General features: G+C 34.6%; 22 protein-coding genes and 1 long non-coding RNA gene across 31 annotated transcripts; 13 read left to right on the top strand and 10 right to left on the bottom strand.

Annotated features, from left to right (window-relative positions):
* Positions 1-5,868: 5,868 nt before the first annotated feature.
* On the top strand, positions 5,869-9,183 carry LOC126686916 (cell division protein FtsY homolog, chloroplastic). Of its 3 annotated transcripts, none has more exons than XM_050381210.2 (12): positions 5,869-6,223; positions 6,311-6,415; positions 6,511-6,584; positions 7,034-7,092; positions 7,214-7,251; positions 7,465-7,585; positions 7,706-7,774; positions 7,871-7,953; positions 8,330-8,398; positions 8,586-8,648; positions 8,719-8,845; positions 8,956-9,183. In XM_050381210.2, the coding sequence occupies exons 1-11, from the start codon at positions 5,921-5,923 to the stop codon at positions 8,830-8,832; spliced, it is 1,098 nt and encodes a 365-aa protein (XP_050237167.1). In that variant the 5' UTR covers positions 5,869-5,920; the 3' UTR covers positions 8,833-8,845; positions 8,956-9,183. The 3 variants fall into 3 exon arrangements, with proteins under 3 accessions (XP_050237167.1, XP_050237166.1, XP_050237165.1); XM_050381209.2 differs by having other exon boundaries at positions 8,719-8,863; XM_050381208.2 differs by having other exon boundaries at positions 8,719-9,183.
* A 155-nt stretch (positions 9,184-9,338) lies between these two features.
* On the bottom strand, positions 9,339-13,151 carry LOC126686917 (uncharacterized). Its single transcript, XM_050381211.2, has 5 exons — positions 13,057-13,151; positions 12,277-12,582; positions 12,036-12,182; positions 11,522-11,681; positions 9,339-9,657 (listed from the first exon to the last, which is right to left on the bottom strand). The coding sequence occupies exons 2-4, from the start codon at positions 12,532-12,534 to the stop codon at positions 11,538-11,540; spliced, it is 549 nt and encodes a 182-aa protein (XP_050237168.1). The 5' UTR covers positions 12,535-12,582; positions 13,057-13,151; the 3' UTR covers positions 9,339-9,657; positions 11,522-11,537.
* Positions 13,152-15,332: 2,181 nt separating this feature from the next.
* LOC126653853 (uncharacterized) lies at positions 15,333-16,237 on the bottom strand. Its single transcript, XM_050347833.2, has 3 exons — positions 15,902-16,237; positions 15,674-15,820; positions 15,333-15,585 (listed from the first exon to the last, which is right to left on the bottom strand). The coding sequence occupies exons 1-3, from the start codon at positions 16,163-16,165 to the stop codon at positions 15,442-15,444; spliced, it is 555 nt and encodes a 184-aa protein (XP_050203790.1). The 5' UTR covers positions 16,166-16,237; the 3' UTR covers positions 15,333-15,441.
* LOC126653854 (uncharacterized) lies at positions 16,108-18,168 on the top strand. The gene is made up of 2 exons (XR_007632337.2): positions 16,108-16,197; positions 17,650-18,168. It is a non-coding gene; the product is annotated as an uncharacterized LOC126653854 (long non-coding RNA).
* LOC126653852 (transcription factor MYB3R-3) lies at positions 17,450-20,145 on the bottom strand. Its single transcript, XM_050347832.2, has 8 exons — positions 19,636-20,145; positions 19,418-19,472; positions 18,988-19,045; positions 18,767-18,861; positions 18,552-18,658; positions 18,341-18,469; positions 17,791-18,206; positions 17,450-17,711 (listed from the first exon to the last, which is right to left on the bottom strand). Exons 1-8 carry the CDS (start codon positions 19,704-19,706, stop codon positions 17,542-17,544), a joined length of 1,101 nt encoding a protein of 366 aa, XP_050203789.1. The 5' UTR covers positions 19,707-20,145; the 3' UTR covers positions 17,450-17,541.
* Positions 20,146-20,877: 732 nt separating this feature from the next.
* Positions 20,878-22,160, top strand: LOC126686324 (elicitor-responsive protein 3-like). Its single transcript, XM_050380360.2, has 5 exons — positions 20,878-21,110; positions 21,197-21,262; positions 21,342-21,468; positions 21,563-21,684; positions 21,959-22,160. Exons 1-4 carry the CDS (start codon positions 21,044-21,046, stop codon positions 21,681-21,683), a joined length of 381 nt encoding a protein of 126 aa, XP_050236317.1. The 5' UTR covers positions 20,878-21,043; the 3' UTR covers position 21,684; positions 21,959-22,160.
* Positions 22,161-22,446: 286 nt separating this feature from the next.
* Positions 22,447-35,201, bottom strand: LOC126686997 (pentatricopeptide repeat-containing protein At3g42630). Of its 2 annotated transcripts, XR_007644018.2 has the most exons (3): positions 35,070-35,201; positions 33,609-34,993; positions 22,447-22,861 (listed from the first exon to the last, which is right to left on the bottom strand). XR_007644018.2 is itself a non-coding variant. In XM_050381338.1 (2 exons), exons 1-2 carry the CDS (start codon positions 35,199-35,201, stop codon positions 33,875-33,877), a joined length of 1,251 nt encoding a protein of 416 aa, XP_050237295.1. In that variant the 3' UTR covers positions 33,589-33,874. The 2 variants fall into 2 exon arrangements, 1 of the variants encoding a protein (XP_050237295.1); XM_050381338.1 differs by lacking the exon at positions 22,447-22,861 and having other exon boundaries at positions 33,589-34,993.
* Positions 27,481-32,868, bottom strand: LOC126687942 (uncharacterized). The gene is made up of 2 exons (XM_050382493.1): positions 28,234-32,868; positions 27,481-28,122 (listed from the first exon to the last, which is right to left on the bottom strand). Exons 1-2 carry the CDS (start codon positions 32,866-32,868, stop codon positions 27,481-27,483), a joined length of 5,277 nt encoding a protein of 1,758 aa, XP_050238450.1.
* A 133-nt stretch (positions 35,202-35,334) lies between the features above and the next one.
* On the top strand, positions 35,335-37,524 carry LOC126686998 (uncharacterized). 2 transcript variants are annotated; one of them, XM_050381340.2, is made up of 6 exons: positions 35,335-35,565; positions 35,650-35,815; positions 35,991-36,178; positions 36,292-36,415; positions 36,835-36,919; positions 37,242-37,524. In XM_050381340.2, exons 1-6 carry the CDS (start codon positions 35,335-35,337, stop codon positions 37,294-37,296), a joined length of 849 nt encoding a protein of 282 aa, XP_050237297.1. In that variant the 3' UTR covers positions 37,297-37,524. The 2 variants fall into 2 exon arrangements, with proteins under 2 accessions (XP_050237297.1, XP_050237296.1); XM_050381339.1 differs by having other exon boundaries at positions 36,789-36,919.
* Positions 37,525-41,386: 3,862 nt separating this feature from the next.
* On the top strand, positions 41,387-48,126 carry LOC126654144 (NAD-dependent malic enzyme 59 kDa isoform, mitochondrial). Its single transcript, XM_050348215.2, has 19 exons — positions 41,387-41,861; positions 42,013-42,109; positions 42,251-42,369; positions 42,462-42,629; positions 43,272-43,400; positions 43,795-43,855; positions 43,966-44,069; positions 44,161-44,244; positions 44,359-44,465; positions 44,568-44,670; positions 45,008-45,115; positions 45,300-45,365; positions 45,823-45,895; positions 45,984-46,070; positions 46,323-46,377; positions 46,485-46,556; positions 47,140-47,202; positions 47,568-47,682; positions 47,809-48,126. Exons 1-19 carry the CDS (start codon positions 41,736-41,738, stop codon positions 47,878-47,880), a joined length of 1,809 nt encoding a protein of 602 aa, XP_050204172.1. The 5' UTR covers positions 41,387-41,735; the 3' UTR covers positions 47,881-48,126.
* An 854-nt stretch (positions 48,127-48,980) lies between these two features.
* LOC126654147 ((+)-neomenthol dehydrogenase-like) lies at positions 48,981-53,077 on the top strand. Its single transcript, XM_056106130.1, has 6 exons — positions 48,981-49,631; positions 49,704-49,771; positions 49,889-49,953; positions 50,225-50,305; positions 52,201-52,380; positions 52,499-53,077. The coding sequence occupies exons 1-6, from the start codon at positions 49,597-49,599 to the stop codon at positions 52,874-52,876; spliced, it is 807 nt and encodes a 268-aa protein (XP_055962105.1). The 5' UTR covers positions 48,981-49,596; the 3' UTR covers positions 52,877-53,077.
* A 515-nt stretch (positions 53,078-53,592) lies between these two features.
* LOC126654146 ((+)-neomenthol dehydrogenase-like) lies at positions 53,593-59,063 on the top strand. 3 transcript variants are annotated; one of them, XM_050348219.2, is made up of 9 exons: positions 53,596-53,701; positions 53,782-54,031; positions 54,117-54,261; positions 54,604-54,725; positions 54,894-55,117; positions 57,511-57,760; positions 57,845-57,925; positions 58,247-58,426; positions 58,515-59,063. In XM_050348219.2, the coding sequence occupies exons 1-9, from the start codon at positions 53,667-53,669 to the stop codon at positions 58,890-58,892; spliced, it is 1,665 nt and encodes a 554-aa protein (XP_050204176.1). In that variant the 5' UTR covers positions 53,596-53,666; the 3' UTR covers positions 58,893-59,063. The 3 variants fall into 3 exon arrangements, with proteins under 3 accessions (XP_050204175.1, XP_050204176.1, XP_050204174.1); XM_050348218.2 differs by lacking the exons at positions 57,511-57,760; positions 57,845-57,925; positions 58,247-58,426; positions 58,515-59,063 and having other exon boundaries at positions 53,593-53,701; positions 54,117-54,197; positions 54,546-54,725; positions 54,810-55,310; XM_050348217.2 differs by lacking the exons at positions 53,596-53,701; positions 53,782-54,031; positions 54,117-54,261; positions 54,604-54,725; positions 54,894-55,117 and adding an exon at positions 57,204-57,441.
* A 322-nt stretch (positions 59,064-59,385) lies between these two features.
* Positions 59,386-61,672, top strand: LOC126654149 ((+)-neomenthol dehydrogenase-like). Its single transcript, XM_050348223.2, has 5 exons — positions 59,386-59,662; positions 59,726-59,972; positions 60,262-60,330; positions 60,769-60,945; positions 61,058-61,672. The coding sequence occupies exons 1-5, from the start codon at positions 59,643-59,645 to the stop codon at positions 61,433-61,435; spliced, it is 891 nt and encodes a 296-aa protein (XP_050204180.1). The 5' UTR covers positions 59,386-59,642; the 3' UTR covers positions 61,436-61,672.
* Positions 61,673-61,778: 106 nt separating this feature from the next.
* Positions 61,779-63,788, top strand: LOC126654148 ((+)-neomenthol dehydrogenase-like). The gene is made up of 5 exons (XM_050348222.2): positions 61,779-61,900; positions 61,981-62,227; positions 62,533-62,601; positions 62,996-63,172; positions 63,251-63,788. The coding sequence occupies exons 1-5, from the start codon at positions 61,884-61,886 to the stop codon at positions 63,626-63,628; spliced, it is 888 nt and encodes a 295-aa protein (XP_050204179.1). The 5' UTR covers positions 61,779-61,883; the 3' UTR covers positions 63,629-63,788.
* A 1,034-nt stretch (positions 63,789-64,822) lies between these two features.
* On the top strand, positions 64,823-68,619 carry LOC126654151 (phosphomannomutase). The gene is made up of 12 exons (XM_050348225.2): positions 64,823-64,931; positions 65,110-65,197; positions 65,709-65,753; positions 65,841-65,907; positions 65,987-66,063; positions 66,221-66,256; positions 66,491-66,546; positions 66,654-66,753; positions 66,880-66,975; positions 67,064-67,153; positions 67,915-67,966; positions 68,376-68,619. The coding sequence occupies exons 2-12, from the start codon at positions 65,126-65,128 to the stop codon at positions 68,432-68,434; spliced, it is 750 nt and encodes a 249-aa protein (XP_050204182.1). The 5' UTR covers positions 64,823-64,931; positions 65,110-65,125; the 3' UTR covers positions 68,435-68,619.
* Positions 68,620-68,765: 146 nt separating this feature from the next.
* On the bottom strand, positions 68,766-71,250 carry LOC126654150 (uncharacterized). Its single transcript, XM_050348224.2, has one exon. The coding sequence runs from the start codon at positions 71,077-71,079 to the stop codon at positions 70,267-70,269; it is 813 nt and encodes a 270-aa protein (XP_050204181.1). The 5' UTR covers positions 71,080-71,250; the 3' UTR covers positions 68,766-70,266.
* Positions 71,251-71,963: 713 nt separating this feature from the next.
* On the top strand, positions 71,964-76,237 carry LOC126654145 (putative threonine aspartase). The gene is made up of 11 exons (XM_050348216.2): positions 71,964-72,180; positions 72,312-72,362; positions 72,858-72,978; positions 73,120-73,204; positions 73,551-73,632; positions 73,796-73,925; positions 74,310-74,470; positions 74,577-74,740; positions 75,160-75,277; positions 75,358-75,462; positions 75,859-76,237. The coding sequence occupies exons 1-11, from the start codon at positions 72,037-72,039 to the stop codon at positions 75,949-75,951; spliced, it is 1,254 nt and encodes a 417-aa protein (XP_050204173.1). The 5' UTR covers positions 71,964-72,036; the 3' UTR covers positions 75,952-76,237.
* Positions 76,238-77,003: 766 nt separating this feature from the next.
* LOC126654143 (K(+) efflux antiporter 2, chloroplastic-like) lies at positions 77,004-86,529 on the bottom strand. Its single transcript, XM_050348214.1, has 21 exons — positions 86,286-86,529; positions 84,485-86,155; positions 83,806-83,977; positions 83,643-83,733; positions 83,191-83,327; positions 83,032-83,091; positions 82,802-82,921; positions 82,303-82,371; positions 82,134-82,199; positions 81,423-81,512; positions 80,738-80,842; positions 80,529-80,657; positions 79,989-80,198; positions 79,452-79,601; positions 79,304-79,357; positions 79,144-79,202; positions 78,816-78,882; positions 78,564-78,740; positions 78,015-78,071; positions 77,555-77,629; positions 77,004-77,446 (listed from the first exon to the last, which is right to left on the bottom strand). The coding sequence occupies exons 2-21, from the start codon at positions 86,092-86,094 to the stop codon at positions 77,333-77,335; spliced, it is 3,612 nt and encodes a 1,203-aa protein (XP_050204171.1). The 5' UTR covers positions 86,095-86,155; positions 86,286-86,529; the 3' UTR covers positions 77,004-77,332.
* Positions 86,530-87,523: 994 nt separating this feature from the next.
* LOC126654152 (LIM domain-containing protein PLIM2b) lies at positions 87,524-90,029 on the bottom strand. Its single transcript, XM_050348226.2, has 5 exons — positions 89,793-90,029; positions 89,610-89,709; positions 89,490-89,515; positions 89,247-89,339; positions 87,524-88,048 (listed from the first exon to the last, which is right to left on the bottom strand). Exons 1-5 carry the CDS (start codon positions 89,925-89,927, stop codon positions 87,785-87,787), a joined length of 618 nt encoding a protein of 205 aa, XP_050204183.1. The 5' UTR covers positions 89,928-90,029; the 3' UTR covers positions 87,524-87,784.
* Positions 90,030-90,844: 815 nt separating this feature from the next.
* On the bottom strand, positions 90,845-95,267 carry LOC126653786 (uncharacterized). Of its 3 annotated transcripts, none has more exons than XM_050347722.2 (13): positions 95,179-95,267; positions 94,892-95,093; positions 94,623-94,697; positions 94,431-94,532; positions 94,230-94,264; positions 93,889-94,002; positions 93,245-93,359; positions 92,949-93,139; positions 92,748-92,864; positions 92,198-92,278; positions 91,844-92,082; positions 91,661-91,700; positions 90,846-91,566 (listed from the first exon to the last, which is right to left on the bottom strand). In XM_050347722.2, exons 1-13 carry the CDS (start codon positions 95,215-95,217, stop codon positions 90,964-90,966), a joined length of 1,953 nt encoding a protein of 650 aa, XP_050203679.1. In that variant the 5' UTR covers positions 95,218-95,267; the 3' UTR covers positions 90,846-90,963. The 3 variants fall into 3 exon arrangements, with proteins under 3 accessions (XP_050203681.1, XP_050203679.1, XP_050203680.1); XM_050347723.2 differs by having other exon boundaries at positions 90,847-91,566; positions 91,844-92,077; positions 92,193-92,278; XM_050347724.2 differs by lacking the exon at positions 92,748-92,864 and having other exon boundaries at positions 90,845-91,566; positions 91,844-92,077; positions 92,193-92,278.
* Positions 95,268-99,643: 4,376 nt separating this feature from the next.
* On the top strand, positions 99,644-105,277 carry LOC126686835 (DEAD-box ATP-dependent RNA helicase 8-like). Its single transcript, XM_050381096.2, has 10 exons — positions 99,644-100,537; positions 100,633-100,693; positions 101,468-101,702; positions 102,224-102,462; positions 102,802-103,053; positions 103,137-103,317; positions 103,971-104,059; positions 104,135-104,208; positions 104,292-104,430; positions 104,897-105,277. Exons 1-9 carry the CDS (start codon positions 100,197-100,199, stop codon positions 104,368-104,370), a joined length of 1,551 nt encoding a protein of 516 aa, XP_050237053.1. The 5' UTR covers positions 99,644-100,196; the 3' UTR covers positions 104,371-104,430; positions 104,897-105,277.
* Positions 105,278-110,109: 4,832 nt separating this feature from the next.
* On the top strand, positions 110,110-113,038 carry LOC126685858 (transcription factor MYB17). Its single transcript, XM_050379835.2, has 3 exons — positions 110,110-110,549; positions 111,304-111,433; positions 112,105-113,038. Exons 1-3 carry the CDS (start codon positions 110,417-110,419, stop codon positions 112,757-112,759), a joined length of 918 nt encoding a protein of 305 aa, XP_050235792.1. The 5' UTR covers positions 110,110-110,416; the 3' UTR covers positions 112,760-113,038.
* Positions 113,039-113,265: 227 nt separating this feature from the next.
* Positions 113,266-116,224, bottom strand: LOC126685859 (remorin-like). Its single transcript, XM_050379836.2, has 5 exons — positions 116,011-116,224; positions 114,273-114,323; positions 113,994-114,081; positions 113,821-113,902; positions 113,266-113,712 (listed from the first exon to the last, which is right to left on the bottom strand). Exons 1-5 carry the CDS (start codon positions 116,177-116,179, stop codon positions 113,518-113,520), a joined length of 585 nt encoding a protein of 194 aa, XP_050235793.1. The 5' UTR covers positions 116,180-116,224; the 3' UTR covers positions 113,266-113,517.
* Between the last annotated feature and the right edge of the window lie 3,155 nt (positions 116,225-119,379).

Here is a 119,379-nt window from a genome sequence, read left to right as displayed (position 1 = left end):
TAAATTCCGCCATTGGGTTGATTGTCTTTCTGCTTCAGTTGTCCTGTTTGACTTATTGAATAAACTAAAAATTTTCGTCATCACTTTTGGGACTTATAAATTTAGCATTTGCTGTTGGATACGTAAAATAATAATAATAATAATAATAATAATAATAATAATAATAATAACAATAATAATTATTTTATAATAATAATAATAAAATAAATAAGGATAATAATAAAATTGGGGTAAGGTTGGAATTTAATTTTATAAAAGCCCTAGATTATTAATAGGTTATAAATACCTAAATCCTAGCTTTATTAAAGAAAGACAAAGATAGTGAAACCCTAAAATAAAAAGAAAAGCTCAGCCACCGCCGCTCAACTTTGAATCAGCTCATAAGGTATTTTATTTTCCATCACAATTATACTATGTGTTATGTACACCATTTTTTTTATTGGTCTCTATTTATTAATCTATAGGAATTCAAGGAAAGCCCGTATAAAAAACAATTGCTTTTCTAGATTATAGTGTAGCTATAATACTAAAGTAGGTAATGCTTAATGTTAAAGAAGGGATGATAATTTGTTTGGACAATATGAGAATTACATAGACTATTGCTTGAATTATTGTAGTGATTTTGTGTTTATATTTTGGTTTGGTTACTGTTGGAAGTCATCTTTGGCTTTTAAATTACCTAATATTATGATTTTTAGTTTATTTTGTTTGAACATTTAAAATATGAAATTATTAATTTGATTATTACCAATTTTGAAATCGAACTTTTGATTATCCATTCGGCCGTTAAAATGCTAATTATTTTAAATTTAAAAATAATATTAATTTTGATTATAATTTAAATTGTTTTGCTTAAACCTAATAAATCCCTCAAGTTACTTTATCTATTGTTTTGATAATAACTTGAACTCGTTTGATTTTAAATAGACAATTTGAATACATTAAATATTTTATAACTTAAATTAATATAATGACTCGGGTAATTATATCTAATTTTAATTGAAATGTCAATTTGGCTAAATTACAATTTAGCCCCTAAATGTATTTAAGACTTATTTGATTAAGTTGTTGGTTAGTTAATTTTTATTTTGTTTTGAATTAAAAACAAATATTCTATATTTAATTTCGATTATCTATTTGGCATGAAATTGGATAAATTACAATTTAGCCCTTGAATATTTTTATAACTTAATTAAGTGAGTTTTTGGTTGGTAACTTTATGGTTTGTTTTAATTATAAACAAAAGTAATTAATTTGATTTCGAATATCAAATTGGCTAAAGTACGATTTAGTCCCTTTTGGCAAAAGTACAGTTTAGCCCCTAATTGGTTAAAGTACGATTTAGTCCCTAAACTTTTATTAACTTAAAATGATTAAGTTTTTGATTTGTAACTTGGGTTACTTTGAATTGAAGTTATTGAGTTCCGCTCTTAAAATGGTTTATTATTTTATGGAATTATTTTATAAATATAAACTCGGGTTTATATTTGATAAACGTTTTGAATCGGGTTAGACTTGGGTCACCCGACAAGTGAGGTTAGCTTAGTAGTTATTGGTAACTCGGCTAACCCACTATTTGGAAATTATTTATTATTTAAAATTATTAAATAATATTTTTTTTTGAATTATAAGCGAGAACTCAATAGACTTATATTAATTGGGTTTTATTACCTAATGGGTATTATTTGTGTGTGCCTTGGATTATTTATACCTACGTGTTAATTGTGCTAGTCTTATGTGGTGTCTAGTACTCTCTAGAGTTAGGGTCTGATTTTAATAATTATTTTATTGTCTAGACTCGTCTACTGTTCGTGCTTCAGAGGCGAATCAGAGTTAGTTGCTTGCCGGTATTTCACGTGGAATAGCAAGCAGTGAGTTTATATTTACTATTTACCGCTTTATTAAGTAAATTGTTATTTTAATATTAAATATATATACTGTACGTATATTTCGAACTGTTTTTATATTACGGCTCTTAGTTGGAACGTGCTACCTAATGGGCATCATTAGGACTGCGTGCGCACCGGTATTGATCTGGGTAAGGTATATATGGAAATGTGGTAACTCGGTGTGAGCATAGCTCTCGGGACCAAGTAGAGTAACTCGGTGTAGCTCAGCTCTCGGGACTCTGGTATAAGTGTGGTCAGTGGTAACTCGGTGTAGCTCAGCTCTCGGGACCAGACCTATTGGATCATGATTATTATTTAGAATTGTGGATTAGGGTTCCAACTATTATCGGTAATATCGTTATTAAATGTTTTAAACGTTTTAAAGGTTTTCCACTTAATAAATGTAAATAGTGGTATGAACTCATCTCAGTATATCTGACCCCGTTGTTTTCCCAATTTTCCCCAGGGTTATGATCTGAGAGAGTCTGGTGATCTCCGCATTTACTTTTCCTCGGAGGTTCCTTTTATTTTGATAAACTGTCAAACTATTTTATTCTTAGACCGCAGTAGTTGACTAGACGTCTTTATTATTATTACAGTTGTTTGTCGGTTTGGTCTGACTAGTTATATTGCTCTGGCATGTTATGTATTTATTTTGGATTATTTATGTTATGCCTATTTTAGACCCAAAAATTGAATAAGCATGTTATATTCACTGTTGATTATTATAACTGCTAGTTTAGGCTGAAGTCTCGGTTGCCCCCGAGCATTGGTTTTCTGCAGGTTTATGTGTTTATGAATTAAGTGAAAGGCTAGCTACGGGTTTCGGTACTACATTACCCATACCCTAGCGCCGGTCGCGATTCATGAAAATGGGTCGTGACATTATCATTGTATCATCTTATCATATGATTATCACAGCTTCACCTTAACATGTAATTATCGGTGTATCATATTTCATTGACATTTTATTATCATGTCATTATCAATATCGTATGTAGCAGATTATTATATGATAATGTGATGATACTGCTGGATAATATAAGACAAAATCACATGATCACCTTATCATATAATTATCACTGTATCACTTTATCATATGATTATCACAGCTTCACCTTAGCATGTAATTATCAGTGTATCATATTGCATTAGCATCTTATTATCGTGTCATTATCAGTATCGTATGTAGCATATTATTATATGATAATGTGATGATACTGCTATATAATATTAGACAAAATATAATATCATATTATCATATGATTATCACAGTATTACATTATCATATGAATATCACAGTTTCACCTTATCATATAATTATCAATGTATCATATTGCATTGTCATCTTATTATCATGTCATTATCAGTATCATATATAGCAGATTATTATCATTTCATTATCATAATTTTTTTATAATTTTTTTTTCATGCAAATATATATCATATTATCATACTATTATAATTTTATTATCAATAAGAACCTTATCATACTATTATCTTCACATTATCATCTCGTTATTATAATTTTTATGTAATTCTTTTCCATATAGGTTTCATATTGTCATGCTATTATCATAACTTTATTATTTAATTATCATCTGGTTATTACTGATATCATGAATTGTTTTGTAATTATATTTTCACGTACGTTGTCATCCAATTATCATAATCTTATCATACTTCATTATCATCTGGTTATCACTGATTTCATGAATTTTTTTGTAATTATATTTTCACGTACGTTATCAACCAATTATCATAACCTCATCATATTTCATTATCATCTAGTTATCATAGTGTTATAATGCAGTGATACTCATATGATAATCAAAATTTTTTTATAAAAAAAAATAGTCTTCTCCTCAGTTTTATGATAATGACATGATAATGCAGTGATAATTATATGATAATCAGACGCTGTTTTTTTTTTGCAGAAAATCGTTTTTTGTGTAGAAAATCGTTTTTTTCATCATAACATCGTTTTTTTATGCAGATTTTTAAATCAAAAGTTGAAAAAATCAAGAGTAATTTATTTAGATCTGAAAGTTAAAATAAATTGTATTTATCAACACGAATTAAGAAAAAAATTGCTAAAATCAAATATGAAAGAACGACGGAGTGACAGCGGAACGGTGGCGGAGCGACGGCGGATCGATGAAAAAACGACGACGAAGAAAAGAATAAAAATAAAAAAGAAAAAAGAATAAAGAAGAAGAAGAAGAAGAAGAAGAAGAAGAAGAGGAAGAAGTAGAAGAAAAATGGCGAAATAAAAGAAAGCAGAGAAAAGAAAGAAGAAGAAAGATAGAAGAAAGAGAAGGAGAGAGAATAAAGTGACAGGTGTTATAATAAAACTTGGTTAGAGTAAAATAATAATAAGAAGTAGGTATAATTACAATATAAACATGTCTTAGAGTAAAAAAATAATCATATTAAAAGGGTGAGGTATTTTCTCCATCTTTTCTTTATTGAGGTAGGAAATCATATTATTTTTAAAAATAGAGTATTTTTCCTAATTTTCTCTTGCTAATATAATAAGGGTCTTAATGATTCAGGAAACTTTCGTTTCTTGAGAAAGGAGGGGTCCATAGACCCCACCCTATAACATGTACTACATCCGCCACTGGATATAATTGTATCATTACACAGACAATCATTAATCATTATCTTTTCATTAATATGTCACATGAACTTAAGTAAACATAAGAATTATTTTTGTCTTTTATTATATTAGCAATGGAAAAATGGCTAGAAGGACATTTGTTTGACATATTTTTAAAAAGCTAATACTAAAATCATTTTTTTATTATAACAAAGTTAGAAATTTCAAGAAAAGTGGATTTGGTAAACAAACAGTTGTGTAAATAATACACGTCGAATTGTTTTGAATAAACAATAAAGTCATGAGTCAAAATGGATATATAATGTTTTGAATAAACAATAAACAGTGTGCAGATAACGATTCAGGTGTTTTGAACTCGAAGTTTCATTTTCAATCCACAAATGTGGAACATAAAATATCTACAAGTTACATTCTAAAACAATAAATAATAATATTTAATGTAAGTTCGTTGGTTAGGTCATCTATTTTTTTATTAGGTAAACCTACTTTTAATCCGCAGTCAATAATAAATACAATCAAATAATATACGGTCCAACCTGTGTACAATGGAAACTATAATAAAAGTAAATGTTTTCAAGTAATCTTAGTAATTTCCATTTGTCTTCAAGGGCCAAGTCTTTTTATAAGAATGTTTCACAATTATACATAAAGTAGTCCATTTATATTGCTATTTAAAATTAGAGAAAAGGAATACACTCATTCAACCAATTTGTGTAGAATTTAAGTATCACATTAAATTTGCAAAATTAAATACATATAGACTACAAAAATTATTATTTTTCTTTTAAAAAAATATTCATTCCAAAAAATCTTGACAATTATAAATTTTATTGAAATATAATTATTTATCTAAAATTTAAATTAAAAAAATACATGAACCAAACCTCACATAAGTACGATGACTCATTCTTTAGGTTGTCACCACACAGTTGTTTATTTAATTTTTTTACTTACAATGAAAGTGGATGTTCATAATTTTTCTTTTATGTTTTTTATTGGATTTGGATTCCTTCAAATTCAAAATAAACCGAAAGGAATATGTTCACAATCTACACCATTTATTATAAAATGAACGGTATAGATTAATTTGATTTATAAAATGAACGGTAAATCAACAAAATACAATTTTAATCAAATTAATCTATACCGTTCATTTTACAATGAATACTGTGGAATCTCAATCCTTTTTTATTAGTATAAATTATTTTTCACGGAAATACTACTATTTAAAAAAAAACTGATCTAACAAATGCACATTTAACATCGGGCTTTTCTAACTTCCAAGGAAGCAAATAAGGCCCAGCCCATTACAAAACGATGCCGTGAAAGGAAAAGAAAATTATCCGAATGTTAGAGCAAGAACATACACTGGCTCTGGCTCTCCTTGTGGAGAGAGCTGGAGAAATAAATGGCAGCTACTCCAACCCAACTCTCACTACTCTCCAAACCATCACCATATGAACGCTTAAACCAAACCATTCCTCGAACCAGACTCACTCCAACCAAAACCACCGGTCGGTTCAAATGTCTGGCCAGCCAGAGCGGCTTCTTCACGAAGCTTGGGAGATTAATCAAAGAGAAAGCCAAGAGCGACGTCGACAAAATATTCTCAGGTTTCTCAAAAACCAGAGACAACCTCGCCGTAGTTGATGAGCTTCTTCTTTACTGGAACCTCTCCGATACCGACAAAATCCTCGACGAACTTGAAGAGGTGATCATTTTTTCTTTTCTCAGTTAAGAAATTAGTGCTTGTTGTTTATATAAATGTAATGAAATTTTGGAGTGAATTACGTTGTAGATACTGTTAGTGTCTGATTTTGGACCGAGGATTACAATTAAGATAGTGGAGAGCTTGCGGGAAAATATATTATCTGGAAAGCTTAAATCCGGCAGCGAAATTAAGGTTTTTATTAGTTAATGCTGTTAATTGTTTGCTAAGTATAGTTCTCAGTTCAGTTTAATTAGGTTTTCTTATTATCGTTTTGGAACTGTTTGCAGGATGCATTGAAGAAGAGTGTGCTTGAATTCTTAATCAATAAAGGCAAGAAAACTGAACTTCAACTTGGATTCAGGTGCTGGTTTCTTATTTGTTGCTGTTTTACTTATGGAGTACTTCTGTTTTCTCGTTTGTTGTTTGGATTAAATGAAAATTAAACCATGAATTTATCGTGTTTGCAATTACAATAAGAACTTCAAACATTGACAAACTATAAAGTTTTTGTGATTTGGAACACCGAACAATTTTTAGACAAAAAAATATTGATGAGACACCAGAAAATACATTATTCTGGTGTCCACATCAACGATTATTATTGGAAAGTAAGTCGGTGTTCTAATTGCCAAAATTGACAGTTCGTGTTTGACTGACATGATTTAAAGTTCTTGTTGTAATTGCAAGACACACTAAAGTTCATGATTTTATTTTACAATTCATCCTTGTTGTTTTAATATTTTATTTATATTTTTGCTATTGGCATGATTTATCTTTAAATTGGGATTGTCATACTAAAAATGCTATCAGGAAGCCTGCTGTTATTTTGATCGTTGGTGTCAATGGAGGTGGGAAGACTACATCTCTTGGTAAGTATAACACATTGATGGGTGACATATTTGTGTTGTGATACTTTAAGTTAAACTTACAATTGTTCTCTTGTGTCGATACAGGAAAAAAATCTGACAATTTCGCTATCTGCTTTTGTAGGAAAGCTGGCACACAGGTTGAAGAATGAAGGGGCAAAAGTAATATGTTACTTGAGTTCTCTTTTGCTCTTTAGCTTTTGAAATGTTACATATTCCTTCAAAAAAATGTACAAAAAGTTGGAATTTCATGTCATATTCATTGAATAGAAATATTACAGTTTTAGCTTATTGACAATCAAATTTAAGAAGCTCATTTAGATGATGCCAACATTTAATGACTTTTGTTTTCTTATGTTTTTATTATTTTAACAGATATTGATGGCTGCGGGTGATACATTTAGGGCAGCTGCCAGCGATCAGTTGGAGATTTGGGCTGAAAGGACCGGATGTGAGATTGTTGTAGCTGAAAAGGAAAATGCAAAGGCATCATCAGGTAGATGACTAAGATACATTCGCTTGTTGTAATTTTTGCTTTTTGCCTTTACCAATCAGTGAAAGTTTGACTGATTTTGTATAACTACTAACATATAATCTTAAAGTGCTTTCTGAATAGTTATTTCACAGGCTGTTAAAAGAGGGAAAGAACAAGGATTTGATGTTGTTTTATGCGACACATCTGGACGTAAGTACATGGAGCTTCAATGTGCAGGAATTACTGGTTTTTATGCGCGTTTTGGCCAGTTATATTACAGCGTATACGTTTATGTGATTTTTTCAGGGCTTCATACAAACTACAGCCTTATGGAAGAGTTGATTGCATGTAAGAAAGCTGTCAGCAAAGTTGTTCCTGGAGCACCTAATGTAAGTTAAACTAATTCAAACAACATTCTAACATCTTTGTAATCATTGAAGCATTGAAACATCTCCTATCTATTTCTATTGATTATAGCAGAATGTAGTGTTCTATTTTCCAATATCAGTAGCATCTTTGACAGGTAAATTACAAGTGGATAACATAGTTTTAGTGTTTGGTGTTATAATCTTCTTATGATTTTACTCCTGTCTGGTTATTATAGTTTCATCATTGTTACTAAGACAGGAGATGCTATTATTATATGTGATTAGGAATATACATATTATCAAGCTGAATATATGGAAATTAAATGATAGGAATTCAGCTATCCGATTTTATGGGTTTTCTTTTCTATATCTCTGCAACATCTCTCATGATTTGCAGGAGATCCTTCTAGTGCTGGATGGCAACACTGGTTTGAATATGCTTCCTCAAGCGAGAGAGTTCAATGAAGTAATATCTCTATTCTATGCGTTTCTACAAATCATGTTGTTTACTTTTCTACAAGAAAGGCATGCCAGATGTCTTGTACTAGTGTGGCATTAGTTACTTACTTCTCCTTGCTTCCCTCCGTTCTAGTGCCCTTATTTTTCTGCTTATCTAACCATACTGTATTTATCAAATCGCAACTTCCTGATAGGTGGTTGGAATAACCGGGTTGATTTTGACTAAACTCGACGGTTCTGCTAGAGGTGGCTGTGTGGTATGCTCCTGTTTCAATGCTGTTTGTTGTTTCACGAGTTGCAATTTTCTGAGATGATTTCCAATTGCAGGTCAGTGTAGTAGATGAGCTTGGCATCCCTGTAAAATTCGTGGGTGTTGGAGAAGGTGTTGAAGATCTCCAACCCTTTGATGCTGAGGCCTTTGTCAACGCTATATTTCCATAAACCCTATGATGTGGTTAGTACTTGGTACACGGTGTGTACCTAGTAGTTTGACCAGAACTCAATTATTCTCAAACAACATCAGGTGATCATTTCTAAACTAGGCACTTGTTTTATTATTTACAGAGTGATCGGTCTTGCGAATAGCTGATAGGTCCTGAAGGTATTGCTTCTGTGACAAGGGCAAGTATTCAAAATGCAAAATGCACAGATGTGAAGTGGCTTCATTTGAATGTCCTGCCCCTTTCTCTTGACGGGATTACTAATGCAAGTTAATGTTGTATCTACATAATAGTGAGCGTTTTGAATGAACGCTTGAAAATTGAAATTCTAAACTGAGGAATGTTTTTATTATTTTTGGGACCGAGTGCTTTTTTTGTTTGGTACAAGAAAAGAAGGCAAAGCCTAGACAAAACTAATTAGACGCAACTACTGCTCATCATGCATAAGCCATGGAACTAAAGAATTTGGGACTGAGGAGTGCTTTTAAATTTAAAGATTACTTCCTCTTCAATCTGAATAGCAAGAAGATTCTTTTTCTTTGTGCCTTGTTAGCCAGCACACACATATATTACTTCATTTAATAGAGGGCCAAATTAACCCAAATTCATGTGACGTCAAGCTTCTATCATACTCTTATAAGTTGGTAATCACAGAGAAACACGCCTGAGGCAAATGAATGGTGAACTTAAAAACATCTACTTTCATGCATTGGCAGACTAGTGCGAGATTTCATAACTTGGCGATTGGCATCCGATACAATGTAGCACAAGCAGTGTAGAACAGTTGGCCTGATTTCTTGATCTTGAGTTACAGTCAAATTTCCCCCTGAAAAGGGAAAGAAAAAAGCAGGTCAACAATGTAAAAGCAAATTACACTGGGCGTTTGATTCCGATGTTTCAAGATCAACCATAAGTAAGAAATTGCATGTTGCTACAGTTTAGTTATATCTATACAAATGAAATGCAAAACAAAGTAATTGAATAGCAGGCATTAAGGGGCCGTTTGGTTCGCCATAAAAAGGAGGGAATGGGAATGGGTATGGGAATGATTTTCATTGTTTATGTTTGTTTTGTCAAATTGTACTAGGGAATGGGAATGTGATTATCCCCTCAATGGGAATCACCCATTCCCCCCTTACCCCATGGGAATGAACTTTTGGGAATAGGAATCAAAATTTTACAAATATTTTAATAATAGATAATAAATATATAATTATTAAAAAAAATATTTTAAAATATTTATTTTAAAAAAATATACTTAAAATAATAAAAAAAACATTTTTAATATTTTTTTTAAAATTATTTTTTTAATATTTTTTAAATAATTTTTATTTAAAAAATAATAATTTTTTATTTTTTTTAAAAATAATTTTTTAATTTTTTTTAAAAATAACTTTTATTTTATAAAAATAATTTTTTTTAATTCGAAAATAATTTTTTTATTTTTTCGAAAATTTTTTTATAATTTTTTTAAAATATTTTTTTATTTTTTTTTAAATATTTTTATTTTTTTATATAAAAAATATTTAAAAAAAGTATTTTTAATAAACAATAAATAATTTTTTATTAAACTTTATCCATTCTCATTCCTACACTAATTTTGAACCAAACAAAAAATGAAAATAATCATTCTCATTCCCATTCCTTCTCATTCCCATTCCCATTCCGATTCCCATTCCCAACCTTGAACCAAACGGCCCCTAAGTCTCTTTTTTCCATTGATACCACCTCTCACTGGCCCTCCCTAATAGTTAAGACAGTAATGCTTTATCATCTAAAACAATGATAATAATCAAGCTTGGCATACAACTTGAATACAACAACAATAAGAATTTCAATCATAGGGTATTTCCCACCAAGGCATAGCCAACCAGTGTCATCTCGTAAAGCAAGAAAATTACTGATACAGTTTATTCAGTTATAAACACAGCAGGCATTGTTCCTTCAACCTCAATAAAAAATAAAATTCTAAATTGACAAAATCAGCATCAAGCATTCTTATTTGACATCTTTGCTTCCATTACCCTATTCATCCCCATGGAACTGGTTATGTAAGAAAACAGCCCAGTTCAACAGAGTCAATGATAGGTCCAAATCAGAGTTGAACTATATTATGAGATAGAAATTCTACTTAGGGCGAGAATTAAACCACAAATATCTCTTAGGGTGAGACAAACCACAAGTGTTTTGATTATAATTTTTGCTTAACTTCTATTTACGGGAAATATAGTTTAAATACAAGATAAGTAGTAACTACTTCCTAAACCTTAGATAATATCCCTAAAAATCAGCCACAACTAATAATAACAAGAAAATAGCAACAACTATTTAACTTAGTTAATAACTACTTCACCCACTAACAACTAGCATTAACGTGAATAATATGCATGACTTTGATGACTTATCAGTCAATTCATGAATTGCACAAGTGCAAAAATAAAGGTTAATCAAACATTATGTTTAGTTCACTCTGGGTAAGTAGTTGTTGGAATGTGATTACCATTCTTTATTTCTATAAAACCCAACTTTATCGTAATATTTTCACACTACATTCTGATTACATTTAACTTTATTTATAAAGTCAAGTGTATCATTAACTAAGAACCACCAATCAATCAAAATGCATAACGAAGACAGGGTACAAGCATTTTTGTAATTGGCTAGAGACAGGGTACAAGGTTACAACTTACAAACCAAGAGAGAACATCATAATTTGGCAACAGGCATGTTATAGAAGGTAGCACGAGCCGTGAAAGCCAACTTCTGAGTTTTCTTGATTCTAAACTCCATGGCAACTACAGTCAAATTCTTCCCACTCCTCAATACAGCGCTATCAACCACCAATACCTCCTGTGGAAAACATAAACTAACGCGTGAATGAAAATGGCAATCCCATTTTACTGGTTCTTATGTTTCTTCAAACTTCATATTTAATAATCTATTTCTTGTAAAAATATATCATTACTGTTTCGGCATTTTCTGCATATATCAAGAATAAAGGATCATTGTCGTCCATGAACTTCTTCGTCGGGATTCCTTAACTCATACTTTAATATTTAATTAATTAAGGATAATACTATCTAATTCAGGTCAATTAACCCTCAAATTGATCATCAACCCGTGTACGAGTTAATTGTACCCCGAACAAGTTTATATATAACGACAACGACTTGCTCGATTTAACAATTAAATGGAAAAACTAACATTTGTAGGAGCGGCAGAAAGATAAGACAAGCTGAATTCACCAAGAAAAATATCTCTATCCTCAGCTATAACAGTTCTAGCACAGGCAATCGCCATTCTTTCAGCCACAGCTGCAAGAGCCCCTCCATGTAGTCCACCATAAAAATTCTGCACCGCATCAAAAATCAAATTCAGAAACGCAATTTAAAACCATAATTTGAATCTTATACAAAAAAATTAAAAAATTAGGAAATTTGATTACAGATAATGAAGGCAAGACAGAGAAGTTGCAGGAAATGCGACCACGCTGGATTTGATCTACTGTGACAATTTCACTGAACAGATTGGAATATGAACCCTTTGATTGGTAATTCTTAGGGATGTCGGAAGATACTCCCACGTCTCGAAAAAATCCGTTAATTTTATCCACAAGGTCGTCGGAGATCGTTACCGTGGAAGGCGATGGAGACGGTGTTTCTTCCCCTGACGGAGGATTGACGGTGACGGAGGTTTTAGACATAATCTATGTCTGTCTGTACTTTCTCAGTGGTAGAACAGTTCTAACAACCTAGGTAGCACGGAAATAGAAACGGGAAACGGAAACCATAACGATAACGGACACGGAGAAACGAATTTTTTTCAAAATGAAGCATACAAAACGTGGGGGAAACGTGCAAATAACAAAAATATAGGGATATATATATAAAAATATTATCTAAATATTTATGATAATTAACAAAATAATTCATTTTAATATACTAAATATTTAAAATTTTATAAATATATAAAAAATATAATATAATTCAACACAAATAAGTATATTTGATGTATTGTGGCAATGCGAATGTAAAAATTATGGGTAACTAGTTAGATTTTTTTATTTGTGGATAATAATTTTTTTTTTTACAAATTTTTAATTTTTATTATTTACGGAAATGGCCGAAACGTTTCGTACGGGTGTCCAAGAGTTTCCGGTTTCCGAAACGTTTTCGAAACGGAAAACGCAACTTTGTCGAAGTTTCCGTGCTTCTTAGCTAACAACCCAACTGAGAGTCTGAGATTCCGCTGTAAAGGTGGATTCGGGTCAACCACTATTTGGGCCAAATCCATTAGAACACATGATTTGAGAATAAAGGGTCAGTCGGGTCCTCAAAACTTTATCTCAAATCAAATAAATCACTTTTATATTTTTTAAGCGTCAAATATGTCACTTTAGTGTATTAGATTTCTAAATTTGTATCCGATAAATAAATAAGTCACAGATTAAAGGTTATTTGACCTAAATTAAAAAAGCTTGAAAAATTTAATTGACTAAAAAAATTAGATATAATTTATTTGATTCCAAAATAAAAGATAAAAACTAATTGTATTTTTCGTAATTTATTTAATCTCGAGATATAAATGCAAGAGCCAAATTAACTATTTATTCCCTAATGTAAGCATATATTTAATTAACAGATTTAAAAGGGTTTTACTAAATATCGCCCCTAATTATTAGGTGCCACCTTGTTTTTTTTAATTTTTGACCTTTTTTTTATGGGGACGTTTTCATTCTCTGGGGAGATGTTCTCAATTTACATCTCCCCATAAAAAGGGAGATGTTTTTGGAAGATGTCTCCCCGTCTGGGGACGTTTTCGAAAGACGTCTCTCCTTATGGGGAGATGTAAATCGAGATCGTCCCCATTATTTTAAAAAAAAATTATTTATCGATTTGAAATGACGTAATTCCTTAAAAAAACTCCCACTTTTCACTTTTTCTTTATTTATACCCTGACCTTATAATAACATCATTTGTATCCAAATTTGGGTTTTTATGTTTCATCCCTACCCAAAATCATTAAATTGTACTCTTTTCATTTGAAAAAGAATTTAAAACAAATTTTTTCTATTTTAAAAAATACAAACAAATTCTTAAATTTAAAAATAATCAAATACATCCAAATAATTAATTATTTTTTTAAATTTTATAAATAATAAAAATTAAAAAAAAAATCGAAACCAAGGTCGCTCCTTCTAATGAAAGGAAATGGAAAGGCAGATCCTGAAATAATTTTAAAAAAACTTAAAAAAAAATATTATTATTAGTTTTAATTTTTTTAAAGATGGCATTTTTGTAGTATTAATAATATTAATAACTAATTAGTATATAGGTTAAAAATGAAGGATTGTTTTAAACTCTTTTTCAAATGAAAAGAGTACAATGTAATGCTTTTGGGTAGAGATGGAAAATAAAAACTCAAATTGGGTACAAACGGTGTTTTTACAAGGTCATGATATAAACGAAAAAAAATGCAAGGTAGGAGTTTTTTTTAAAGAATTAAGCCATTTGAAATATAAGCGAAAAATATTTTTGACAATTAACAAGATTTTAAAATTAAACGAAAAAATTTAGAAATTAAATGAAAGACGTTTTTGAAATTAAACAATTTTATTTTTAAAATTAAACAAACTTTTTCTGAAATTAAACGGAAAACACTTTTCAAATTAAACGAAATTAATTTGAAATTAAATAAAATTAGACAAGATTTTCGTTAACCGTTTTTCGTGCTTAAATGTGAGTTGAGAGGATTTGAATATGAGTTTAAAATTTAAAAAAAGTAAGAGTATTTATGTAAACAAAAGGGCGGTGCTTAGTAATCTAGGGACCGTATTAATAATCCAACTTTAAAATTTAACACGTATAAGTATAACACGTACAGTCGACCCTCTGATAATTAATACACACAGTGAATCAAAAATTTATTAATTATTAGAATTATTAATTTATTGAATTTATATAAAAAATTTTATAAAAAATATTTTAAAGCATCTACATTAATAGACCTAATATTAACATTATATTATAAAAAAACTAACTAAATACACTTTACAATCACTCAATTTAAAAGAAATAATTTTATATTCAATTTAAAAAATATCAATTAATATCAAATTAAAAAATAATTATTAAGAAGTTATATTCATAAAGTAAAATAATTTTTAATATTTTTTATACTAGAGATATTTTACTTATTTTAATTTGTTTATCTACTAACTTCTTTTAAAATTTCTCAATAGAATAAAAAAGTTATAATTTGATGGTATTTTAATTTATATTTTATGAATTAAGGTTAGTATTACCTCAAATAAATCATCAATTATTATATATTTTTTTAAAAAAATCTCTCTAATAATTAATATTCATGTAAAATATATTTTAAATTTTATTAATTATTAAATAATAGAATTATTAATTATCTGACGTGAAACGAAGTTGGTTCTCTCAATTTTTTATTAATTATTAAAATTATTAATTTATAGAATATTAAGGTTGACTGTATATTAAGAATTTTTCATTATTTGCTAAATCGACAATATTGTTGAATCTGAAACTGAATACAACGACGCCGGGGATCCATTTTCCGGCAGTCTGCAACCACCGGAAAATCATAGCTTGGCGACAGGCATGTGGTAGAAGGTAGCACGAGCCAAATACACCGGCTTTTGAGTTTCCTTGATCTTGAACTCCATCGCAACGACCGTCAAATTTCTTCCACTCCTCACCACAGATCCATCAACCACCAAAACTTCCTAATAATCCAATATTTAATATTTGAAAACATCAAATTAAACAATTTTGAAATATCAGAACCAAAATACAAAACAAAACAGAACTCACATTTTGTTGTGCGGCGGAGAGATAAGACATACTCAATTCACCAAGAAATATTTCTTTATCTTCTGCCACGACGGTTCTAGCACAAGCAATCGCCACTCTCTCAGCTATGGCGGCCACAGCTCCACCGTGTAGTCCATTATAAGAATTCTACAGATCCAAACAAAATCTCAAAAATATTAGAAGAAACAAAAATGGTGCTAAAATTAAGAAATAGAGAGAGATTATTACGATAACGGAGGGTAGGACAGTGGCGGTGCAGGAAACACGGCCACGTTGGACTAGGTCAGGTTTTAGGATATGGGAAATGAAATGAGAATAAAAATTGTAGCTCAGGGATTTGTCGGGAATTGTCGTGTCGGAGAAAAATTCTGTTATGTAGCCTACTGATTCAGGAGGCGGATTATTTAGACTAATCGTCGCCGCCGTTGAGGTAGAGGCTATTTTTTCTGAAAGGAAATTATTGGCGGCAACGCTGGTTGGGGTTTTGGTCATGGTGGCGATTACCTGCAATCGCTTGATTTTTGGTAAGTTTAGCTCGTGTTGGGCGGCTATTTATTATTGGTTCAGATAAATATTTTTTCAATGGGACTAATTCTAAATTTATATAAATACATACTGAATAAAAGTATATTATTTAATATAATTAATTACTTTTTATATTAATTAATTCAAATGATTAATTAAAATTAAAATAATCTAAATTTAATTTTTTTTCTAGTAAATTGATGTATATTTATTATTTACATGAAATAGAATATTAAAAAAAAATATTAAATTTTATCAAACAAATATATCATTAATTTTTAAATATTTTACATTTTGTTTGAGGAACTAAATATTATACATATAGAATACATTAATATACACAAAAATCTAATCCAATCTATATGAAGCTAAACTTTATAATAGATATCATAAAGAATCGCATTTATAAGTTCACACATTATAATTCTAACTATGGTTTAAAAATACTTTGACTTTGTTTCTCAAAATGAATCTCTGAGTTTTTCCGTTTATTTTTCATCATAGCCCCAAATGAGAAAGACAAAACTAAAATTTTCTAATCCAAAAAATGTACTTATCCAAATCAATATTAGTATTTGATATTATATGAATTTTAGACAATATACATTGGAACATCGTCTAAGTAATGTTGAGTTTTTTTATCAATGAGTACAGATGGTATAAACGCTAGACACTAAACTGTTAGGTCATGGATTCGTTTCCCTCCCGCAAGCGCTCCCCCTTCTCCCATTATATAAAAAAAAAGTAAAGCTTAATATTTAAAAATTCTGCTTCATTGACCTAAAATTTTCATTAGATAAAAATCAAGACACCTAATTACAATACGAATAAAATATTTTTTCTCATCCATTAAATTGTCAACTTGTATGTACAGAAGAAAATTGTCAGCTTGTGTTGACATTCTGTACAAGTCATATCCTGCTAAACATTGTTAATTACTAGTCTTGTTAATTCTAGTCAATCTGCAAATAAAGCAAACATAGTTAGACATAAATTGCAAAAGAAATGGAGAAGCAAATATTGAAATTACATTAATATTTATGAAATTAAAGAAGTTAGGCTGATGCAATTTACAAATTTATTCATGAGAAAAACACATCTGCATGGAAAATTAGATTTACATCAATCAATAGCTAAAAAATAGGCAAAAGATAACTTACATATTAATTAAGCTGCTGATATTTGAATCTCATTCTGCATAAAATGTAAATTCCTTGCTTTTTCCAAGAGGAATAGTAGGATAAAACACAGTTTGAGTTGAAAGATCCATGTTACTGCTATTGCGAAAAATCTACAGATTCTTGTAGCGAGCAAATGTTACTGCTATTGCTAGAGTTCTCCACTCAATCTTTTTCGGAGAAAATACCACTGCCCAATTGGCTCAAGCTTTTAGAACTATTTTTTCTTATTATTGATGGAGTGTGTTTGAAGCTAATTGCTGCTTTCCTCAGCGTGCTTCTCCAAATCGATTCCGGGCTGCTATAGATAGGATGAATTCCACTGCCATGATTCACTGAGGACAAAGAAGAAATTGTGTAAAGTTATCCTAATGTAACAACATTATCAAACTCTGAATTGCCACATAAAATTACCTCCTTTTTTGCTGTTATTATCAGGAACACTAGGAGTACACAAAGAGAGAGTCAAAGGCACGGAGGGTGTTGCCGATTGCAATTCATCTAATGAATTTGACAAAACATGAGTTCTTTCTCTGCACTCTACATCTGATGGACATGCTGCTGCTGGAGTTCTGTTCTCTGTTTTTCCAAAAATGGCTTCTCTACTCGGAAATTGGAAATTACCCTTATCTGAAGTTGGCTCAATTGGTTGAGCCATTGTAGTACTATGAACCCCAAGAGCTATATTCCTTGAAATATGCGTAACGCTGTCTAGGTTCATCCTTCCTGCTTTTACAATACTATTTTGTTGTAGAAGATCGCGAGCTGAAAGTGATTCTAATTTCTTCCTCATTGAGCAGTTCCAGTGATTCTTTATTGAATTCTCAGTCCTGGTTATATTAAGTTATACACAAGAATAAACCAAAGTCTATATTTTAACAAACAGAAATTTCCATGAGAAAAAAAGTTTGTCTTCATGCCATCAAACATTGTTCGCGAAGAAGTGATAAAGTAATACTAATACCTTCTGTCGAGATATTTTGCAATCTCAGCCCACTTATTCCCATATATAGCATGAACTTTGATGAGAATTTGTTCCTCTTCTTTGGACCATGGAGTTCTATTTATATCCGGGTTTAAATGGTTGTGCCACCTGAATACAAAATTAAATGTTAGCTTCAGATTATACCAATATTGATTTCTTCAGATCATATACTAAATGTGATAAAGCATACCTCTCTCGGCATTGCTTTCCTATGCGGCCTGGCACGTGTTTAGCTACTTCGGACCATTTCTTATTGTTCCCTTGCTGTTCAACAAGCTTGATAATTAGATCATCCTCCTGCATAATTCATGTTAATACAAATGTAAATTATAAGTCATATTATTGCATAAAAAACTTAGAAAGTTGATCTAAGAAAATAAAGAGATATATAATGCTGAATTTTACCTCCTTTTTCCAAGGTCCTTTAACAAGGGCCGGGTCGAGAACCTTTTGCCAGCGATGCAGACATTGATCATACGTTCTACCAGGAACGCATTGAGCTACAACAAAAGATGACAAGTTCATTAATACAAGTTGTAACTAACTCATAAACTTGCAAGCCAGCTATTATCAAACTAATCAGAATGTAAATCAGGCTACTAATTTGTGATATCAATTAAGCATACCAACTCTTCTCCAGTTTCTCTGATTATACTTGGCCACTGCAGCAACTAAAAATTTATCCTTTTCCCATGAAAAACAAGACATGTTAATCATCCATATGTATACAAAATAAGATTACTGACATGCACTAAAGAGCTATATTGCACGGAAACTTATCAAGTCGTACATATGAAACTCCTAATAGTTTCCAATTTCAGCATTTCTGTTTCAACCCAAGTAGGACGAACACTTCATTCAATCAATCAACGTTCCCATTCCGGAATCTTGTCGAAAACTTCAATTTTAATACTAGAATAGAAACTTTAAAATAACACTCTTTCAGGTAAGTGTCTCGTTTTCCGTATACATGTCCATGCTACATAGGCTTCAACATTTCCGTTTCCGTGCAACATAGCTAACGAGAAGCTATGCGAAAGGACTCTAGATACTGACCTCCTCCTCTGTCCAGCCTCCCTGAGTTGATCTTCTAGTGGGACCCGTTATCCTCCTAAATCATAGGAATACAATTTTCCATATTTGGAAAAAGCATATAAAGACATAATATTACCAAATTTGAAAATATACAAAATTCAAGTACAACATATCAATCAATTCAAATAAAAACCCACACCAATTGGATCAAAAACAAGAGAAACCACAAAATTACATACCCTTGAAGAGAAACTAAAGCAGCGTCCTTAACAGAATCAGACTTAACCTCCTCATCAAGTCTCTCGACCATGATGATCTCTCACTCCAATTAAAATTGAAATAAATAAACAAAACCCTCGACTCACAATACAGTGTTAAGTTAATGAAGTTCTGAGATTTTAAACCATCAACTGATTAAAAGAGATTATAATTGAACTTCAACGTTTACTCTTTTCACATAACGGTCAACAAACAGAGCAGGGTGTGTGAGAAATAAAATAAAAAGAGAGCAAAATCAACGGAAACGTTATCGTTTTGCGGAAAGTAAGAGACCCAAAAGAATAAGGACTCGGTTTCGTAACGGCTTTTATAACCAGCTGGTTTAAATAATAGATTAAGGAAGGTAAACGGAGAGATCAAATTAATTGGTGTTTAAGTAAAAGATGAATGGTGATCAACGATTAGGTCTCTTCGCGGGAAAAAAGAAGGGAGAGAGAGAGAGCGCCAAAACGGCAGCGTTTGTGTTTCTGTTAGACTGTTGGTTAGAAGTTTTGATTTAATTTATTAATTAAAAGAGAGAGTTTACGGCTGAGTGGGACTTCTTTTTAATTAAGCTGCGTCTGTTGGAAATAAGTGAGAAAAATAATTACAGTTACTGAGTATAAAATAAATTTAATTAATTTTGATTGTCTAATTCTATATTTTTAAAATGTATATGAAAAATTATTACTAATATTTTATAATTTTCAACATGCTTTGAAAAATAAATAAATATACTTTTTTACGTAATCTTATTCCATAAATCTAAAGATTAGAGTCATTCTAGATTAAAAAAAAAAAACCCAAAAGAGTTTGTTGGCGATTAAAATATATTTTAAAGTATGCGACACATATTTATATTATATCCAACCGATCGTACGATGATTTATTTAGAATCTACCTTTTTTATGTTATCATACAAAATAAAAATAAAAAATGCTTGTATAGTTGGGATTTTTTATGTTATTATATACTAACCCAAAAGAGATTTTTTTTCTTGAACTTAATAACGTTAATTTAATCTTTGACAAAAAAAACGTTAATGTAAAAGAATTTGCCAACAAATATTTGAGAAAAAAGAAAATTAAATATTACAGAAAAACAAAATAAAGGAATTGTACAGCTAAACAATGAAAACAAAAAAATAGATGTTTTGACAAAGGAATTTGTTAACATTGTGAAATGGAAACTGAAAAAGGAAATTAGCAGAAGACAATGAGTTAAGGACAGCTCAAAAGAAACTGATCAACCAGAAAACACGGGGCCACACAACTTAAGCTGCTCTTAATTTGTGGCATTATAACTACAAAGAAACTGTCTATACATGCGTTTTCAATTTGATCATCGGAGAATCGAAAACCATTTGTTCGTCTGATCAGCAGTAAAAAAATGCCTCAAGGAACGCTTGAAGTTCTTCTTGTTTCCGCAAAAGCTCTCGACGACACGGATTTGATCAGTAATTTCATCCTACTTCTTGTCTTTTTGATGTTTGATTATGAAAATATATATGCAGTTTCCTTATATTTTTATTTGTATAAGCAGCCAAGATGGATCCTTACGTTAGATTGACTTGTCGGACTCAGGAGCAGAAAAGCAGTGTTGCTTCAGGTTTTCATTTTTCTTTTTCTGTTGGTATTGATGTCAAATGTCAGGTCAGGTTTCAGTTTTATAATGGCTAAATATGCAGGCAAAGGATCTGAACCAGAATGGAACGAAACATTTGTTTTTACGGTGTCTGAAGGCGCATCTGAACTGATTCTCAAGATTCAGGACAGCGACAGATTCACACATGATGATTTTGTTGGAGAAGCAATGTAAGTTAATAACAGTCTATATATATGCATTTGGTTTCCTTTTCATTTTCTATTTTTGGATTTTGGGTTGATAATATAAAAAATCTCGATGTAGAATATCGTTAGAGCCGGTATTCATGGAAGGTAGCCTCCCACCAACTGCATACAATGTCGTCAAGGAAGAGCGATACTGCGGAGAGATAAAAGTTGCCCTGCTTTTTACTCCTGATGCCTGAGGTATTATTCTATCAAACAGCATATTGTTTGGTCTAAAAAAAATAATTGAAAATTAACTTTGTATAGAAAAAATGAAATAGGGGAGGACTAGCCTGCCGATGGGGACGATCCAGGCAACTGGACTACCCGTAAGAGTATCTAGCCGGTGGAGAGGGGTGGCTTCCACCACCGCATCCCCTCCGCCTCTGCCCAGTTTAATGTAGAATTTTCATAATCAAACACCTTTTGTTTCTAAAAAAGTGGATTTTTTTTCTCCATGAATCTATTTTTACAGGGAGGTCGGAGAGTTGATGTGGAGGAGAAGGATGGAAAGAATCTTCTTATTGATGAAATCGATTTCCAATGTTTAATCGTAACTTGTATAAGCCTTACATCTATGTTGTGTTTGGTTGTTGAAGTAGATTGAACAGAGTTTGAAATCAACATTTGGTTTAAGATAATGATGTAACATACAATATGAACTTCCAATTTCCAAATATTGATGAGCTAATCAGACCGTACCGACAGATCGGACAGGTTCAACTGAAAACCGATATCTAGAAACCAATGATTTGGTGGCAAGAACAGTTTTCTGTTCAAAAAACTACAACATGAACATGCTTCATCACATTTTTTCTTAGCATCAACCAAAACATTAAGATTTTTGCTTAAAATTAACTAATACACTGTTCAACAATTTACAACAAATGAAACTCAAACAATACAATTAACAACAATATGACAGAACAGAAGGAAGAAACAAGTACAGAATTATTGCTTAAAGTTGTACAATGAATGAACTGCCATTTACCTGGCTATAACTCCCAAATGTAAATTTTATCGTCAAATTTCAAAATTTAAGAGCATAAAATCTTATGAAAAAATGACTCCTCCAATAAATATCACAACAATTGAAATTGAATGAATATATACTTACCAATATGTTTTAACAAAACATACCTTGTGGCAGTATATGCCAAGAACCCGCCATGTACATATCTAAGAAGTAATGCATCCTGTGTCTATTCTTCTGTCTCTTCACATATTCCAAATAATTGGTGTGTATGATAAGCAGCAGGATTCACGAAACAAAAGGTTGACAGCCGCTCCAGTCAATCACGGAAGGCTTGCAGCGGTAAAAATTGCCATGTGCTGCTGCTGCTGTTTGTGATTCATTGACTCACCCGGGGTAATGTATCTAAGATAAAATAAACCTTTAAACTCGGATTACCAAACATTCAAAAGGTCAGAACCATCAGAAATTCATAATATCTTTAACTGAAATAGAAAAATTCAGGTCCATCTTTACAGTAAATATTGAATTAGGAGTTTAAGTTTTAACTGCTAAATTTGATCAGTCCAATTGATTTCTTCCTATTTTCCTTTTCTCTCAAGCATGTATGTGACTTGAGCAAGCATACATAACAAGACAAGAATCAACACATAAGCAAAATCGCAGCTTTGGTTATAAAGATGGATCTTGATACAGGTCGATCTTTAAAGGGTCGCCCGTACTGTTTTTCCTGCACAAGTAACAAATATAAGCTCAAAGGACCTCAGGCTTGTTCAGCCTGAAAGCCACTCCGATGCTTAAGTCAGAGAGGGTTTTTTGGTAGGTAAATAAATGTAAGAGTATTTAAGTCTGATTTTGCTTACCCTTCTCAGCATTCGGTGGCTTCCTTTTATAATGAGTTTAAGGCGGTGGTTATCTGGTAAATCGTGGGTTTGCCCCACGATTATCGATAATGGTGAAGGCACGTTCCCGATTATCCCGGGTAGTGGGTGTCAGGGAACAGAGTGGATGAGGTCGCCTAGATGGCAGACCTGGATAAGTCCGCCCGAGACAGACATGGGCGATGGGAGATTTGGAGACCCGTTGGGCGAGCATAGCATTCGTTAGGCGATGCTTGGAGTTCGAATATTATTAGGTCGGTATCAGATGTCCCCCCCTTATAATCTTGCTAAGTCAAAGACTTGAAGCGCCAATTTTCAAAATTCGAATTTCCGAAATTTTCGAAACAATTTGAATTTCAAACGTTTCCTTCAACGGTTACGAATCTGAAGCGTTTTTTGACTATAAAAGAACGCGACTTTTGGTTTTCCATTGATTATTTCGAGGAGTTTCCTGCTGTCAGGCATTCGAGTGTATAAAAGAGGTACATATTCTTTAATTAAAAGTTTTTTACTCTTAATTTTTCTCTCTGATTCTCTGTTAATTTTTCTCTCTGATTCTGTATTTCTGTTGACGTATTTCTCAGCCAGGCTTTCTTCGAGTTACATAGCACCAGACTTTCTCTCTCAATCAGTAAGTGGCTTAGCTATTTTTGTTTGTCTTCTTGCTTCCTTCTTCTTGTTTGCTTTCAGATAGTATATTTTTAGGATGTCTACATTAAGGGTTTCTGTGTCTTCCCCTTCTTCTTCCTCTTCCTCTGAGAGTTCTGCCAGTGACCCAACCTACCCTGTTCCTCTTGCTACCCTCGTTGAGTTGTCATCTGACGAGGAAGGGTTGTCTCAGAAGGTGATCCCTGACAGTGAGGAGGGTGTTGATGACAGAGAGCCAGAGGGCGAGGCTCCCCTTGAGGATGCTGGTGAAGATGAGGTCGGAGATGGTGGACTGGGTGATGACGAAGGAGATGAGGAGGATTTTGTTTTTAAGAGACGTAAAGGGTCTTCTGGGACATCTTCTAGTAATAAAAAACCCTTGTCTGAGTGGACCATCAGTCTGGGTCAAGAAGCCCTTGTGTGGATTAGGGCGAGGTACGAAATTCCTTCCTTCATTGGCCTTCGGATTCCATCTGAGGGTTCGGCTGTTAGCCAGGTCTTAGAGGGTGATGAACAGTTGCTTTTTGTCGAAGATTTTGAGGCGGGTTTAAGGCTACCACTCGATCTCTTCACCCAAGAAGTGTTTGAAAATTTTAAGATCCCCTTAGGTCAACTCCATCCTAACGCCCACCGCCACCTGACCGGAGTTTTTATTCGTGGACTCCAACTGAAGAGACAGGTGGGCTACGAGATTGTTAGGGCGATCTATTCTTTGGGGAGGAAGAAAAGCGATGAGTTCTTCTACTTGCAACCCGGAAGATCTCCCTTCACTGGTCTTCCCAATTCTTTAAAGCGGTGGAAAGGTTCCTTTGTCATCGCCAAGAAGGAAGGGGGTTGGGGTTCCATTCCGAATGTTTTTGTGGAAGGGCCCCTAAAATTGGAAAAGGCGAACTTGAGCGAGGCTGATCAAGAGACGCTGCGTCTGCTTCGAGGTGGCGCTAAGGTGCACGTAGTGAATCTGATAGATTCCTACTTTGGCTGGGACCAAAGTGTTGCCTCCAAGAGAAACAAGAGAGTGCAGGGTGAAAAAAGGGGGAAGAGGAAGAAGAGTGAGGATAAGAGGGAGACATCGCCTGATAATGGAGACGAGTTCCCTGACATGGGCGAACCACTTCTTTCTTCCCCTCTTAATATTTCTTCTATGCCTCTTAGTCCTTCTGGTACCTTGTTTGTGCCATGAAGCTTTCATTCCCTTTTAATTTTTGTGAGGCGTTTTCTGAATTTTGTTTACTTTGACTTTTCAGTGCCGAACTTCAAGGAGCTTCAGCAGAAGGTCATGGAGGATAGGAGAGCTCGCCGGGAGGCTCGAGAGAGGGAGGCCCTTCCTCAAGCTGCTCCCAAGCCGACTTCCGAGGCTAAGAAGGCGCCTGCCAAGAAAGGAGGCGATGTTCCTTCTACGACTGGAAGCAAACCCCCTTCTTCTCAGAAGGGTGATGAATCTGCCCCTACTCCTAGGGTGGTGCTGCCAGGCTTCCAGATAAAGGAACCTGTCACCAGCCCTCCTCCTCCTGCTGTTCCCTCTTACACCGGTAAGGGGAAGGATAAGATGGAGGTTCCTGCGAAGGAGAAGCATGCCAGATCCCTTCCTTCTGCTCCCCAAACTGCCCCGGCTGCTTCGACCGGCAGCAAAAGGCGAGCTCCTTCTTCAGGGGGCGAAGATACTGAGGGGGAGGGACCCTCTATGAAAAGGCCTAAGAGGGATGTGATGGTGACTCAGGTCGACCTGCTCCTTCAAAAGTATGGGGCCGATGCTACTGTGCGTTGTCCTGCCGTTGCCCACGACATCTTCCGGGGTTCCTGCTGCCCTTCGGACGTTGACTATTATTTGAAGAGGCCGGACAACGTACTGATGGACGATTGTTTTTCCAACCTGGCAAAGGTGATTATTTTCTAACTTTATTATTTTGCCTTTTTCTTCCTGTTGTGGTTATTTTCTAACTCAGTTTTATTTTATGTTTAGGTTGCCTATGCCATCCGTCAATATCGCTCCAACCGTCTTAACGACGATGAGATGCAGGTGAAGTTAAAGACGGAGTACAAGCTGCTGAAGGGAAAGTATGACTCCCTTCGCAGCGAACATGGCGGGTGCACTCAGAAGCTGGACTCTCTTCGTGCTGATGTGGATAGATTATCCAGAGAGAGGGAGAGTGCTGTGAAGCAGCAGCGTGTGCTGTCTGAGGAGGTCGCCCGCCTTAAGAAGGAAAATAAAAATCTGGCGGCAGAGGTGGTGTTGAAAAGTACTGATTATGACGATCTCAAGAAGGAGTTCGACACCACCGTCACGGCCCTTAACGATAAAGTCTCAGTTGCTGAGAAGAGGCTTTATTTGAAGCGGGGCAGGCTGATTCGTGAGAAGGAGAGGCGTCGCCGTAACACCGCCCAGCTAGCCAATGATCTGACTGACTTCACTGAAGCCATCGTGGGTACCTACTTGGAGCGTCATCCTGATGGGGACGTTGAATTCTTATATGGCTTTCCCGAGGGGGTTAACAGTGAGAGTGAGCCAGATTCTCCTCAAGACTTGTTTGTCTCCATCAAGTCTGAAAATGGTGGAGGTGCTGCTGAGGTTGCCGAACAGTCTGCCCAAGGGGTCCAGGAACCTGCCAAGGCTGGCGAGAAGCCTCTTGTTCCCGGTTTGGGAGGTAGTCCTGAGGAGAAGGACTTCGGCTTGCTTATATCTTCGGAGCGGCCTTTTGCTGCTTTGGACTTATTGGATCGGCCTTCTGATCTGGAGTCTATCCTTCCAGGGTCCGATCCTCTTAGTCTTGCCGATGTCCCTTCTCCCACTCGTTCTGGCAACATTCATGTTGATGCTTCTTCTTCAGCCAGGCGGGGTTCGCAGGAGGGGCTATCTGTCCCAAATATTTTGGAGGGGAACAAAGAGGCTGCCCCGGAGAAGGTTGAGCCAGAGATCATCAAGCTTTATATTCCTCTTTTTAGTTTTTGTATAGGAAGAATTTTCCTTTTTTTTTTTTTTTTTGTTATGTACTTTGTACATTTGTATCTTTTCTTTAGGAATTTTACTTTCCTTTGTAATTTTTGTGGGGCATTTGCCCTCTTTTTAATATATATCTTTTTTGCCTTCTTTATTTTTGAGACAGTTAGTTTCTATGTTCTCTTTATTTTAGGCGATATATATATTTTGACTGTGTATTTTCCTTTTTTGGGAATGAACTCGTCAGTTCTCCTCTTTGGAAATATTTTAAGTAATCAGTAACTATGGTAAAGAGACGATATCTGTGGAAATTCCTTGTCCGAGCAAGGGTAGATTAAAATACTTGCATAAATTCGAATACAATAATGTGATGAAATATCACTTGTAGAAATTGAAACACAATGCTGTGATTAAACATCACTTGGAGGAATTGAAATACAATGCTGTGATTAAACATCACTTGGAGGAATTGAAATACAATATTGAAACTAAACACCGCTTGACTAATTATGCTACTTCTTAAGGAATAACTAATCATGTCTGATGGCGACCCATTGTGACTAAATTTTTCTCAAGTTGTTGGCGTTCCATGTCCTTGGTATGATTCTTCCCATGGAGTTGGTGAGTTTAAATGTTCCTTCTTTAATGACCTCGCTGATGGTGTAAGGTCCTTCCCAGTTTGGCTGCAGTTTTCCACTTCCTGCTTCTCCTTTTTTGACTTCGGTTTTTCGCATGACTAGGTCGCCTAGTTTGAATTTTCTTTTCTTTACATGGCTGTTGAAATGTTTGGCCATCTTTTGTCTGTAGGCTTCCATCCTGATGTCTGATCTGTTGATTTTTTCAACCAGGAGATCCAGATTGTTCCTGAGCTCTTCTTCGTTTTCTTCTAGGTTTAGCTGGTTGTCTTCTGTCCTTGGCGTGGGTGCGCCGATCTCTACAGGAATTACAGCCTCCGTTCCATAGGCTAGGGCGAATGGAGTTTCGCCCGTTGATTCTCTAGGGGTGGTACGGTAGTTCCATAGGACGCTGTAGAGTTCTTCTACCCATCTTCCTTTGCACTCGTCTAGTCTTCTTTTTAGTCCGGCCAGTAGGATTCTGTTGGCCACTTCGGTTTGCCCATTCGATTGTGGATGGTAAACCGAAGTGAACCTTAGGTCGATCTGATACTCGGCACAAAACTTTCTAAACTTTGCTGAGTCGAACTGCTTTCCGTTGTCTGTGATCAGCACCTTCGGTATTCCAAACCTGCACAAGATAGATCTAAAGAAAAAGTTAGTTATGCGTTGTTGGGTGATTTTTGCCAGTGGTTCTGCCTCTATCCACTTGGTGAAGTGGTCGATTGCCACTACCAGGAACTTCCGTTGTCCTGTGGCCAAAGGGAGAGGTCCCAGGATGTCCATACCCCACTGGGCGAACGGCCATGCACTGCCGATGGGTTTCATTTCTGAAGCTTGCTTTCTTGGTACCAAGGCATGTTGCTGGCAAGGCCAGCATCCCCTTACTAGGGTTGTAGCTTGTTCTTTCATCGTGGGCCAATAATAGCCTTGTAGCAGTGCTTTCCTGACCAGTGTTGATGCTCCGTCATGTGCTCCGCAGGTCCCCTCATGTAATTCTTTCATGATGTACTCTCCTTCTTCTTTGTTCACACATCTTAGCCAGGGATGGGTGAATGACCGTTTGTACAGCTGGCCGTTGTATATTCCGAACTTTGATGAGAGTATCACTATCCTTTTGGCTTCCTTCTTATCCTCGGGGAGTATTCCATTAGCCAGGTATGCTGTGAGGGGGGACATCCAGGTTTGTTCCAATTCTACCATCAGTACTTCGCCTTCCTCAATTTCTTCTTGAAAGCTGGGCTGTCGTTTGATTTCATGAGGAATGTTTCTCATTGAGTCGTAATTCTTTGTTGCAGCCCACTTTGCCAATTCGTCTGATCTTCCATTCATTGCTCTGGGTATTTGCTGTAGCGACCAGGATCGCCCATTATCGGCAAAGAAGGTTTTGGCCTGCTTGGCGTACTTCTTCAACGTAGCTTCTTTTACTTCGAAGTTCCCTGAGACTTGGTTCACAACCAGTTGTGAATCACTGTAGATCTGGACTTCGGAGATATTGAGCTCTTCGCATAATTGCAACCCTGTTATCAGCGCCTCATATTCCGCAACATTGTTGGAAGCTGGAAATTCGAGTCTTGCTGAGTATTCCATTTGGATTCTTCCTGGTCCTTTGAGCACGACTCCGATGCCCGCTCCTTCTCCGCAAACTGCTCCATCGACGTGTATCTCCCAGGGAGTCGTTTTGTCCTCCATGGGTTCTTTGAATGTTAATTCAGCGAAGAAGTCGGCTAGTGCTTGAGCTTTCAGTGCTTTCCGAGCTTCATAGATAACGCCCAGACTTCCTATTTTGACGGCCCATTCTGCTATGCGTCCACTTGTCTCTGCCTTCTGGAGGATTTTTCGTAATGGTTGGTCGGTCCGTACAATGACTTGGTGCCCTTCGAAGTAATGTCGGAGCTTGATGGTGGCGGTGTATACGCACAGCGCCAGCTTCTCCAACTTCGGGTATCTCAGCTCCGCATCTCTGAGTACTTTGCTAATGTAGTAGATCGGGTATTGTTCGCCTCCTTTTTCCGACACCAATACTCCTGCTATTGTTTCGTCAGAGCAAGAGATGTATAAATATAACACGTCGCCCGGATCCGGTCTCGCCAACAGTGGGGGCGAGGATAGGAAGCTTTTCAATTCTTCAAACGCCTGCTGGCATTCTGCGGTCCATGTGAAGTTCTTGATCTGTTTCAGGGTTTTGAAGAAAGGCAGGCATCGTTTTGCCGAGCAGGACATGAACCGACCTAGAGCCGTGATCCGGCCGTTGAGCTTCTGGACTTCATGTATGCTCCGTGGCGGTGTCATTTTTAAGACCGCTTCGATTTTATCTGGGTTAGCCTCGATACCCCTCTGGGAGACCATGTATCCCAAGAACTTGCCTGCCGGTACTCCGAATACGCACTTTTCCGGATTGAGTTTTAGCTGGTATCTCTTTAGCGTCTCCAGGACTATCTTCACATCTGTTGGGTGGTCTTCAGCTCGGATGCTTTTGATAATCATGTCGTCCACATAAACTTCCATGTGTTTTCCTATCTGATCTCTGAATATTGAGTTCACCAGCCGCTGATATGTGGCTCCTGCGTTCTTCAGACCGAAGGGCATCATCTTGTAACAAAATAATCCTTGGTCCGTTATGAAGGCCGTCTTCTCCTGATCTTCAGGTGCCATGGGTATCTGGTGATATCCCGCCTTGGCATCTAGGAATGTATAGAGGGCGTGACCTGCTGTGGAGTCTACTAACTGATCAATGTGTGGAAGTGGGAAACTATCTTTGGGACATGCTTTATTCAGATCTGTGAAGTCCACGCACATTCGGTAAGTGCCATTGGACTTTTTTACCATCACCACATTCGCTACCCACTTTGGGTAATAGGCGTCTTTGATCACGTTTGCTGCTTTTAACCGGGCGACCTCTTCTGCGATGGCGAGTTGTTTTTCGGGCGAGTGCCTTCTCTTCTTTTGTATCACTGCCTTCGCGTCGGTCGCGATGTTTAACCGATGACATATGACGTCCGGGTCTACTCCGATCAATTCGTCTGTTGTCCAGGCAAAGGAGTCTCCAAGCGATCTGAGGTTTTCGGTCAGAGATCGTTTGATTTCTTCTTCTAGCTCATCTCCCACTTCTATCTCCTTTCCTGGGGATAATTCGATTTTCTCAGTTCGCCCATAATGCTCCGCCCTTTCCTTCTTCTCTGGAGGTTTCATTGTTAGTACTGGCAAGGTTATATGTACTTTCCTGAGAGCTGTAAAGTATGCTTCTCTGGCTGACTTTTGGCATCCTCTGACTTCGGCATCGCCTTCTCTGGTTGGGATTTTCATCAGTAGGTACCTCATGCAAATGGATGCGCACGTATCGTGCAAGAGTGGCCTTCCGAGAATTGCGTTGTATGCGAAATCCATGTTGACCACCATGAATTCTGCTCGGATCTCTTTGTAGATCTCTCCATCCCCTAGTTGGACGTTTATCTCCAGTGATCCTTCCACCTGTACAGATTTGCCTCCCAGTCCCACCAGTGGAGTAGAGACATGTGTCAAATTTTCTTTCTTGAGTCCAATTCTGCCGAACACCTCCATCGTGATCATGTTTACCGAACTTCCCGTGTCTACGAGCATCCGAGATACCTCGAAATTGTTGAGTCGCCCCTTGACAACTAGGGCGTCCTCATGGGGGACTGACAAGCCGTGACTATCGACTTTCGAAAAAGATACGCTTCTGAATTTCTTAGCATTCGGTGCACCTGGGCTAACTGAGTAGACTGTTCTTGCAGCTTTCTTCCTTGTAGTATTGCTGTCTCCTCCGGTCGATCCGCCCATTATTACGTTAACCACGCCTGCTGGCTCTGGTCTGGGTCTTCTGGCGATTTCTTCTTTCCGCTCTTTCTTTCTTTCTGATTCCGTCTCTCTGGCTTCGGCGTCCCTTTTTACGAACTGGGAAAGGGATCCCCTTTCTATCAGCTTCTCTATCTCCTCCTTTAGGTGCCAGCATTCATCTGTGGTGTGGCCGTTGTCTCTGTGAAATTCACAGTATTTGCTATTGTCTCTTTTGTTGGCTGATGCAGCGTTCATCTTCCTTGGCCATCTGACCTTCTCTCGGCTGTCTTTTACCCAAAACAGTACGTTGGTTCTGGTTGTGTTCAGGGGCGTATATCGCCTATCTTCGTCTTTTTTTCTTTTATTTCTGAAATGGTCGTTGCCTTTTTCTCCGAACCTCTTTCCTATGGGCGATCTGTCCCCATTTCTTCTTTCTGCAAACGTTCGTTCTTCTACCCGTCCGAGGCGATTCTCTATCTCTCTCTGGCCATCATCCACTCTGATCTGTGTATGTGCGATGGTCATCAGTGTGGTAAATGATTTTGGTGATTTAGCCAACAATTCCTTTCGTAGGTCGGAGTTGGTAGTTCCATTGAGTAACGCTGTGTAGGCGATCTCCTGGCTCAGGTCTTCTATCTGCATCGCCTCCTTATTGAATCTTTCTACATACTTCCTGAGTGTCTCTCCTTCCCATTGCATGATGGCCAGCAGATCTGTGGATAGCTTCTTTTGAGGGATGCATGCTACGAATCTAGCCTGGAAAAGTCCTGAGAATTGTTTGAACGTCAGCACTGATCCTGGCTTTAAACTCTGGTACCATTCCTGCGCCAGACCTTTTAAGGTAGTAGGAAAAAGCTTGCATAGTACGTGATCCAAGTTTGTCTGAACATTGATCACCGCTTGGAATTTGTGAATATGGCTCTTGGGACAGCCTGTTCCATCGTATGACTCCAAATTTGGGGGGTATCTGAACTTTGTAGGGAACTCGTGAGAGATGATGAAATCTGCGAGTGGTGAGTCACTCCGAAGAGAGATGTCTACGTCTTCACATCTTATTCCAAGCCTGCTCATGACTTGGCGGACTTTTTCCTCCAGATGCTCTTCTCCGCCTTTAAGGGTGTGTCGTTCATCCATCCAACGTTCTTCGTCTGGAATTACGATGGGGGCATTTTGTTTCCTTGCGGAATTTTCAGGGGCATCTTCCTCTCGCATCGGTTCTTTTCCCTTGTCCATGGTTGACGTTGACTTTTGTACTGGTGATTTCGCTGATCCCTGCTCTGGCGATTTTAACGAGATACTCTGTTTGATGTCTTTGAGTAGACTGGTGATTTCTAGGAAGGCCTTGAACATTGCTTGGTTGTTGATTGGCTCTTCATCAGGGGCTATGGCTATCGGAGGTATCGTCTGTCTTATCGCCAGGGGGTCGCTGGTTTCTCCTTCTTCGCTGGTTGGGGGAAACAGATTCAGGGCCGGTGGTTCTGTTTCCCTGTCTTCTCTGTTGGTAGCTGGTAGAGTATTATCTCGTGGGGGATCCATTCTTGAAAAAGCAAATTCTGAAAAGTATCTAAAAGGAACGACGAAACTAATAAGTTCCACCCTCACCGCACCAAATGATACAGGTCGATCTTTAAAGGGTCGCCCGTACTGTTTTTCCTGCACAAGTAACAAATATAAGCTCAAAGGACCTCAGGCTTGTTCAGCCTGAAAGCCACTCCGATGCTTAAGTCAGAGAGGGTTTTTTGGTAGGTAAATAAATGTAAGAGTATTTAAGTCTGATTTTGCTTACCCTTCTCAGCATTCGGTGGCTTCCTTTTATAATGAGTTTAAGGCGGTGGTTATCTGGTAAATCGTGGGTTTGCCCCACGATTATCGATAATGGTGAAGGCACGTTCCCGATTATCCCGGGTAGTGGGTGTCAGGGAACAGAGTGGATGAGGTCGCCTAGATGGCAGACCTGGATGAGTCCGCCCGAGACAGACATGGGCGATGGGAGATTTGGAGACCCGTTGGGCGAGCATAGCATTCGTTAGGCGATGCTTGGAGTTCGAATATTATTAGGTCGGTATCAGATCTTAAAGTCTCTTTCTATAGAATAATTTACATCCAACAAAAAATAAAATTTCACAATATTTAAATTAATAACCAAGATAATGGATAAAAGTTAAAACACACACGTGATGCATCAAGAAACAATTCTCATACTCAAATTTCATAAAGCTTTCTATATGTATTAGATTTGATTATAAGAAGTCATGATAATGAAAAAGTTTACTTACATTTATTTTAGTAAGTTACATATGATGAGAGCTAGATTGATATTTACAGCTTCTTTATTTCAGAAGTTCATTTTCAACATCTCACCATCATTCTATATAAAAATTGTATTGTGATAACTGAACTAAATCCAGCCAGAGTTGCAGCATAAATTACAATGCAGAATTCAGGAGTATCCACATCTGGGGCGATATTCTGCGGACAAAAATGATGTTCCAGTTTGATCAACAGGCCGGGGAGTTTCAGCATTCTAACATGACATCGCGGGTTAGTAATTCCAGAAGATCTGGTTACTTCGATGCTGCTTTCTGAGATACACAGATACAAGTTCTTTGTACGTCCATCTCCATTGCCTCTTAAACTCCAAAAATGACTCTGCACTTGAATGGAAATCCCCTTTACCCAAAACCTCAAACACAAAAGGATCTGTCAAGAGTACAGGAGAACCATCCATATTCATTTTTTTGAGGGCAAAGTTCAGATTCTTAGCCAGTCTTCTATCCAAGTATGCATCGACAATACAGCCGTAAGTCACGAGATCAGGAGATACTCTTTCATGTTTCATATGTTCAAGGCTAAGATGGAGATCCCATAACAAAGACATTCTTGAAAAAGCCAGAGCTCGTATATTAAACGTAGTGACATCAGGGCGAAAACCAGCTTCTAACATTTTAAGAAATTCTCTTTGCAGAGTTTTCATTTTGAAGTCCGCAGCATAAGATAGCAACAGAAAATTCCATAAGAGGTTTCCTACATCTTTCCTAGCAAGCCCCACATCTCTCAAGAATTCTCCTAGTCTGTAAAGCTTTCGACGCCTTAAATACACAAGCGATATTGCTCTGATCCCTTCTCTATCTATAAGATGTCTAGACTTTTTAAGACGACTATAAGCCGACTCCATCTCCCTCAAAGAACCATGCATACTGCAATATCTAATAAAAGCATTTCCAGTAGCGTAGTCAACTGTAAATCCCCTCAAGACCATATCATTCAACGCATTTTCCATCAACGGAAGCTGTCCTCCGTCTCCAAAGCAAGATATAGCAATCGAGTAAGCCTCGTGTAGGTTACTGAAATCACTATAACTCAACTGGTCTAGAATCTTTACTACTCCATCGAAATAGCCCCATTTCGCAAAAGCATAAAATAGCTTGGAAATGATTTCAATACTCGGCATTTCCGAGCTATTCAGCATCTCCTCCCATATAGCCCGAGCTTCACGAATATGTCCATTACCAGCAAAATAAAGCATCATATCCGAAAGGGTACATTTGTCAGGCAGACACAGTTCATTTTTCCTATGCAGGTTTTGTACTAAAGATGCACATTCTACAGAAGTTTCCTTGGCATTACCAACACTTTGAACCCGCTTCCAGTTAGATTTTGTCTGTACCAATTACCCATATATTACGACAATAAAAACATGGAGTTAAATTCAATCAACAGTTTATAACAGAAATTACCTTGCGAGCTAATGCATGAACATTTAGGTCTGTTTGGCCAGAGAATTTTAAATTACTCTCCCTTTTCCGCCCGAGAAACCCTCTAAAACGGAACGGAATTGAATTTGCTGCTATCACTGACTTCGCGTCCATTTTTCTTCTTCAAATTCTAAGCATCTGGTTAGGATAAGAATGGAGTAGGAGGGCCCACGTTGGCTGGGACCCATTCGTATCAGTTGGATTAAACGACACAGAAAATTTCAGTCGTTAGAGAGAAGAAGAAGGTATGAATATGAGAAAAAAAGTGTTGGTGGTCGGAGGAACTGGCTACCTAGGGCAACATTTACTGCAAGGTTTTGCAGGGATCAACGACAGCCCGTACGATCTTGCATTTACTCATCGTTCCAATTCTACCCCTCCTCGGTTATTGCTCGACGCCGTACCTAATTCTCTCGCGTTTCACGTCGATTTGCTAACCGGAGATGGATTTGAAGCGATTTCGAATCAATTCGGCCGGGTGAGTATTTTGTATTGGTATTAAATATATTTGCTTATTAATTTTATGAAATTAACCTTTGTTTTATTGTTGTTTGTATTGCAGCCTGATATTGTTGTTAATTGCGCGGCAATTTCTGTGCCTCGTTCGTGTGAAAAGGATGCGGTTACTGCTATGTCTGTGAATGTGCCTTCCTCTCTTGTAAACTGGTTATCTATCTTTCAAGAAAAGGATGGAAACACTCTGCTGATACATCTATCAACTGATCAGGGTTAGTTAAAAATGAAGTTTCCGACGCGTTTTTGAAACGGAAAAATGTTGATTGAGTGAAGTGTTTGTGCTGCTTAGGTTGCCTTTGGAGTTCTTTTAACTTGTTGTGTATGGCTTAGTTGATGATTATTATGTTCTTTGGTAAAAATGTTTTGCTACTTTTTCTTAATTATTAGTTTATGAAGGAGCGAAATCGTTCTACAAAGAAGATGATGAAACTGTTCCTGTGAATGTCTATGGAAAATCGAAGGTGGCATCTGAGCGTTTTATTTCTGAGAAATGCCCGAATTTTGCAATTCTGAGAAGCAGCATCATCTTTGGACCGCAGACTATTTCACCTGTTCCAAAATCTCTTCCAATTCAGGTGGTTTATTATTTCCTAATCTAGCAAGTAAGGTGTCAAGTACTTAAATTTAATGGCTTGGATTACATTGATATTGAGTGTATACGACAATTGCTTGTTGTCTAATGGCGTAGTGGATAGATAGCGTCCTCGCCAAAGGAGAACGTGTAGAGTTTTTCCATGATGAGTTCCGATGCCCTGTGTATGTCAAGGATGTTGTTGCTATAATACTGTCTTTGACAAACAGATGGATATCAGGTATGTATTTTCTCGTATTCTTTGCTTTTCAAGTTTTCATCAATGATAAATGCAAAAACCTGTGTAATTATAAGTTACGGTAAGCCTGTAATTAATTGTAGAATGTATTTTTTTATAAGAACAAGAGTTTTATGAAGATTATGTTATCATAATAATCAATTCAATCCCTTTTATTCATATAAGAAAGGGTGTTTTTTGCACTACAAAATGGTGTTATAGTGACTTTTCTTATTTGAATTTTGAACTAGTGTAGTGAAACATTTTGTCAATAATATATAAATGTTTGATTTGGTGGCTTTATAAATGCACGATAATTCTTGGCTGTTCCAATGTCTGATCCTGGACCTGAATTATCATACTTATAATGTCCTAGAGAATAAGCAAATGCAGCTGCTTCTGAATGTTGGTGGGCCGGACAGGGTATCCCGTGTTCAAATGGCCGAGGTTGTGGCAGATGTTAGAGGATATGACAGGGCCTGCATTAAGTCGGTATCTGCAGCATCAGTGAGTGGTCCTTCTAATTTCTATTAAAACCTTTAGCTATTTATGAGATATTAATGTTTGAAATCACCCTATCTCGGTCCTTCTACTCATCTTCCTAAGTGGTTGGAAGTTGATGGACTTGAATTGATAATATATACTACGAGCCATAGACGATTAATCATATACTGTTATTGGCATGCTCCATGCAATTATATACTTTCTCAATTCATGTCTTTTTCGGAATAGTTTATTGGAATCCGTCAACCTTTTATTCTTTTTAGTGCTTCTTCGCAAAGTTTGTTCCAAGGTGTTTATAACAATGTCAATGCACTGGTTTTTTCAGGTTGATCGCGGTGTCTTGTCCCCGGCTGATATATCCATGGATATTTCAAGACTAGTTCAAACATTAAACTTTGTGCCTACTGCATTCAGGGACGGTGTCAAATTGACACTTGAAATTGCTGAAAAAACATGAATGTTGCTTCCATTCGTTTATTACAAAATGTGTTCTTCCATGTTAATTTATTTTGTGACTGAAAATCCATGAAAAGGGATAACTGTTAGCCATGTTACAGGCCTGATGAGACTTTGAAGTTGAGGATTTTCTTAATATTTTTGTTATTCTATATTCTGCTTCTTCCAATCTTTATAAAAAGAAAGAGTATATACTATACATTAAAACTCTTTATTTTATCTCAGAAAAGCTGGCTAAATGCACATTTCGATCATGCACTATTCATATTTGTTTAAATTGGACCCCTCCAATGTAAATTTTAGGGTTAATGCCATCATATATTACAATCTTTCTCATTTTCGATTTTAGCACAATTTTTAAAACACCTCACCTAACATCCCAACCTTTCATTATATGGCATGTATAGCATAGATATCTAAAACAATGTTGTTTTGAACATTCACCCGGCTAAGAATGATATTATTTTTATAAAAATTAAAGCATAAAATGCAAACTGTGCTATAAAATGAAATGAAAAAAATTCTAAAAAAAACTATTATACACATATATATGGACTAGGCCTAATCCTTTTCGTTGAAGCCCAACAATATTTCATTGATTAGGCCTAGAGAGTAGAGTAGAGACACAGAACAAGGGCCCACATAAAAAACAAAAAATACAATACCACCCTAAGACTTTCTCCATTAATCCAACAAACCCAACGACTACCCAAACTTCCATTACAGCTACTGACTGGAAGTTCAATCTCCTCGCTTAATTCTGTCATTTTTCTGGTAATTTATAATCTCTTCGCTTTTTAAATCAAATTCGAAAATCTCCCGTTAAATTTTAACGGATTTTTTATAGCTCTATACTAATAAGGCGATTTAGGGTTTCTGATTGTTGAATTTTGATTAAATTGGTGCAGCTGGAGAAAAGTAAGTTAATAAAAGAATTGTAAAATGGGAGGAGGAGAGCATGGACACGGAGCTGAAGGTGACTTCAGGGCGAAGGTATGGAGTATGCCTGGAGGCCCGAACTGCCGGCCGAAACATTGGCGCCGCAACACCGCTTTCGCCATGGTCGGCCTCATCCTTGTCTGTATCCCTATCGCCATGAAATCCGCTGAGCTTGAGGTATGTCGCTCTTTGTTTGTTTGTTTGAGCTTATGAGTATCAGATCAGTTAGTTTTAGTGCGTTAATTAATTCAATCGGATCCAAAAATGATTCGTGTTTTAGCAGATGTAGAAACATTCTTAATTATTAGGTTGTTGATATCGAGTTGAATCGTGGTTTAGTTTGTTATTATTATTCAGCATTGTGATCTTAACATCCAAGTAATTAGTTCATATGGACCTTTATACAGTATCACCATTGCTCGCACGATTGTTTCTATCTCGTGCTTTACTACAGTTTATTTCCATTTTGATTTAGTCTAATGCACTTATAGTATTCCAGCTCAAATTGAATGGTTTTACCTAAGGCTGCAGACACAGTCAAGTATTGGGCTGCTTCTTTTTTTCATGCGTATGTTCTATTATCATTATTCATATTACTTTGCGCTCTTAGGTAAACAGATTTATTTTTTAAGCCCTTTTTACTTTAAGTGATTTAGCCACTTCTAGTAGAGATGAAGATTTGGCGTATATAAGGTTTCAAGCTGTTGTTAGTGGAGGGAATGCTTACTGCATATGCAGAGTTGCAGACATAGTCTGGTGTTAAGCTAATTATGTGAACATATGATGCAAAGTATTCATGATATGTGTTGGCGGCTAGATATATCTACAGAATATGTTCTCTAAGTTACCTCATCAGGTGCATATTTATGATGGATGCACTTTGTAGTAAGGTCTGATATTACATGGCCATGCAAGTGTGTGTTAATTTCATGCTATTATCATTTTGTTGTTACTAAGCAGATAAGATAATTATGAGAATGGATGTCAAGTAATAATCATACCCTATTACCCTTGTAAATCAAAATTAAGTTCATGTTCAGTGGTTTAAATTTCGCGTTCTATTTCTAGTTATATTCTACCTTCTACACTTTTTACATGAAATTGAAGGTGTTGAATGTTGATGGAAGATAACAAGACAGAATTTTATTTGTTCGTAGGCAAATGCTTCTTTAATTCGTATTGCAGTAGGTGGCCTCATTAATTTAATATAATGGGGATTACAGATTAATTGCCTTCACCGGTTAGCTTGTTTTAGCAGAGACTAAAATATGCATGCATCATCATTGTGCTTGTGAGGTAATTACAGTAGCTAAAGGGAAATGTTTCTTGCAGCAACGACCACATCATCCAGTTCGCCCTATTCCATCACAGATGTGGTGCAAGAATTTTGGGCCTAAAGATTACAATGAAGCGGAGTGACGATAGAGGTCAAATTTTCATAACTAGCAGTGTGGCAAAGAATTCTTTGATCTTTGAATTGCAGCTTCTTTGAGCAAGACATGTTTCAGTAAATCTAGAATAAGATTTAATCTAAACTTATGAGGTGGGTTGTTATATCTTAATTATCATGCTGTTAATAAATTGCTTTTGGTTCTGGTCATCAAAAAATGTTGAAGTGATGTTCCAAATTTTGGTGTGAATGCTTTTTGGTTTCCATTATGTTGTTACTGCAAGCTTAATAATTTCAGTAAGGAGAATTTAAACTATTAGGGATGGTCCGTATTGTGTTAAAGACATTGCTATGTTTGGTTCGTAAAATTGCTAAAGGATGAAATAGCTATTCCATTTCATGTGTATTTCATTCCGCAAATCAACATGCTCCATTCCGCGAATCGAATATAGCCTTAGGCCATGTTTGATTTGCGGAATGAAATATATGGAATAAGATTTATATTTTTAAGAAATAGAGTATTTCTTTTGTAGATTTGGAGAGAATACTAGTTCTAGGAAATTGTAGAATAGCAATTTCATCAAATTATATTATCTATTTAAACATGGACCAAAGCAATTATTCCTTATACGACCAAACTGGGTTTAAAGTCTTAAAGTGTATGTTCAGCTACTGATAATTTGCAGTCAACTTCTTATAAAGAGCAAGAGGCTGAAAAAGTTGTATGAAAAAGCAATGAGAATTTGCATAAACAACTTCGATTTGCCGCAGCTGGAAAATAAGCACAAAAAGCAAAAGTGTTTTAAAATTAGAAACTATGGCTAGGAATTAAGTTTCTTGCTTTAATGTTACTGGAGTGGAATCAAATTCCATTTGGTTGAGTTAGAATTTTACTGCCATTAATTCAAAGTATTCGAAGATCAATTAGTGGCGCCAGTCGTGAGAGTAAAGGATACACAAGAATAATTAATGCCGGTCATACATTTTTAGTAGGATCCACAAGGTAACCTGACAATTTATATTTTTACTCAGGAAAAAGTATCAGCCTCTCATTTCAACTCTATCAGGACTTAATCCAAAATCAAGATTTCAACTTCAAATTTAATTTTGGTAGTTCAGCCTTTATTCACAAATTAACGACCCCAATAAATCTTCTCTGTTTTTTTTTAATTAAAAGAAAATTAATATAGATGTGTATGAAACCTCATTCGTTTAATATTAACTTGAAAGTTGAAATATTTCAGAAAGTGTTGGTGATTTTAGTTAGTATTTACTTTCACATAACATAAATATAGATACATATGTTTATTAAAAATAATTTATGTTCATTAATAAAAATTTCTCATTTTTTAGTTTATTTTATGAAAATTACCTCTATTATTATTTTTTAAATTTATGTCGTTATATTTTATTTAATAAAATAATAAATTTAATTAACCATAATCTAATTTTTTCCATCAGTTTTCATTTATATTTATGAGATTAACCAAAAACACCCTAATTATAGTAATTTCTATTTTCTATAATAGCGACAGAATTTCACGTGGGAACCATCTTATAATAATAATGCAAAATAATTACAGTAAAATTGCTCCACGTGCGGAGTCGCTAGTTGGCAATTCACCGCGTCCAAACTTTCCAACTATTCACATTCCACTTCTGCCCGTATTCCATCCAGCCAGTAACTGCTCTTTTCTACTGAGTACTGCCCATCCGGTCACACACACTTGGTCACATCCCTTAACTGACCGCTATACCCGGGCAGTCCTAACTCCCCTTCCTTTCTAGTCTCATTTCAACAGCTTCAACTGTTTCTACTTTCGTAGACAAAACACCACTGAGCAGCAAATTCATCACTATAAATAAGCTCAAGCGTGGATTGTTTTTTCACTCAAAACGCAGCACTTCACTGCCCGATCACCGTTTTGTATTGAACCGAGCTTATAGAAATGATTCTCTGAAGTAATTAATTATTTCTGGTTTGGATTTTGACATTTTTGGAGCAATTTAGATCTCGGATTTTAGGTTGCGAAAATGTGGAGATTCGCGAGATTCGCCGCTTCTCGTTGCCGATCACGGCGGTTCTCTACGGAGATTCCCGGTCCGTCTATTGTTCATAAGCGTGGCGCTGATATTCTTCACGATCCTTGGTTCAATAAGGTTAGTTAGCTCTATATATTCTAATTAGCTAACAAAATGTTCGTGATATTTTTGAACTGTTTTCATATGTATTTTATTTTTCAATTTATGCTTGTAAAATTTGTATAACTTTTAATTCTGTGATTTTTGTGTGTGTATCTCACTCTATTAGGACACTGGATTTCCTTTGACTGAAAGAGATAGACTAGGGCTACGTGGCCTCCTTCCGCCTCGTATTATATCGTTTGAGCAGCAGTATGAACGTTTTAGTAAGTTGTTTTAATTCTGGAATGTTTGAAGTTTTTATTTGATTCTTGATTAATTTGTGTTATTAGTTATTGTGATTGTGTTTTTTGGCTGTTTTGCATTTTACTTGACATATTGTGTGCTATTGGACTTGGTTTTGTTAGTGGAGTCATATCGATCGCTGGAGAAGAACACTCAAGGACAGCCGGATAGCGTTGTGACGTTAGCAAAATGGAGGATATTGAATAGACTTCATGACCGGAATGAGACATTGTATTACCGAGTAAGTTTTTTGGTGAATTGTCTCCGTAAAATGTTAAGTTGTTGGAGGGATTTATTGCAAATAGAAGTGACTCGGTAGTCTTTTGTTTTCAGGTCCTTATTGATAATGTCAAAGATTTTGCTCCTATAATTTATACTCCGACAGTAGGCTTGGTGTGCCAAAATTATTCTGGGTTGTTCAGACGTCCACGTGGGATGTATTTTAGTGCAAAGGATAAAGGAGAGATGATGTCAATGATATATAACTGGCCTGCTCAACAGGTATTTTGTGTCAGTCATATGTTGAGTCTTGTACACCCCCCCCCCCCCCCCCCCCCCCCTCCATTGCCCTTTTACTTGTTCCCCTTGGTTGTATGTACTAATGTTTCACAATTAATATGAGAGTGTTGACTTTGGTGACTTTTCATTATGCATGAAGAGCAGAGTTTTGATATTATGTATGTTGAATAAATATTTTAATCGTGGAAGCAGAGTTGTATTAGAAAAGTTGAGGCAGTTAGTTTTTTTTTGTACAACTCCCATTAGCATAATTAGATCCTCCCATGGGGCAAAGATAAAGGACCTCAAGATCAAATGCTGTTCTTTGATGAATCTAATTTCTATTCTCTGTGCCAAATTGAGAGATTGATTTTTCCTACTCGAGTTTTTTTTCCTACAATTAAAAACTATAATCTCAGTAGTCATCTTTTCTCTTTCAATAGGTTACTTTATCCCCAGGAATTATATTGTGCTTGTGGCTTTACACAGTTGGCACTGTGACCATGCGTTATAACTATAAGTACTTTGAGTAATCTGATGTTTCTTTACTACCGCTTGTGAACTTTATAAAGTGTTTTAGAGAGGGCATTTTCTCAACTTTCGATATTTTATGTTTGGGGTTAAAAGATTTGCTTTATGTTGCAGGTGGACATGATAGTGTTGACTGATGGTAGTCGAATTCTTGGCCTGGGTGACCTTGGTGTTCAAGGAATAGGTATACCCATCGGAAAGCTTGATATGTATGTTGCTGCTGCTGGTATCAATCCACAGAGAGTACGCCTCTCTTTATCTATCTAGCTCTCCATCATCTCTATCTCTATCTCAATTGTTTCCATGTGCATGAATAACTAGACATACATGCCATTTGCTTTTCATATGCATCTATGGATGACACACAGAATTTACTTGGCTCTATTAAATATGTGGCAATGGCTTAGATGCACAAGGATTGTTAACTTATACAGGCAGAAAGGTTACTTATTAGCTAAGTAAAATGATACAGGCAGAACCTTACTGTTCTTTTTTTTGCTTATATATCCTTATGCATAAATGTGTTTAAGTGTGCTGACTATATATCCATAAGTGGATTTTGAGATTGTCACATGTTTTGTTTAGTTACTGATTATGTTATCACTTGTGTCATTCATCCTATGTCCATTAATAACAGATACTCCCTGTTATGCTGGATGTTGGTACAAACAATCAAAAGTTACTTGAGGATCGTCTTTGTGAGTAAAAATATCATATACTTTTTTTCTAATGGAAGTTTCTTTTTGTAATTTCTTTTGTTTAGCAATAATTATGAGGTTACTGTTTTAATTTTTCTTCTTGTTGACAGATTTAGGACTTCGACAGCCTAGGCTCGAAGGAGACGAGTACTTGTCAATTGTTGATGAGTTCATGGAAGCTGTATTCACACGTTGGCCCAAAGCCATTGTACAGGTCTGTTTCTTTCAGAAAGATCTAAAAAGATGCTTATTTATCCAGAGGAAAATTTTGTGTGTTGTAACTCTGTTTTTGAATGAATTATCAGTTTGAGGATTTTCAAATGAAGTGGGCATTTGAAACACTGCAAAGATATCGTAAAAGGTTTTGCATGTTTAACGATGATGTACAGGTTAGTAAAGCTGTGGTATATTGGTAGTTTAAATTTATTCTAATTCTGTTGGCAAGAAACATTCACGAGCATCATTGCAAGGGTGGCAGTTAGCACTTGCTTTGTTACTTATAGGGAACTGCTGGAGTTGCACTTGCCGGATTGCTGGGAGCCGTGAGAGCTCAAGGGCGACCATTGTCTGACTTCCTGAAACAAAAAATTGTTGTAGTGGGTGCTGGGAGGTACTTGGAAACTATTATTCTTGATTAATTTAAGCAGAAGCTCGCCTGCAAATTCTTGTAATTTACCTTTGCTAATTTCTTGCTTCCATTTAATGTTCACAGTGCAGGGCTTGGTGTCCTGACCATGGCCATACAGGCTGTTGCAAGGATGTCTGGAGACAATGAAGCAACTGTAAAGAATAATTTTTTCCTACTTGACAAAGATGTAATGTTCTATACTCGTTACTTTCTCTACAATATTTTTGTGATAACTTAATTGTTTCTATTTTAGTTGTTTCTATTTTAGTTATATTTTAATCTATGGTAGCAGATCTTCTGTAAGAAGATTATTAGCTTCACCAGTATTTTTCTTCTGTCCTGACATTGTAGTCGTAATTCTGTACTTTGTCTAGTGTTGGAATTGTAATAATTCTCTTAGGGGACATGTAGTTTGTTAAAATCTTATTGATAAATGACATTATCTTTTGTATTTCTTGATTTTCTTTAGTGATTTTTTTTGTTTTTTTATTTGTATCTTATTACTGTTGATTGCTCTTATGAAGGGTCTCATCACAAAAGAGAGGAAAACTATTGATCCAGCAGCAGCACCATTTGCTAAGGACTTAAAAGATGTTGAAGGGCTTAGAGAGGGCGCTAGTATAGTTGAAGTGGTAAAACTTCTAGGCTGCTTTAAACAGCCTTAATACCTAGAAGGCTGATTATTATGACTTGAACTAAAATAATAGTCTTCTTAACCAATCAATGTTGAAGTTCTATTTTCTTGTAAAGTTATGCATAATGTTTTTGCTGTTGTAAGAGCTGGGTTGCTGATAACTATTCCTTTTTCTCTTCCAGGTTAAACGTTTGAAGCCCCATGTGCTTCTTGGTTTGTCTGGAGTTGGTGGGATCTTTAATGAGGAGGTGAATTCGTCTTCATAATTGATTTTGTTCTTCATATATAAATTTATTTGTTTTGAGAAAATATGTAGTTTTAACTTAGAGCAGAGGAAACCGGCACACCAGATTAAGTGGTAAAAAATGCACTGCTAGTAATTGTGATTCTAAACTATTTATATGCTCCTTTGTTATGATATTCCAAGTAATTATATTGGAATTTTGTCTGAAAATTTGATTTATAGTAACATGAAATGGTTAAATCCTTTTTCTTAAGGTCTCAGTTCTTTAAACGTAGTGTTTCTTTACTTTCTTGGTTTCTTCCTTTTGTTCTAAGGCATTGATCTCAATTTTGTGCTTTCCAAAGGTGATAAATTAGTTCTCGAGATAGAAATGAAATAATTGAAATGTGCTAAACTTCGATTATTTACTTGTAAATGTCCTGATTTAGTTTCTTAAAAGGTTTGGTTGACTTATCAATCAGGTGCTCAAGGCCATGCGAGAATCTGACTCAATAAAACCTGCTATTTTTGCTATGTCGAACCCCACAATGAATGGTTTGTTTTGGCATGTCTGCAAACTTCCCGATTTATGGAGCAACTGTTGTTTTCTGTTTACATATATTTTTTAATTACTCTGTAACAGCCGAATGTACCGCCGCTGATGCTTTCAAACATGCTGGAGAAAATATAGTTTTTGGAAGTGGAAGCCCATTCGAACATGTTGATCTAGGTACTTCTTGTTTTCTTTCTTGTGTTAATCTTGTTTGGAAAAATATCTTTACAGTTTACACCATATGATAAAAGCAATTGTTGAACTTCATTATTAGGACAAATTTCCCTGCTTTTCTTTTTTAATTTTCTGTTCCTAAAACCATAGCAAATAATTTGCTCTGAGTGATAATAGCTTTGCAGGGGCTCTCATATTTTCCCTACTTTAATGATCTTGATCTTATCGTCTCAATAATGATGCATGTGTTTGCAGGGAATGGCAGGGTAGGGCATGTAAATCAAGCAAATAATATGTACCTGTTTCCTGGGTTTGTATTATTTCCCTGTTCAATTTTTATTGAACTTTGTCAAATATGCTTAAATTGTCAACTATGGTTAAACGCTCATATTTATAGTTACTGTTACTTCTTACCAGAATTGGTCTGGGAGCTCTTGTCTCAGGTGCACGTATTATTACAGATGGAATGCTTCAAGCAGCCTCTGAATGGTAAATGCATTTATAGTTTTATCCTTTTTCATTGTACTGCCTGGATTTACTTATTTTTTTTATTTTTAGAACTAGAGATTCTAAATCAAGCTTGTCATGATAAAAAGTGCATTGCAGCCCCATCATTTGATAGCATATTATTCTTGCCTAGAATATATGAAAAATCACTGCAAGGGCTGGGCTCTAATGTTCCGTTTTTTCCTTGTGTTCCTCTTTTATTCTGTGCTAGTAAATGCACAAATGTTTCTCGATTGATAAAATCTTCTCAAGTTTGGTTATAAATTTATTGTTAACCATCCTGTATACTGTTGCATTGTGATAGTTATACCTCAATCTCTTACGAAACTATCTACATGGGAAGTTAGATTGGTTATTGTATTTTGCTTTCAACCATGTCCCCTACACTTTATGTTGTGATTACATTACCTAGGTATTTGAGAACTATATATTGCTTTCTTGCAAAAAAATTCAAGTGCCGTTACTATAAAACTCTCAAGAAACTAATGCTATGTGTTTTCATCTGTATGTATTTCATAAGACAACATGGCAGCCATGAATTGCTGACATGATTTTATTTTTACAGCCTTGCTTCTTACATGACAGATGAGGAAATTCAGAAGGGCATATTATATCCATCTATCGATAGGTAATATGCTATTTGGTTAATGGAATGGAATGAAATATATATTCTTTACTTTTTGAGAGTAGTTATTCCATAAAATCATGGAATAGCAGTTCCATCAAGTTATTATTCCATCAACAAGAGCAAGGAATAGCTATTCTATTCCGGACCTATTCCATGAACCAAACATAGTCTTCGTGATTGCAGTTCTTTCTCATTTTTTAAGGGACTAGGAGTGGAAGGTTGTTTTCATGCCAAAGTCTTAATTTGTTATAACTTGTCATCTCCACAAATGTTGATTTCAGTTTCATCTCAGATTTCTCTCATTGAATAAAAATATAATCAAGATTTCTCTCTGCTTATTGATTTGATGATGATGCATGATGCAGTATTCGACACATTACGGCTGAGGTTGCCTCCGCTGTTTTACGAGCAGCTGTTGCAGAAAACCTGGCAGAAGGACACGGTGATGTCAGCGGCCGAGAGCTGAGGCATATGTCAAAAGTATGAAACTTCACTACAGAAATAGAAAACTATTCAGCAATTTCATTTATAAAAAAAATACAGGGTCTTGTTTTGAATCTTTTGAAGAGGATTTAAGTTCTGTTGTTGTGACAATTGTGAATGCAGGAGGAGACAATGCAGCACGTTACGCGTAATATGTGGTTCCCAGTTTACAGCCCCCTTGTTCTTGAGAAATAAGGCTAATTCTTCAACCTTCCATTTTCTTTTTCTGGAGGTTATGTTAAGTTTATGCAAATTGGGCTATATTGTTATTATTCTTTCAATGCTAGCCTGAGTTCATAATTTGCTACAACCTAAAGTAGGAATGCAAATATTGAAAACAGGGAAGAGCCCTTTTATTTCTGTTGTTGTACTTCATTTTTCTCCAACTATGATCTCTTATTATTAACTTGGTCAATTTATGTAAATTTTCTTAACGTACTACTATAGAGCCTTATTAGTCATATGTTAAGGGAAAAGAGTCATTTATGCCATTAAGGTTTGACTCCAGGATTGAGTAAGCCTTCAACATCCGGAAAGGTTCAGTTATGCCCCTACAGTTTTAAAAGTGAACAACTAGGCCCTCCAATTTTAATGCATAAATGAGGCATTGAGCGCCTAGTTGTCAAAATCGGAGGGTCTTAAGACTTTGGGATAATTATTTAAACCTTTCTGGATGTTGAGGGTTTACTTGATCCTGTAATCAAATATTAGTGGCATAAACGTTTTTTTTTATAAAGTAAAGAAGAAATACACTTGTTAAATTGAAGAATAAAAATACTTGCCAAATTAGATATATTGCACTTTACTGGTAGATGAGGTGAAAGTTAAGAAATATCTGTTTTTTTAGTTAACTTGTTGCATCTTTATAAGGAAATATTATGTGTTGTTAAAATAAATAACTAAAATTATTCAATACTGCTGTTGTGCAGCATTATTTTACAACACATTTTTGACATTTATAAATGGGTGGATTCTACTTTAGACATGTGTTAAATCATCAATTTTTCATATTAAATCAAAGGGTATTGGCAAAACATATATTAACGTTTCAACTTTATAGAAATTTAATCTCGAAAATGTTACATAGTGCAATAACGTAAAAAGTTGAGATTTTATTTGTAATTTTTTTAAAATGTTGAGATTTAATATGCTACATGCATCTAATTTGACTGCCATGTATGCAAAAATTTGTCAGAAAACGGTTTGGGCTACAAAATATGTAAAATGGAAATGTTAGGATTTTTTTGTAACGTTTTGAACAATGAGATTAAATCGTTATAAAGTTGAAACGTTAAGATTTATTTTGTCAATATCACTTTAAATCATCACTTTTATATCCTTTTTTAATTTAATCGTATTCTTTAAAATTTGTCATAAAACCACCACCCTTAATAAAATTCAAATCTACCATTGGTTGGGAACATAAAGTGATGTGGAAAAACACGTTGAATTCCATACATGAAGGTTGAATTGAAGAATTTGTAATATATATGAAAAAATTATAAAGGTCCTGATATAATTGAAAACGGTTGTAAATTGATGATTTAATATGCAATTAGTCCTTAACAAATATTATGTCATGTCATGTTTCGTTTGCTCGATCAATTCAAATTCACCGGATTTTAAACCAGCGGTAGATTTGAAAAAAATTAAAAGATGGTGGTATTATGTGACAACTGTTAAAAAATGTGATTAAATTTAAAAAAAAAAGTGTATAGAGGTGGTAATTTAATATGCAACTAACCTTCAAATCATGAATTCTCGACGAAGCCGGTTCGTTTTCCGGTCGGATTTTAAAAAAATTGAAAAAGACAATAAAACAAAAACAAAACAATTTCATAAGATGTATTCTTTAATAAGCAAGAATAGCTGTGTGTTTATCATTACAGAGTACAGACAACTGAACTTAAAATGGCACAATCCACCGCCATTACAGTAGCAAAGAGGTTCGTTTTTTCTTTAATATTTTTCTTTCAGCACCTAATTAGTATACAGTCTAATTCTAAATACTGAAACAGATATGCAGTTGTTACTGGCGGAAACAAAGGGATAGGATTGGAAATCTGCAGGCAATTGGCTTCTAATGGTATTGTTGTAATTTAAACAGCCAGAGACCATAACAGAGGACTCGAAGCTGTTAAAAAGCTTAAAGAATGTGGAATTTCTGATGATTTACTGATTTTTCATCAGCTTGATGTGGTAGATTCTCAGAGTATAGCTTGTTTAGCAGATTTTATCAAGACCCAGTTCGGAAAACTCGATATTTTGGTAAGATTCAATTCGGGCTAATTACAGATATAAAATCACGATTTTTGCACCAAGTTTCAAAAATAATATCATCTTTTAAGTGTCAAATTACAGACATCACATTTTATTTGTTTTCGGCATTTTTGCTGACGTGACATAGCCCGGGTGTCTAAATCAGTAAAATTTCACAGAAAAATATGTCCATAATTTTATATGTAATTAACTCATTTAATTACAGATTGTTTTATTTCTCTATCTTACTCATGGATTGAATCATTGAAACCTTGTGCAGGTGAACAATGCTGCGATTGGTGGAATTGAATATGACTCTGATAATTTTCGAAAAGGTTTTGAGCTTAGTGGTGGTAACTGGGTAAATAATTCTATAAACACTTACTTCAAATTGCATCTTGTTCTTACTTTATTTTAGTTGAAGGTCAATATTTGGATTTCAAAATTAATAGGGTTGTATGAAAATTTTCTAAATTTTGAAAATGAAGGATAACTCAATGAATTCTGCTGAACAAGTAGGTCTGATGTCCTCCCTTTAAGTCGCTAATCTTGGCGGATCTCGAATTCAACTTAAACTCGATTTTTTTTTTGCCAGAAAGATTAAATCTTTATTGATAATCGACTAAAAAGTCTCAGATCGAGCAACATAAAACTGCTAGATAATATACAAACTTTCAAAGGGTTTTTGAGCTACTAAGAGCTACCCAACAATACCGGATCTACCTAAGAGGACATCGGAGATGCTGGCCGGAATCCGAAGCCGCCGGAGAGATGCTGGCCGGAATCTGAAGCCGCCAGAGAGATGCTGAGATACTGGAGCCGCCGGAGACAGAGGGATAAAGAAAAAGGCGCCGAAAATGCTAAACATGTCGGAAGCCGAGAAAACGCCGGAAAACCCAAAAGAAAAAAATAGAAAAACTATAATTTTGAAGAAGAACAACAAAAACAACTAAATTATTTATTTATTATGGAATAAGAGAAGATTAAGGGAAGGGAGATGGTTTTTAGCCAAAGGTTGGCCAAAAACCATTTCCCTTCATATGTAGTGCGGGTAGGTTTTCTTAAGTTGAGAGGGTTTTTAGAGAGAGGGTTTCTAAAAAACGTGGGTCGTAAATACTTAAACTCGATTCATAAAAAGATTAAACAAATGAACAAATTATTATGAGACCTTCTATAGTCATAATTCACACTTTAGTCCTTCTTGTTTAAAAATCAAATGATAAGGTCCTTCATTTTAGTTTCTGTCAACGATTTGGTCTTCCCATCTATTTTTGGTGTTCTCAACTGAGTCAATAAAATTATATGATCTCCCACTTTTGTTTTTCTCAACGATTGTGTCCTTCACTTTTCCTTTTGTTAACAATTTCGTCCATCACGTTTGAAAATTAATTGACCCCTAAATCTTTTTATTTTGTTGACTACATAAAAAATGGAAACACAAGTGAAAGACTATATCATTTGATTTTCATACGGGGGACTAAATATGAATTATGACAAATATGGAGGACCTCATAGTAATTTGCTTTAAATAAATTCATGATCTTGACATGAGATTTAGCTGAAAATCACAGGATCTTTTAATGATGATAGAATTGTCAAAAAAAAAATGATGGGGAATAAATTTTCGCCTTTAAAAGAACCCAATAGAATTGTAAATTCTTAGAAAGATGATGCCTCTATTTGTAATTAACCCTAAGAAGATCAATAGCAAGTAATATTGAACTCAAATTCAACTTAAAGTAAAATCAAAGTTAACTATATATTACCTTTTTTAAGTAGGGTTCCAAATATCTTGTAACTTTACTTTGCCCCTTTTATAGGAAATTTCTAAGTCTGCCACTCGAGAAATTCTTAGGTAGACTCAGTCCACCACGTCATACGTGGACTAAGCCTATCACATTATGACACATCAATAAAATAATGGTACTATCGTAATTTACTATTCAAAAATGTAAATAAGTAATAAACAAAATTACGATAGTGCTATTATTTTAATGACGTGTCATAATATAATAGGTTAGTCCACGGATGACGTGGTAGACTGAGCACTCTCACTCTATTTATAAAGAAAGACTTTTGTGGAAATGGTATGACAAAATATAAAATGCTAGCTAAGTAGTATGGGCACTTCATTCAATCAATGTCTTCATTTTTGGCATAAGAAAATTTAAAATAACATTGTGTTGTCGTGTCTGTGTTCAAGTGTTCCATTGTCCCGTATCTATGTCCGTTTTAACATTCTATGTGATGATGCAGCCAGATGGAAAACAAATGACCTGGGACAAAATTGCAACTCAAAGTTATGACCCAGGAGAACAATGCGTGAAAACAAACTACTATGGTACAAAAGCAATGGTTGAAGCACTTTCTCCCCTTCTACACTTATCTGATTCGGCTAGGATCGTAAATGTTGCTTCCATGTTGGGACTGTTGCAGGTACATAAGTTATAGCCTTTTATATTTTTCTTTTGAAGGATGATATTGTAAGAAAAGTATACCTAGCACTGAATATTGGAATGCGTTTGATGAGAAGGTTTCTTGTCATTTGGCATAGAATATACCCAATGAATGGGCGAAAGGTTTGTTGAGTGATGTCGAAAGCCTTACTGAGGACAGAGTGGATGAGGTGGTGAAGCAGTTTCTCAAGGATTTCAAGGATGGTTTGCTAGAAACCAAAGGCTGGCCTATTCATATCTCAGCCTACATTGTTTCAAAGGCGGCTGTGATCGCCTATACTAGAATTCTAGCCAAAAAATATCCGAGCTTCCTCGTCAATGCCGTGTGTCCTGGCTTTTGCAGGACCGACATAACCGTCAATGTTGGCTGCTTTACTGCGGCTGAAGGAGCTGAAAGTGTTGTGAGGCTAGCTCTACTGTCTAAAGATGGGTCTTCTGGCGTTCTCTATTATAGGAAAGAAATTTCATGTTTCTGAATATTAAGGTAATGTTGTGAGAAGAAATTACAAGCATTGATATTTATATTATGTTTATGTATATTCTGTCAAGTGTACGATGTTGTCTAAAGTTTCAAGTGAATTCATCTTGTAAGAATAAAGTGAATTTTGAGCTCAATTAGTGCTTGTAAGATGATGGCCTGGTTAATAGATAAATTGATAGCATAATTTTTGACTTCATCATTTCCTGTCAATAAGATGGAACGATGTTCACAGGCATAATTTGGGCGAGATCAAGTGGGGCGGTCATCCTATCCCGGTTCTAAAATGTTAGAATTCGATAGTACCAAATAATTATTTAAAAGAGAAATTGTTTTACTCTTTAGAAAGAAAATTTGAAATCGCTAGTACAGAAAGAAAAAAAAAGTATATTACTCTCTCAGAAGTAAAACTAGAATTACTATTGAAAGAAAAATTATTTTCATGAATTGAAAAAAAATTCAATCTACAAAAAAGAATAGCTGGGTGTTTATTTTATCAGTACAAACAAAAAGTTGCCCAATAAAGACCTACTCAACTTCTTTGAAATCCATTCCTTAGCTGGTATTGAAAAGTTGCCCAAATTTTCTTTTAAAATTAAGTTGGTAGTGAAAAGTCATGACTATGTATTTAATATTTTTTCAATAATTGAGTTCAAACTTCTAATTAACAAAGCAATTTGCTTACCTGTATTCTCAATTTTTATATATTAGACAAGACTATATAGTTAGGTGTTTATCAGTACAAATAACTGAACTTAAATAATTTTTCCATTTAATCATATCTGATCATGGCACAATCCTCCACTTCTACTACAACAAAGAGGTTGACTTAAATTCATTTTTTCTTGATTAATTTTTTTTTTCAGGTCTTAATATATTATCTAATTCTAAATATTTAAACAGGTATGCAGTTGTTACTGGAGGAAACAAGGGGATTGGGTTTGAAATTTGTAGGCAATTGGCTTGTAATGGAATTGTAGTCATTTTAACAGCTAGAGACAAGAACAGAGGACTTGAAGCTGTTGACAAGCTTAAACAATGTGGGATTTCTGATGATTTGCTGATTTTTCATCAGCTTGATGTGTTAGATTCTCAGAGTATAGCTTGTTTAGCAGATTTTCTCAAGACCCGGTTCGCAAAACTTGATATTTTGGTGAGATTGAATTAGATTTTGGACGTTTTTATGAGGAGTTCTGTATCTTTTTACTCATGTATTGAGTTATTGAAACGTTGTGCAGGTGAATAATGCTGGGATTGGTGGAATTGAATATGACTCTGGTAATTTTCGAAAAGGTTTTGAGCTTAATGGTGGTAACTGGGTAAATAATTCTATACACACTTACTTCAAATTGAATCTGGTTCTTACTTTAGTTTGGGTTGAAGGTCAGTATGAAAATTTCCTAAATTTTGAAAATAAAGAATATGCTCCCTTGAGGTGGATCTCGAATTCGTCTTCAACTCGTTTCTTTAAAAAAGATTGATTACAAGTAAATATTGGACTCAAACTCAACTTGGAGTAGAATCCAAATTGACTATAGATAACTTTTTTCGAGTAGGGTTCCAAATATCTTGTAACTTTACTCACTCAGTCTATATAAATAAAGACAGACTTTTGTGGAAATGGTTGGACAGAGTATAAGATGTTAGCATTCTATCTGGTGATGCAGCCAGATGGAAAACAAATTACTTGGGATAAAATGGCAACTCAAAGTTTTGACTCAGGAGAACAATGCGTGAAAACAAACTACTATGGCGCAAAAGCAATGGTCGAAGCCCTTTCTCCTCTTCTTCAGTTATCTGATTCCGCTAGGATCGTAAATGTTGCTTCCATGGCTGGATTGCTGGAGGTACACAACCCTGTATATCTTTTGCTTTTTGAATATGATATTGCTAAGAGTTTGATGATAATTTTTTTTTGTTATTTGGCATAGAATATACCCAATGAATGGGCAAAAGGTTTGTTGAGTGACATCGAAAGGCTTTCGGAAGACAGAGTGGATGAGGTGTTGAAGCAGTTTCTGAAGGATTTCAAGGATGGTTTGCTAGAAACCAAAGGCTGGCGAACTCATCTCTCAGCCTACACGGTTGCAAAGGCGGCTATGATCGCCTATACGAGGATTCTAGCCATAAAATATCCGAGTTTCCTCGTCAATGCCGTCTGTCCGGGCTTTTGCAGGACTGACATAACCGTCAATGTTGGCTGCTTAACTGCAGCTGAAGGAGCTGAAAGTGTTGTGAGGCTAGCTCTACTGCCTAACGATGGGTCTTCAGGCTTGTTCTATTGTAGGAAAGAAATTTCATGTTTCTGAATGACATTGAACTTTATCTTATATTAATGTTGTGAAAAGAAATTACACGCATAGATAATTCTATTATGTTAACGTATTTTTGTCAAGTGTAAGATGTAAAAATAAAGTGAAATTTAAGCTCAATTAGTGCTTATGAGACTATGGCTAGGGGTGTAAATGAACCGAGCCGTTCGCGAGCAGCTCGGTGTTCGGCTTGATAAGAGCTCGGTTCATGTTCGTTCGTATTCTAAATGAACGAGCTCGAACTTGATTTTATCTTCGTTAATATAAACGAGCTGAACATGAACATAGTGGTGTTCGGCTCGTTTATGTTCGCGAACAACTCGAATAAGAGTTCATGAACAAGCTCGTGAACGAGCTCGATTAAGAGTTCGTAAACAAGTTCGTGAACGAGCTCGTATATAGTTCACGAACAAACTCGTTAGAAACTCGATTAGGTGTTCGCGGACTAATTCATATTTAGATTAATTTGTATAATTACGTTTCTAATTTATTCAGCTCATATTCGTGAACGAGTTCGATTAGATTGTTTTTAATTTATTCAGCTTATATTCGTGTTTGTTCGTTTAAAAGTTCGTGTTCGTTCGTTTATCCGCTAAACGAGCGGGCTCGCGAACGAGCTCGTTTAGTACTTATCGAGTTTGTTCGCGAGCTTGTTCGTGAACGAGCTCGTTTAGTACTTATCGAGCTCGTTCGTGAGCTCGTTCGCGAACTTGTTCGTTTAGCGGCTAAATGAACGAACACGAGTTGAACACGAACCGAAAATGAACTCTATAAAATTTAAACGAACCGAACATGAACACTCTGTTTAAAGTTCGACTGAACATGAACCGAACATGAACACCTTGTTCGCTAAACGAGTCGAACATGAACACTGCAAAGCTCGGCTCGACTCGGTTCATTTACACCCCTATATGGCCTAGTAAATGCTGGAAATTAAATTGCTTGGTATCGGTTCATGGCAGCCATATTTAGGATACATTAATTGCTCACCATCCAAGCACCCCATACAATCTTTTAATTTGTTAATGAAACTTTTTATAATTATCAATTTTAATACTCCCTTCGTCCTAATATAATTGTCCACTTTGCCTTTATCACATAGTTTAAGAAAAGCAATTATTATTTATGAGTTTTGTAAAATTCTCCTTACTTTTTTTATCATACCCCTATTTAATATAGAGTGCACTTGCAATTTACTCTCAATTTACTCTGGATTTTAAATAGGGGTAATATAGAAAAAATGAGTGTAAAATTTAGTTATTTTTGAAAGTGGACAAGAATTTTAGGACACAATATTTTCTCAAAGTGGACAACTCTATTAGGACGAAAGAAGTATAATTTTGATAAATATATTTCAATTGTAACCACTTAAACATATGTATCAAAATGAAATTTTTTCGACTTTTTTTTATAAATTAATTTTTTGTAATCGAAAGATACTTATCAAATTAGTCTACAATTACCCTTCCACATGCGCTCTCCCTTCCCACTTAAAAAAAAAACAATTAGTCTCCAATTTACGAAATTAAAAATTTGTTCTTGAACAAAATAATAAAAAATGATTGATTTTTTAAAAAGAAATTAAACATCAAGTCAAAATTGATGTTTTTGAAAAATTTGACCTGAAAAAATCATCAAAAACATTTAATATTTTTGAGTGATAACAAACTTGTTTTTCTTTTAAGAAAAATGATTTTAAATATCCACATTCTTAAAATAATTTGTGGCAATCAGATCCGTCAATTTTATAACTTCGGACAAATATATTTACCCTTCAATTTAAACTTATTTTCGGAAATATATACTCATTTTAACCTCATATAACTCTTTTTAAATTGAAAAAAATAATCAATCTTATAAAATAAGTATTTACTAAATCAAAATTTAATCATAACTATAAAAGTAAATCTAAAATATAAATTTAAAATAAGGGTCAAATATATTTATCACAAAGTATAAAATTGATGGATCATATGTTTTTTATTGCAAATTCGTTTCAAAATAAGTTGGTTCTTCACTTTTTCTGGTTAAAAAACCATGAACGTGCATTAATTGCTTCCAATAATTGAGTTCTAAGTTCTAACTACCAAAATTTCCAAATACTAGTCGTCGTTAAGCAAGAATAGCTGCATTTTTTTAGGACAAAAATAGCCCAATTTTATAATTTTAAAGCAAGAATAGCTGTGTGTTCATCACTACAGACAACTGAACTTAAAATGGCACAGTCCACCACCATTACTACACCAAAGAGGTTCGTTTTTTCTTCATTAATTTTCTTTTAGCACTTTAATTTACAATCTAATTCTAAATACTCAAACAGATACGCAGTTGTTACTGGAGGAAACAAGGGGATAGGGTTTGAAATTTGTCGGCAATTGGCTTGTCATGGAATTGTAGTCATTTTAACAGCCAGAGACAAGAACAGAGGACTCGAAGCTGTTGAAAAGCTTAAACAATCCGGGATTTCTGATGATTTACTGATTTTTCATCAGCTTGATGTTGTAGATTCTCAGAGTATAGCTTGTTTAGCAGATTTTATCAAGACCCAATTTGGAAAACTTGATATTTTGGTAAGATTTAATTACATCTTGGACGTTTTTATGAGGAATTCTTTATCATTTTACTCATGAATTGAATTATTGAAACCTTTGCAGGTGAACAATGCTGGGATCGGTGGAATTGAAATCGACTCGAATAATTTTCGGGCGGGTGTTGAGCTTAATGGTGGTAACTGGGTAAGTATTCAAATTGATATCTTGGTCTTACTTTATTTTGAGTTGAAAGTTAGTGTTTATATTCAAAACTTATAGGTTCTTATGAAAATTAACAGCTTGCTGATTTTAAGGTTCATAAAAGTAATAGCTTGATTATTTTATCGAACACCTATAAGTGAATGTGAATCTTGTTCACCACGTAGGATTATAAAGTGTCCATTTACTAAGTGACAGCTGATGTTATTAAATGTCGTAACCAATCATTAAATATCACATAATCGGTGAGTTTTTAATTAGATTTCATATGTATATGACATGTTAGCATTCTATTTGATGATGCAGCCAGATGGAAAACGAATGACTTGGGACAAAATGTTAACTCAAAGTTTTGATTCCGGAGAACAATGCGTGAAAACAAACTACTATGGTGCAAAAGCAACGGTGGAAGCACTTGCTCCGCTTCTACAGTTATCTGATTCGGCTAGGATCGTAAATGTTGCTTCCCTGGCTGGATTGTTGGAGGTGCGCAACCCTTTATATCTTTTGCTTGTTTGAATTAATATGATATTGCTATGAGTTTGATGAGAAATTTTCTTGTCGTTTGGCATAGAATATACCCAACGAATGGGCAAAAGGTATATTAAGTGATGTCGAAAGGCTTACCGAAGAGAGAGTGGATGAAGTGGTGAAGCAGTTTCTGAAGGATTTCAAGGATGATTTGCTAGAAACCAAAGGCTGGCCTACTCATCTCTCAGCCTACATGGTTGCAAAGGCAGCTATGATCGCCTATACGAGGGTTCTAGCCATAAAATATCCGAGTTTCCTCGTCAATGCTCTCTGTCCTGGCTTTTGCAAGACTGACATAACCATCAACAATGGGCCCTTAACTGCAGCTGAAGGTGCTGAAAGTGTTGTGAGGTTAGCTCTGCTGCCTAACGGTGGGCCGTCTGGCTTGTTTTATTATAGGAAAGAGATTTCGTCTTTCTGAATAACATAAAACGTAATCTTAAATGAATGTTGTGAGAATATATTACAAGCATTGATATTTCTGTTGTGTTTATGTATTTTCTGTCAAGGGTAAGATGTTGTCAAACGCTACATGTAAATTCATATTGTAAAAATAAAGATTTGAGCTCAATAGTAGTCATTGATCACTTCATTTTCTTGTGTGATTGATGTTCAGCCAAACAAAGTCGTGCTTTGCGGTTTTTAGTGAATGAAACAATAGCGTATAACGTGGGGATGTACATTTTAAGAAATGAAAAATTGAAATATGAAGTATTAAAATTTAAAAGACGTGGTTAAATCGTTATAAAGGTGAAAGGTTGTATATTTTTCTTCAAAAGGTGAAAGGTGCAAGGGACCTATCGGCTCCGGTGAGGATTTGTCTGAATGTGGATTATTTAAAGGTGCGGTTTCATGGACAAAAAAACTGTTCGTCGTTATTTGAACATTAGTGCTTAATTGCTGTGAATATCTGTCCTTTCTGTTGTAAATAACTTTGGTCCAAAATAATTAATGCCAATCGTCGCAGTGTTTATGCTATAATTATATCAGTGGTCCTCAATGTTTCTAGTAAATTCCGCCACTGCAATATCAATCAAAGCTGTAATCAGAGGAATAAATTTTTGAACCAACTGAAAAAATTTGATAACCTAATCAGAAATCATCACAAAGGAACAAAACGTCGCCGAATCAAACCATCAGAGATTTAACTAAGTCCTACATATTATCATCAATGGCAGAAGCAACCAAGAGGTGATTCTTTTCTTTTCAGAAGTTACATTTGGTGACAATTTAATTTAATTTAGTTTTTTTCAGGTATGCGGTGGTGACCGGAGGAAACAAAGGGATTGGATTTGGAATCTGTAAGCAGCTGGCTTCTAATGGAATTATTGTAATATTAACTGCTAGAGATGAAAAGAGAGGGCTTGAAGCTGTTCAGAAACTCAAAGACTCCGGTCTCTCTGATTACGTGGTGTTTCATCAGCTTGATGTTGCTGATCCTGATAGTATCTCTGTTTTGGCTGATTTCGTAAAAACGCAATTCCGAAAATTAGATATTCTGGTATGATTAACGCTAGTTGTTCTAAAAAAAATGTCATTTTTGATTGAATTTTGCATTCTTACTGCGAAATATACTCGCTACTATTTAGAGTTGACGCGGCACGTTGGTTTCAAGCTAGACATGAATATATTTGAAAATGTTTGAAAAATAATGGATCAAACTGATAAGATTTATATATATATAGAAAAATGAATTATAGTTGTTCGTAGATAAATTCATTTTACCTTGTTTATACTTATCTCTAGTTCTTCTATGCTTGAACGATGCAAAATCTTTGGTTTTTCTGCAGGTGAACAATGCAGGAATAGGTGGAGTTGAAGCAGATGCTGATGCTGTAAGAGCTTCTATATCAAGAAGTGTAAGTTTTAAATGAGCCTTTAAAAGATTCTTGAGACATTGAATCTAATTTTTTATGAAAAATGTAATTTTAATTATTAGTTTCGCTTTTGATAGTTTGTCGGTATAAACGAATAGAGGATAGTGGATCATTTCATTTACAGCATATATCAATAACTTCTCTGAGTAGGGTACGTAATGTGTCTTTAAGATCAAAATGTATTAGTAACTTTTCCGAGTAGGGTAATGTGTACTATATAGCGTATGTTTGGTTTAATTGTTCTCTTTGCTGTTACGAGCTGTTGGATGAAATTCACAGCTGACAGCAGCTTTCTTCAATAGCTCTATACTGGAATTTTTTATTTCAACCATTTGATTAGCTCTCAATCTCGTCCAATATCTACATCAACAGGGCAATTCAGAACTTTTACTTATGTTGTATAATTGCTTGTTGATTCAGGAAGGAGCACCCATTAACTGGCACGAATTACTAGTTCAAACTTGCAAATCAGCTGAAGAATGCATAAAAATAAACTATTATGGTGCCAAGAGAATGATTGAGGCACTTACGCCCCTGCTCCAATTATCTGATTCGCCAAGAATCGTTAACGTCTCGTCTTCTATGGGCAAGTTGAAGGTAAGTTACTGACTTCATCATGAGTTCAGAGTTCTGCTAAATGCATAAGAGATATATAGAAAGTGTATATTTTAAGCGAATGGGAGGCCATGTCATTCTTGTTTTCTTGCAGAATGTATCGAACGAATGGGCTAAAGAGGTGTTGAGTGATGCTGACAGCCTTTCGGAGGAGAGGATCGATGAGGTGTTGAGCAAGTTTCTAGAAGATTTTAAGGAGGGTTCACACGTAAGCAAAGGCTGGCCTGCAAATATGTCTGCCTATATACTATCAAAAGCAGCTATGAATGCCTATACACGTATCATCGCCAAGAAGTTTCCAACTTTCCATATCAACTGTGTCTGCCCTGGCTATGTCAAAACAGATGTTAACTTTAATACCGGAAAGTTATCAGTCGACGAAGGAGCTGAAAGTCCAGTGAGATTGGCACTATTGCCCAATGATGGTCCTTCTGGTTGCTTCTTTGATAGGAAGGAGGAGTCACCTTTTTGATCAGACAGGAATTAGATGCAACAAATTTTTATTTAAAGAAAATTTCAGTAAACTCTTCTAGTTAACATCTAGCGACATGAAAGCGTTGCCAGAAAAGTAGAAACCGTGAATTATTCAGCGACGCTTAATTTTTGTTTCTGTCATGTATAGTTACATTTTTGAAAAAGGACAAAAACAAAAGGAAAACTGTTCTATATTCATGACAAAATTGTCGTTAAAGCAAAACGTTCGTCGTTATTTGAATTGCTATGAAATCTGTCCTTTTTGTTAAAGGAGACGACAAAAAATACTTATATCCAAAATAATCTAATGCCAATCGTGTCACATTTTATGTTCACAATTCTGCTAGTGGTCATCAAAATCTCTAATTAATGTTTCTAGTATATTCCACCACTGCAATATTAATCAAAGCCTAAGAGATTTAACCAATTCCAACATATTATCATCAATGGAACCAACCAAGAGGTAACTTTTTTCTTTCAACGAAAAACAAAATTAATCCTTTTTCAGAAGTTATCTGACAATTTAATTTAATTTTATTTCAGGTATGCGGTGGTGACCGGAGGAAACAAAGGGATTGGATTTGGAATCTGTAAGCAGCTGGCTTCTAATGAAATTATTGTAATATTAACAGCTAGAGATGAAAAGAGAGGGCTTGAAGCTGTTCAGAAACTCAAAGACTCCGGTCTCTCTGATTACGTGGTGTTTCATCAGCTTGATGTTGCTGATCCTGATAGTATATCTGTTTTTGCTGATTTCGTGAAAATGCGATTCCGAAAGCTAGATATTCTGGTATGATTACAGCTTATTGTTCTAAAAAGAATTTGTCATTTTCGATGAATTTTGTGTTCTTACTGCACGTTAGCTTCAAACTAGACATGAATGAATATTTGTGACAATGCTCGAAAAAATAATTAATCAAACTGATAGGATTTCAACATCACGGTATGATTGATAAAATGAGCTATAGTTGTTGGTAGATAAATTCATTTTACCTTGTTAATACATTTCTTTAGTTTCTTAATTCCTTAATTCTTTAATTCTTACCTTTAGTTTTTAAAGCTTGAACGGTGCAAAATGTTCGGTTTTTTCTGTAGGTGAACAATGCAGGAATAGGTGGAATTGAAGCGGATGCTGATGCTTTAAGAGCTTCTATATCAAGAAGTGTAAGTTTTTAATGAAGCTTTTAAAGATTCTTGAGACATCAAATCTAATTTCTTATGGAAAATGTCATTTAATAAATTATTAGTTTTCCTTTTGATAATTTTTCGGTGTAATGTGTTTTTAAGATCAAAATATTTACTAACTTTTCCGATAATGTGTACTATATACGGTCTGTTTGGTTTAATTGTTGTTTTCGCTCTTGTGAGCTATTGAATGGAGTTCAACAGCTGACAACAGCTTTTCCACTAGCTCTATCTTGGGATTTTTTATTTCAACCATTTGATCAGCTCTCAATCTCCTTCGGTATCTACACCAACAGGGCAATTCAGAACTTATATTGTATAATTTCTTGTTGGTTAAAGCTACCTTGTTGATGAGATTTTTTTGTTGATTCAGGAAGGAGCGCCCATTAACTGGCAAGAATTAGTAACTCAAACACACGAATCAGCTGAAGAATGCCTAAAAATAAACTATTATGGTGCCAAGAGAATGGTTGAGGCACTAATTCCCCTACTCCAATTATCGGATTCACCAAGGATTGTTAATGTTTCATCTTCTATGGGCAAGTTGAAGGTAAAATTGGCATTAAACATCGATATAAAACTTGTTCAACTTACCGACTTCGTTACATGAAGTCTTGTTTTATTGCAGAATGTACCGAACGAATGGGCTAAAGAGGTGTTGAGTGATGCTGACAGCCTTTCGGAGGAGAGGATCGATGAGGTGTTGAGCAAGTTTCTAGAAGATGTTAAGGAGGGTTCACCCGAAACCAAAGGCTGGCCTGCAATTATGTCTGCCTATAAACTCTCAAAAGCAGCTATGAATGCCTATACACGTATCATCGCCAAGAAGTTTCCAGCTTTCCGTATCAATTGTGTGTGCCCTGGCTATGTCAAAACAGATATTAACTTTGATTGCGGAAAGTTATCAGTCGAAGAAGGAGCTGAAAGTCCGGTGAGACTAGCATTATTGCCCGATGATGGTCCTTCCGGTTGCTTCTTTGATCGGAAGGAGGAGTCACCTTTTTGATTGGACATGAATCATATCTCCCCCTATATGAAAATATAGACAATAGCCATGTGTAGTTATGTAGCACAGAAACTTGTGGGGTCCTACATTTCTGTTTCCGTAAAAACTTATGAAACTTAAATAGTATGTTAATGTAAAAAAACCATTTTACAAGCTTAAATTTATGTTTCAGTATTTAGTTGTTTTCGTTTCCGAGCAATGTAGACATGTAACGAAGTTTCGATAATAGTCCACCATAGAGAAGTTGCTATAGGATGGGAAATTTCCTGCCTGATATAAGAGTACAGGCAGATCGGTCCTATGGCTAGTTCCTGAGACCGTCCAAAATTCATTCTTTCCTCTCTTACTTTTGACAGATTATTAGCTAAGGGGTAGCATATTTGCTGGATATGAAAAGAATATTCTTGCCACATCTGTATCTCTTAATTAAATCTAGGATGGGATCTCTAAATATATATTTAATCTAAAACATGTACATTTTGCATCTGGTCAAAACTTTGGTGCAATTTCGTCCCTTCCAAACCAAGTAAAGGAAAGATGCATGTTCACTAATTGGGTCTATGGTAATTTTTAGGCAAAATGAATTTTTATATCCACAATTTTAATCATGTATATATAATTTAAACATTCTGGTCCGCCAATTTTACGTGAGGGGATAAATATATCCATCAATTTAAACTTATTTTCAAACACATAATCCTCATTTTTAACCAAAATAACCCTTACTAAATTGAAATTAAAAATCTATAATATAAGATAATTATTTATGGAATCAAAAATTTATAAAAATAAATCTCAAAAATAAGTATAATTTAGAATTTGGATATATTTATTCTAATTCGCAAAATTAACACTTCAGATTGTTTAAATTATACTATTTTAAAGACAAATCAAACTTGATACTGTCAGAACGAGTTATAATATCTCAATCATTATATTTCCACAAATAATCAAACATCTTCTAAGGTACATGCACCATGATTTGAGAAATTTAAAATAACTTTTTCATAATGGAATGCAGGTATGAAAGCAATCAAGTTTAATGGAAAAAAAAATGATAACAACAACAAGAAAATAGGAAAGTGGACTAGAATGTCCCAAAAGTACAATTTTTCCTTAACTGGGCCAACCTTCCAAGTTCAAGTACCAATTGGTTTCTTTGTCCGTTCCTGAGCAGATCCAAAAACTTTTTCACGCTGAAGCTAACCCCTTCAACACTTTATTTAACTGAGAAGATTTGTTTTAGAAATCAGTGTCCGAAATTCCAGTTCCGAGTCAGTGGCGCTTGCTTTTTCTGCTACAGGTTCTACATTCTCTCATAGTTCTTAATTTAGATAATTTCTCCATTTTAATTTGAATGAGAAAAATAGCTGCTCTGGTTCTCGTACTTTGTTTAATTTCAAATTGTTGACTGTACTTTTATTAATTTTTCTTTACTGATAATTAGTACCTGAACATTTTTTTCAAAAACTTCATTGCAGGAAGTAAATCCATTTAATGGCTGCTGTAAGAACACCTGGTGTAATTGCTTTGTTTGATGTTGATGGAACTCTCACAGCTCCAAGAAAGGTGCCTAACTTTATTTTCTGTTTGCTTTCATTGGCCTAGTAATTTGTCGTATTTTTTTATTTTCGAATTCATCAAATTTCGTTAAATCGAATCTCAAACAGTTACATGTGTAAGAAATTCGGAAAAATTCGAAAACTAAACTCGATGCTGTGGTGTTATAATGCTTAGTAATTTGTGGTTTTTTTTTAATTCGTGATATTTTATTAAATCGAATCCGAAACAGTTACATTTGTAAGAAATTCGGAAAAAATCGAAAACTAAACTCGATGCTGTGGTGTTATAATGCTTAGTAATTTGTGGTGTTTTTTTTTTGAATTTGTGATATTTATTAAATCGAATCCGAAACAGTTACATTTGTAAGAAATTCGGAAAAATTCGAAAATTAAACTCGATGACCTGCAATGGAATAGACAATTTGATGGTGTTATAATGCTTAGTAATTTGTGGTGTTATAATGCTTTTTCTTTGGAATTTAGTTAACTTTTTTTAAAATTTTGAATTTAAATTCCAGGTAGTTACTCCTAAGATGTTAGAGTTCATGCAAGAACTTCGCAAGGTATGAGTCCATTTTAGCATAGATTTGATATTTTTATAAGGAATGAATTTGTCTGTGTGAATTGATAGTAGCTTTGTTCAAATGAAGGTTGTAACTGTTGGAGTAGTGGGCGGATCTGATTTTTCTAAGATATCTGAGCAGCTCGGCAGTACAGGTTAGCTGACTAACTCATTTGTATCTGCTTTTGGCATTTAGTAATTAGGGGCCGTTAATTGCAACTTTTGGCAGTGCAGTTGTTAATGACTATGATTATGTATTTTCTGAGAATGGGCTTGTCGCTCATAAAGATGGGAAACTTATTGGAACCCAGGTACGTCGCACAATCAAAATCTAATAGAACAATTGTGCAGAATTTAATCTTCTTTTATCTTTATATTTCTTGGCATGATATGTACATTGTGAATTTAGTGTTTTAGTTTAAATGGGTGCATGGTTGTCTAACGGGGGATGTACTTACTTTCTACCAGAGTTTGAAGACATTTATTGGAGAGGAAAAGCTCAAGGTAAGTGAATTCCCTTATCAAGCAACTTAAGTCATTTGACTTATTTCCCAAAGACAAGGGAAGATATAATTGTGATAAAAAGATTGATCTAACTGTGAAATACCAGAGGTCAATTAATTTTCAGTTATATCTTTTTTTAATGATAATTAATTAGTTGTTTCAATACACTGAGTATCTACTGGGAAAGAATTGCACTCATTATGTGATTTTGATGGTTTGTGAATGATTCTACAGGAATTTATAAATTTTACACTTCATTATATTGCTGACTTGGATATTCCAATTAAAAGGTGAGCCTACGTTCTGAAAACATATTTAAGTTATTTATCCTTTTTGCGTATCAAGCTGGTATAAGAAAGGATTGGATAAAGCTTTTCTGATCCAATAATTCATGTAGGGGAACATTCATAGAATTCCGGAGTGGGATGATAAATGTATCACCAATTGGCCGGAATTGCAGCCAAGAAGAAAGGGATGAGTATGAGAAGTATGACAAGGTCAGACAAGACACTAGTTTAGCTTTACTAACAGATTTTTTTACATTAGTTTCATGACCTGGAATCTGTGTCTGGCAGATGTATGTACTGTATATCTGCTAAAATATAATAATAAATTGATTTCAGGTCCATAACATACGTAAGAAGATGGTATCTGTGCTACGTGAAAAGTTTGCACACCTTAATCTGACATTCTCCATAGGCGGACAGATAAGCTTTGATGTAACTATTTAGTTTATGATTATCTTGAGCTGCTTACATAGAATACAAATTGGAAGACTGCAATCAAATTTACTTGTGTTTAAAACAGGTCTTTCCTCAAGGATGGGACAAGACGTACTGCTTGAGATATCTAGAAGAGTTTAATGAAATCCACTTTTTCGGTGACAAAACTTACGAGGTACTCTTATTTCCATCAGTCATCTTTTTTTTCTGTCTCGCCTTTTGTCTTCCATCAGTTGCTTGCTTATAACACTGCCATTGACGACCTCTTCATTTATTTGTAGTTTTTACTTGTGTGCATGTGATTTCTTGTAAATAAACATCATTTCATTAGCTGCTCATGTTATGTGGATTGCATTCTATCATTAATGTGAATTGTTTGTGTCGTTCATACTTGCATAAAGCCTCAAGATTATGAATTATTTCATGATATTTCTGGTTTTAGTATGGCTCGTATTAATGTCCTTTTTGATAACGGACTCATTGATGAAGTTAAACTAGCCAAAGTGTCGGGTTGAAGAAAGTTAATTTTTTATCTTTAAAATGTTAATGTGACTTTTGATTCACTGGAGTGGCAGCAACTGCTCTAAGTGTTGTTTGCGCCTAAAATTGTAGCGCAGCCAAGCTTGGATTACTTTTCAATAGGGCATTTCGAGTACACTGTACAGTGATTATGGTCTAACTAAGTAACCTGCTATAGAAGAGAAAATAGTCTAGTAAGCATAATTTGCTAGTCGTGTCTCTTAATATCTAGTTCTTGATTTAAAAATCCTTGCACAGAAAATGAACCCCTGTTCTTGAGTCAAACTCAGACTTAATCTCAGGACTTGTGGCTTTTAGTTATGCTGTAATCATTCTCAGATATTTTTGTGCCTGTATGTTTTGTGGTGTATACTAATTTTCATTGTTGAATAATCTTGCTACCATTTCTTTCATCAGGGAGGAAATGATTATGAAATTTATGCATCAGACCGAACAGCGGGTCACACAGGTTAGAAATGGATTAATATTCAATCTATCCATTGGTATTTAAAATATTACATGTAATCTTAATTTTGTTTTCCTACATAATCCGAAAGAGAAGCTAAAGGATTCATTTAGAAGTAAAGACAGTTGGAATAGATATAAATATAGTCTCAGTCTATGATGCACGAAAATCTCAAGGAAGCTTGCGTTTTCGTTTCCAAAACATTTCTGTCTGAACTCATAGGAAATGTTTTGGGTCGGTTTATATTTTGAAAAAAGTCGTTTTCCAGTATTCGTATCTGTTTACGTGCAACATAGTCACAGCAGGCATCTGGATTTTATGTAATTAGGAAGTATATGTGTTTCACTAAGCTTCTCACTGTTTTGATATGATATATATCAAATAATTCACCCCTTTCACTTGCCTTTTGCAGTCACCAGCCCGGACCATACGATGGAGGAATGTAAAAAAATATTCCTTACAAACCCCTGAGACTCATTTCTATTTTCCATTTTCATTTGTATTCTATTTGTATTTTATTTGTATTTTACTCGCAGTTTAAGAATAATTGACCATTAGAACTGTCTCTTGAAATTTGTATGAACGATGCAACATGATGAACACATTGAACAGAGATTCAATGTGATTTCCTATATGCAATTGAAAATTTATTTTGAGGTTTTTTCTTATTATTATAATTTTATGATTTTGAAGGTGATTTTATCATATTGCCACAGTTAGGATTGTAAATTAAATACGTCTCTTTTGCTATTTCGAGCAGTGATTTAAAAATCAAAGTTTTCTTTGAAATCAAGAATCAATATATTGAATATATATTAACTAAAATCCGAAACAGTTACATTTTACAAATCAAAATAGTCGTTAAACCAAACCCGGTAACCTATCAGAGAGCGGGCATCTTGCGCTAAAAAATATGCTGCCATATTTGCATATCATCTTACAAAAGAAAATTTTATAGCAAGCTGTTTTGCCAATATTAAGCAATCGTCCAAAATCAACTATCCGCTTTCCGACTTCGAATTCCTGAGATAGTTGATAACTGCAAGGGCATCCGACTCGATAATCAGCTTCGACCAACCTGCATGGAGCCAACTCAAAGCCTCTCTATTTGCTATAATTTCTGCAGTACGATGAGTGAACACACCCGGCAAACCAAACTCATCCCGAACGGCGAACAACACACCCTGCTCCTATGCTGCTGGTCTCCTGGAAAGTCGCTGCATCTGCATTAATCTAACCCAGCCATGACCAGGAGCAGTCCACGTGTTGGCACCATCACCGTCATTAACCAGTCCACGTAATGGCACCATCGCCATCATTAACCTGCTGGCCGCAAGAAACACCAGCTCTGGAATTCGCACACTGCCAAGCATGAAGACTGTACCCAGCCTCATTAACCTCCGCTGCTGCACTATTGCCATCATTCTCCCATACAGTATTGTTTTAATTCTTCCAGAGATGCCAACATAAAGCAGCGGCTAAAGCTCATCCTTCTCTTCCTAAATCCCCAAGCCACTTATAGCACCACACTTTAGGATAACATTCAAGCATCACAAAAGAACCCAGGTCTGCTGTCTCCCAGCAATCAAGAGCAAAATCACAGGTGGACAGAAGGTGACAAACTGATTTTAGATTCTTATTACACACTAGACAAGAGTTATTAATAAAAACCTTGGTTCAAGCCAAAGCATCCGCCATAGGAATGAAACCGGAGCAACTTCTCCAAATAAAATTCTTCATGTTCAACGGGACATCTAGCTGCCAAACCTTTTTCCACAGGTCAGAATCTACGCCAGTAACTTCTCTTCTCAAGGCCCTATAACACGACTTCACCGAGAACAACCCCTTTGCATCAAACTTCCAACACCAAGCATCTCTGGTATCCAGAAAACTCAGAGGAATGCTTACAATGCAAGTTCAAGCTGTCTCACTAAACAAATCAAGAAAAAGTTATAACACCCATATCCTATCTCCTAACATCAGGTTGAAAGAGTTGCCAAACTTTTGAATCAGCCAAATCTTCACCAACAGGGCTCTCCACCTGAGTCCCCCATCCATAATCCACAGGGCACTCCAAACATTAGTATCCAAGCCATTGCCTATCCGAACCCTCATACCTCGATTCATAATGAATATTATTATTTTTTTCTCAAATCATGTAATATAAAATCACAAATGGGATGTGCTCTAAAAACAACTTAAAAGACTTCAACAGTTCAACTCCAACTAAATGTGTACCGCATTAATAAGTAAAATGCAATAATTGGAAGATTAAAAGATTTCCAAGTAGAAAACCTGAAATCTTAGCTCTCATCATCACCCCAAGCATCCTCAATCATTTTTTGCCTCGTAGCTATACGATTCTTCCTGGCTTCTTCCTGAGTCTTCAGCTCACTAGAACCAAATCCTGTAGATGCCAACTTCAATCCCATTCCTTGTGCAATCAGCCTCTGGGCAGTTCTCGTCGATGTTGGTGGCCTTCGACGAGGAGGTTCCAAATCTTTAACCGGAATCAAACCCAAAACGACATCATCCTCATCAAGAATTCGAACCGTAAATGGGAACCGAACCCCCTTCCGAGCCTCAAGTGCAACAGACGGCGTCCCGAACACAGCAAGCGCCATTGTATCATTAACCCACCTAATGACAACTCCATAATCTGTGAAGCCCTGGAAAAACTTCTCAAGATCTATTGTTCTCATACTGGGCGGAAAATCAGCCAGAACAAGAACATGGCGCGTGCCGTATTTAGAATAGATTGACTCCGGGTTTTGTTGTGTACTCGTTCTTGATTCTTCCTCCTCCTCTGTCTCATCGGATAAAGACACGTCAGATTGGCGATCACTGTAGAGTTTGTCTTGTTTATATGAGAATGTTCCTCTTCCGCGACGCTTGGGGACTTGAACAGTAGCTTCTTCTTCCAGTGAGAGATTGGATACGGTGGGTAACTCTGGAGAGGAGATTAATTCAGTAGCTGCACAATCTGCTAAAGCTTCCCAATCATCATCTGATTCCTCCAGATGTTTATTCGTAGAAGACCCATCAGGAATTGAATCATTGCCGGATAAAGCAGCCGTATCTGACCCTGAAACCTTGCCTTTTTTCGCACCATCCATTACAAAAGGGGACGGAGATCAACGGCTTGCGATGGGCAGCTCTGAGTTTTGAGATGACCGTGTCGAGAAGAGAGATTAAACCGCTTGTGTTTCCGACTATAGCTAGATCTTCCACTGCGTCGCTCCAGTTTGGGTTAGGGTTTCCTTCTTCTTTCCAAAAATACAACTAACAATTGAATTGAAAATGTTTAAATACACCCTTCAACTATTGACCAAATAATATTTTTATCCCTAATATTTTACAACTCAGCCCTTCAATTTATAAAAGTAGGGCAAATAACCCCTTAGCGTTAATAGCAAGTTAAACATTAGGACAGACAGATTTATTACTACTTAATAAGGAGTTAGACATTAGGACATAGTAGCGAGTTAGACACTAGGGACATCAAGATTCTAGTCATCATAATCAGCTCAAAGTGTCGATATATTTAGAAATCGCGAAATTTCTATTGCTATTCACGAACAACTAGCCGATCTCCATACACACCTCTCAATCTCAATAACTGTATTCTTATAGTTGGTAGATTTATACATATTAGTTGAATTCTATTACTCATTGTTTTTAGTTCTAATATCACTTGAAATTACAAAAGTTATAGTGTGAAGTCCGCAACTCAATGCAAAATTTATTCGTCAGAGACAATTAAAATTATTATATTAATTATCATTCGTTTATTGTTTTTCAATTTTTGTTAAGCGAATAGATAATAGATAAACCATAAAATAGCTAAACAAGCCATGTGTAGTTTTTTTTTTGAGATATTTAATTTCAGTTAAATCTAAAAATTTATTGCAGTAATTTTTATTGTATTAATATAAACTCCAATTATGTTTAAAATCTGGAAAAAAGATCTAAAAGTTTCGGTTAAAAGAAAATTTCATATTTCCGTTAACAAAACCCGCGAATCGTTTTCTATTCAAATATAGCTTACAGCACTCTGACACTCTTTAATAAAAATGGCTAGCAAGACAGAAGATCAAAACCCTAGGTTTTTCATCGCCGTTCACGTCGGCGCGGGGTATCACGCGCCATCCAGCGAGAAACCGCTAAGGTCCGCCATGAAACGCGCTTGTCTCGCTGCTGCTGCAATTCTTAGCAAGGTATAATATATCCTCTTTTTCTTATCTATTTCACTCTTTCTGATTACATACTCTAATTTATCTAATTAAGATCAAATTTAATTAATTAAGGTTTTTAATACATGTTTGCCCTTTTTCTCTATTTGATTTAGGGTTCCGGTGGATGTCTAGATGCCGTCACAGCCGCCATTCAAGTTTTAGAGGTGTCTGTTTTTTTGTTTATGAATTTTTTTTATTGTAATTCTGTTAATCTCGTTTAATTCGAATTAGTCTTTTTTTTTCGAGGCATCAAATTAGCTAGTTAGTAGTAAATTACGTATTGAATACTAGCCTGTTAGATTCATTTTTCTAATTTCTTACTGATGAATTAATTGCATAAAGCAAAAAAAATATTTTAGCTGGAAACAACTTGGAAAGAATAAATCAATTCATGTGAAATTGGCTGTTCTACTTGAAATTGAATTTGCGAAAGTTTTATTTCTCCCGGTGTAGAGTTAGTTGATAGAGCTGCTATAAGGTTGTATTACTTTTTCTATTGCATGTTTGAGCTTAGAGGACGGCACTAAATTTGGGCCTGATACAATGACATCAGTAGCTTTGTCCTACAGATGTATAATTTTTGTTCAACTATGGTGCACTATTTTATATGCATGTTAATACGTGAGTAATCACATTTTCCCGTTATTGCTTCTTTTCAGGATGATCCCTGGACTAATGCAGGCCGAGGCTCCAATATGACAGAAGATGGAAATGTGGAGTGTGATGCTAGCATTATGGATGGTGCCTCTGGGATGTTTGGAGCTGTTGGAGCAGTGCGAGGTATTCTTGAATAACAGACTTCCTTAATGAGAATTTTGTCTGATTAAGTTACTAAGAGAATTCTTTAGCTTTCACATTGATCTGTACTTATGATATTTTCTATTAGGTCACTGAATGTTAATTTCATTAGTTGCAGAGCAGGTGTTCGAAATGCCATCCAGATTGCTGCCTCATTGGCCAAGGAGCAAATGATAGGTTCTTCACCGTTGGGTCGGATATCTCCTATGTAAATATATTCTACTATTCCTGCTCTCTAAAACATGTATTTCTGCTGTCTTTAGACATATCTAGAAATTTATCCACTGTTTCTTAGTGGCTAGAATGCTCAAACTTAATTTAATTGTTCCCTTGGTTTAAAATCATTAAATTATTAAATGAGCATTTAGGAATTCATAAGGCATTAGAAATTTCTAACATACTTGAAATTCCCTACTTCAATTGATGTAAAGGAGTTTGTTACCTGGCAAAAATCATTTTCTTTGAGGAGCTTATGTTCACGATCTCAATTTTTTTCCCTTAACTTTCAAAATGTTCCTCTTTATTTTCTCATGGAGTTTATTGTGTACACCTAGGTTCTTGGTCGGTGAAGGTGCCCGTGTGTGGGCAAAATCTAAAGGCCTTGATTTGCCTGAAACTATAGCTGAGGCTGACAAGGTTAACTTATTTCCTTAATTATATTTAAGCAATAAGAACAAATGTAACTTTTTATAATTTTGGAACTTGTTAAATATTGTTTTGGCATATCTATTTTATAGCTAGAACATTCTTATAATAACTTGGAATGGTCTAATTGAACATTTTCATATTCTTATAACAGTGGCTGGTGACAGAAAGGGCAAAAGCACAGTGGAAAAGATTTAAAGAGATGGTTTTATTGACAACTGCTGACAATGATAGTCCTAACAAGGGACTGGGTAGCAATTCTCAAGAGACCATAAATGAATTAGGTACCCCTTGGTTCCTTTGCCATTTACTAAACCAATTTTTTTATTTAGAAAAACATGTACAATGTGATGTAATTTTTTGGCTTACATACCTTCAGAATTTGAACGTTACCTTATCTTCATTGATCACTTTGTTCCCGTCATGATATTTTAGCCCTTCACACCATTGTGGGCTGCCTGATCATTTTCCGCATTAATTAGCTTAACATCTTTTAAATTCCATTTTTTTAGCTATCATTTAAGTTTCTTATTGGGTTTACAATAAGGCTTTTCTAGATGGCTCTGCTAGTTCTTTTTGTTTCTTTTTGACATGCTATTTGATAAGCTTTTTTTAAGGGTATTAATGCTTTGTGATTGAGAGTTCCATTTATATTTTTACTATTTTAGAGTTAAAAGCTCAGTTGGGCAACTCAGCAGAAGGGAAAGGTGGCGGTCAATCTACTCCAAGCACATTCGAGGACAGTATCATGGACACTATTGGAGCTATCTGTGTTGATTCTGAAGGGAATATAGCTTCTGGAAGCTCCAGCGGTGGTATAGCATTCAAGGTGATTACGCTAGTTGTATCTTCTGAATCGTTTTGGTATCCACATTGTAGAATTATAGTAAAGTTATAATCTGAATCTTTTTCGTTTTCATAAAAAAATGTAACAGGTCAATGGTCGCGTGGGTTTGGCAGCAATGTATGGTTCAGGCTGTTGGGCTTCTTCAAAAGGTCCCTTTGGGTCTCCATTTATTGTTGGATGTTGTGTTTCTGGCGCAGGGGAATATCTAATAAAAGGATTTGCTTCCAGAGAGTGCTGTGTTTCATCATCAATGTATGATTGGCTTTTTCTGGATATGTTTTTGCCTTATGTTTTCTCAATGCCACCTTTTGAAGCATCATAACTATTGAAATTAAGTCTCATGTACATTTACACACTTACTTATTTACACTTCGCTGTGTACACTGAATGATTGAACATCATTAAGCTTATGAGAGACGAGTTGGACTTGATTAAATTAATCCTTAAGTCTGTCTAAGAAAAAACTACATTTCCATTACTTGCATGTTAGATATTCATGTGCACCTTCGGGCTTCGTCTGCTTTATGCAGCACATTAGAGATCTGATTTGATGCTTTCCCCTAGTGCTTAGTATTGTGGCAAAATCTTCTGAATGCTATGATAATCAGATACTTCTTTTTTATATAAGTCCCAGTAAATTGCTAGGCTGACTATATCCTTTTATTTCTTAGTTCCCAGGCCGGCCCTGCATCTGCTAGCATGAAGGTTCTATGTTCTATTTTTACGGACAGCAAAATCAGTGATAAAAGTGCAGGAATTTTACTTGTACAAGCTGATGCTCCTTTGATGGTTAGCTCTGGAGTACAACCCTGTTTTGATTAAATTTACATTATTGTGAATTTCTCATGTTTGTTTATATCTTCTTTTAGGCTCCAGGAAATTCTCCAAAGCTAAAAGCGGTAGAGATTGCAGCTGCATACACTTCATTGTCTTTTGGGATAGGATATTTTGGAAGCTCTATGGAACGACCAAAGGTATCATCATCATCTTCTTTGGCACAGTCCCATTTCTTGCAATTATTTAGTTTGATGTGGAAATTTTAGGTTTACCCGTCTTTTAACTTCTTTCCGATCATTATTGAACAATATGTCTTTTAACTTCTTCCCGATCATTATTGAGCAATATGAGAATTTAATGCATTGCAGCATGTTTGCATTTTTTCGACTCCATGCTTCCTTGTAATAACTGTTCTACTTTCAGAACCGTGCTTGAAATTGCTAAGGGGATATGATGTTATCTGAAGCTTTTTATTCCTTGAACTTCTAAGGCATTACATGTTCTACAAACATGAAATAGATGTATAGTCTCAATTGCTGTAGCTGCCTTGTAGTAAAAGCAAACTTTGAAATTTCGCCGGTGATGTCTATCAGGTGTCTGTTCTCCGTAGTACAAAGCGACCAAGCAAAAGTGGAATAGAACATTTTGAAGCAAAAATTGATCTTTCTGCCAAAAATTCCGTGTGACTGGAAGTTTGCTTCACTGGTTCTGTCATTTGAAATCGGTAAAATTTGTTCACTGGTAGCTGATTTTGACATTTGAGTGCATCCTTATCTTAAACCAGTTGTATGATGAATGAACTTGCAATGTGTAACTTAAAAAGATGTGTATAATTGAACTTTGAAAGGTTTTAAAGTGGCATGACCTGAACTGCTACCTTTGACTTGGGTGGTTTTCAATTGGTATTTATTGTTCTTTTATGTATTCCGGAAGGACAATAACCAAAATCTAATGAAACAGAAATTACAATCATGCCGGTCTGGTGAATCAACTCTAATTCCATGAATTTGTTGGTTTATAATTTGGACTCCATATTCTATCTTTTAAAAGTTCAATATTTTGTTGTCTGTAAAATTTAAGCATTTGTTAATGAAGAATTGATCTTCAGCTACAGATTACCATGGTTAGAGTGATGATGATGCGGACTAATGTAAACGGGGGAGCACCACCCATAGTTAGATTATTGACATAAACATGATCCATCTCAATTTCAATCTAATAGACACTAATTTTTTTGTTTTTTGATGATCAATTTAATGGATTATCTATTTATAGAACATATTTCTGTTTATCTTTTCAATTAAAAAAGTCTTCATCATTTTGTGTGTTCCACAAAAGAAGTTTGACTGTGTTTTTAGCATAATTTTTCTCTTCAACTCTTTGTTTGATCTTAATGGTTAAACATATTTACAAAACAATTAATGAATATGTATAATTTCAAAGCACAATTATTAAGGATAAAAAAAATGTATAATTTATGTTTTTTTAATGCGTGAAACAACCAAAAGGACTTCTTAAGTGGAACAATTAAGTATATTTGTAAAACTTTATAAAAATGTATGACTTAATATAAGAGAATAAAAAAAGTAAAATTACACATTATTGTTGTATGTTTAAAAACAATGTGTAGAAAATATTCTTAACTAGATTGGAATAAAGGGAATACACGAACTGAAATAGCAATTGCTAACTATCAGCAATCTCAAAAACTGTGAAAATTATAGAACAAAAAAGATAATAAGAGCCGAAAAAGATTCCTTTTCAGTCTCAATGAACAAGCATGCATTACATGAAATAATTTTGAGCATATTGAATTATGTTGGAAAACTCAAACTTCCAGAGTGATTTCCAGAGTCCTAAACTAGTAAAACATGAAGGTACAACAGAAAGTTTTCACTTTCCTATGTTCACATCAAGGTCTGCCAAAACTTTCATACTTGGATTTATGGTGAAGGTGAGTGTGCTATTGCCTCTTTCAGTGTATTTCTGTACAATTATGCGTAATTGCATTATACATTTTTTTTTTTTCCAAAAATATACCTTTTCATTAACGAGTCTAGGAGGTTTTCATATTGCTAGAGTTCCCTCCGAAACTTGGTTTTCGTCTGAAAGGTCAGGAAGCTGAGGTTTGGGTATACGAGAAAATCCGTAGCCAAGGGAACTTCCACTAGCTTCGCACAGCTGCAAAGGTAATAACAAGTCAAGTACACAAAATTCCACTCATAAGTTGCAGAAAATGAAAATTCTAGTTTTATTTTTTTATGGAAAAAAAAAAGATGCAGCAAGTACCTCAGTGAGCTCGGATAAGTGGCGGGACCTAAACTCGTTTATAGTTGATGCAATCTCTGACATAGGCAACTTAGCCTATACAGAAATAAACAAAATATACAAATGAACAAAAACCATACATTAAATATGATCCCTTAAAAAAAATGACAGCTTAATTATTTTTCAATCGACCATATAATGATAATTCGATGCATATGAAAAAATAGATTTGTATACCCCTCGGCTAATTCAAGCAATTAGGTGCATATCATAAAACTCATGCGAAACTGGGTTTTATCTAGCTCATAACGAACTCATTTTCGGGCTTCATCATTCATGTTAACAGAACTTACGGAACTAACCACACATGGTAATTCGGTATAAAACCATAGTAGATTGGTGTTTCCGATCTTTAACCATGACAATAATTGATTGTTGCAATAACCAGTAAGAAAGTTTGATGATATCAATTTTGTATTACCTGTGCAAGAACAGCAGCTGCCAACTGTAAACTTGGCTCTAACGTCTCAGGGACAACCTGGTAAATATTCATTCTCAACATTAAAGAATTCACATAGAAGGATAAATATGCATGATTTCAGTCGCTATCATACCAACTTGAAAATATCACATCGAAAATGGATGATATTATATAGTCATTCATAAGGAAAAGGCTCGATTGCTTTAAAATCACGAAGTTTAGCGTCATTGGCATATTTAACACAAATTTTAATTTTTGCAATGTCAGACACCAATTTTGAATTTTCACAATTCAAAATACTGAGCAATTTTCCATTTAAAAATTGATGATGTGGATGCAGGGACAGTGTATATTCCAGTATCCACATCAACATCTTTTAAACGGAAAGTTGCTCGATGTTTTGAATTGCAAAAAAAATGATAATTCATGTTTAAATTTTCAAAATTAAAAGTTCGTGTTAAAATTGCAAAACACGCTAAAGCTCGTGATTTTTAAAGCAATCAAGCCTAATAGACATAAGGGTTGATTGAAGAGTCATCGGAATATTACCGCTGTAGCCCCTGCTTTTTCCAGATTAAGGCCATGATCAACATCATGAGCACGGACAAAGGTCTTCACATTGGGAAAATACTTGCTTAATGCCCAAACTGTTCTATAATTAGCACCTGGAGAATCCAAAGTTATTGCTGCAGCACATGCTCTTTCAGCACCAACTTTATGAAGGACCTAACAAGACAGAGAAAACATAGTCAAAAACTTGAGCCACACATGCACATACTTGTTATGTATATTTAGCTTTACCTCTCGACTACCAGCATCTCCAAAATACACCGGAAGGTCAAGGGCACGCCCAATTGCCACTCTTTCACTGAAAAGATACAAACTTTCAAGTAACCAAATAAAACATGCCATTTCAGATACCATAAAACAAAAGAGGGGAAAATAACAGAAAAAAATGTTAAAAAAAAAACTGAACGTTGCATGTCTTTTAAGCACTTTTACTAAAAGAAATACCCTAATTTTATTTGTTAAGACTTTCTGCGTTTATTACATATGTAGTTCAAATCTAGAGATATATGAAATCTCATAAAAACCAGATGATGCCATCTTCTTGAGATCCTAGGCTTACCTCCTAACATCAAGAGCAACGAATGGAATTAGCCGTTCTGAGAGGAGCTGCGCAATAATCTAGCAATACCGGAAAAAATATATAAACTTTCATATATATGCTTTTTGCAGTAGAATTTGATCAATTTATGAAATCAAAATATTATGCTAGTTGTTTCAACCTGGCCAACACGTCCAAATCCGCAGATTATAATATGATCCTGTAAATCATCCGTCTGCAAATGCAATTAAACCAAGAGACACATGTTACAGAAAATTCAGAAAGTAAAAAAGAATACTGGTTATAAGCTCTAATGTAAGGCATCTTACCTCACTTTCAACTGGTAGCAAACTTCGAACGTCATGCTGCTCAAACCGTGAGGCAATTAACTGACCTCCAGCAGCTAGATATGGTGTCAGGGCCATTGAGATCCCCACCACAAGGAACAACAAAGACGAAAGCTGTGGAGTCATTATACCCTGCAGATGAAAAGATTCTGCTAATCACTAACCATATGAAAGCTGTACGCTATTTCAATAATAAGTTGAGTAGTTAACGGTCTGATATTTCTTAATAAGTTGAGTAGTTGTACTTAGAAATTGAAAGGAAGAAAAACACAAGGTCTTATTCAGAAGGGTATAATTTCCCTGATATCATATTTCTCAAACAACATGACCTAAACTTATTGATAAGATTTTCTCACACCTCTGTTCATGAAGGCGCAGGAGATTTTTAAATGTTGAAATGCATATGCTAAATAAGAACCAGATCAGAATGAAATGAATACCATGTTGCCTTTACTTAAAAACATTTCTCATAGTTGAATAATCTTATGGGAAAAAAAGTGCAGTTAAATGAAAAGAAACCTGATTAACAGCTTCACCGAAAGCCACAAACGCAAATTCTCCACCCGGAGCAAGAAGAAGACCAACCCTTATTGCGGATATGATTGAAACACCGAAAAGTTTGCCTACTAAAACAACCAACAGAGTCTTGCCACCAATCAAGAGTCCTAAAGTCCCCATAATGACTGGAAAATTTGAAAGAAGCAGCTTTGGATCTATAGACATTCCAACCTGAGAATGCACAGAAGAATTCTTGTTACTAATGCCAGAAGATTCTTATTTATCAAAGAAGCTTAACCACTCAAACAGCATTGGTCTTCTCATTTATAAGTGCAATACCTAGTCTATTTATGAAGAAAAAAAGTCAGAAAAATCTATTCAACAGCTCGCTTAAAAGGCTACAATAACAAAGCAAGGAAGCATGATGAATTTACACATAATGCAAGTAAAATGAAAAAGAACAAATGGCTTTTTAACAAAATTAAGCCAAGATTGACAGCCAATAGAAGCATAGATATTCACACACAAATGTTAAACAAGACTCCAGTATCAAAAATGTACCGTCATGAAGAAGAGACCCAGTAGAAGCCCACGATATGGAGCAATATCCGATTCAACCTGCAAGGAAAACTCAGTTTCTGCAAGGAGTAAACCAGCCAGAAATGCCCCCAATGCCATGGAAAGTCCTGCCTGTTCAAGGTATAAAAAAACTTTAGTTTATTAACCATAAGTAAAAGTATTTTAAATATGTAGAAGATCAATTGTGATACCCTGGCTGTAAGGAGACTAGTCCCTAGAATAACAAGAAGTGTGTTTGCTGAGAATATCTCTGCATTTTGATTCTCTGCAATTTGTCTATAAATTGGTCGAAGCAGCTGCCGGAGCAACATAAAGGAGTGTTAGAGTCAGAGTAGGAATCATTTAATTTACATGATAATGAAAAAAGAAGAAGAATACGTGTGTATAAAGTCCTCAAAAAGAGACAACCATGCATAATATAGCCAATTATTGAACTATATCACACTAGTTACATACAAGTTCGCTAGACAATATCAAACAATATTGGACATACGAGTTGCATTGAAATAGAAGCCTAAGCACCTCAGATCATTATAGAAGCTTCGCAAATAAGTCAACTGAATAATCTTAAGCGCTGGACATACATTTTCAGCAACAGAGTGCATAGTAATGGGCATCACTTTAACTGAGCGATAATTGTATCTTATAGCCCGGTCAAATGCATCCACTTGCATTGCCGGTCAAACTAAAACAACCTTATGCAAATAATTTTATCAGAACTTGTAATCAATGGCACCTTGTAGGGAGCTTATTGGGTTGATAATCCAGGAAATTCTTTCTAAATAAAAAGAAAAGGTGCTGAGACAATATCTATACTGAGAAATAAAGGCATTCCAATCACTTAGACATAAAAACTCGATTAAAAAACACATATACCAAGCGTCCACCAGCAATTATAGCAGTAATGGCAAGTGCTGCCTTAACAGCAGCCATCCCAAGAGCTTCAGCAATCGCCTGAAATCCAACCTGAGAAAGGAGAAGGGTATAAATATAATAGTATCATCGCCAGCACGAAAAAATACAGCTATCGGGGTACCAATAGATGAGGCTCATAGAAACATAATCCCCACTATAGTATTACATGCATTCTACAAAAAGAAACAAATTAAGCTTGCATTTTAGGGTTATTTGTCCAACACAAGATGAAATTGGACAAAATCAAAGGTATTACAGGCTGCATAAGGATCTTGCAACTGGTTCTACTACTCCTGCTGCTGCGTTAAGGTTGACAGTAGAACATGCTTTTGGCAAAAATATGAACGTATAACAGGCTGCATATGGTTTTCACAACTGGTCTTCCATGTATTCAAGTTCTATAAATTTACAAAAGATTCAAAAAGATGACCCTATAATAAAATATGTATTTCTTTATGAGTACAAGGATAAAAGACTCATGATGCATTAAAACCATGACTGAAATGAATCATATAATAGCTTTGAGCGAACAATTCAGAGATTGTGAGGTTGCCTACGGGAATTGACTAAAGACGACCATAGCATAGCACCAGAAAGAAATACTCTACAACTTAATTGCAGTAAAATAAAAAAGCAATTCATTATAGTATAGGAACTGCTATAGGAAGTTACCCCTCCTTTGGATGAATTTGGAGAAATAAGAGGTATGAGTATTAGCAACACCACAACAGCCAAATCCTGAAATGAAAAATAGAGGATACAGAAAGCATCCCATATCATTATCGTAGAGAATATCCTCGCAATATAATACCAACTTTTACCACAAAGATTGTAGAGTAACCTGGAAAAGTAAGACAGAAAATGTAGCACGTCCATGTCGCGATGTGCTCTCACCTCGCTCTTGCAACACCTGGAGAATAAATCAATAGTATTACTTCCCTTGTCTGCCAGAAGGATGTCAAATAAAGGCCTTTTGCGTCTCAGAAATATGATTATAAATAAGACATCAAGTAAAGTTCAAGTGTGCGATCCACTGATCATGCCATTTGTAATTAACACCAAACATGTGGTTTTAATTATTTGCGGAGATTTTCAAATATAAAATGAAACTTTCAATCTGAAATCATTTTAATGTGGAAAAGTTCATGGGCTTTATAACATATTTATGGATCCTCAATCGTGTAACATTTTCAAAGAAAATTGTTTAAGAAGCTTCTCTTTGAGATAGATTTTTTCCATTTATTTTGTTTACTCCTTCCTTCTTTTCTTAACCTAGACTTGTTGTTAGTGTGAAGAAGTCACACTTCACATATCTAAATAGAATTTGCATAACCTGGTACCTGCAGGACAACGGCAGTGGAAGACAATGCAAGCCCATTACCAATGACAATTGCAGCAGGGCCGGGCAACCCAGATACAAAATGAGCACCCAAGCCAACTGCCACTGCAGTCACCAAGACCTGCACAATAAACATTTAGAAAACTTAGTTAACAAATTAGTATACTATTGGCAAGTAGAAGCACGTTTTAAAAATGACAGTTACGAAAAGAAAGAGACAACCCCCAGTACCTGAGCAGTGCCCAATCCAAAAACATATTTCTTCATGGAACTAAGCCTTTCAACAGAGAGCTATAAAAGAAGGAAGAGAGCTTCAGCACTGGTTTTTTCTTTATTCTAACTTTTGAGAAGACAAAATTCAACATGAAAAATTCTAGAATAGATCTCCACCTCCAGGCCAATATTAAATAGCAGGAAAACAACTCCAAATTCAGCTATTGCCTTTGTCCCATGCACATGACGAATAATAGAGAGACCATAAGGGCCAATCAAAATGCCAGCAGCCAAGTATCCAAGGACCGGACTACCTAAAATTGAATCTCCAAAGACAGTTAATGAAACAAAAATATAGAAATATGAAATGCATTTGAGGAAAAGGTAGTACAATGATTTCAATGATTGAAGGGCAACAAAATTTTCCTCAGTAAAATTTACGGAACTTTAACGTAAGAATAACAGACCACACAACATGAAAGCAACGCAAAAGCTAGAGTGAACTATAAAGCCCACTAAGCGTTATTGTTAATGTACCAAAAAAATATACTAATCTATACTGCCGCGGAAGTCCTAAAGCATTAAACTGGAAAAAAAAGAAGTAAAATTAAAAACTACAGTACAATTACCTCCAGGAATCTTTTGAAATATGGGCACAAATATAACACTAGCAAGAAGTAGCCACAGCACATCAAATAGAGATGCCTCCTCCTCATTCACCTGTAAACAAAGGAACAGTCAGGTAAGGAACTAATACAAGTGTTGTATTACCGATAATCCAAAGAATTATACCTCTTGATGAGGAATCATTGCAAGTAGATTTTTAATTCTCTTGGGGAGTTTCTGTATGTGTCTTATCAAAGGCTTGGCATTTGAGGAAACTTCATCAATACTGGTGGTGACAGTGTCTGTTTGTTGAAGCACATAAGTACTCCTTTCTGCTCGATTAGAGTAGAAGGCAACTCTGCATGCAATTTAGCCTCATTATGATATTTAGAAGGGGGGAAAGCCGCCCTTATACTATGTGCAGAAATTAGTAATACAAGCATATGATAAGTATTAATTTATTGAACAAGCACTTTAGAGACATAGGCATTATAGAACCAAGCAGCACTTCAACTTTTCTTTTCAGTATTGCAATAAAAGGGGAATATAATGTAGTTCTTCGATAAGGCGTCAGCATGAAATCACATTTCCATGGCATTCCTACATAATCTTGCTGATTCAAAATTTTGGAAAGAAGAAGTTTGGTTTGGAAATTCAGAAACATAATTCAATTATCAAATTATCATGTTGACATATTTAGTAGAATCTCAAACATCCAAAATAATGGGCATGGCATTTCTGCAAAACTATCAGAAATATCATCAGATGGCTCATTGAGCACAAACTCACAATATGATGCACAAAAAACATCCTCAAAAAAATACTCCCTAAATGTTACTAACAGTAAGAAATAAATAATACATACCCTGCCCCGAGTAACAGTAACCCAACGATCAATTTAGGCAGTTGCTGTCTTGTTGACTCTACGAGACCTTGGAAAAGTGATGCTGGTGTGAACTCTGTGCCATCTTCAGCAAAAGAGAAGAAAGATGCAGAAAAGAATCGTGAAGATCTCTTCAATGACGCCTTCGGAGAATTAAGGGATGAAGCTGAACTCTCTCTAGTCATATCCTTTTGCATTTCCTGCTTTTTAGATTGAACCCCGCTCTTTGACTTTTCTGTTTCGGCTTCAGCTTCCTTCAGAGAGTCTAAAATTGGCTTTCCATTCTCATGATCAGCAGAGTCATCAGAGTGATATAACTCTTTAGAACTCTGGCTGTCTTTATCAGATAGTCTCTCTATTGAAAGATCACCAACTAAAAGGTCAGCCTCAATTGGCCCATTTATTTTATCATCAGCAATCTGTCCTTCGTTCCCCTTCTCCTCCTCGATAACAGAGTCATCCCCAGATACATACCCCTGGGCTGTTTCCTTATCAACAGAAGAGCTAGAGAGAAGCTTTCGTGCTCTCTGTACTGCAATCTCTGCATCACTTACTCGTTTAGTAGCCTCGAGCTCAAAAGCGACTGCTTGCTCTGCTAAGAGCATAACATTTGCAACATCCTCTTCGGCCTTCAAAGCATCCATCTGCGCTTTCTCTGCAACCTCATTCAACTTATCCACCTCCTTCTGCAATTCTTCTTTTTTACTCTGCAAACGCCTTAGCTCTACCTCACAATTTGCCAGATTCATTTGGCATTCCTTAATATCATTTTGAGCAGCAGAAAGTGCTTCATCCTCTTCCCTCGTATCTTTTTCCACATCACTCTCTCCAGAGCCAACTGGTGAATTGGACTCTCCTTTTGCACTGTCAATAGATTCTACTGCCACCCTAAGCCTGGCCTCAGCCAAAGAAAGGGCCATTATTGCATTTTGGACAGCCTCTTTGGCAACAGCCTCCTCATTCACAATCCCTTGAATCGTATCAAGAGTTGAATTAACATTATCCCATGCATTTGCTGCCTGGTCTTTCAAGGCTATTGCAGCTTCTGATATCCTTTGAGCCTTTTCCTCAAACATGGTACTATTAAGCCTTGCAACCTCTAATTCTCTCAATGCCTTCTCCATCAATTCATCCGAGCTAGGTGTCTCCATCTCCGCCTCTTCCTTATATTCCCCTTTATTCTTCCCCAAATTACTCGACTCCACACCATCATCTGACCCCACAGCACTCTCAACAAACTCAACAGTTCGATCATTCCCATCAATATACGCTAAAGAATCATTACCTTGACATTGCAACTTAAGTCCCTTTGACACACCAAAACCATCACTAAAACCACAAAATGATGAGCTATTCTTCAAATGTGCACTGGACAAATGGCTATGAAATCCTCCTCTCAATAGCAGACTCGAATTCAAGCAACTATTATACGCAAAACTTTTGCCTCTCTTCGTGGACGACCTATCTTTCAAAACAATACTCGGATTTCTATATCTTAACCTAGAATATAACCGACTCGACAATCTATTATAAGCTGTTACCTCAGTTCCATGGAAAACATTAGGTTGCTGAATACTACAAGCTAAATCCATATTGATAAGAATCAATCAAATGCAATTAAAAACAAGCTCTCATCGCATTACAATCAACCACCTGGTCAAACAAATTAAAAAAAAATTACATACAGTAACAGAAGCAGACATAGCTGACTAAAATTGAATCAGTAGCTCATATTTGACCATAAGAAGCTAAAAAAACGCTTAAAAAGCGAGGAAAAACTTACCGATCAAGAGGAGCAAAGTTTTACAGAGAAAAATTACACGGCGGAGTTTGACAAGAAACTAGCAGCAGCAATAATAGTTAAGGGAGGAAAATGACAGAGCTAACGAGAAAATTTCATTTTCCGTTCTGTTTTGGAACTGAAATGAAGTGTAGAGCCAAGTGGAAGAGACAGTACGTAATAAAAGGACTATAAAATCCCAAATTTTATTTTTTCGTTTCAATTTTTTTTCCTGTTTGGCAAGTGAGAAAATGGAATTTTGTCATTGACTGGGCTGGGCTGGAGCTGAACTCAGCTTGGGATTCGTAGATTTTTATTTGTATGATTACTGTAATACCCTTTATGTGAGTGTCGGGACTTGTGAGAATCTGATAAAAAATGGATATTCTGACGGAATTTTCTTTTCCGGTCAATAGGTTTTTTACACGAAAGAAATACGCCCCTTTTATATGACCAATAGTCATTATCCATATTTGTCCTTTTAATTTCTTTTAGATACACATACACTTGACTACTCGAGTCTTGATGTGCTAGTATTATTTTTTTAGTGCAAAATATAAACCCACGATTTATAAAAAAAAAAATTAGTTTAAAGATGAATATTTATAAAATTATTAATGGCACAATTAAAAAATGAGGAAATTTCTCACGCTACGTTATTTTCTATTTTATTTACAACTTTACATATAGTTTTATGGTAGTGATTAAATAAAATCATTATTAGGCGAAGATTAAAAAAATTGTCATTTTTATTTTTATCTTCGGCTTTGTAATTATTTTGCTAATATAATAATATAAAAAGTAAAATTATTTATATAAAGTAATTGTATTAAAATAATTTAAAGAAAGTTTGAATTCTATAATACTAAAAGACTTTTTGTGAAAATAAATAATTAAATTAGTGGTGTGTTTGGTTTAAAAAAAATTATTTACAAATAAACATAGTTGTATTGGATTTACTTATAAATTTATTTGGGAATTTAAAATTTTTCATTTTATAAAATTTAACATATTTCTAATAAAATAATTAATGAAATAAATTTATTTATACATAAATAATTCTATAAGTATAGAGCATAATTCAACAGAATCTTAAATTTCAATGGATGCAATTTCTTGTGGTAGTGAAACTTGAAAGATACAAAACTCATTTATAATATCTCAATTAAACCATGAAAAACAATAACATAGTATAGTATTTGTCTAATTAAATTTGACAGCAAGAAGAGTGAGGGCAGAAATGGAGCAAAATTCAATATATGGTATCAATAATATAAATAAAGAAAATCCAGGAACAAATGTGGTAACAAATTACACAAAAAAAGAAGAAAAAAATCAATCACTCAACAGGCTGGCTGCATCTGCCAACAAAGATCATTAGATCAAACCATTTTTTAGGACAACTTGATGATAAAAGTAAATGATGCAAAGAAATTTATGAACCATTATATATATTTTTACTGTGCTGTGCATGTGTGTATATATGTATGTTTAAAGAGTGGTTAATTATCTTCAGCAGCAGGTGCACCATCTTCTATTGGCTCAGTCATTTCTGGAGGTGGTGTGGAGGAGGACGCTGATCTCCGGTGATGGGAAGCGGCCTGAAGCACATGGCTATAGGTGCCTTTCTCCATGAAAAGCTGAGCAAAGTGATGCTTGCAGTATAAAACTCCGTCGAGAGACGCATATGATGAATGTGTCAGTGGACATCCTCCGTGTGCACACTTGAAGCATGTCTTGTGAAAACAATCCGCTTCCATCGTCACCTACATTACATTATCAATCAACATTGCTTAGCTTTTGTAACAGCTTCCGAGAGCTATGTCGCACAAAAAAGGAACACTCAAAACCAAAAACGAATAAACAGCAAAACAAAAATATTAATAAAAATAGATTATAAATATAAAATTATGGAGTAAAAAGCTTTCGAAAATGAAATATAAAGAGTATTAAATTTTCACATTCACTTAATTTTTATGTTATTTCATTCTGGTTAGTGAATTTCAATTTGTTTCAATTTAGGCAATGAACTTCAAGATTATAAACAACAAAAAGATTTTGAAGTAATTTCAAACTAAATTACTCTCTGTGGTAATCGGATATCGCCATGTATTGAAATAATAATGAATTTTTCTTGAACCAAAAATGAGAGTTTAATGGCCATAAAAATTTAATATCCATTATGAATTTATAAGAAAATATGACATGATAAAATTTAAGTGCTACGCAACTTGTTTTTACCTAAAATCACTAAAAAAAACTCCATGCATGTTGCTTATGATTTTGAAGTTAGTGTCTAAATTAAAAGAAAAAAATTAGCGACTGCGAAAATTTAATACTGTAAAATCTATGGTTAATCAAATTTTTGCACAATATAATTACGAAGGTACGTAGTAAGTAATCACAAAAATTTAATATACCAATTATTAATTTAAAAAGAAAATACAACATAATAAGATTCAATCGACACGTAAGCTCAAATTGATCTAAATTTACTAAAAAAACATATGTTGCATGATTTTAAATTTTAGTGTCTAAATTAAATTTTTATAATCAAATAACACGAAATTTTATTATAAGCTTTAAGTAGCAATATGCTACGTTGTTTTTGGGTTCAATTTCTCCCACGAATGCTCCATTTCCCCATGATAAAAGAAAAACATTCAATACGGAAATGTATGGCGAAACAAATTTCGTGCAACATAAATTTTTTTTTTTTTTGCCAGAGATAACAATATATAAAATTAAAGAAGAATAACCATCCCATGAAGGAAATGAGCCATTCTTTAAACAAATAATAATATGTGGACTTTGTAGCTACTATACGAGCCATCCAAATACACATCTATTTAACAAAATTAGATAAACCAAAGTTTAAATAATTTGTTAAACAAACGGTAGAACGATAAAATAAAATAACAATATTAAAGATGACCAAGACACGTAGGCCAAGTAGATACCAACCTTCTCGAGAGGATATACTGTTTTTCCGCAACCAGCACATTTGTCTTGAGTTCCACAGAACATGGAAGACAATTTGCTGGGAGGTGCCTTCGACTGCAACAAATACCAAAATTCTTTTCTAAATCAGTAATGCTACATAAAACATAAAGATACATTTAAATGCCCTCAACACAACTATATCCATCAGATTGCATTAAATTATTGAAATCCATCCTAAGAAAGCAAATCAAATTAGAGTAATACCGTTTCATGATGCTTCTCCGTCTTCCCTGGGGGAAAAAAACGCCACAAAACAAGAATTTACTGTTACTAAAGGATAGATAAACCCTAATTAAAAATTACAGAAGATCAGAAAAATCTTACCTGTTTGAAAATTCTTGCTAAAATTCCCCGATTCCTTAAATAATTGCTCAAAATGCGTCTTGCAGTACACCACTCCATCCATCGACGAGTAGTTACTCATCTGCCATACACAATTTTCTCAATCACTAATCCAACCAATCAAAAAATTAAATCCAATCCAAACATTTTAATTAAAATAATTACCACAAGAGGTCCTTTGCAATGACTGCATCTGAAGCAAGATTTATGATACGGAACACCTTCAATAGACATCATATCAACGACATAAACAGTCTTGTCGCACGCCTGGCATTTGTCGAGAGTTCCCGTAAACGACATCGTTTAATCGCGTTTTTCTGCTCAAAAGTGAAATCTAACAGCTGCAGAAAAATAAAAATATGGAGATAATGATCCGATAATCAAGATTAGTGTGCGTGATTAAGAAATGAATTTGATTGGACAAAGTCTTTGTTTTGTCAAAAGAAAAAGAGATTTATATGAGAATATAACAGGTGGGATTTGCCTTTTGTTGTGAGGGTGGAAAATGAATTGTAAAGTGGATGGTCTACGCTGGACACGTGTTTGGAGATCCCATTATTATGAGGTAAATTTTGGAATGTTTAATTTTGCTAAAACTGGATGATTTCTGATAGGATTGGAGTAAAAACAGGTTGTTCTTCTGACTTTTTCTAGATTAAATTATGATTTATGTTAAATTATTCACTTCTGGTGGTTATTAAGCTGAGTAGGTCTGATAAAACAAAATCCTAATTTTATAGTATGATTTAGTCTTGAGTTATTACTAATTTTGCCCTGCCAATAACTAAATGCATTGAGAATGTAATTCGTCTGTGTTCGTTTCAAAAATGGAAGTTTCTTTGCTGCTATAATGCAGGAAATTTGGATTGCAGACCGTTCTATTGTTACTTGAATTTGATTCGATGTATAAAAGAATTAAAAATTAAATTTTAATAACTACAATTATAAAAGATAAAAAAAAAATCGATTAGTCTCGTGAGTCAGTGGAGTTTCTTGATGTTCGAATTCAAACTTGACTTAGCAATTGATTTATGTAGTTCGAACTCAAACCCGACTCTATTAGTATCACGTCAAATTTGACTCTGTTAGGTCATAGGTGTGCCGAACTGAATTTAATACAAGTGAAAAGTCCATGACTTCGCATTTTTAAATGCAATGTTGAAAATGCTATATGAAGGAAAATCAATAGATATTCCAAATATTATTTGAACAAATTGTATTTATTGGCAAACACTGTTACAATAAAATGAAATATTATATATATAAACTGCACAAGTAAATTTAGCAGCTATCAAAATCTGAAAGTGGTCGAGAAAGCTGAAGGAGATTACATTCATTATGGCAACACGACTAGCTGAGACAGTATAACATCTGAGATCGTCTTCCCATGGCGGTCAATCCTCCGTGAGCAGTTAACACCGCCATCTAGAATGTTACGGACCACAACATTCAAAGAATGGATTCCCCTGACTTCATATAACTCTACAATAACATGTTCAGTAATCCATTTGTCTCGCTTCATGGTATCATCCGAGTTTATGAACGAAGAGGTATTTGAAAGACTGAAAACAACCCCCTTTACCCATTGAGGTGTAATAACAATCTTCAATCTATCAATATCAGAAGGACAATGTGGAATGATAGAAAAATTCAAATCATTTCCTTTGTCTCCAGTTCTGCCGTGTGCTACAGTATAAAGCGGAATCTTCTGGCCTGATGGAGCAGGAGAGGGCATAATCATCGGCGAAGAACATTCTTCACAAGAATCATCCGTGGTAGCTTTAATAAATGTTGGTAAAGCAGATTCTGTCCGAGAATGGTTGTTGGCTGCATCCCCCCAGTTGATTCTTCTCTCTTCTAAATCAAAGTATTTCTCATCTAAACTACTTTCTTTAGTGTGCTTTACTCCAGACAACCAGAAGACATGTTCACGTCCGATCTGAAAACCATATAAAGTTTCATTTATTTATTTTTCCAGCTACGAATTTTTCATACTGTAAGTAATGGTAATATGAAAAAGGCTGCAAGACTACCATCAGCTTTTCGAGAATTATCTCTTTCTTAAATCCAGTGCTGCATCAGTGAACGAAAAGAATAATCATCATCCAGTAATGAAAACAATTCTCTTTTCTAGGCTAATTAACTTCGAAGAACAATTTCTTTATGTTGCTATTTTTAACAATAAAAAAGGAGCAAGAAGCGGAAAGGAAACTAACCTAATGCCCCCTCCACCGGCTGGTCCATTCGTATACAAAGCTGTAAACTCTCTTGTAAATAGCACTGCATGCTCCTTTAGCTCGAACAATCCATCCATGCGTAGCCTTATGTCTTCATTAGCAGCACAAGATAAATTCTTATCGATAGTCCTAGTAGCCTTCAGGCTATCAAGTCCAATTATGTATGAGATGATATTACAGTTTGCACCAGGACATACTTCATCCATCCATGACCTGACCTAATATAAATACACGAACATATTAATTCAGAAAAATGTTTAAAATAAAATAACTAGAAGAGCAAAAAGCTCAACACCAATTTAATTAACATGCCCCTGTGAATACCAACCTTACTAGATATTCAGCAGCTTTAGCACGTGCCACACATTCATACCCTCCATATGATATCTCTCCCCATCCTTTCCAACCACAATCCTGAAAACAATGAATCAGACCCAAAACCAATCCAGAACAAGAAAATGCCTTGCTTCCAACTGAAAATGGTTGAACTCAAAACTGAGTTTTCCAAAAGAAGTATTGAAAACTGACCCAGCATCAAATCAACACGAGAAAGAAAGAAATAACGAGTTTCAAGGGTAAATAGCCAGAGCTCTGTCGCATGGCATTAGCATACTAACATAGATATGCTTTATGATTGCTCTGAAGTTTGTACAATATGGGGCTTAAATTATTAAGCCTTTTCTTTTGTCATATATTCGTAAAACAGCTTTGGATTTTAGAGCTACAAGCTCCATAAGGTTATGCTGGTGAGTTGGATACTAATAGGAGGAAGTAGGTTTAACTGTTATTGGGTAGTCAATAAAATAAAACTATGAGTAGAAAATTTTGATTAATTTCAGTTTGTATTGTGCATAAATTACATCAAGATTGACAGCATACAAACCTTTGGAACCAAGCGCAAGAGTTTATCTGGCCGAGAATCTAAAGATGGTTTTGCCCCAGCACAAAGAACACAACAACTTGACAATGGGTTGAACGAAACATCCTGAATATCAATTACCTTTGCACCAAGAATCATTTCAATTTATTATCTCTCCGCAGTCCTTGTATGACACGTCGCCTTCAAAATACACATAATACTTACCACGTCTGGAGTGATATAAGCACTTGGATCTCCAATCTCATAGAGAAGTTGTTGGGCACAAGTACTGAAATTTAGTACACCGCTGCTGCCCTCTGCCTTTGCTACACAAACCTGTCCATTGAAACTTATCTCCGCATAAGGAAGTGAGACATCCAGCAGAGTCGAGAAAGACATGTCTCGGTATATGTCGGCTATCACAGAGAAAATTTGTATAAGTAAACATTATAGCCATTAAGTGTACTTCTATCTTTACGGGCTTTTAGGAATCCTTTTAGGATTATATAGAACAAGCTCACCCGGATGCATGAAGTATCCTCCTGTGAGCTGACAACCACACTCTAGGAGATGACCCGCCAATGATCCCTGAGCTAGCTCCTTGAGGTCATCCCAATTCCAACCGAGTTCGTAAACCTAATTGAACTCCAAAGCCATCAAAAAAGTTTCTTGCTGCAAGGAAATAAACTGACAGAACTGACAAAACAAAGCAGACTACATAACTGCTTTAATTCTACGTTCCGGAAAAAAAAAAGCAACCAGCTTAACAAAACTGTTAAAGCCATTAGCTACATGATAGTGCAGTTATCATGCTTTGTTACATATTCATAAGTTTTATTTTCTTGCCAACTTCTTTTAATGAAAAGATGTGGACTGCATTGCATAATAATATTCCTATTTCCAGTAATATTCTGATAAAAAAACATGCATTAGATTATGTGTTCATATACTGTTATTTCACAAATGGAAGACTATTATTTTCAGGCAGTTGAGTTGCTATTTTCTCTATTTCATATCTGATATTGGATTTTATAACATGGGTGAAACATGCCCATAGAAGAACAAATGTCACATCTTCAATAAAAGAGTATACAAACATAAGGTATAAATCATCAGGTAAGGAGCGAGGAAAATAGAGGTATGACATAAAGGAAAAATTATATACCATTGGTGCTAAGAACAAGGCAGCATCAGCAACTCGTGAAGTAATTATAACATTTGGTTGATAACTTTCCAGACACTCAACAATTGGAGCTGCTCCAAGATATGTGCTGATACCCTTCGGAGATGAGACCAAAAATCGGGTTAGGCTTACCAGGGAAATTTTAATTGTGAAGTTCAAATGCTCTATTATTATATGTTGTTAAGAGTAACAAATTGGAACTTGATCACAGAGAATAAAATTTAATATTGAAAAGCGAATTTACATCAAAATCAAGGGTGCAAGTTTCATGAAGTTTGAATGCAAAAAGGAAATACATGTATGCGAACCAGATTCTTACTTACACCTTCCATAACATTTGATTCCTTGGACGGAGACCCTGAACATGAAAATAAAGAGCTTTCAAATTCTAGAACTTTATGGCACACGCAACATGATGACAGTTAAATGTACATATTATTTGACTCAGTTACATTTATGGAATTTTAGTGAAGTAATCCTATCAAATTTCTGTATAACAAGCCCCCAAAGGTGGCATATAATACCTGACTTATCGCAAGAAACCTCACGAGCCACAGCAACAGAAACACTAAGCCCCAGATTGCTAGCAACTCTTAAAACACTATCCTGAGCACCAAGCGGATCCACTAACCAGTAAAATCGTCAAACATTCAGAGACAACATATAAGAGAGTTCTTTTATAATGTCATCTAGTAATTTGATGTTTATGTTCTTACTTGCCCCCATGTTGGTTATAACGCAAGTTCCTCTTTCAACAGCCAAGGGAAGGAGCACATTCATCCAATCCGAGACTGCGACAAAACGAATAAAAAAAATAAGAAAACAATAATCAAAACAAACTCTTCACAGCATAAATGCAATTCTAAAATTAAAAAGAAAAAAAAAACACATTTATGAATAATCGTGTAATTTGCATTCCGCTAATTAATCGATTCTAGATTATTATAATTCAATTAAACCCTAGTGTATATTGACATTAACATACTGCGGGAATCAAAGCCATCACCACCAGACATCATAATCTGATAACGCTCAGCAAGAGTGCGCTCAGCTAAACACTCCAGCACTATATAATTAAGCTCTTTAACTCTCTCAAGCAACTTAAGCGCCGCTGATGGTCTGTCGCCGCCAAAGCCTGCCCCGCATCCTATGTAAACCTTCTCTCTTCTTCTTTCAGGATTCTTTCTCTGCAGAAAATTCAAAAATTCAAATTCAAAATCTATAACTCAGTATTAATATAGCAACAAATTAAATCAAAAAAAAATAGCTAACCAGTTTGATTATGCAATTATGAATGTCTTGATCATCCATTGTTTTTTTGCAATTGTTATCAGCGACTGTTCTTCGTTAATCAATTTTCTGTTTAATTAAACATATTATCGTTAGTAATATTGTCTGCCACGTGTACAGTTTGTGGTGGGTCCCCAGAATTTTTATGGTTATCCTGTGACCTGTCCCTTGAAAATGTGCTGACTTGGCCATTTTCTACACAGTTAAGTGGTGTCATGGTTGCTCCATTGATTGTTTTTCTGCTTTATTTTAATTTGTCATTTTAATTTTTGCAAATTAACTTATTAACTTTAATCTGCTAATGCTGATGCTGAGTGGTTAGGTTTTCTTTTCTTGTTTTACCGGTCCCACTAATCTCTTAAATTTCAACTCAAACTCAATAATTATCCATTTTTGTCAATAATAATAATTCAAATGATTCAGCATTTTGTATTTCTTCTGTTTTAGCTTTGCACTTGGCTCCCTCATAGTTCTGTATTTTTACATTTTCCCTCAAAATTTCAAAAATTTCTCATCCACCCTCTAGTTAGCTAATTTACATTTTTGTTTGTTTGTTGGTTAACCGTTCCATATTTACGATAATTTTCTTACATCAAAATGAAATACTTCGATAATATTCTTCGGTTATACAAAAATGTTGTGTGATTTTTCGATTTAAATTTAAATCTATCAATAAAACATAACTAAGTTGCTTCATAATAAAATTTAGCAAATTTTAAATTTTAATTTGGAATGTAAGAAATAAAGTGTTAGCAAATGTGAATCATATTAGTTTTATTATTATTTTTACAGTTGAAAAACAAAGCGCTTCAGGGAGAAGTTGAACTCATGATTTTAGCAATTTTTCATCTAGCACTTACAAAATTAAAACGCTAGTTCGTTGATGTATTAAAAAATGTGTCTTTTACATTCTAAACTTTAGATAAGTGCTCTACATTATGTGCTAAATCAAACTCACAATGCTAAATTTCGCATTTAAAATAAAATAAACAATTTTTATTGCAATGCTATATCATGTCTAAATTTAGCATTTAAAATGAAATAAACAATTTCATTGTAATGTTATATCATGTCTAAATTTAGCATATATTAAACTTTATAATAACACCCAGTTTAGCATATGCTAAATTTATTTATCCATCTAAATTAATTAAAACATGTCATTAATAACAATTTTAGTTAGCATAATTATACCTATATAATTTTGTTTAAATTAATAGATTATTATGAAAAAAAATTATTTATTTAATAAAATAATGTATGATTATTTTTAAATATAAATTAAATGATAAATAACCAAAATATAATTAATATACTAGATTTTTACAAAAATAAATAAATTATAAAGTAATTAATTAATTATTTATTAAAGATAATATCTCAATTAATTAATATTTATTATGTAAATGATGGATTGTGTGTTCCAATCGGCAATTATGGCCTGCAAAGTAAGGTAGATGACAAATCGAACTGTGGTTGTCTAATTGGATCTCCAATACTTAAGTCGGTTTAAATTTAAGCTAGAAAAGTAACACGAATATCTCCGTGTATAGGCATACCTCAAATCCTTTTATACTAGTGAGATCTAACCTGGTAGAGTAATAGAATGAGAGTGATAATTTTAGGTAGTAGAGTTGAAGTAGGAAGTAGAACCCTACTTTGTAACGTGATTTTCGGTTGAATCCTATTCAGGAAGTAGTCTGAAATAGGAATGTCTTCTTGTATCAGTCTTTAACTCTGTATAGGAGACTATTTTTAATATGCCCAGTAGGTCTTTATCTTATACATTCTCCCTGTTATTGTAGTGTTACAGTTCACTCTGGATTTGATATCTTTAAAGTCCGGTTTTTATGCGATGCCGACTCCTTGAGGATTTGATCAATATTTGCTTGGGCAAAGTTCGTATGAGCATGCTCTCAAGAAGGCGAATCTAGTAAGACTTGATTATGTTAGTACGTATCGAAATTACTTTTGGGTATGTCCTGATATAAGCTTTGTTGGTTGAACTTTTATAGGACTCGGCTTATTATATTGTGTTAATGATAAAACGTGTTTCTATATGTTATGGAAGTTTAGGTTCGATTTTCCATGTTAAAGCCATCAATATTTTGTTATTTTAAATCTCATTAATTTTAACTTGTACAATCAATAAAACATGATCTGATAATGTTTACCAGTGTACAAAAACATCGTAGAACACTTTAGAAACTATCTGAACCCTTTAAGCAAAAACATTAATTTCTAAATTCATAAGAAACTAAAGGGTTTTCGTGGGAACGACCTTTATGACTTGATAGCATGACCAAATGTTCGCGAGGGCAGGTTGTGCTTGTCTCAACGAGACATTTAGGTTGATCAAAACCCTAAAAGACCAAGAAAAGTTTGTGATGCGAACTAGAGGTTCACGGGCACAAACCACGTGACCATTAAAACTCGTAACCAACATATTTGAATGCCCAATGAAAAGTTGACACGTTTCAATAGCCGTTTGAATAATGCATGCCTAAGGCATAGGTCGCAGACGCAAACTGCCTGTTCGAAAGCACGACATAGCCTGTGCCAACATACCAAAATTTGCACTTTAAATAGAGTTGTGAAGACATCTTTGGTTGAGTATAAATAAATATTCATTTGGATCATTTCAAGATGAGAAACATTAACACATTAAAAACATTCAAAGCTCTTAAATACTTATTATAAAACATTAATTGTACATCAATTTGTGTTGATTGTTTCTTTTTTCTAGTTGGTGAATCATTTATTGATTTCATCTTGTGAATTCTTAATTATCATTGAAATATGATGTTTGTAAGTTAGGAGTTTAGTTTATATAGAAACTCTTTTGTCTAGTTAAGTGTTAAATTTTAAACACAATTTGTAACTTTTGAATTGTGGATATAGCTTTAAGTTCAAATCGAACTACTTTAAAATTCGTTTTGTGAATTTTTTAAACCATAAACTTCTGTAATTTTTTTTAAACAATTTCTATTTTTTTTAAACAATTTATATTCACCTTTCTTTAAAGTTGCATTTTGGAATTTCATGTACTCATATAAAAAACCTATATGACTCAAATACAATTAGTTTGAATGTGAAAGGTGTAAAATTGTCTTTCATTGTTTAGAGTCGAGACATGTCAAAAACACCTTACATATTGTCTAAAAAAGGAACATATGTCCATCACTCCCTGAACTTGGCACAAAATATTAAAAAAGTCATTATCGTTGCTTTTGGTACAAACATACTCGCAACTTGATCATTTAGCATCAAATCAGCCCATTTGACACAAAACCCCTCAAAAAGATAGTGAGATTGCTAAACTCAAAAATCAATACTAATTAATCATAATTTTGTAACGATTAACACAATTAAAACTCTAATTAAACCTAATCAAATACCTAAATTCAATCAATCGGAAATCGCCGCCACCATGAAACTCTAATTAAACCTAATTAAATACCTAAATTCTCGCTTGAGTAGCAACAAATATGCTCATTTGCGTTGGAGGAACAAGTGATTTGCTCATAAGGAGCAAATTTGCTCATTTAACTCGAGGAGCTGATCGTGGATAGAGGTGGCGATGGATGGAGGCGAACGGTAGTCGGAAGGAAGAAAAAAAAAGAAAGAGAGAAGGAGAGTAAGACACGAAGAAGAAGAGAAGAAAAAAGGAAAAGAAGAAGAAAAAAGGAAAAAACAAAAACGATGCCTCATTTTTTATTAAAAAAATAAATAAATTATCAAATTTTTAATATTGTAAAGACGTAATTGAAAATTAAAAATATTAAAAATTGAGAATTAATTTAAGAGATAAATAAAATATTAAGATTTTGTTTAAACTTTTTTTCATTCTTTTACGGAGAGTGTAACTCGCTTGTAGGGGGTGAGAATGGAAAGAGTCTTTTGATGCTAAATGGCATAGTTGCAGGTTAATTTGTACCAAATACCTCCAATATGACATTTTTGATATTTCGTGGCCGATTTAAATAGCAATATGCCCCTTTAACTTGTAAGTAATGGACAATTAACACATAAATTAATTTTGTGAGCAAATCAATATACGAGCTTGCTAATTATAGGCAATTAGCCCTATTTTAAAAAATTCCCCCCTTCAATTTGTAAGTTAATTGTCTCCTCAATTGGCAATTTACTTAACTTGTAAGGTAATTTGCTAAGATGGGGCTAATTACCTGAACCGATCAAGTTCGTGTATTGATTTATCCATAAAATTAATTTTGTATTAATTGTCGATTATTTATAAGTAGGGGGGGTAATTTGCTATTTAAATCCTTCATGGGTGAATTGATCCTTTGTTCAAAGAAAAAACTATAGGGTAATGGGTGACCTACTTTTCATAATTTTTAATTGGGACTAAAGCCAAAGAAAGCCGGTTATTTGAGAAAATACACAAAACAATAGGGACAACATTGCAAATTACAAGTTATACTTTGATGCCCTAGCTAGGACGGTTTCTTTCTCAATTTCCCCATTTTCCACAGAGCAAAAACCTACTCAAAACGCATACCAAACGCCATGAATCAACGCTCAAGCTTCGCTATCTTCTTCCTCTTCTCCTTTTAGCTGTGAAACAGTGAAACCACTCCCTATATTTTTCCCTTTTAGCTTCTTTAGCAACTCAAAATCGCACTATTTCTCATTTCTACTGCAGATCCGCTGCATTTCTCGCCTCGATATTCCTTCAATTTTACGATCTCGACCAGTCTTTTCCGATTTCCGTACAAAATCGACTTTATCTGCTTGATAACCCCGCAATTTTTACAGTTTTACGTTTCGAGAAACCCTAGATTCTGACTTTGTATAAATTTCTCAATTCTTTTTTTTTGTTTCCGTATGCCAAACACAAATTGATAGATATTTTAGTCCAAATTGATTTTGTGAGTATTAATCAGGTTTTGGTAGTTCTATCTGTTTCATTTTGCACAAATTTTGGATTTAAATCTTGGTCGGTTTAGTTGTTAGGTTTAGGTTAGGGTTTGTTAGTCATGAACAACAACAATAACAACAATAGAGGGCGGTATCCGCCAGGGATGGGCGCCGGTAGAGGTGCAGGTATGAACGCGAACCCCAGTTTTCAGTCAAGGGTTCCGCAACAGCAGTATGTTCAGAGAAATATGTTGCAGAATTACCAGCAACAGCAGCAGTATCATCAACATCAGCAGCAACAGCAGCAACACCAGCAGCAACAACAACAACAGCAACACCAGCAGCAGCAAAATCAACATCAGCAACAGCAGCAGTGGTTGAGGAGGACCCAACTACCTCCTGCAGATTCCAGCGTTGATGAGGTGGAAAAGACTGTGCAGTCTGAGGCTGTGGACTCGACGTATGATATAATTAATCACTCGGAGTTATAGTTTTATTTGTTATCTTATAGTTTTGTAAGTTGACTTAAGTATTTATTGGTTCATTTCTGTATAGCTCACAAGATTGGAAGGCGAGGCTAAAGATACCACCAGCTGATACCCGTTACAGAACAGAGGTATGGCTTATAATAACACAATAAATTCACATGCTCTTTTGGATGGTTATGTTGTTCTTTGTTTGTTTTTAGAAGTCTGAGTACTCCTTTTTGCAACTCCTCTTGCTAGGATGGAGTTTGTAGTGTGAGTTGCATTTTGGCAGATTTGAATTTGTTTGTGTGGGGATTGATCACATTTCTGACTTAACAGAGACTGGGATGTATATCCTAACTTCAAATTCTGAAATTAAAAGATTCATTATCATAGGTAGGCTGGAGTCATTTGATTAATATGGTGTCCCTATATCTCTAAGAGCTTCTTTCGTTGTTACTTAAAGCGTTTGAGTTGGGTATTTTGTTTATATATACAGGAAATGCATTCATACAGTAACATCTTTTCACCTAAACTTATGGAAAAAAAACATGCAGATAAAGAATGCGGATGAAATTAGATTGCATGTGTTACTCATGTACAAATAGAACCTTTGGAGTATATTTTCTGCTTTCTTATCTTCCCCTTTTTTTGGTATGAAAACCAACTTCTCCACATTTTTGTGTGTTCACTGGTTATTGGTATTAGAAGATGGATTTTGATGCTAAACTTAGCTAGCTATCAATAACTATCCATGTGTATGCGAGAACCAAGCTGTTAATTATGTTTCTTAACATTGAAGTAGTTTTAAGTCATAGTATGATGAAGCAATACAAGCGGATCAATGGCTCAAGGAACTTTTAATTATGTGGGAAAACATTATGTAAAAACTTGTGATTTGAATCTTAAATATTAATTTCCAGGATGTGACGGCCACCAAAGGAAATGAATTTGAGGACTATTTTCTGAAGAGGGAGCTGCTTATGGGAATTTATGAGAAGGGGTTTGAAAGACCATCACCAATTCAGGAAGAAAGCATTCCAATTGCTCTTACTGGTAGTGATATTCTTGCTAGAGCTAAAAATGGGACTGGAAAAACAGCAGCTTTTTGTGTCCCTGCCTTGGAAAAAATCGACCAAGATAATAATGTTATTCAAGGTTTGATCATCCTCCATCTCTGAATTTTACTAAAACGCATGGCTATCTTCATTTGCGCAAAATTTTCACCCTTTGTTAAATTAGTAATGCCTCGAGTAAAATTGAAATTAGTACATTTTGGGCTTGCAGCGTTTTTAGTTTGCTGTATTCTTGGAAGATAAATTTATGTTGTCTTTGCTGTCTGGAAATCAAAAAAATTAATGTGGAAAGATATAATGCCATTCTGGAACAATTTATTTATCGGTGCAACACTGCATTGATGTGTGCTGGTATACCAGGAATGTCTTTCTGGTGATTGAGTTTGTTCAGTAAGTCTAGGCAGGCCTAATTATTAGCAGTCTTGTCATGCAATATTACTTGATATTAATTGCTTGTGAGGGTGTTGATTTTTCTTTGTCTTTTGATGCTTGATTTTAGCCGAGTATATTAGCTTATGATATGATCTGTATGTAGTATCTAATATTGTAATATCTTTATTGTTCTTTCTAACTTTTGGTAACTTTAATGGCATTTGATTGTAGTTGTAATTCTTGTTCCAACAAGGGAGTTGGCGCTTCAGACATCACAAGTTTGTAAGGAGCTCGGGAAGCATTTGCAAATTCAAGTAATGGTTACCACAGGTGGTACAAGTCTAAAAGATGACATCATGCGTTTATACCAACCAGTTCATCTACTGGTCGGGACTCCTGGAAGAATATTGGATCTTGCCAAAAAAGGCATTTGCATTTTGAAGGATTGTTCAATGCTTGTTATGGATGAGGTAAGTACTGAATCCCCCCCTATAGTTTCCCCCTTATGTATTATCATTATTCGTGCTGTAGTTAGTTGGTAATCTGATCACCTATGGTCGTATTTTGCCCATTTTTTTTCTGCATATTTACTTGATGTAACACTTCTTAGATTAGGATTAATGTTTTGTGGTTGGCCTTAAAGAGTTGTCTGAAATTTCAAGGGAGTGATTTTGTGCTTCTTAGTTGAAGCTTGTTAACCTTATTATTTATGTGTAAACTTATGAACTAATTGATATTATTTTTGTGCAAACTGTTCTTCAGTTTAACTTAGGGATATGAAGCTGATCTTGCATGTGTTTGTCTTTCAGGCAGATAAGCTATTGTCTCCTGAATTCCAACCTTCAGTGGAACAGCTGATTCGTTTTCTTTCTCCGACCCGTCAGATTTTGATGTTTTCTGCAACATTTCCTGTTACTGTCAAGGACTTTAAGGATAGATATTTGCATAAGCCTTACGTTATCAATCTTATGGATGAGCTTACTCTAAAGGGTATCACTCAATTTTATGCTTTTGTTGAAGAACGACAGAAAGTCCATTGTCTAAACACTCTTTTCTCTAAGGTCTGATCTCAACTGAACTACTAATGTATGCTTCTCTTTCTTTTTTCTTCCATGGATATAACTCTATTCTGGTTTATATGCAGCTTCAAATTAATCAATCTATCATTTTCTGCAACTCAGTGAATCGGGTAGAACTTTTGGCAAAAAAGATCACTGAGCTTGGTTATTCTTGTTTCTATATCCATGCAAAGATGTTGCAAGATCATCGCAACAGAGTGTTTCACGACTTCCGCAATGGTGCATGCAGAAATCTTGTTTGTACTGGTATGCTAATGACAGTTACAATTTGTTGTTAATTTCTTTTATTCATTGATATACTTGCACAAGTCTGCATGAGCTGCTATAGCAAAAAACTTATGCATCTCTTATCGATATGACATTTGATTTTATCATTTTATTATAAAATAATTGCTTTCTTTGGATACATAATTTAGCAGAACATTTATGATTTATTTCTTTTCATTTAGAAGGGGTGCAAACTAAGTTAGATCTATGTAAGGTTGAAAATGCAAGAAAATCAAGTCATTATTTGAAGACCGTACGGACTTCTATTGGAGCTGATTCAGATAACTTTTGGCTTGACTTTCACTCTTAAAACAATGAGGTGTATAGGAGAGATCTTGCATAGGGAGTGGTTTTGAAAGAATGTCCAGATTGATATTTTTATTGATCCGTGAAATTTCAAAGATGCAAATGCTTTCCACTTCTGTTGCTGGTTGCTTGGATGGTTCTGTTTTCATTGTGAAAGATTTTTCTCTAATCATATCTGAGCTTGTGGTTTTGTGGTGTGCATGTGGTATGATTGCTGTTATTTCAATTTGCCAAATCTGTAAAGTAATATATTTTATGCAAGTTCTGCAATTGTACTTGAATGTGCTTTGTATACAATATTCTAATGGTAACAATGGTTACTGCAGATTTATTTACCAGGGGTATAGACATCCAGGCAGTTAATGTGGTTATCAACTTTGATTTCCCCAAGAATTCTGAAACTTATCTTCACAGGGTATGTAGAACACTGTCTAATCATTTGTTTACTGTCTATTTCATGTTTCCTTATGAATAGTTATGTCACATGTAGGTTGGTCGATCAGGAAGGTTTGGTCACCTTGGTTTGGCTGTGAATTTGATTACTTATGAAGACCGCTTTAACTTGTATGATCTATCTTCCCTTCGAGCTTGCTTTTGCACTAATATTAGTTTTTATTTATATTTAATGGTGTATTACTTTCCAACAGGTATAGGATTGAGCAAGAACTTGGGACGGAGATTAAGCAAATTCCTCCACATATTGATCAGGCAATTTATTGCCGGTAATTTGTGGTAGAATTCTTGTCCTAATTCAACAATTGCGAGTAGCAACAACGGGTAGCAATGGTAAGTGAATAGCATTAAAGTGACTCCACTGTAGACTTGTCATTTTATTACTTGCTGAGATGGTTAAACACACGAGTTGCATGTTTCTGATATCGATTCATGTCTAAGCTCATGAGGATTATGTGGTGTTTATAGCCCTATTGCATGTATTCCTGTATAACTATTTTCCATTCATGCCTCTTATTTTTTAATTTGCATTTAAGTTTATGGGGATTATATGTTTTTTTGTAGCTCTATAGCATGTATTCTACTATTGATTTTGTTGTTTTAACTTCGTATGTCATATTGACTTGGCAATTCCTGAGGAATATGTATTAGTCAATCCTTAAGTCCCGCGTGTTCTTTTATGAGGAATATGTTAATTTTGGGTGTTTTTTCTTGAGTAGTGGTGTTGGCTGCTTGACCTAAAGTTTGGTGATGGTATGGCATTGCTGTTGATATGCTTATTATTTACTTGTTTTGATAGGGTTGAAGCTAGCTGCTCAAGATGGAATGTAGTTCTGCATCGTATGGACTACAGAAAATTAAGTAAATGTTGGTGGAGACTTTTATTGCTGTATGCATTTAACCCGGAATGCTTTTGTTTGTTTCTGGATATTTCATAGCCTGAAACATTAACTGGATTATAGATTAGAGTTTCAATGGTTAAAAAGTCCCAGTTGGATGCTGGGCCCCAGCTGTGTTGTGTTGGATTGCCATAACAGACTGGTTTAGTATTGTTAGTTTAGTGTTATCGTTGTTGAATCAAAGGCTGTACTCCGTGTCGTGGAAAGCCGTATCTACCTCCCTTGTTCCTCTCTCTATGTCTAGTGTTCAGTCCATTAATAAAGGCAATGACTTGAAAATATATATTTGACTCCATGCTTTTTGATTATCATTTCTTTATCATTTTCCAGTTTGTAGGACTATTTTTGGCCAGGTAAGAAATAATCTGTTTGCCTAGTCATTGTTTCTTCGAGACCAACATTGAATGCTTGCGATCTTGATTGAATAGATTGTTTACCAGGTGCTTTCCATAGAGAGTTTGTGAGGCGATATATAATGTGATTCTTGAAAGCGGTTTGCATTCTTTTGATTTGAAATCAATGCATGGCTGTGCCTGTGTTGCTTTGAATGGAGTTGGTTCAAGTGTTTGTAAGCATTCTTTTCTGATCTTGTTTGCTGATTCTCCGTATGTTTTGTATGAGGTGGGAGTGCAATAGGTGTAATCCAATCATAAATATTGAAGCATGGAGCATTTAATTTATAAAATGTAAACGGTACTTCTGCTGTGGATACTTATAATTTCCAAATTCTGTTAGGAATTGGGACGTCTAAGAACAGTATAAATGGATGTAAGCAAGTAGCCTTGGTCTCGAAAGCCATCCGTATGGGTTGGATATATTTACAGTCAAAATTTCAGTAGGTGGATTGCAAGTCTTGCTGGGCTTTGATTTATGTACGCTCGTGGTTCTTTGCAGAGAATTTGTCAAAGCAAAATTGTGATTCACAAAATTTTTGGTGTAAAATTGTACTTCCCTCCGTCCCATTCTAATTGACAAAATATGAAGTTTTTGGTGTCCTATTCGAATCGGCAAAATTAAAATAATTATAATTTTATCCTTTAATTTTTCATCTTTACTCTCATTTAAAATTATGTCTTTTATGGAAAAATGGTGAATATTTAATGAAAATATACTAATAGCATTAATTAGCTCTATTAACAATAAGAGGGTAAAGTATACAAGTAACTTTTTATGTCATTTATTAGTTTGTACTCCCTCCGTCCCACTCTAATTGACAAAATAACTAAATTACAATAACCAATACAAACTAATAAATGACATACATAGTTACTTCTATACCCTTCTATTGATAATAGAGCTAATTAATGCTATTAGTATCTTAGTCAAAATTAAATATTCACCATTTTTCCATAAAAAGATGAGGGTAAAGATGGAAAATTAAAAGATAAAATTATAGTTAAGTTAGTTTTGTCAATTAAAATGGGACACTAAAAACTCCATATTTTGTCAATTAGAGTGGGACGGAGGGAGTATTTTTTTTGTCAAAGATGGTAATCTACTCAGAGTTGCAATTGTTAATTGTTAGTTACCGAGACGTGGCTCGAATTTACAATCTCTCGATGCATTTAGAGAGGTCTTAGTCATTCAAATTAGACTCACATTGGTTTATTAGTTCGTATTGGTTGTTGTAATTTTGTTATTTTGTCAATTAGAGTGGGACGGAGGGAGTATCATACTAGTATCCGCTGGTGAGGGAAGGGGAGTAGGGTTATTGGGAGGGTATTGAATGCGAAGAAGAGTGGGGGTGTGGAACAGTAAATGGGTTCTTACACGTCGCCGACATCATTAATGCATGGCCTCTTCTGCCACACGAAATCGTCCCCCCTCCATCATCTACGTCCACATCCAATCCATTTAATATTTTGTTGTAAGAAACTAAGAATGCATGGCACTATCGTTTGGCAAAACATGTAGGGAAGTTTTTAACGAAGGGGCATGTGGAAAAGTTTAGAATTTGGTCATTGCGGATTTTGAATCTATGTGTAGATATCGACCAGTTCACATTTTAACATTACTCCCTCCTTTTCATTTTATTTGTTACTTTTGATCTCCTAAAAAGATTCTCACTATTTTTTTTTGTTATGGACACATGTTAACCTCTTTTGCTCTACTAATAATGAGCCAATATATTTATTGATGGGTAAAATTTTATGTTGACGAAAAGAGTATGTGATAATATTTTCTAGCTGCTTTTAATTGAAACTAAAAATTTATAAATATAACCCGTTTTTTATATTATATTTATTTTATAGCCAATTTTAAATTGGTTTGTTTTTTTTTTATTGTGATTAAACCGTTTATTATGACACAACACGCAAATGTTTGATATTTTATTGTGATTAAATCTTATATACATGGTTGCCATGTTGGCAAGAAAATCGGTCTGATTTGAATTTGGCTATAAAAGGAACATAATTGTCAAAACGGGTTATATTAGCAAATCTTGAGGTTTGATCATTACTGACAAAAATTATAAAGGTTTGGTATTTTTTGAGGAAAAGTGACAATCAAAGTGGAATGAAAAGAGTATAATCAACTAATGATAATATTTTCTACTTTTTTTATAATTGAGTGTAATTGCTAAATACAAGTTAATTGACCCTGACACGTAAATTCAAAGGCCGCTTGCTCAAAATTTTTGTGTTTATGTTCATACATCATACTTAACTCATCAATAAAATTAATTAAAAGAGAAGGTAGAAAGAATTGAAAAATGTTGAAGAATTTTTAATTATGTTTTTAAATCATATATCACAACTACATGGTAATTGACACTTTTGAGGAAATTATATCTCAAAAATTCATGGGCTACTATTTGATTAGTTTGGTTTATGTACTATGTTCTTGCTTATATTCTACCGTTTCATTAATTTTCTTCTACTTTTTAGATTTATAACTATCAAACATGCTTCATTAGTTGCCTTGAAATACAAGTTTCCCAGACCAGAAAAGAAGAAGATATTGGTACAATTTTCTAGTGTAACTACTAAAATACTATTCACATAGGCAAAGCCGGTCAATACTTGTATTGATGAGCTTAACCTCTACGTAATCTGAATATTGAATCATCCAAAAATTAGTGTTCGATGTGTACAATTGAATTGCTTTGGTTTGTCCATCCGATCAAGCTTGTCAGCTCTGTGGCATCAATTATTCAAACTCACCTTTTCATATTTTGACTTCTTGTTGACTGCATTTATTAGACTGCAATTGCGTATTCAATTCTTTGGATTGCTCTGTTTTTTTAAAGTTTAAACTGTAGATGGCAAGATCTCCACCTAAGAAGTGTTGATACTTTTAAATTATTGAGATTTATATTATATGTTGTATTAGACTCTTATTACGATCGGATCTATAAAATATATATGAATCTAACCGATTAAATGAGAAAAAAATGAAAACAGGAACTTGCCTACTCTTTGGCTAGGATAAACTCCACTTCGGGCTACCGTCAGTATACGAGAAATGGTTCAATTCGATCCCACCACTTGTGGTGCAGAATCAAATAACTCATTTTCAATTATTTTGATCGACTAAGAACAATACTCATGGTTTTGGATCAATTAAGAAAAAAGTTGTACAATACAAACAAATTTAGGAACCGAAATGATCCAGTTTTATAAAATTTTAGTTCCACCATTGAATGTGAATTGAAATGGAGTAATGACTCCTTTCCCTTAATTGAGACGTTTAGAGTTAGAGCTATATATGTGTACGAAATATTTTAAAAACTTTAAGAAAGAGCTTAATCGTCATCGGATTTTATCTAACTCGATCCAAATTAGTTAGACCCGCTTTCCGGATATCGGTACCTATAAAAAGAAAAACCTTCCATATATCCTCAAACAATTTATAATTGAAAAACATTTATGTTCTCGTATCATGCTTAAATTTTGTTTTCTTTTTGTTGTATTAACACATGCATTAAAATCAATCCCTTTACGTGTCATTATCCTATTGTCAAAAACTCAAAATTTTCTGCAAATCCTAAACCTCAGTGTCTCTCTAAACTCAACCGTCCATGAAAGTTCTGATCAGTAGAATTATTTTTTGGGTGGTGTCATCACTGTCATGGTGAATCCGTACGGTGGAGGTCACTGTCGAAGAGGGCCATTAGTTGTATCTTTCCCAATAAATTAAATGTTTGGAGAATCCGCCATTAATGCTTTCTCTTTCAACTTCAATGCATATACATTCTCTCTCTTACCGGTTCTGTGTAAGAGAAACGTTTGAAGAAGAAGAAGAAGAAGAAGAACAAGTCCATTAATTCAATGAGTCCCATGTTCACTGTTTCTACAGTGTTTTTTTTGTTTTCTTTCACTGTATAATATGATCATTAATGAACAAAAGATCAATTCACCCCCTTAACTTAACACGAACTATTAAAAAAGTCATATTCAAAATAAAATCCACAAGTATGCCAAATTGTGCCTTTTTTCGCCCTTCTGTAAAAAAGTTGTAATGTTTAATTTAACCTAACAAAACAATAATTAACTCTAATTAAAATTGTAATTATATTTCTAATTCAAATCCTACATAACTTTAATTAAACATAATTAAATTTACCTTTTTTTTGTGTATCAAACTGTCATGTCGTATGTTCAAATCCTCTCACAAACGCTCCCCTTCCCCATTTATATAAAAAAAGCATAATTAAATCTAATCAAGCTCGAACCGTTGTCGTTCGTCGATCTTCAGAAGCTGCATGTCGTTGTTCGTCTTGGTCCTGCATTATTGGTGGCGAAGGTGATTATTACAGGCGACATGCGGTGGTTTTACAGACGAAAATGAGGAGGAAAAAGATGAAAATGAAAAAAACGCAACAAGGTCATCTTAATTTTTTTTGCCATAATGTAATTGATATTTGGGGAATAAAATAAAAATTAAGCACCATTTTAAATTTTTGTCATATTTGTAGGTTTTTTTGATCAACTTTTTTATAATATTTTTTTGGTACTTCGTGCCAAGTTGAGGGGCTGAATCGATCCTTTGTTCATATTAACTTGTTCAATTCATGTTCTTTTCACGCATAAATACAAATATTTATTGCACTATGTTGCCAGCTTGAAACGCGCTGAATTGATCGTTGTTTCTTCTTCTGAGCAATAAATTCTCACTTTTGATTAAATCGAAACCAGCATTTATTTCTGTTTCCATTTCTCTTTCTTTATTAATGAGCTGCTCCATGATTCACTCAGCAGCTCTTTTCACTTGCACCACACTCTACTAAGTATTACTACAGCTACCAGTTTATAATTCATTGTTCATCTCTTTATACAACATTTCTAGTTTGAAATGTCTCGGTTTTTTTCTCTTTAATGTTCATGGGAGAAGTGTTAGCTTAGGTGCTTGAATTTTGTTGATCGTTTTGGTGGTTTGTTGGTCTTGTTCTTGTGGTGGAGAATTAGTGAGAAGAAGAGATGGGGAGGACACCATGTTGTGAGAAGAAGGGGCTGAAGAAAGGGCCATGGACACCTGAAGAAGATGAGATTCTTGTGGAGTATATTAAGAAGAATGGCCATGGAAGCTGGCGTTCTCTTCCTAAGTTAGCAGGTAAATACAAAGTTGTTCTATATTTTATGAATCAGAGTTGAAATTGGATGATAATGTGCTATTTGTTTGTCTTTACTTGTGAGCTAAGTAGCACATTCAATCAATGTTTCCCCCCGTTTCGGAAACACGTCGGAAGTTTAGTGTTTCGGACTTATTTTTTTACAGAAAAGGCCTTAAAATAATGACGATTTTCCGTGTCCGTATCCGTGTTCAAATGTCCTATTTTTATGTTTTCGTATTCGTGTACGTGCTACATAGCTTATGAATGACAGTTGTTTCTTGAATGTCAGACCTCTTGAAAATCTCAAGTTAGCCTTAATGATCATTACTTATTTACTTATGAATTTGTGCTATATCTATCTTTTGAATCAGAGTTGAAACTGAAATTGGATGATAATGTGCTATTTGTTTATCTTTAGTTATGAACTAATTAGCACAAACACTTCATTTAATCAACATTTCTCTTGTATCGAAAACATGTCGAAACTTGGATTTTCATTTTTAACATAGAAAATGTTAAAATGACAACGTTTCGTTGTGTCCGTGTCCGTGCTGCATAGCTTATGGTCTGTGGATGACATCATGACAATTGTCTCTTGAATGTTTATGATCAATTAGGCATGAGACCTCTTGAAAATCTCAAGTGAGCCTTAATGGTTGATCAAATTAATCACAATGTTCATTAAGATTTCACTTATACAGAGCACTCTCTGTACCAAAATTGGTGTTTTAATTGCTATTTGTGTTTTTACAGGCCTTCTTCGCTGCGGAAAAAGTTGCCGGCTACGGTGGACGAACTATCTCAGACCAGATATAAAAAGGGGTCCTTTTACTACTGAGGAAGAGAAACTTGTCATTCAACTCCATGGAATCCTTGGAAACAGGTTAGACCATCTATATGCAATGTGGAAGTAGCATATCTTGCTAATTGAATAATTGTTTTATAAGTTAGAAACACAAACTGTTACACAAATGATATTTGACATCTCTCAGCAAATAACATCCCACATCCAAAAAAATAGGACTGAGTTTAAATAATTTATAAAATTTAGACTTCAATTATTAAGTAAATTTGGATTAACTATTTTGAGTCGGTGGTTAGGACCTAAATATTAGTCGAGCCAGTTGAATTCGGACTGTTAGGAAGTATCAAAGCCGGCACAAGTGTTATTGTGTTGAGCCGGGTCTGAAAAAAAAACAGAACGTCACTGAACCACAACATTCGGATTAAATTCAGACTGTTAGGTAGTATCAGAGCCGACTATAGTGCTATCATGTTGAGCCGGGTCTGAAAAAAATGAGAGCGTCTACATTCGAGGTGTAGTCTGCACCTAAGACCAGTCGCGACGAGAATGTTGCTAATTAAGGAAACACCAATTAGTTCAATCCTCTTAGTTTATACTTGTCTTTCATTTTCTGCAAATTATGTGCATTAAACTAATCCTTAAAACACTACTGCAATAAAAAAGATTATCCGAATTCAATCTTTATCATTTAACTGTTTATTCATGTAATGTCGGACCATCATATTTAATTCTAAGGAGTGACTGTTCAGGTGGGCTGCCATTGCCTCTCAACTACCAGGCAGAACTGACAATGAGATAAAGAACTTATGGAACACTCACCTCAGAAAACGCCTCCTTTGCATGGGACTGGATCCCCAGACTCACGAACCATTTACATCCTCTGGACCATCCATAACCGCACCTGCATCGCCCTCTACTCGCCATATGGCTCAATGGGAGAGTGCGCGGCTCGAAGCTGAGGCTAGGCTTTCAAGAGAATCCTCACTCTTCACTCAACCTACTCAACCAACTTCAAGCAAAACTGATTCAGATTACTTTCTACGAATCTGGAACTCGGAAATTGGAGAATCCTTCCGAAAATTCCATCCCGGAGATAAGACAAACTGTCCAAGTCCCGTTTCAGCTTCTCAGGCATCTTCATCAACAAAATGTGGATCATTTTCAGCTGATATTAGTCCAAACGTAGCAGGTTCTTCTACAACAGCAAGCTATCAAATGGAAGATAATGACTGCAAAAGCTGTAAATCTTACACTGAAGATATGAACGCTGCCTCCGAAGAAGAATCGAGTTCTATCGAGTTGGAGGACGATTCATCAGACTCAGCATTACAGCTTCTGTTGGATTTCCCCATTAACAATGATATGAGTTTCTTGGGAGGAAACTTTGATGATTATGCTATATGAAAAGCTACCCATCTTTTGCTTGAATTTTGAGCTACTCTTTTAGAGTACTGCAAGCTGCTAGTAGTTGGTGTAAAATCTAACCAAAACTTACCAAGCTTGCTTATCTTAGATTATTTTTTGGCTTGCTGATAATCAGCATTTTGCAGTCTCGATTATCGGAGAGGCGTTAAGTATAAATATACGGTATGTATTCTTTGTAACGTAATTCATTCAGGTAATGCTGTAATATATCTTGTTTCCGCTACACAATGCTATATATCTTTTTATTTTTATTATTAATGCTACGTAACGCTATCTGTTCTTCTTAATACCGAGTCCTTTTATCCATAGCTGTTTTTACTGTGATGAAAACTACAGATGAATGCTCGGAAATGGAAATCAAAAAAGCTGAAACGGTTTTATTTTCTTCATAAAAATAGGTTTCAAATATAGAATTTCAGAAAAAATCAAAAACGGAAATGAAAAGCAGAAATTTAGTACTCGAGAAATTCTCATGCAACATAGAATAACTAACAAATTCCATCAAACTGTTCTCATAGATAAAACCCTATATTTCTATACATAGGCAAATTAAATAATGGGAATTGGATAGTTTTCCAACGTTCAAAGGCATAAAACTGAGTGGAAAGTGACTAGCAAGCAAATTATACAGATGAAAACACAGTTGCATATGAAAAAAAATAAATAACCGGTTTGAAAGAGAGCAGTGATTCCACTTGCTGCTTACATAATCCAAGTCGGGCGCAAAACCCGCAACACTAGAAGCAACCGAGGAGTTTCTTCGGAGTTTGGCCAGTAGCACGGTATTTTGCAGCCATTTCCTCTGCCTTTAGGACTTCTTCTCCTCGTTGAGCTTCGACTATTGCTCTCTTTTCTTGAGCCAGCATAACAATGGAAGCTACTTTGTTCTTCTTTTTCTCTGCATATTCCGCCTTCTTCTTCTCCAATTTTTCCTGTCATTTGTTGATTTAGTTAGTTTGCATTCAACCAAAATATTTAAAATATCAAATGGCAATATCAAACAAAATAGCAATGATTTATATAATGGTCAAACAAATCACCTCCATCTTTCTCAACTGGGCTTCAACAACTGCCTTCTTACTACTCTCCCATGCAGCAATATCAGATAACTTTTTCTCAGCCCTGTTTATCAGTAGTGTCATTTTTCAATTACCAAGAGTTCGAAAATAAAAAGTTTATATTAACGAACAAGTTAGTCAAAACAATTCCGTACTTGTTCTCTGCTTTCGATTTCTCACTTTCTTCCCATGCCTTGACGAAGGAATTTCTCTTTTCCTTTTCCAAGTCTGCAAGAGCAATATCTGTAGAACACAATATCAAACCTTTCATAATTAGAACTTCACAAATGCATTCAAACAATAAATAGAAATGGACATCTTCATTATGTGCTACATTGGATCAACATAATCTGTATTATCCGTGCTTGCACGGTTAGATGGTTTACGAAACAAATTTATCAACAAAATAGAACAAGAACAAAAAAGAAATCTACCTCGGTCGAGCGATCCCCCTACAATCTTCTTTGGAGCAGATTCAGGAACCTCTATTAAGATTTTACAAACACAAAAAAGTTAAAGTCAAGCAGTCATTAATTCTGACTTTGTCTAACCCAAAAAGAACTTCAATTATTTTCATGTCATTATCAAAGTGACAAAGGGGAGCAATGTTTCTGCTTTGGATGCCATTATGCTATATAAGTAGGGTCAATTTGCACTAAATTTAAAACACCTTTGGATGCCATTATCCAAATTAGTAGGGTCAATACCCCACCAATTCTTGAAAAATCTTAACTAATCTTATCTCATAAAATTTTGATGCTTAAGTGTGTATCAAAAAAAGAAAAAGCAAAACATCAAGAACTTGATTAGCATCAAAAAAAGAGATAAAGACTATCAACAAAGGTTCATTTTACCCCCTCAATTTGGTAAAAAATTCAATTAAGGCCAAATTCATGGCTTTGAAAAAAAATCACAAATTTGATATTTTGGCTCACCCCTTCAGCTTGAAATTGTCCAATAATTTTATCTCATCAGCTCCAATCAAAAATTTCTATAGTTTTTTCATTTTCGACACCTCATTTAAAGGGATAAAACGAGTCAAAATGCGAAGTATATAAGATGTTTTCTCTAAAGTCACGAACTTGGCCTTAATTGATCTTTTATGCCAAGTTTAGGGAGTAAAATAAACTTTTGTCGAAAAGACTATAACACCACCAATTACAGAGTGTAAAACAAAAAAAATAAACTTCGTTCATTTAAGAGTAATGCTATATAACCCTCCTTTTTAACTCACCTTTTTTACCCCACCCGAAGTGATGATAAACTAGTCGAGACATTAAAAGTTGTTTTTTGAGATATACACTTTTAAAAGAGAATTGGAAGAATTAGAATTAAATACTGGGAGAGACAATGAAGTTGACACAAAATGGTGGGTTAAATAGTATTTTCCTTCATTTAATACTTCTAAGTAATGAACTAAGGCCAAGGGTAGCGATTTTCCCAATTAGTCTAATATTAATATTATGGAGCGTATTTATCACATGTTTGAGTGTAAAAATCTCCGCCCTAATAATAGTACAGAACTACAGATGATTAAAAATCCAAATGAATCAAAAAGATTCTCTATTTCAAATTAGCTGTCATTAGTTGTTGACTAATCTGCTAAAAAATCTACATTTTGGTTAAATTTGTTTTAATCAGTAAAATTCGGGGATGTATAAAGGTAAATAATTTTTTAAAATACGGTGAAAACGTAGAGTAACTATTCCCTTATTTGCTAACGTTCTCTCTCTCTTTCTATCCCCTGTTCTCTTAATTAATCTTAATCACAATTAATTAACCATAATTTTATCTAATCAATATTATATCCATAAAAAAAAACCATGATCATCAAACATAAGAAAGGAAAATAAATTATGTCCATTAGTCCATCCTTTTTATTTTTATGATCATCATAAAATTGCAGAATAAAATAATATGAATATTTTCAAATTCTAAACACAGTTAAAAAAATCAACACTAATATCCTTAAACAATTAGCTAGGTAGCACGGATCCTCGTTCAATTAACGTGTTCCGTTTTGTAAACATTTCGAAACTTGATGTTTAAGACACGGAATTTCAATTTTTTACATAGAAAACTTTAAAATAACACCGTTCCCGTGTTCCGTTTTTCCGTGTCCGTGCTATCTAAACAATTAGCCAGCAATAAAATGAAATAAAAATTGCTTACTTTCAACTACAACAAGAGCTTTGGATTCATCGACAGCAAGCTTTTCTGCAGGCGGTGGTGGAGGAACCGTAGCTTTTTCATCGCTTTTAGCTTCCACCGGTGACGGTTCAGTTACCGGAGCAGTCACCGGCGATTCAACTTCCAGCTTCTTCGATTCCAGCTCAGCCATTAATTTTCCTTTTTATTACTACCTTACAGAATACAATTAAACAAAATTCTCGTAAATATCTAATTTTGGAAATGTCTACACTTCTCTTTTTATAGCTCTTAACTAACGTGTATCCCATTAGCATGAAACTGAGGTTTTATCATTGTTAATAACCGTTGATTTTAATTACTTTGTGGTTTAATCGAACGGTGATAGTAAGCGGTCATTTTGGAAGGCTACGCGTGTGATGCGTGGTATAATTGAGCTGGTACCGACGGGTAAACGGGTACAAAGTGCCACGTATTAGAAACTAATGAGTAGTAGTGTCGGCATTTTATAAAACGACAGCGTTAAACGCAAGAGTACAAAATGGGAACAGTTCACTTGGGCCCAATAAAAAATTATCGGGCTCCTTACAAATTTACCTCAAAAACAAAAATAATAGAATAATATACATCAACACATAAAAGTTAGAAAAAATACATCGCAACTTTTTAAATATCATATTTTTACTCTACATGATAAAAGATTAATGATTTTACTCCAACATAAAAAATGCATGACCTGACACTTTCCTTCTTTTCTATCTTCCTTTCTCTTTTCACTTCTTTTCTTTTTCTCTCTCTTCTTCCACTTTTCTTCTTTTTCTTTCTTCCTTTTTTTCCCTGCATTTTTCACTTTCACTTTTTTTTTTAATTTTCCATCATCTTCAATCTTATAATTTTATTTCAAAATTTTTAATTATTTACGTATCATTATATTTTATCTCGCAATTTGATCTTTCAGATCTAGATCTAAAAAAGCAGCAGTGATATTATCATATAGGTATCACAAATTTTTTCATAATATTATCATAAAAGCAGCAGTGACATTATCATCTCGGTATCGTAATTTTTCTGTAAAAAAAATTATTTTTCGTATGTTATCATACTATTGTCGTTAACTTTGTCATACTATTATCATCTGCTTTTATAAAAATTATCATAACATTATCATAATATACTTTATCATAACAGTATCATAAATATATTATCATAATATTATCATGACGTACTTTATCATTGCTGTATCGTAACCTTTTATCACTAACCTTATCATACTATTATCATAACATTATCATAAGAATATCATAAAATATTATCATAACATTATCATAACGTAATTTATCATAACTATATCATAAACTTATCATACTATTATCATAATCGTATAATATTATGATACTGATATGATAGCGTTATGATACAGACATGCTAACGTTAATGATACCGATATGATAATCAAATACTTTTCTTGACAGAAAATCGTTTTTCTCTACGGTGTTATGATAATGATATGATAACGTCATAGTGATAACGATATGATAATCAAGCGCTGTTTTCTGCAAAAAAAAATCGTTTTTCTGCAGAAAATCGTTTTTTTCAACAGAAAATCGTTTTTAATGTAGATTTTCAGATCTCAAACTGGAAAAAATTCAAGAACGATTTTTTTAGATCTGAGAGTTAAAATAAATCGTAATAATCACCACGAGTTAAGAAAAAATCGCTAAAATATGAAAGAACGATGAATCAACGGCGAAGCGAAGGCGGAGCAACGGCGGAGTGACGACGGCGTGATAAAGAAAGAAAAAAATGAAGAAGAAGAAAACAATGAAGAAGAAGAAGATGAAGAGAGAGAGAGAGAGAGAGAGTAAATCTGAGAAAAAAAAAGATATATACTAGAGTACAAATAAAATATTTAGAGTAAAAAACAATAAGAAATAAGTATTATTATAATAAAAAAAGACTATAGAGTAAAAAAATAAAAGTGCTAAAAAGGTGAGGTATTTTTTATATGTTTTCCTTATTGAGGTATAATTTACTATTATTTTAGAAAATAGAGTGTTTTACATAATTTTCTCAAAATTATCTTCACTAATTGTCAAGCTCTTGTACTGTTTACTTGCTTTTGGAATTTTACTAAAAACAGTGTTCATTAATTGGTCACTTTTTTTGTGAAATTAAACTTATTTGTATTTTTTATATATATAATTTGAAGGTTTAATCAACTTTATAATTTAAAAAATATATTTTAAATTAAAATTTATTAGCAATTTTTTCAAATATATTATATTTAACTTATGATTTAGTATAAATAATCACTTCATAATGAAATAAAAATGAATAATTATTTCATCTATTCTTTTCTATTTGAGTTCATTTTTTCTAAATTAATATTTATTTAAAATATTTGAATTATTAATTATAATAAATATATGTTAAAAAGGGATCAATTCACTCCCTCAATTTGACACAAAATATTAAAAAAAATATTTTCAAAATAATCGACCAAAACAAATACAATATAATTATATAATATATTTTTGTATTATTTTTTCACCCCCTCAAATAGATATTACTCCCTCCGTCCCACAAAGATAGGCCACTTTTTTATTTTGGGCATCCTAAATTATAGGCCACCTTCTATTTTTGGTTAATAATTTTAAAACTAAAAGACTTAGTTATCCCTAATAAATATATATTGTTATCTTCAACTTAATTAATTGCTCCATATTCCAATATGGAATAAATGTTAATTTTTAATAACAATGCAAAATACACCTATACAAAAACTAGTCAGTAATATATTATTTATTTATTGAAAAAATTATTAAAGGTTTAAAATGGAAAAATACATAAATAATCTAAATTTAACTAATCTAACTATATTTTTATTAATTTCCGTATTTGTCCAAATGGCCTATCTTTGTGGGACGGACGGAGTATCATTTTCGAAAAAAAATCATAGTCTTTACATAGGAAAAATATATATTTATTTTTTAAAATATGATACAAAATTCTTGCCTTGTGCTAAGCTTGAGTTGTGGCTGGGGCCGGCGAACATGTAAGATAACAGGCCCACAAATCGCAGTAACGTGGAGGATTATTCTTCCATCATCAAATTGCGAGGCTGGCAAACTTATAGTTATGCAAATCACAGTGGATACAACTGATTAGCATTGTTTTATCCGCAAAACCACCCAATAATGCTTCAAAAGTCGACCCTTTAATTTTTTTTATTTTTGATAATTGTCTTGTCGACCCTCTACTTGTAATTGCTTTTCTAATAAGCAACTCATAATATTCATAGTGAGAATATCTAGGTGTATGAAAGTATTTTACAGAGTGTACACCTTATTGTGTTTTTGTATCCTATAAAATATAAATATAAAATTTATTTTG

The sequence above is a fragment of the Mercurialis annua genome, linkage group LG6 (genome assembly GCF_937616625.2).
Source record: "Mercurialis annua linkage group LG6, ddMerAnnu1.2, whole genome shotgun sequence".
NCBI classification, from domain to species: domain Eukaryota; kingdom Viridiplantae; phylum Streptophyta; class Magnoliopsida; order Malpighiales; family Euphorbiaceae; genus Mercurialis; species Mercurialis annua.
Note: the sequence above shows the minus strand (reverse complement) of the source record. Positions and strands in the feature narration are given on the sequence as shown.

Coding starts and splice junctions, on each gene's coding strand:
- LOC126686916 (XM_050381210.2), top strand. CDS start 5,921: ATGGCAGCTACTCCAACCCAACTCTCACTACTCTCCAAACCATCACCA. Junction 6,416..6,510: donor AATCCGGCAGCGAAATTAAG/GTTTTTATTAGT, acceptor AACTGTTTGCAG/GATGCATTGAAGAAGAGTGT. Junction 7,093..7,213: donor TGGGAAGACTACATCTCTTG/GTAAGTATAACA, acceptor CTGCTTTTGTAG/GAAAGCTGGCACACAGGTTG.
- LOC126686917 (XM_050381211.2), bottom strand. CDS start 12,534: ATGTCTAAAACCTCCGTCACCGTCAATCCTCCGTCAGGGGAAGAAACA. Junction 12,183..12,276: donor CTGTCTTGCCTTCATTATCT/GTAATCAAATTT, acceptor GATGCGGTGCAG/AATTTTTATGGTGGACTACA. Junction 11,682..12,035: donor TTTCTGCCGCTCCTACAAAT/GTTAGTTTTTCC, acceptor TGTTTTCCACAG/GAGGTATTGGTGGTTGATAG.
- LOC126653853 (XM_050347833.2), bottom strand. CDS start 16,165: ATGACCAAAACCCCAACCAGCGTTGCCGCCAATAATTTCCTTTCAGAA. Junction 15,821..15,901: donor CTGTCCTACCCTCCGTTATC/GTAATAATCTCT, acceptor TTGGATCTGTAG/AATTCTTATAATGGACTACA. Junction 15,586..15,673: donor TCTCCGCCGCACAACAAAAT/GTGAGTTCTGTT, acceptor TTGGATTATTAG/GAAGTTTTGGTGGTTGATGG.
- LOC126653852 (XM_050347832.2), bottom strand. CDS start 19,706: ATGGTCGAGAGACTTGATGAGGAGGTTAAGTCTGATTCTGTTAAGGAC. Junction 19,473..19,635: donor GCTTTAGTTTCTCTTCAAGG/GTATGTAATTTT, acceptor CCTATGATTTAG/GAGGATAACGGGTCCCACTA. Junction 18,659..18,766: donor AAGGACCTTGGAAAAAGGAG/GTAAAATTCAGC, acceptor TGAATTATGCAG/GAGGATGATCTAATTATCAA.
- LOC126686324 (XM_050380360.2), top strand. CDS start 21,044: ATGCCTCAAGGAACGCTTGAAGTTCTTCTTGTTTCCGCAAAAGCTCTC. Junction 21,111..21,196: donor CGACGACACGGATTTGATCA/GTAATTTCATCC, acceptor TTGTATAAGCAG/CCAAGATGGATCCTTACGTT. Junction 21,469..21,562: donor GATTTTGTTGGAGAAGCAAT/GTAAGTTAATAA, acceptor ATCTCGATGTAG/AATATCGTTAGAGCCGGTAT.
- LOC126687942 (XM_050382493.1), bottom strand. CDS start 32,868: ATGGATCCCCCACGAGATAATACTCTACCAGCTACCAACAGAGAAGAC. Junction 28,123..28,233: donor ACTTCACCAAGTGGATAGAG/GCAGAACCACTG, acceptor AACGGAAAGCAG/TTCGACTCAGCAAAGTTTAG.
- LOC126686997 (XM_050381338.1), bottom strand. CDS start 35,201: ATGGACGCGAAGTCAGTGATAGCAGCAAATTCAATTCCGTTCCGTTTT. Junction 34,994..35,069: donor TTCATGCATTAGCTCGCAAG/GTAATTTCTGTT, acceptor TAATTGGTACAG/ACAAAATCTAACTGGAAGCG.
- LOC126686998 (XM_050381339.1), top strand. CDS start 35,335: ATGAATATGAGAAAAAAAGTGTTGGTGGTCGGAGGAACTGGCTACCTA. Junction 35,816..35,990: donor ACATCTATCAACTGATCAGG/GTTAGTTAAAAA, acceptor CTTAATTATTAG/TTTATGAAGGAGCGAAATCG. Junction 36,920..37,241: donor AGTCGGTATCTGCAGCATCA/GTGAGTGGTCCT, acceptor TGGTTTTTTCAG/GTTGATCGCGGTGTCTTGTC.
- LOC126654144 (XM_050348215.2), top strand. CDS start 41,736: ATGTGGAGATTCGCGAGATTCGCCGCTTCTCGTTGCCGATCACGGCGG. Junction 41,862..42,012: donor ACGATCCTTGGTTCAATAAG/GTTAGTTAGCTC, acceptor TCACTCTATTAG/GACACTGGATTTCCTTTGAC. Junction 44,245..44,358: donor TGTTTAACGATGATGTACAG/GTTAGTAAAGCT, acceptor TGTTACTTATAG/GGAACTGCTGGAGTTGCACT.
- LOC126654147 (XM_056106130.1), top strand. CDS start 49,597: ATGGCACAATCCACCGCCATTACAGTAGCAAAGAG. Junction 49,772..49,888: donor CAGGCAATTGGCTTCTAATG/GTATTGTTGTAA, acceptor TTGATGTGGTAG/ATTCTCAGAGTATAGCTTGT. Junction 52,381..52,498: donor CCATGTTGGGACTGTTGCAG/GTACATAAGTTA, acceptor CATTTGGCATAG/AATATACCCAATGAATGGGC.
- LOC126654146 (XM_050348219.2), top strand. CDS start 53,667: ATGGCACAATCCTCCACTTCTACTACAACAAAGAG. Junction 53,702..53,781: donor ACTTCTACTACAACAAAGAG/GTTGACTTAAAT, acceptor ATATTTAAACAG/GTATGCAGTTGTTACTGGAG. Junction 57,761..57,844: donor TTGGAAAACTTGATATTTTG/GTAAGATTTAAT, acceptor AAACCTTTGCAG/GTGAACAATGCTGGGATCGG.
- LOC126654149 (XM_050348223.2), top strand. CDS start 59,643: ATGGCAGAAGCAACCAAGAG. Junction 59,663..59,725: donor ATGGCAGAAGCAACCAAGAG/GTGATTCTTTTC, acceptor AGTTTTTTTCAG/GTATGCGGTGGTGACCGGAG. Junction 60,946..61,057: donor CTTCTATGGGCAAGTTGAAG/GTAAGTTACTGA, acceptor GTTTTCTTGCAG/AATGTATCGAACGAATGGGC.
- LOC126654148 (XM_050348222.2), top strand. Junction 62,228..62,532: donor TCCGAAAGCTAGATATTCTG/GTATGATTACAG, acceptor TTTTTTCTGTAG/GTGAACAATGCAGGAATAGG. Junction 63,173..63,250: donor CTTCTATGGGCAAGTTGAAG/GTAAAATTGGCA, acceptor GTTTTATTGCAG/AATGTACCGAACGAATGGGC.
- LOC126654151 (XM_050348225.2), top strand. CDS start 65,126: ATGGCTGCTGTAAGAACACCTGGTGTAATTGCTTTGTTTGATGTTGAT. Junction 66,976..67,063: donor GCGGACAGATAAGCTTTGAT/GTAACTATTTAG, acceptor TGTTTAAAACAG/GTCTTTCCTCAAGGATGGGA. Junction 67,967..68,375: donor CCGAACAGCGGGTCACACAG/GTTAGAAATGGA, acceptor TGCCTTTTGCAG/TCACCAGCCCGGACCATACG.
- LOC126654150 (XM_050348224.2), bottom strand. CDS start 71,079: ATGGATGGTGCGAAAAAAGGCAAGGTTTCAGGGTCAGATACGGCTGCT.
- LOC126654145 (XM_050348216.2), top strand. CDS start 72,037: ATGGCTAGCAAGACAGAAGATCAAAACCCTAGGTTTTTCATCGCCGTT. Junction 72,181..72,311: donor CTGCTGCAATTCTTAGCAAG/GTATAATATATC, acceptor TATTTGATTTAG/GGTTCCGGTGGATGTCTAGA. Junction 74,741..75,159: donor TGCTGTGTTTCATCATCAAT/GTATGATTGGCT, acceptor TTTATTTCTTAG/TTCCCAGGCCGGCCCTGCAT.
- LOC126654143 (XM_050348214.1), bottom strand. CDS start 86,094: ATGGATTTAGCTTGTAGTATTCAGCAACCTAATGTTTTCCATGGAACT. Junction 81,513..82,133: donor CAAATTCATCCAAAGGAGGG/GTAACTTCCTAT, acceptor CTCCTTTCTCAG/GTTGGATTTCAGGCGATTGC. Junction 79,602..79,988: donor TCGGTGAAGCTGTTAATCAG/GTTTCTTTTCAT, acceptor TTTCATCTGCAG/GGTATAATGACTCCACAGCT.
- LOC126654152 (XM_050348226.2), bottom strand. CDS start 89,927: ATGTCGTTTACGGGAACTCTCGACAAATGCCAGGCGTGCGACAAGACT. Junction 89,516..89,609: donor TAGCAAGAATTTTCAAACAG/GTAAGATTTTTC, acceptor TTTTTCCCCCAG/GGAAGACGGAGAAGCATCAT. Junction 88,049..89,246: donor CAGTATATCCTCTCGAGAAG/GTTGGTATCTAC, acceptor AATGTAATGTAG/GTGACGATGGAAGCGGATTG.
- LOC126653786 (XM_050347722.2), bottom strand. CDS start 95,217: ATGGATGATCAAGACATTCATAATTGCATAATCAAACTG. Junction 91,701..91,843: donor GCCGGTGGAGGGGGCATTAG/GTTAGTTTCCTT, acceptor TCACTGATGCAG/CACTGGATTTAAGAAAGAGA. Junction 91,567..91,660: donor TAATTCTCGAAAAGCTGATG/GTAGTCTTGCAG, acceptor TATGGTTTTCAG/ATCGGACGTGAACATGTCTT.
- LOC126686835 (XM_050381096.2), top strand. CDS start 100,197: ATGAACAACAACAATAACAACAATAGAGGGCGGTATCCGCCAGGGATG. Junction 100,694..101,467: donor ATACCCGTTACAGAACAGAG/GTATGGCTTATA, acceptor ATTAATTTCCAG/GATGTGACGGCCACCAAAGG. Junction 104,209..104,291: donor TATGAAGACCGCTTTAACTT/GTATGATCTATC, acceptor ACTTTCCAACAG/GTATAGGATTGAGCAAGAAC.
- LOC126685858 (XM_050379835.2), top strand. CDS start 110,417: ATGGGGAGGACACCATGTTGTGAGAAGAAGGGGCTGAAGAAAGGGCCA. Junction 110,550..111,303: donor TTCTCTTCCTAAGTTAGCAG/GTAAATACAAAG, acceptor GTGTTTTTACAG/GCCTTCTTCGCTGCGGAAAA. Junction 111,434..112,104: donor CATGGAATCCTTGGAAACAG/GTTAGACCATCT, acceptor GTGACTGTTCAG/GTGGGCTGCCATTGCCTCTC.
- LOC126685859 (XM_050379836.2), bottom strand. CDS start 116,179: ATGGCTGAGCTGGAATCGAAGAAGCTGGAAGTTGAATCGCCGGTGACT. Junction 114,082..114,272: donor AGGGGGATCGCTCGACCGAG/GTAGATTTCTTT, acceptor TGTGTTCTACAG/ATATTGCTCTTGCAGACTTG. Junction 113,903..113,993: donor AAATCGAAAGCAGAGAACAA/GTACGGAATTGT, acceptor ACTGATAAACAG/GGCTGAGAAAAAGTTATCTG.